This window comes from Bombina bombina, chromosome 6, assembly GCF_027579735.1.
Source record: "Bombina bombina isolate aBomBom1 chromosome 6, aBomBom1.pri, whole genome shotgun sequence".
NCBI lineage: Eukaryota > Metazoa > Chordata > Amphibia > Anura > Bombinatoridae > Bombina > Bombina bombina.
Genome location: NC_069504.1, coordinates 987940172 through 988084350, shown reverse-complemented (window position 1 = coordinate 988084350; position 144179 = coordinate 987940172).

Sequence of the window (144179 nt, the reverse complement as noted above, 5' to 3'; positions counted from 1 at the left end):
TTAATTCCCAGAAGAGCGGAGCTCTGGCACAAAGGACCGCTGAAGCGACCTGGGATAAAGAGGACCGGGAATCCGAGCCAATGCGACCGGCCGACGTTTCCATGGGGCTGGCCAGCCAAAGGGCGGTCTGCTGAAAAGAGGGCTCACCTCTGGCAACTGGCCAACCTCTTGCTCTCCCGAAGGGGTACCAATTCCCAAGAGAGCGGAGCTCTTGGACAAGGGGCCTCTGGTAAAGTTTTCCGGAGGGTGCTGGATGTGGCAGCTGGCCTACCGGGTGAGGTAGTAGGGGGTAGGGGTTTTAACCCTTGCAGCCCGGTATCCATGACAGCTCCCCCCTTCCAGTTCGGCATACCCGTCTAGATCCATACATGGGTTGGCCTGGGGCTGTCCAAGGAGCTTATGCCACTTCAGTCTGCCGGGAAAGTCCATCAGTGTTCCCATTGCTTTTTCCCGGCTGGAACTGAATGTCAAAGTTAAAGGGCTGCAGGGCTAAACTCCACCTCAGCAATCTTCCATTGTCCCCAGAAACTCTGTTAAGCCATACAAGGGGGTTGTGGTCTGTGAGGAATGGTGAAGGGTCTCCCATCGAGGTAGGGCTGTAGCTTCTCTAGGGCCCATACCAGGCCAGACACTCTTTTTCCACCGCCACATAGCCTACTTCTCTGGGCAACAGCTTCCTACTGATGTAGGCTACGGGGTTGTCTTGTCCTTCTGCGTCCACCTAGCTTAACACTGCTCCCAACCCAAACATGGAGGCATCTGTGTGGACACAAAAACATTTGGTGGGGTTAGCAGCAGCCAGAACTGGGGCAGAGATTAAGGCAGACTTAATGCTCTGGAAGGCAGTTTCGCACTCCAGGGACCGCAGGACATGTTGGGGCAGTCGTTTACGGGTCAGGTCGGTCAGGGGTTTGGCTAGGGCTCTGTAATTGGGGACAAATTTCCGATAATAACCTGCAGTTCCTAGAAAAGCTAGAACTTGGGTTTTGGTCCTGGGAGTGGGTCAGTTTGCCACTGCCTCAACCGGCTCTGGCTGCTGCTTTTTGCAGCCCACTCAGTGGCCCAGGTACTGGACCTCCAAGCACCCGATGGTGCATTTTCTCTTGTTAGGTGTATCCAGTCCACGGATCATCCATTACTTGTGGGATATTCTCCTTCCCAACAGGAAGTTGCAAGAGGATCACCCACAGCAGAGCTGCTATATAGCTCCTCCCCTAACTGCCATATCCAGTCATTCTCTTGCAAGCTCTCAACATAGCTGGAGGTAGTAAGAGGAAAGTGGTAAAATATAGTTAGTTTTTTCTTCAGTCAAAAGTTTATTGTTTTTAAATGGTACCGGAGTGTACTATTTTATCTCAGGCAGCATTTAGAAGAAGAATCTGCCTGCGTTTTTCTATGATCTTAGCAGAAGTAACTAAGATCCACTGCTATTCTCACATATGTCTGAGGAGTGAGGTAACTTCAGAGGGAGAATGGCGTGCAGGGTATCCTGCAATAAGGTATGTGCAGTTAAGTTTTTCTAGGGATGGAATTTGCTAGAAAATGCTGCTGATACCGGATTAATGTAAGTTAAAGCCTAAATACAGTGATTTAATAGCGACTAGTATTAGGCTTGCTATCAGAGGTATATACTCTGATTAATGTGCAATATAAAACGTTTGCTGGCATGTTTAATCATTTTTATATATGCTTTGGTGATAAAACTTATTGGGGCCTAGTTTTTCCCACATGGTTGGCTTTATTTTTGCCTAGAAACAGTTTCCTGAGGCTTTCCACTGTTATAGTATAAAAGTTACAGTTGGTGCAGTTAAAATTACAAACTGTGACATTCAGCTTCCCTCAGCATGCTATAGGACATCTCTGAAGGGCTCAAAAGGCTTCAAAAGTAGGAGCTGTGGCAGTTGTTATGACTGTTTAAAAAACATATTTTTCGTTTTGTTAATCTGTTTTTGTATTAAGGGGTTAATCATCCATTTGCAAGTGGGTGCAATGCTCTGCTAACTTGTTACATACACTGTAAAAATTTCGTTAGTTTAACTGCCTTTTTTCACTATTTCAAATTTTGGCAAAATTTGTTTCTCTTAAAGGCACAGTAACGTTTTTTTATATTGCTTGTTAACTTGATTTAAAGTGTTTTCCAAGCTTGCTAGTCTCATTGCTAGTCTGTATAAACATGTCTGACATAGAGGAAACTCCTTGTTCATTATGTTTAAAAGCCATGGTGGAACCCCATAGGAGAATGTGTACTAAATGTATTGATTTCACTTTAAACAATAAAGATCAGCTGTTATCTTTAAAAGAATTATCACCAGAGGATTCTGACGAGGGGGAAGTTATGCCGACTAACTCTCCCCACATGTCGTACCCTTTGACTCCCGCTCAAGGGACTCCCGCTAAAATGGCGCCAAGTACATCAAAGACGCCCATAGCGATTACTTTGCAGGACATGGCGGCAATCATGGATAATACCCTGTCAGCGGTATTAGCCAGACTGCCTGAATTCAGAGGAAAGCGCGATAGCTCTGGGGTTAGACGTAATACAGAGCGTGCAGATGTTTTAAGGCCCATGTCTGATACTGCGTCACAATATGCAGAAGCTGAGGAAGAGCTTCAGTCTGTGGGTGACGTCTCTGACTTGGGGAAACCTGATTCAGATATGTCTACTTTTAAATTTAAGCTTGAGAACCTCCGGGTGTTGCTTGGAGAGGTTTTAGCTGCTCTGAATGACTGTGACACAATTGCAGTGCCAGAGAAATTGTGTAGACTGGATAAATACTACGCGGTGCCGGTGTGTACTGACGTTTTTCCAATACCTAAAAGGTTTACAGAAATTATTACTAAGGAGTTTCCCCCCCCTCCCGTTTTCCCCCCCCTCCCACAGTAGAAGACTGCAGGACAAGTCACTGTGACATCTGAGGGCAAAAAAAAACAAGGTATGGGTTTAGCGCAATATGATCGTTCTGTGCTTCCTTAAAAAAATGATCAAGAGAATCAGACCACAAAATACTATTTCAACAACACCAAAGGAAGCGCTGGTGCATATATAGGAACTACCCTTATTATGAACCGGCAAACCAGTATTAGTACATTACTAACAGTGCAGTATCACAAAAAATGTTTATATACGATATGTTTAAAAAATATATGTGATAGATTTATTACTCTTAACCACTTCCAGTAAAATGAAAACGCAGATAAATAAAAAAAACAAAGCTTTGATACATAATAAAACAAACAAATCCTAGATAACATAAACAAGCATTTAAAAATATAAATTGCCTAAGAAACATATACAAACATACACACAAAACTCCACATAGATATATATGCGATATGCAAAACAGTCTTTTTAGAATTCATTTGCAATTTCCCAGGTATTGGTACAATATTGTTTCAGAAGTCTGTGAAGTCTAGAAACAAAGGGAGACGAAAAAGTCTTATTATAGGTGGTAAAGGAATTTAAAAAGGTGTAATTAGGTACTTACACCAGATATTTTCATGCTTGCTTCCATATGGGTCCTGGACTCCACGGGGATTCCACAGCTTGTAAGAGCGATGTTACGATGTTGTTGGGCTCCTAATCCAATGCCCCAGCATAGATTCTTAGTGAATCTGAGGAATACGGGTATCTTTGTAAACGGTTGTCAGGCGTCTTGGCCTTTTTTCATCTGAGGGCAGCCATGGAAGAAATCCCTTAGGAAATACCTTTACTGTTTGTTTGAAAGTGAAAGAGCAACCAAACGCCAAAATATTCATGTCAGAAAGCACTACTACTAAATTTTTTATTTTGTGATTCAGATAGAGCATGACATTTTTAGCAACTTTCTCATTTACTCCTATTATCAAATTTTCTTCATTCTCTTGGTATCTTTATTTGAAATGCAAGAATGTAAGTTTAGATGCCGGACCATTTTTGGTGAACAACCTGGGTTGTCCTTGCTGATTGGCAGATAAATTCATCCACCAATAAAAAAGTGCTGTCCAGAGTTCTGAAGCTTAGATGCCTTCTTTTTCAAATAAAGATAGCAAGAGAACGAAGAGAAATTAATAATAGAAGTAAATTAGAAAGTTGCTTAAAGTTGCATGCTCTATCTGAATCACGAAAGAAAAAAATTGGGTTCAGTGTCCATTTAACAAACAAGCAACAAACAGCCAAACCAGTGCTGAAACATAGATGCAGAGGTTATGGAAATAGGAGTATATTGAAGATCCATTTGGGGTGGGATCAAAAGACAAGTCCCTGTGACCGATTATAGAGGGTTTATGAAAAATTTACACCGGGCATCAATATGGACTGAAAATCCCTATCTTTGAAGAATCAAACGCACATCTTCATTCTTCAACCACATCCATCGGAGGCAATGTAAAGACTGAGGTGAGAGGGGTTTTATTTAGCTCTTGGGGTTTGGGACTCTTTGCCTCCTCCTAGTGGTAGAAAAGGGTAATTCCCATGAATAATGGAACGTGGACTCCCACCACTTTTTTGGTCTTGGCATAAATGTGAATATGATAAGATGTCAAAATATTACTTGTAGCACACATGGATTTTTATACAGGTACAAATCCCCGAATCTGGAATTCCAAAATCTAGAATTATTCAAAATTCCAAACTTTTTTATTCGTATTTTTTGAAAAATACAATTATTAAAAGCTACAATTTTTCCCCACAATTAAGTCACAAACTTCTCTGCCTAAATCTTTGGTTTGTTTGTTTTTTTGTGTTCTAAAATGCAAATGCTCATCTACATTTATTTAAAACAACTGTTACCGTTCTGATTACAGTACTGTGCTATCTTGGTACTATATATACAAAAGTAATACAAATAATATAAAACTACCTTTAAATTGCATGTTTAAGCTTTATTATGACATGAAAATATTGCTTAAATATCATTATATTGTTGTTTACACTTGGTATTATTTTACAGATGCAAATATACAAATATTCTAAAATCCAAACTATTCTTAAATCCAAACCTTTTCCTACCTGTATTTAATATTTTTAGTATTTTGATAGTTTTAAAAAAAAAATTTAGCTTACAAAAATGCATTCATTAGTAAGGAACTTTTCTTTGAATGTCATATGTCAGCCAGCTATTTTTGAATTCCTTATTGTTCTTTCATTCAATAACTATATATACATTTACATTGCTTCTGTAAGATCATAAAGTAGATTGGTACTACTAACAATAGGTGCACATTTGGTATTTAGCTGTAAATATATCAGATGCTTATTTGGCTTTAACAATTATGGGAACTCACATATTTATTAATATGGTTTGACATATATTTCATATAATGACGTGTGAACATGTAAACATTCTAATACAATTATAAAATAATTTATTTTACTTAAAGCAACCTCATTTAAAAGAGAATAGTCTCCACTTTCAAATGAAATAATACTTGTAATCAATCAAAATAAATTAAAATATTAAGGGCTAGATTACGAGTGGAGCGATAATAGTCACGCACAAGTGATGAGCAGTTTATCGCGGGTGTTTGGGCGTTGGGTTTTCCATTCATATTACAAGTTTAAAGTAAATGCGATCGCTTGAGTGCAATTCAAGTTAATGCTCTGAAGGTTAGCGCGTCCTCAGAGCTCTGGTTAACTGTTTCGCCAAACAAAAAAGTGTCACAAAACACTTCAAAAATACATTAAAAAGTACACTTACACTCATAATAACACCATCTATTAAAAATTTTAAAGTCCTTTGCAGTTAAGTAGATGAAAACATGAAAAAACATATTTATGCAGTATTCATTTTTTAATAAAGTGTTATACTGTGTATTTACTGTAAATATTTCACATTCCAATGTTCTGCACATAGCAGAATATGTTCTAAGTATTTCTAAATATATATTCCTATATATACAGAAAGGCTCAATATCCAAAGGAGGAAAAACTGGGACCAAGGACTCAAAACTTGATGCAATAGTTTATTCAGCAGCGTTGCTCATTACAAGGTGAGTATCCAAGATGACACCTGACGCGTTTTGCGCTTCATCAGAGGCCTCTGATGAAGCACATGTGCGCATGCGCGAAACGCATCAGGTGTCATCTTGGATACTCACCTTGTAATGAGCAACGCTGCTGAATAAACTATTGCATCAAGTTTTTCCTCCTTGGTCCCAGTTTTTCCTCCTTTGGATATTGAGCCTTTCTGTATATAGCGAGTGGAATATCGCTTTTGGCTGACTTAGGACTCGGCCCTTGCCCGCTCACCATAGGAGCTTGGAGGACTTCATTCCCTCACACATTTCATCACTGTGCGCTAATCGAGCGCTTACGCTCTGACGTCAGAGCACTTTGGACAGTATGAGGAGACGGTGAGAACGTCCCCTGGGACAGATGATCCAGTGACAACCACCATAGAAGAGAATCCCTTGTCTCCTGATCTAGATATATTAGTGGAGACAGATCTGTATAATCTCTATTCCACTGCCTGAGCATGCTCAATTGCAGAGGCCTGAGATGAAACCGTGCAAACGGTACAATGTCCATTGCCGCCACCATCAATCCGGTTACCTCCATGAACTGAGCCACTGACGTACGAGGATTGGACTGAATGGTTTGACAAGTATTCAGAATTTTTAACTTTCTGACCTCCGTCAGAAAAATCTTCATTGAAACAGAGTCGATAGCAGTCCCCAGGAAGGGCACCCTTGTCTGAGGAACTAACAAACTCCTTTCCAGGTTTACCTTCCACCCATGGGTCCTTAGGAAGGAAAGCACAATATCGGTATGGAACCTTGCCAGTTGAAAAGAAGACGCCTGGATCAGTATATCGTCCAGATAAGGCACTACTGCTATGCCCCATGGTCTTAGAACCGCCAATAAAGACCCCAATGCCAAATCGAAAGGGAGAGCCACAAACTGATAATGTTTGCCCAGAAAGGCAAACCTCAGGAACTTGTGATGATCTCTCTGGATAGGAACATGAAGGTACGCATCCTTTAAATCCACTGTTGACATAAATTGACCCTCCTGGATCAATGGAAGAATGGTGCGAATGGTTTCCATCTTGAAAGATGGGACCCTGAGAAACGTGTTTAGACTCTTGAGATCTAAGATAGTTCTGAAGGTTCCCTCATTTTTGGGAACTACAAACAGATTTGAATAAAAAACCTGCCCCTGTTCCAGAATTGGAACAGGACAAACGACACTAAAGGAAGAGAGGTATCTTACTCAAAGTAAGAACGCCCTTCTTTTTTTTAATCTTTGTTTTTCATTGTCCATTGATTCTGAACAACTCGAATTAAAGATGATTCTGGCAGCAGTGGGATCTGAACCCACGCCTCCGAAGAGACTGGATGAATGAAAACAGAAAGTCTGCCCGCTACCTAAATCCCGTATCTGGGACATGGTCTTCATGATGTCCTTGATTCAACAGCAGGCTAATTGGATCCTTATGAATTTTAATTCCATCAAGCCAGGATCCAACAAGGCCCTCTTGTAATGGATCGTTATTTTTTTTTTTAAATAGAGCATACATCTGAATATCAAGGCTCTAACCATAAGGCTCAAAGAGCTAGTACAGAAAAAACTGAAAACTACGCTCTCATGTTGATAACCTTACGGCAAGAATTTGAAATAAAGGAAGAAGTCAAATTGAAAGTCCTTTATCCTATCATGGATTTTGTCCAGGGGAGTTTCTGACTTAATAGCAGACAACGCATCAAACCAATATGTTGTTGCACCAACGACAGCAGGAAAATACACAGCTGGATACCATTGTAAGCCCTTGTGTACATCCCTTTTCCAATTTACGTCCATAGGACCTTTGAAAAAATCGAACTATTCTCCAAGGATATAGTAGTTTCCTTAGTCAAGCTGAAACACTACTCCGATCACCCTAGGTAATGTTTACCCAGCCTCCTTAGCTGAGTTGGTTGTGGGAAACCTCCCTTTAAATATAGGGAATGCGGTCCTTTTCCATTCCTTATAACTCACTGGCCGCACTAGGATAGATTACACCGGTATAGTGCTAATGTTGAAAAATAATTCCTTTAGTAATGATAGCTTCCACGTTGGAAAAGCATAAAATGCAGAGAAAAAACACCAGACGGAGTATGCGAGGAAGCGCCGCACACCGCATGTAGGCCCTAACATCTTGTAGAGACTATAAGTTTGTGACATAAAGTGACCATTGGCAACATACTCCCAAATAGCAAACGCTTAAAAAGTAGAAGGTTCAGAAAAAAGAGTGTAATTTTTTTTTTTTAAATAAAACGTTACTGTCACTATAATTTTTTTAAGCAACCTCTTATTTCTGTGTGCAGAATCAATCCAATTAGTATGATAATCTTGCTGTTAACAGACATCGCTATGTACAATAAAGAAGCAATGACTAGAGCAACAATTCCCTTTGTAAGGAACCACAGAGCACTGCATGTGGGGCAGAAAAATCCCTTTACCAAGTCTTTGGCATGGATTGACCAATGTCAACAGACTCCTGAACAGCAATAGTCTTAGAAGGAGTATTTACAATAAAAATTGACACACCACAAAACGTTACTGTCTCTTTAAATTTTAAAGTAACATTATCCTTTGTGTGCTTCTGTGCATGTATAGGCCACAAAAAATTTGAAACACTTGAGGGAAAAATTTCTCAATCCCCTTATGAATACGATAAACAAGGGAAGAGATTAGCAGTTGCAAAAACATAAAGGAGACAACCCTTTAAAGAGCAACTTATTTACTTAAATTAGGTTGCCTAGGAAAAACAAGAGGCAAATAAATGTCCCTCAGACAATCCATCTATACAAAGTTATGACTCAACTGAAACGCTTTCATTGAAGCACAAACACTGACAGCAATTTCATTCCGATAACCGGAAACATGAAGAAAAGAAGTGTGCAGATGATCCTTCCGATAACCGGAAGCTCAGGCAGGAAAGCATAACTAAACTGGCGTTAAACAAACTGCGTCGGCGTGTGAAAGTTTAACTCCCGGTCGCCATCTTTGTTAAGTCACCGGGATAAAAACAACTGGGCAATCTACCTCACTTCTTATGTAGATTAAACAACACCATGGAGCTTAACACATTAAATTAGTAGAAACACACAGTACACGTATTTGCATCTGCAACACAGTACCCAGACAAGCTCTGCCCTCCGTGGGCGTTTCAATATTAAACTCCCGGTCTTTCAGCCATTGCTATGGGAGAAAACAACTAACTGAGCCGTCATACTGCATGATCCGTTAAGTAACAGAAAAACACCCTCACACTGAGTTTCTGCCTAACAGTACATTGAATCCTTCGACTCAAATGATAAAAAGGGAATCCCCTTCACACTGAGCTTGTGCATTATAGCTCATATTAAATCTCCTGGTCGGTTACCGATTAGTGAGGACTGCCAGAAGTAGAGTTACAATTAGCCCCAGTGCCTTCCATACTGACCAAGTAACTCCTAGTACACTAGGAGACATATTTCTGCAACCCCAATAAGGAGCCCATTATCACATGAGGTCTAGTATAGAAAATAAAGTGCTCCAACTTATTCTGAGTTTCCTTCCCCCAGAAAAAAAGTTAGCACTTACCTTGAATGCTGTACCACAGCATGGCCGTCCAGCAGGTTTTCAGAGGTCCTCTCCCTCTCATAGCCCTGTGGAATAAGATCAGCCTGAGTTAAAAGAGCTTAGGCTATCTGAATTAGGGCAGCAAAAATGTATAGGAGGCTCAGTTTGAATTATGTCCCACCAGTTCCTATTGCTTTAAAGCCACCAAATGCCCTACTGTAGTGACTGATCTGGTCTAGGCTACACCCCAGAACAAAGTAGCACCACTGGCACTACTTTAAAAATAATAAACACTTGATTAAAGAATCTTTACTAACACCTCACTTTGCCATCTCCTATCTTACTAACATAGGCAAAGAGAATGACGGGGGTGGGAGGGAAGGGAGGAGCTATATATACAGCTCTGCTGTGGTGCTCTTTGCCGCCTCCTGCTGACCAGGAGGTGAATATCCCACAAGTAAGGATGAAATCCGTGGACTCATCGTATCTTAAAAAAGAAATATGTATTTATGAATAAATAGAACAAATTCTTCTATGTGAAGAACATTGGACTGTGAAATATTCATATTTTCATGTCAGATTAGCACACATGAGAATTTAGAGATTGTGTTTGCGCACGAGTAGGGTTTTTTCCAGTTTTTTTTGCACTACTGACTTCTATGGGGCAACAGGCTTTTTGCACTCGTCGGGTTAGCGTGCAAGCGAAAACATTTTCCTTTTCAACTTGTAATATGAGGTTACCCGACGCGTGCAAAAAAAGCTTACTTCTAGCGGAGTTAACGCTTGAGTGGGAGCTCCACTTGTAATCTGGTCCTAAATAAAGTGAAAAAAAATAGTGTTATCCAGTTAAGATTATTTTCACTTTCAAACAAATATTCCATTTCAATAGTTACACGCTTCTGATCTCATACTTAGTTTATTATCAGGATTACACTATTTTATTCACCTTTTTTCTTTTGGAGTTTAAAACAAATAAATTGGGAGAGCCAACTGAAACACATTTCACATTTGAACTTATATCGTTATTTAATATTTTCATATATTTTCATTAATCACATTTATTATTCTACTTTTTTTTTTATATTGAACTTGTTTGGTAGCCCTTTGGAAATCATATGATCAATGTAAGAAATAACCCACCAAAACTTGTCTTATTATTATGCTGACGTCAGGATTACAAAGGTGACAGTAAAATGTCACATTTTATCATTTTGACATCTTTGTTTCATCATGGCAGGAGAATAAAGGGTTAACTAAGTTTACTTTTGCTGACCCTAAAGCTAGAAGTATAGCTGGAAAGGAGGTGGAAGTGGACATGTGAGATTGGAAGCAGTATAATGTCACATGAGTCTCTGTACCACTACCAAGCATTCCTGCCATCTGCATTTCAGACCCAAATCAACCTCTAGGTCACTTTCACACCCGCTGCCATTGTATCAGGTATACTGTTAATAAAGTTAATATTAGTTAATTCTTTGTTTGCTTGTCCCAAAATAATAATATTCTAAAGAATAGCATTTTACTGTTGCCTTTTAGGGGGATATTTATCAAAGCATTAATCTCGGTGCATTCACCGGCGTCAATACGCACCCCAGACATTGCTGACGTGGATCCACATATGATGCCCTTGTTTATAAAATAAACGTCAAAAACATGCACGTCATGTACGGTGCGAACAGCATTGGACTGTTGTTAACTTACAGTCATCGATGTCGCGGTTATTTGGGTTTTTCCCAACTTTATTTATACCATTTAATTACTGTCCATGAACAAGCACATTTCTCTATTGCTAGAATTTGTACATATATCTTTGCACATACTTGTATGTACTGTATATATATATATATATATATATATATATATATGTGTGTGTGTGTGTGTGTGTGTGTTATGTCAGAAATCTTTTGCAAACATATTTACATGTCCCTAAGTTCCTTTTTCTGTTCTAAACAATGTTGTCTTTCATATCTCTGTGTTTATTTATACCACAATACATACTGTATATAGTGTAAATGTATTATTATTCTGAGCAGGAATAATTGTGAATCTAACATGTAATCAGGGTATCATATGTATTTATTTGCTATCAATGGATATTTTAAGAGCTGGGCCAGTTTTCTCTCTGTACCTGTGTAACCCCTCCTGATTGCAATCTAGTTTTAAAAAACACCCCTACACAGGTGTTATAAAATGGGCTGGCATATAAGATGACATTTCATATTGAAAAAGAAATTCAAGAGAAGGAAAAAAAAACACTGAAAATATCATGACAGTAAAGAGGTGATTTTAAATTCTGCTGTATCTGAATCATGACAGTTTAATGTTAGGTGGGCTATTCCTTTGAGCTATCATTTTAAGATTATATTGATTATATTGAATCAAAACATCAATTTGAATAAAAAATCATTGTCTAAAATATTACACTGTGTGTCCTAATGTCAGCATTTTCCATTTACATACTTTCAAAGTATTATACACAATGTAATAAATGGCACTTACAAGTTCTGATGAGTGATCAATGACACAAGTATCGAGAAATTTGATTCATTAGTTATAGTTTAAAATGTATATTTGAATCAGATTGGCTAATGTCATAAATCATGTGATTATGCATATTCCAATCAAAAGCGGTTGAAAAATTCACTAGTGTGTGGGTTGTTTAGGAGTTTGCGTCATAAATGGTGCGAAAAGTGTTGCTTTAAATTTGGGGCGAAGTGGAGAGTGGAACTTGTATTACATGGCTTAAACATGGTGCAAATAGATTTTTCCAAAAAAATAAAAAGGAAGTTATCTAAATTATGTTGTGTATTTACTTAATTTTTATCTCTATATCTATTGCAACAAGTTTGGGGCAACACTTTGCACCAAATTTGGAGAAATAATATTGTCCCCTTGCTTTGTAATGAGAGACAAAGATGTAACATAATCCATAAGTAGTAATGTATTTTTAATTTTTATCCTTATATCTACTAGTGCACCAAATGTGGAGCAATAATATTGTTTGATTTAGAAAGGATATACAATTTTAATAAAGTTTCTAATTTACTTTTATTATGTAATATACTTTATTCTCTTTCAGCATCGAACATAAGCTTTCTGTGTTTTCAGACTCCCATTGAGTTCTATGGCATCTGCGGCCTCAAGGGTGGCGGATTAAAAACTAGGTACGCTGCGTTGGAATAGACGCGAGCGTACCTGTTAAATGTTTGATAAAATAGGAAGAGGGTCAAATAGAGTCGAATGTGAATTCAAAACATCTGTAATGACGCAAGCATCGATCTGCGTCGGATTGAGAACGCGGGAGCGTATATTTCCTCAACATTTGACGATCTTGATGCTTTAATAACTACGGCGGATAAATCTTGCGATAAATACGACGCGGGATTCAAGCATATTTTCAGTTGATGCTTTGATAAATATCCCCCATAATGTTAACATTTGTGATAGGTCACATTACCTTATAGTTATTCCTTGGTTTAAGTAAACAGGGCTATGTTTTAAAGGGTGTTATAATGTAAAATAGTCTCTCTTTTACTGAGCTACTAATGATTCCTTACCTGAATGATTTATATATATATATATATATATATATATACACACACACTGAAGTATTGGTTATAGAAAAGTTATGTAAACAAGAGGCAGCAGCAAGGTCAAATTCCCAGTGTGAGGTGAAAGATAGAACCCAGCCCATTAAAAAGGATGTTCCTTTAGGAGTTTGGAATTCAATTAACTCTCAGCTGGCTTCCTGAATACTTTGTCCCTTTAAAGCGACAGTATACACCAATTTTCATATAACTGCATGTAATAGACACTACTATAAAGAATAATATGCGCAGATACTGATATAAAAATCCAGTATAAAACTGTTTAAAAAAACTTACTTAGAAGCTCCCAGCTTAGCTCTGTTAAAAAGGCCATGGAACACCCACTGCTATCTGCATATGAAAAGACTTTTTACACAAACAGGAGAAAGCTGGAGGAGGTATACATCAGTATTTTCCTAGAACTTTGGGGCTTAGTTAGGAGTCTAAAAATAAGAGCAATGTTATTTAAAAATAAGCAAAACTATACATTTTAAAAAAAAAAACTTTATGGGCTATATAAATAGATCATCTACAAAGCTGCAGAATCTGTTAGCGCTGTGGAATCTGTTGGAACTCTACAAATAACTGATAATAATAATAAAAAAATAATACAAAACATTTATACAAAGAAAAAACGAGTGTATAATGTCCTTTAAGTTACTAGGCACAAGACTTCATTTTAAATGAGACGTCATAGTCTTACAAAGTGGCCACTAGACAACTTATCATTTTTTTAAAGAGATTTTGTTGTCAAACACAAATTAAAAGACCTATCTGCTCTATAAAGTTTTCTATTTAAAATTTCAAATCTAATTAATCCCAAGAATTGTTTTATTTCTTTTACTTGTGTTCATAAAATAAAACACACATCATTAAGCAAAAGTCTGTAACAGGTGACACTGTTAATGGCTAACTATTAACTAATAGTGCATTGCTGCTGCTTCAACAAAGGACACCAAGAGAATGTAGCAAATGAGATAATAGAAGTAATTTGGAAAGTTGTTTAAAAATGCATGATCTATCTGAATCATGAGATTTCTTTTGGGGGCCTATTTACTATGGTGCGAGCGGACATGATCCGATATAGCGGATCATGTCCGCTGCACAACAATAAATGCCAACAGCATACGTTGTCGGCATTTATCATTGCACCAGCTGTTCTTGTGAACTGCTGGTGCAGTGCCGCCCCCTGCAGATTTGATTGGCCGCTAGCAGGGGGTGTCAATCAACCCGATCGTATTCGATGTGGTTGATTTCTGTCCGCGGCCTCAGAGCAGGCGGACAAGTTATGGAGAAGCGGTCTTCAGAACAAGAACAAGGCAAAATAATTAAAGGGACTTAGTTATTGTTCATAATCTAACTAATTTTACATTGCTTAGAAGTTGAGAGCTATGCGTGAACCATTATTATTATGTTAGGATATAAAGCTAGATTATTCACTTTCACACTGATTTTACCAATACATTTATGTTTGATTAATTACATGTTTGCTCTTTCTAGAATAGAAGCAACGAATATTTATTTTTATGATAAACTTCCATAATTTGTTAATTTTATTTTGTAAAGCAATGCATGAGCTAATTAAAAATGTAACAATTAATAACACTATGATGACAGCAATTCTTTTGTAATACACAAACAAAATCCCATGTAAACACAGAACCTGATTACACAATCTAACAAATATTGCAACATATTCCAGGTGTGCAGCCTGCATGGTAACTGATATCATGACCTAGAAATTGTATGTCCTATGAGAACGCAGCAGTAATGTTTTTTTTTTCCCTCTCCCTGTCCTGGCAGAATGTTCCTATGTTTACGTGCATATTAAAAAGGTTGGAGGTTGTTTTGGGATACAAGTGTGTAATCTACATGACTAGATAAAGATCATTTAAATACTATGGGGGCGGATTTAACAAAGCGCGAGCGGACTTTGATAAATGCAGACCGCATACGCTGTCGGAATTTATCATTGCACAAGCAGTTCTGGTGAACTGCTTGTGCTGTGCAATGCCGCCCCCTGCAGATTCGCAGCCAATAGCCCGCTAGCAGGGGGTGTCAATCAACCCAGTGGAGTCTTAAGACCATTGCTTCTTAACTCCTGTTTCCGGCGAGCCTGAAGGCTTGCGGGAAACAGTTTATTCAGAGCCATTCGGCCCTTGTTAAATCGGCCATATTAGATCAGTTTTGTATTTTTGCCATTATTTTATTTCTTGCTATTTTATACCATAGTCTTAAAACAGGATTACAAGTGGCGCGCTAACTATATTTTTTGCTTGAGTGCTAACTGCGCTCAAAGTTAAATTATAATGCGGCTGGGTTAGCACTCGTATTACAAGTTGAAAGTAAAAAGTTAACACACGAGTGAAAGTTCGATATGCGTTAACTTAGGATATCACAATCTTGTTAACTTTTCTCCCATAGACTTCAATGGATATCTCTGTTAAAAAAACTAAACAAAAAACACTTATAACTCGTGCTCTAACCCGACACCTAAAGTCGAACAAAGTTATGAATATTTTACATTCCAATGTTCTTCACATAGAAGAAATATTCTTTTATTTCTAAATAGATATTTCTATATATACAGGTGTATATATATATATATATATATATTTATTTATTTATTTAAAATACAAAGAAAATTTTCTTCCAAGTGAAGAACATTGGAATGTAAAATATTACTATTGCTAACACAGTAAAACACATTATAATTGAATACAAAAATATTAAAAGTAAGGGTGCAGTCTGTTTTATTAAAAGAAGGACTTTAAATATATTTTTGCAAACATATGCCCCACACATTCAGACACACAGCCCTAGAATAGAACAGATTTCCATAAACAGTCATTAAAAGCATGTATAAGTTATGCTGCAGATGAGAGAGGTAAAAGAGTTGGATGGGATCAAAGCCAGATGTTTCACTATAAGTGCATGCACCAGAATGCAGAACATAAAGAGTTTGGGATAAAATGCAAGCACTGAGAAAGTTCTACTAAACTGTAGATGAGAGAGGTAGATGAGTTGTATAGGACCACAGAAAGTTATTTCACTGCACCAGGATACTGACATAAAGAGTTTGGGGTAAGATGCAATCATTAAGAAAGTTCTACTAAGCTGTAGAAGAGAGAGGTATATGAGTTGTATAGGAATACAGTTGTTTCACTATAAGCGCATGCACCAGAATGCTGAACATAAAGAGTTTGGGGTGACATACAATCACTGAGAAAGTTCTACTAAGCTGTAGAAGAGAGAGGTATATGAGTTGTATAGGAATATAATTGTTTCACTATAAGCGCATGCACCAGAATGCTGAACATAAAGAGTTTGTGGTAAGATGCAATCACTGAGAAAGCTCTACTAAGTTGTAGATGAGAGAGGTAGGTGAGTTGTATAGGAATACAATTGTTTCACTATAAGCGCATGCACCAGAATGCTGAACATAAAGAGTTTGGGATGAAATGCAATCACTGAGAAAGTTCTACTAAGCTGTAGATGAGAGAGGTAGGTGAGTTGTATAGGAATACAATTGTTTCACTATAAGCGCATGCACCAGAATGCTGAACATAAAGAGTTTGGGATGAAATGCAATCACTGAGAAAGCTCTACTAGCTACTTCTGTTTCAGATACAAACATAATACAGTTTTGGGAAGACAAGGGACATTTAACAAGATCCATTTCCACACACGAATGTACAGTGGCACCCCAAGCGGCTAGCTCTCCTACTGATTCAATAATTTGTGGGTTATTCAATCATAGCCTTATAAATATAGTAAGAGTGGAGAGTGGTGCTGTGCAGTAGTTAAACATAACACACAAATGAGGGAAAAGCCTTCAGGACAGACTGCATCATTAGCACTCTCAGCCTGAACTATTGTGTAGAGAAGAAAACTCAAGTGATTAAATAAAATATAACTTTTATTACAGTAACATTAAAATTAGGGACCCAGTGTGGGACATAAAAACAACAAGAGACCGGTTGACTTATTCCTAGTATCAAAATAATAATGCCTTTGAGATATATATTTTATTTTATAGGAATAGTATTGGTAGTTTCTAAATTATAATTACCAGTGTCTTCTCAAGAACTGGTATTCACATATCCATATGGGCTAGGGGGGTAAAAGGTATATGGGAATGTAGGTTACAAGTTCAGATACTATGTTGTGCTTAGACACGTGATAAAATGTACTGTTGGTCAATTATAAAAAATGAATACAAGTTTAGTAACCATATTCTGTGCCAATTTTATTGTATATGAACTTAACTACAGGTATGAACTGTATCAACATATGAGTGTTAACACAACTGTGTGAGTATAGTCATATTGCTACTATCTAATATAATCCCAAAGTATGGAAGATATTATCTAATGTCTGTCTCCTGCACTTTCTAATAATAAGAAAGTCATGGATAAAATATATATAACTTCTGTAGCATCTCAAACTAACTTAGTGTTAGATTTCACCAAGTTGTTAGTGCTAAGTAAAGAGCTGGCAAGATTTACTCAGCATAGTTTAAATCAAATAGGCTGGAACTAATCATAATATCCTCATAGAGTATTGTATGATCCTAAGTATATAGGGCATGGAGATATATTATTAACACTTTTTGTTATAGCGCATTCATGTGCCACTTTATTGAAAAAATATAATCCTTGTTTTTATGATAATTACTATCATTATTATATCAGAATAGGCATGGGTATATCTCATGCTATGCTGTGACACTATTTAACACTATAACATTAGTATATTATCAGTATACTGTCATGATAATATACTAATGTTATAGTGTTACATAGTGTCATATGTTATAGTGTTGCATAGTTATATTTTATTTAATCACTTCAGTTTTCTTCTCTACACAATAGTTCAGGCTGAGAGTGCTAATGATGCAGTCTGTCCTGAAGGCTTTTCCCTCATTTGTGTGTTACATTTAACAAGATATTGAGGGTTATATTGTAAAGGCCCCTGGGTTTTCAGACATACCACCCTACTCTATCTGCTAAATGTGTATACTTTTTTTTTAAATACCATGAAACCCTTAGTCATAACATCATATACAGTATATTTGTGTAATGTTAATGTATTGGTGCCTTACCCTAGCAAGTGACTAATGGGCTTGTTCTGAATGCGTGCTGAGGAGGATGTTTTTCAAAGCAAATTTTAAGAACATAAAAAGACCATATGAGTTCATGAGCCCAGCCTTAAATACATTAAAACAACTTAATAATACTTAGCTATATTTAATTTATTAAATAAACTGTGCATACAAATGCAAAAAGAATTTGCAGTAATGTGTTAGAATATTATTATTATTATTATTATTATTATCATTACACTGTTGCTTGCAAAAAGGTTAACATAAGCTACAGAACAGCAATGCATTACTGAACCATAAAATAGTCAGAAATAATAAAAAAATTATAAATGTTTGGGATGTCAATAAACAAATTTTATAATTTATTTTCTACAGTTAGAAAGCTGCAGGTTTTTGTGGAATGGGATTATATATTTATATATATATATATATATATATATATAGATAGATAGATAGATAGATAATTAGGGATGCGCATTTGGATTTTTCGTGAGGATATGAATGAGAAAGTAAGCAGCACCTCGTGCCCCTTGGATATTTTCTTAGCCGGATTGATTCTTGTAAATCTAAGATCTGGAGGTCTGAGTGTGGGGATCTTTTACAGGAATCAATCCGGCTATGAAAATATTCGAAGGGCACGAGCCCCTACTCACTTCCTCGTTTGAATCCTCACAAAAGATTCAAATGTGCAGCCCTAATATATATATATATATATATATATATATATATATATATATATATATATATAAATGCATACAGAGAGAAGCTCTCTACCAGGTACAAACAACCGTTCAATAGCTTGTTCTATGGCGAGTCACCTAGGAGCAGCCTCTTTTATCCCAGTTCTGCTTTTCACAAAAGAAAACTTTCCTGAAGTATATCAGTCTGATCCCGCCAAGTGAGGTCAGTCCAGCCCCGAAATACCAGGCAATTCTCCTTTAAACAAGGAACATGACAACCCCCAGATGATCGTTTAGGCCTCCTATGGGCCTCGTCAGTGATGGGCAGCCATATTCCTCTAAGCTTCACTGGGCAAGGAGTCCACTTTTGGTTTCCCCTATCACCCTTAGGGAGACCTCCCCAGGGTCATTATTCAAATGCATACAAAGAGAGAAGTGCTCTACCAGGAACGAACAACAGCTCAGTAGTTTGTTCTATGGCGAGTTACCACCTAGTAGCAGCCTCTTTTAGCACAGTTGTGCTTTTCACAAAGAAAAACTTTCCTGAAGTATATCAGTCTGATCCCGCCAAGTAAGGTCAGTCCAGGCAATTCTCCTTTGAACAAGAAACATGACAACCCCAGACGATCCTCCTATGGATATCGTCAGTATATATATGTCAGGGTTTTTTCCCTGCTTTGTTTGCCATGTGCTGCTGGCAGCCATTTAGAAACATAGAAACATACATAGATATTGACGGCAGATAAGAGCCATAGGCCCAGCAAGTGTGCCCGACCTTACCTAACAGTATAAACTTATCTAGTTCGTAGGATAGCCTTATGCTTGTCCCATGCATTTTTAAAGTCCCCCACAGTGTTTGTTGCTACTACCTCTTGAGGAAGTTTATTCCATAAATCAATCACTCTTTCTGTAAAGAAGTGCTTCCTCAAATTACTCCTGAATCTACTACCCTTTAGCTTGAGCTCATGACCCCTTGTTCTTGAATTTTCCATTTTATGTAAAATACCCACAGCCTCAGTTTTACTAAACCCTTTAATGTACTTGAAAGTTGCTTGCTGAATCTAGTTCAGCGTGTGTGATGCTGCTCATTTCCTGCACGCCCTCTTATGGCCAGACTGTTGTACATCATCAGTATGAGACAGGTTGCAGTCTCAGAATTGTGATGTCATCACTTATTATTTAAAGGGCCTCTGTTCAGTATGTTTTGCCCTTGCGTTGTCTCAGAGCTGTTTGTGAGTTCCTGTGTATTACCTGGCTAGTCTGACATCTCTTCTGGTTCCTGATCCCTGGCTTGTTCCTGATTTTGCTGTTCTCCTTGTTCCTGATTTCGGCTCGTCTGAATACTCGCTTTGGCTCCTGACTCGGCTCGTCTGACTACCAGCTCTGTTTTTTACTTCTGGCTTGTTATTTGACTTATGGACTTTTTATTATTTTTGTTATTAATAAAGGTGTGATTATTTTTGCACTTCTTGTCTCAGTCTGATTCCTGGCACCCTGACATTACGCAAGGGCCATGAATCCTAATGGTGCTAATAATCCACCTTTACCTACAATCATTTCCAGGATTGAGGAACAGGATCACCGCTTGGATCAATTTGCACTAGCCCTGCAAACCCTGCTGACTCGCACTGCACATTTGAACCAGAGTGTCCCACAAGTTATGGCTGCTCCTGTTTCCACTGCTGCACCTAGTCCTACCAGGAGCATGTCCGGTTCTGCACCTCTACCTCAGCATTATGGAGGCGATCCTAATCAGTGCAGAGGGTTTTTGAAAAAGGTGGGCATTTACTTTGAGATGTTACCTCAGGCGTTTCCCTCTGACAGAGCTAAGGTGGGATTTCTCATCTCTTTACTCTCTGACACGGCCCTTGCCTGGGCTAATCCCTTGTGGGAGACTAATAAACCTGTGATTTCTAATTACCCTGAATTTGTGGCCTCCTTTCGAAGGGTATTTGATGTTCCGGCTCACTCCTCCTCTGCTGCAAAACGATTCATGTCCATTCAGCAAGGTACGAGATCTGTTGCTCAGTATGCCATTGAGTTCCGTATGCTTGCCGCAGAGGTTGGTTGGAACAATGATGCCCTTTTTGCCGCCTTCTTTCATGGGCTTTCTGATGTGATTAAAGACGAAGTTGCTGCCAGAGATTTACCAGAGGATCTCGAGGCTTTGGTGTCTTTTTTAATCCTAATTGACATCAGACTCAGAGAGAGGTCCTCTTTCAAGGAGCGCTTGCGGAAGCCTCCTGTACCGTTGTCTCCTATGTTATTGTTCCCACCCATGCCTTCCTCTCCTCCCATGTCTCCTGGTCCTGAGTCACCAGGTACTGCTGTGCTGATGCAGTTGGGATTTACATGTCTCTCCATGGCGGAGAGGGCCTTTAGGAGGAGGGAGGGGCTCTGTCTCTATTGCGGGTTACAGGGCCACCTTTTAAAGTTTTGTCCTATACGGCCAGTTAAACGCTTGTACCTAGGGTCCTGTCGGGGGCAGACCTTGGGTGGTTTATACTCGTCCCCGGAACCGCTAAAGGAGAAACCTTTGGTCACAGTTGTCCTTTCCTGGGTGGACTCCTCCATAGTCACCCAGGCTCTTGTTGACTCCAGTGCTGCGGGCTATTTCATTGACAGTGCTTTTGTATCACAGCACTCCATTCCTGTATTGCCTCAGTCCGTTACGCTTGCTATTGAGGCCATTGATGGCAGGCCTCATCAGCCTGCACTCGTTACTCACGAAACCACTCCATTTTCCATGGCTGTTGGGGCTCTCCATTTTGAAACCCTCCAGTTCCAGGTGATTAACTCTCCACATTTTCTGGTTGTTCTGGGTTATCCCTGGCTCCAAAAGCACAATCCCAGTTTCGACTGGCGTAGATCCGAAATTTTGTCGTGGTCTCCGCAATGTATTTCCACTTGTCTTCGGAAACCAGACAAAGTCCTGTGCACTTCTTCGGTATCTCAATTGCCTGAGAAGTACTGAGAGCTCCAAGACGTTTTTGACAAGGTGCGTGCCTGTACGTTGCTTCCTCACCGGTCTTACGATTGTGCCATAGACCTGCAACCCAGAGCCATTCCTCCTTGGGGCCGGGTTTACCCTCTCTTGGTTGCAGAGAATTGTGCTATGGAGGAGTATGTTGCCGATGCTCTGTCACGGGGGATCATCCGCAAATCCTGCTTTCCTGCAGGGGCTGGCTTCTTCTTCGTGAAGAAAAAGGGTGGCGAGTTAAGACCATGTTTCGATTATAGGGGTCTTAATCGTCTTACCATTAAGAATACTTACCCTATTCCGCTCATTACGGAACTCTTTGACTGCCTCAAAGGAGCTACGGTCTTTTCTAAACTTGATTTGAGAGGAGCATACAATCTCGTTAGTATTAAGGAGTGCCACAAATGGACAACAGCATTTAACACCAGGAGCGGGCATTATGAGTATCTTGTAATGCCCTTTGACCTATGTAATGCTCCAGCTGTTTTCCAGGAATTTATTAATGATGTTCTACGAGATATGTTGCAATAGTGTGTTGTGGTGTATTTAGATGATATCCTCATACACTCACCCACTCTTGAGGCTCTTCGTTCTGATGTTACACGGGTACTTCAGAGACTACATGAGAATGGCCTGTTTTGTAAACTCGAGAAATGTGAGTTCCATCAGACTCAAGTAACCTCTATAGGTTATGTAATCTCCGTTGCAGGGTTCTCCATGGATCCTGACAAGTTGTCTGCAGTCCTGCAGTGGCCTCCCCCAGTTGGTCTTCACTCTATTCAACGTTTTTTTGGGCTTTGCCAATTACTATAGGAAGTTTATTAAAAACTTTTCTTCCGAGATCCGGTGGGTAGAGTTCAGGTGCAAGGTCAGGTAGACACCTGCTCCACATTTACCTAACAAGCTACTGGCAGTGGGAGAACGTGCCTAACACCCAAGACCTTGGGCGGATGTTACAACAATTATTACCTGGTTTCCGGACCTCCTAACAGTGCTAAGACATCGCACTGAGGACATTTTGGTAAAATGGTTGGATTATATGTCTTATCCTAGAGACAATGCAACCTAAAGCTTACTTTATCCCTGAAAAAAAAAGGGAAATGTGACCTGAAAGACTAAACAATTCAGGCGGGGGTGCAGTGAGAGAAGAGCAGGCTATACCTAAACATACTGATTACCAGACTACTAGCCCTCTCATTTGTGCACTGACACCAGCAAACCTGTGAGAGCAGAAGAAGACGTGGACTTATGAACTTGGCTTTCTATTATATCCCTGCTTGACTCACCAGAACAACATCTAGACGCTGTCGGGTGCCCGGAGCTGATCTGCTGTGGTTGGCAGAGGGCGGACTGGAGCAGACAAGTGGCGGCAGTACCTGAGAGACGTGGTGACCAGGTGTTCCCTGATTTTCCGGCGCTGGCTGCAGCAGACAAGTGGCGGCAGTACCTGAGAGACGTGGTGACCAGGTGTTCCCTGATTTTCCGGCGCTGGCTGCACTCCGCTTCCTTGGCGGCTGGGTCCTGTGGGACGAGGTGGAGTAGCTGAGGCACTTAGCCGCGACTTGGTCGAAGATACGGCTCCACATGAACAGTCCCCCAGCGTGACCGTCCTTGGGCAGTGGAAAGAGGCTGCAGATTCAGAGCCCTGAACATCTCTTCTTGTGGGCTCTTCTGAGTCCTGTCCGGATCTTCAACACAGCAACATCTACGTGCCGCGGAGAGCTATAGGTGAAGGGGCTCCAGCTACGGCTTGTTTGCTTGATCCCGAAGGTGGAAGGTTGGAAGCTTGATTATCTCTTCTTTCTTTTCCAAAACTGGGGTTCCTCCCCCCACCGATGCTGCGAGGGGGGGCTCCGGATCTACAGCTTTAATAGTGATTTTTTCCTTGAGCCAAAGAGTCAACACATCAGATCCCCACGGACAGGGGCCAGGTACTGTCTATAAAAAAGGGGAGCTTTCCCTTACGTCATATAAAGTTATCTATTTTACTTTTTGGACTCCCCTAAAAAAATCCTCTTTGGTTTTCTGATACAGATAGAAAAGGGGACAAGAAGGGAAGAGAAGGGGCAAGAGGAGAGAATCAGACATATGTACAAACCAGCTACAATATGCTACAGGCTGACTATTTAAGATCAGTTAATGGAAATGATACAAGCTTGCATAACTTTCAATCTCTGTCTCAGTTTGTTAATGTATGTAGCCTTAGTCTGTGACCAAAATGTATAGTATTTGCTAAAAAGGGCCTTGACTGGTGATGTTACATTGGGGATATTCTGCTTGTGTTTTTCATTCTTACAAAAATAAGTTAGCAAACACTTTCAAAAGCTAGACATAAGACACACCTGAACAAAGGTAAATGTAGCCTATAGACAAAACAGAGCTGGGAACTTTAACTCCTTATGTCTCTGGCATTGCCATCTGAATATAATAATCCCAATCTGTCTTTTCTATGGAATATAACTATTTAAAAGGTAAAGGTTCTGACTGAAAATGACTATTTGCAATATATAAGTTTATATCAGTTTATTCCTGATCTATGGGAACTTAAATGACTTACCTGATGCTGGTGTTAACTAGACTGGAGAATTAGACTATGTAAAGACACATATTAACAAATTAAGTTTATTTGTTTTTTTTTAAATTGTAGAAATTTTGTGTGGTCCCTTTTCTTAATTATTAACTAGAAAAGAGAGACAAAAAAATATCTCCCTAGGGATTTCTTGGAAGGGGAATTACAATAGTCTAATAAATTTTAGACTCAGTGGTTACTAAAAATCATATTATTTAAAAGTTGAGCTTGCAAGGTTTAAGTTCCAAGTAATTTATACACTAGTTTCACTTTTTTACAATTGTATTGGTCACCCCCCATCCCTAACACTGCACTTCCCAGGGCTTTTCCCCTTAAAGGGAAAGGAATAAAAGAAAGGGGAAAAAGGAAGGGGAGAAAGAAAATCTCCTTTTTTTTTTTTGTATACTTATTTTACACTTTGATTGCACATGCACCAACACATGGACACATTTTTTCCACAAACACAAAAACCCCTCCCTCCAATATGGCTGGGAGGCAAAGAGAAAAAAGAAATAAACCCACAGTAGAAACCACATTAGACACTCACCTTATTAGCACAAATGCTTCACAGATAAGTGAATCAATAGACTTGCAAGCCCTAGTCTCAAGTATCTCAGAGGCTCCGACACCAAAATTTGATCTTCTTAAAAATGAAATCAAACAGGACATAAACACACTTACAGCAGAGGTCCGCCAGTTCTCAAACAGGTTAGCAGAGGCAGAACACAGAATTTCAGATTTGGAAGATAATATGACAAGCCATAAGACTAAAATAGATATAATAAACTATAATAAGACCTAGAGAACCGTGCTAGACGCAATAATTTTAGAGTAATAGGAGTGCCTGAACAAAAACAATATGAAGATCTGGATAAATTATTAACGATAACATTACCACAACTTTTACAAATTCCCCAATCACATCCGCGGATAGTATTAGAAAGAGCCCATAGGTTAGGACGGCAAATCCCAGATAAAGAGGGTGCTAGACCTAGACCAATCATTGCTAAGGCGCTTAACTATCATTACAAACTTTTATTATTACAGTATTTAAAAAAAAATCAGCCCATACTGCTTGGAGGTGCTAAAATTATGTTATTCCAGGATTTCTCAGCATAGACCTCGGCTAAAAGAAGGGACATGGCCCCACTATGCACCAAGTTGATAAAGCAGGGTTACCGAGCTACCATTATATATCCAGCAAGGCTAAAAATTATAATAGATAATAGCACGCATTTCTTTGACTCCGCCAGGGAAGGGGAAAGATTTATTACTCAACAGCCTTCTGATGGAATAAGATAGGGTGTTAAGTTAAAATCTACTTAAGTATATAATAACCAAACAAGGTTTAGGTCATGGCTAGGATAGCAAAGGTTGTTCTGAAGGTCTTGATAGGCCTACAAGTTTTTGACCATGTTTTTGATTCTCTATGGGGGATATATACATTTTTTTTTTATTATTTTTTTTTTTTCTTCTTCTTTTAATTTACTTTTTCTGTCTTTAAGATGACTGAAACAATAAATGGTTTTAAGCTAGTCTCTTGGAATATTGGGGGCATTACATCACCCATTAAACGCAAAACTATAATAACGCACTTAAGAAAAACAAATGTAGATATTTCTTTCATACAGGAAACCCATTTAAAAATGGAAGAAGTTTCTAAACTTAAATGTTGCTGGGTTAGAGATGTCCTTGCTTCACCTAGTACCCAACGAAAGGAAGGAGTGGCGATCTTATTAGGGAAAAAGTTAAAATATCATATCATTCATACAAATACAGACCCGGGGGGGAGGTTCTTAATGGCAAAAGTTAAAATAGATTCAACATTATATACATTATGTAATATTTACGCCCCTAACGTCTTCAGTCTTTCGTTTTGGGATTCACTTCAAGCCAATATAATTACTTATGCAGAGGGTTTTCTAATAATGGGAGGCGATTTCAACATGTCACCTCAATATCCCCTAGATAGATTAAGACATAAGAGCCCCTCTCTCAGAACCAAAAGAGACAACATAGAATCTTAAATGTTTTTAAAACTCTTTCAGAGCCTTAGGGTTAGAGACATATGGAGGACACAGAACCCAGATTCTAGGGAATTTACCTGCCTTTCTAAGGCGCATAAGTCCCTATCTAGGATTGACCTGTTTCTTATAGACGAAAGGCTATGCAAACTAAGATTAACTACGGGAATTCTTTCTATCTGTATTTCAGATCATGCCCCGGTTTCCCTTGAATTTCACTCTACTAGTTATACTCCAAGAAATTCCAGATTCTTCTTTCCAACCTACCTAGCAGCTGATCTTAAGTTCAAGAATTGGCTTAATACCAAATTTCAAGAATTTACTTCTTTCAATTCAGAATACATAAATCACCCTATTATTTTCTGGGAAACTGCAAAAGCAGTACTGAGAGGAGAGATTTTAGCTTTTACTATAAGTAGAACAAAAAAGCTCAAGGCCAGGAAAAGGGAAATTTTGAAATCTATCTCTAATTCATATAACTCGATATGTGCAAGCACTTAAAACGAGGGATTCCTTTCTTTTATATAAAACTACTCAGAGAGATTTAAAATTCCAAGCTAGATTATATAGATATGGAAGTAAATCAGGAAAACTCCTTGCCAAATTAGTAAAACGAGAGAAACAATCTCCAATTATTGACTCACTACAAAAAGGAGGTAAAACAATAACAACATCAGAAGAACTTTTACAGTACTTATTTGAATACTATCAAGATCTGTACTCCTTAAAAACCTCAAATTCTTGTGAACAAAAAATATTCTGGGAAAAAATTGCTTGTCATACCTTATCTTCAGACTTAGTTGATCCTCTTAACTCTCCTATATCTGAGATTGAACTATCTAAAGTAATTCAATGCCTTTCCCCTAATAAAGCCCCGGGCCCAGACGGGCTTCCTAATGAATTCTATAAAATGCTCTCCTCAGCAATATCACCATACTTATCTTCATTATATAATGACATTTATATAAAGGGTAACACTCCACCACCGAGCTTCACGGCATCATATACAACATTAATACTTAAACCAGGGAAGGAGCCGGATAAGAAAGAATCATATAGGCCCATAGCATTGTTAAATGTGGACTATAAAATATTGTCATAAATTTTAGCTTTAAGGCTACAAACACTTCTTCCTAATGTCATTCATAAACACCAAGCAGGTTTTATACTCAAACGAAACTCCTAACCAAACTCACCCACCTTGATGTTAATTGCATGATCCTCATGGTTGGTTACCTATTTGGTTAGGTTTATCAGAGTAGGTTGCGGTCTTCTACACACAGACACCAGCACCACGTTACCGCACAGATCAAGGAATCGGGATGGCTCACGGGTGGTGGACACAGGCTGCACTGCAGGCAGCTTGCTTCTTCCCTCTCTCTTACTCACTTTCCTACTACTAGGCAGCATCCTGTGGGTGCGGCCCCAACCCCACAAAACGTGGTGCCGCCTGCATCAAGAAGGAGTCAGGACCAGCATTCATCTGTCCTACTCCTCCCTCCCCACTGCAAAACGGGTGGCGGACACTGCAAGGGCCAGTCATGGACACCAGTGTCCGTGTACGGACACCTTGCCTATCCCTGCTCGGGAGGGGGGTCGAGCTGGGGTGCTATCAGGAGCAGGCCGGGAAATGGTGGTGTATTTCTCTTAGCAAGGTTTTGCTCTTTCCTCTTTGATCATTCTTAGAAGCTGTTTTGTTTATTGTGTTTTTAACACTTCATATTCATATGAGTATATTACAATGCTAATGGGATAAACTGTTGTGCACCTCTTTGAATGAATCTACCCAGAATCCCTTGCTCTGAAGACATTGCTTGCTTGGGAAGACATGGCTAAACAGGTTTTCTCAAAATTTCAACATGGAAACTATTGTGCACCCATTATTTAATGTTATACATAGTTTAACATTTTAATTTCAATTAATTAATGCAACATTATATGCTGCATTCTCTCTATATATTCTAACACAGTTTTAATGATTATTTATTGCTAAAAAATACCTTCCCTAAGTTCCCTTACTTTCCCACTAAGAGGCCCATTTATCAAGCTCCGAATGGAGCTTGAGGGCCTGTGTTTCTGGCAAGCCTTCAGACTCGCCAGAAACAGCAGTTATAAAGCAGCGGTCTGAATATTACATTGATTTAGTAATGAATAGTGCTGTACTGTTTTTTTGTGAGAGAGTGTCTCTATATTGGATTATTTGCTATTTAGTTATTGCAAAAATCCATAAACTAAATCAATAAAAAGTTAGAAGAGTGCTTGATTCCCTGTCTTTTTTATGAAAAGTGAATCTCACTATCATGTTCTCTCTTTAAAGTTTTTGAAGAGCTACATAAAAGCATCCATCCCTTGCTATAAATAATGAAACATCTTTACAATATGTTTTCATTATTTATTTTGCCCCTTTCTTGTGTAATTTAGCACTAAAAGTTGAGCAATTTCTAATTATAAGAATATGGAATGCACCTTGCTGACTTCTCAAGGCTAGACATGCTACATTTATGTTTGTTTCATGGATAACAGCTACAAAACACTGTATACTAACTTTATGACAGTGACTAGCCTTGTTGTCTGAGGAATAAAGCCCAGATTGGCTTCTACAAATAAGGCAAACAGCGGGTGGAGTTTGGTGCTGCAGTAAAAAGGATGTTAATTTGTTTTACAATGTTAAAGGAGCATTAAACATAATTTCCCGGGGGGGGGGGGGGGAGCTAGCCCACAGCATGAACAGTCACAGATATTGGCAGCTTAAAAAACATATAATTATGTTCTAGAAATCGACCAGAAATCTATAAAATTAGTAAACATGGGATTAGAGCATATCCCTGGATGTTGTAAGCAGTGATATGAGATCTGATTGCTACTAGACCGACTTAGGCCTCGCTTCCATTGAGTCGTAATTCAGTTTGTGTGCACTCGCAAACCGATAAATATGCTGTCGGAAGCAATATCGTTTATCGACTGTTTCCAATGGCGCGTTATACCTCAATATCGGCAGCCGGACTTCGGCTGCCGAAAAGATCTTCGCGTCCCATAGAAAGTAATAGAAGCCGTTAATCGATAAATTATACCAGGTTTCCAATGAAAGTGCTAACCGTTAATACACTGTCGGAGGCTGTCGATACATTGAGAAATATTACCCCCAGCTCAACTAGGTGTAAAAGAGGAAAATATTAAAAATATGGATAAGTGTTTCTTTATTTTTCTTGAGAGGTGATCACCGGTAAGGAGCACGGACGTTAAACGTAAATTCTATAGTGTAAGGTCGGGTTACCTTAGCAACTAATTGATTTTCAAGAAATCCGACATCAGATGGAAGCGTTAACACAACGTTAACTTACAGCTACACGAAAAGAGCGACTGCACGCTATCCGCAAAATATTTCAATGGAAACCTGGTACTAAAATGGAGTCGTAAATTACTTTTAGCTGTCGGCCGCTTCGGTAGCTTACGGCTCCATTTTTAACGACTCAATGGAAGCGAGGCCATATTTAGCCAACGAACCTTACGGCCTGAAATCTCGTCAAGATTGTTCCTAGGTCGGTTGCTTGTATCTACAGCCCGCAGTGAAGAGGAGGCCAAATTGGGAAATAGCATGACACCCACAGAGCATGGGAGCATCATACAGCGATACTAATATACCCCACAGACGACTCTTACTCCTTGTTGCGGCTCGTTGGACGGAGGTGCAGGCAGGGGTGGCGCGAAACTCCATCTTGGAAATAAGGTGTTTATGCACTCGCTTATGCTGAAGTTACTGGCACTTTCCAACACAAGCTGTCGATCTACATCTGCTTACATACAATCCAGCTCTAGATGGTGTATAGTCCGCCCGGCGTGAAGATTCCATTTCTGCACTGAGTCTGGACTTTCTGGTTCCTCTACTGTAACATTTAATGGAATGGAGGACTCTATCACTTCAATACTCGCCCTTCTGGCTGATCTAGATGGAAAGATGTGCCGTAACTTCGATAGCCTTACCTCATTGATACATGGGGGAACCGCAGAGAATCCCACAGCGAGAGATGAAGTGGCAGAGTTGCACATGTCCACTGGACCCCAGACAGCAGCGGAGGTATCCCAGGGGGAATTCTGTGTACCGGAGATCCTAAATGCCGATTTCAGATGTACCGCTTTGGAGGAAAGTGCCCGAGAGACAGTCCTCTATCTGGTGGTAATATGGAGCAGAGCATTTGATCCTCTGGAGAGTTGCAGTGAATTCGATCAGTCAGAGTCATTCACATTTACTACTGAATTGTGGCACATGGAAGCTGTGCTCTTGCACAATGTTATCCCTCTCTTGTCTCATCCCACTAGTTCTCTGTCCCCCATAAGCAAGTCATCAAAATCATCTGTACAGACAGGGATACTAGGCGCGTCTCTGCCTTATCTGATCGGAAACCCAACACTGTGGGACAAGCCTAGTCGGCATCTTGGAACACTTGGTCTCCCTCGGGACTCTCAGCCGCCAGCCAACTCCTACATTATAAGGGAGGGTGTCGGGTAGCTAGTTGGTTCCAGCTTCGGCCCCTTAGCCTTCCATATATGGCAACCAGAACTAGTCCTTGTGAATCTGAGGTTAAGTTTATTGAATACTTTTTTCTTGTTTGTATGTTACTCTGTTTACCATGAGCCAGTTTACTCTGTTTTCATTCCTACACCCAAGGTCATACCTAGGACTACTACATTCCCTGAGTTGTAGGATTCTTCCAGATGTACATTTTGCTTGGGCTTGCCATAATTTGGAGCACTGTATTGTATCCACCTGTTATGTTTTTTTTTTTACTGTACTCCACAGGTTTCTCCTTTTATATGTTGCACTCCTGAATCTATGCTGATATTTATGCGTTTCCAAGTATTATTTGTATATCTGTCTGTGACAGGCTTAGATGTGTACCTATTGAAGTCTTAGAGAAAGCAGACTAAGTGATGACTATTATCTTATATGTGTGCGTGTGTGTGTATATTTATGCATGCATATATGAGTATATATGTTTCAGAGCATAACTCCATCCTATTGTTTATTATTTACTAACCTGCTCACTGTTAATGTTTGTGGTTTTTTTGTGCATTAGTCTACATTTTATATTTAGTATGGCTATACCTCCCCCATAGATATATAAGAGTAAAATATACTACAAACTGCTTTAATCATTACTATATATTTTATGGTTACATTATAGCCTCTTATGGGCTTGTTTGACAGAGGAGTATATCTGGATATGTTACTTAGCAACACCTTCCCTTGTGCTAGTTCACTGGGGGTATACCATAAAGTTAGATATCTATGCCCCTTAGTGGAAACATATTTATAAATGATGGTTATAACTCAGGGCCTAATTCTAACAGATGTAATTAAATGCAGCTGTTTTATGCTTTAAGCCAGAATTGGTTATATGTGATACTGGCTTCAGTTGTACACACATACACCAGTTATATAGTCCAGAGGTTAGGGCGCATAGTTATCATATGCTCATAGGCTGAAAGTTAGTTTAAACATATAGGTAACACTTATTACTTAATACTAATTGCTTTTGTCGCTCACGTGTATAGCAGTCTATGTATGTATGTATGTATGTATGTATATCTATATATGTATATGCTATCATTATTAGTGACTGCAGGACTGTCATCACTAGCTTTTTCATAGTTTTGTCCACATTATCAGTATATATTTCTTGTTCATGTTGAGCCTCTCTCCTCCCTTTCCCGCCGGTGCTTACTGCCAGCGGGTCATATCCCTACTCCTTTCTCCAGCTTTGTCTATAGATGACACTCCCCTAGGAGAGGGGCTCATCCAGAGCTTCCCTATGTTCCGAACATTCTAATGCCCCCCTCTCCACATAATACTACAGAGTAACTGTTGAGGCCCATTACTTCCCATAATTAAATTTTAGATCTCCCTTGGCTGCATAATTTACACATTTGCTATTACTCTTCTCTTATTGGAGCATAACACCTCATTTAGATAATTACTTTACCCTGATAAAGCCATGCCCATCCCTATTAGTTATGTTAACAACAGGTCCCTCCTGCGAAGCCCCCCCTTATAACCATATAAAAAGTCCTTCCATACTTACTCTCCTGTCCTGTATGGCTCCGCCCCCCCATTCCCCTCCCCACTCCACTTTGAGCGGCTCTAGCCCGCTGCGTTCCCTTACCCCTCTCCCCGCAAATTTGGTCCATAAGCGGCCGAACACAAGCTAATCCACATCTATTCTACTTTTACTAGATTATATAACGTTATAAATGCTCTTTATGACACTGTGGAGAATATACTCTATTTACCCCCTCCCTCTACCCCCATAAAACCATCCCCCCCTTGTTTCTATATCTCTTAAATAAATATTTTATGGTGTATTTATCTATCACAAGGTGGGGTCACTTCTAGTCTACATATCATATAAAATATAAAATTGAGGTCTTAATCTTGATAGTCCAAACTCTTTGCTAATGCCTTTAATAAACGGGATTTATATGCCCCTTCTGTTTAGCTCCACTGCCTAGTAAACCTCCATGCTTCTTCATAACACTAACCAACTATAACTTCTCCATCCTTTTACTACTCATCATTGAGTACCACTCTTTAAACTCATGCATGCATACCTTGTTGGCACAACCTGTGTTGTTGACTTGGCAAGATCATAGTATTAGCACTGTACTTTTCTTCTCTACCACTATTGTTGGATGTGTCATTATTGTTATATTTGTTTATGACTTCAATAAAAAACTATTTAAAAAAAAAAAAAAACATAATTTCCCTTTCATGTTTCAGATAGAACATACAATATTAAACAACTTTATATTTTACTTCTGTTATCTAACTTTTGGTATCTTTTGAAAAGCATACCTATGTAGGTGCAGGAGAACCAATATACTACTTAGAGCTAGCTGCTGATTGGTGGCTGCACTTGTCATTGGCTCATTTAATGTGTTTAATTAGCACCCAGTAGTGCATTGCTGAATATCCTTCAACAAAGGATACCAAAAGAATGAATCAAATTCAATAATAGCAGTAAATTGGACTTGGAACCTGCTAATTTAATTGTAAAATTTAAGCTGCCGCTGTCGGGTTCATATTTGTGCTTCTCAGCGTATCATAGCCAAGTGCCTTACCAGCCTCTGACCTCACCACACGTCACTGATATAAACATAATTTATGTAAGAATTTACCTGATAAATTCATTTCTTTCATATTGGCAAGAGTCCATGAGCTAGTGACGTATGGGATATACAATCCTACCAGGAGGGGCAAAGTTTCTCAAACCTCAAAATGCCTATACATCCCTCACCACACCCACAATTCAGTAGTAGGGTGATAAAGAAAGGAGTAGAAAGCATCAGCAAAGGAATTTGGAAATAATTGTGCTTTATACAAAAAATCATAACAACCAAAAATGTGTGGGCCTCATGGACTCTTGCCGATATGAAAGAAATGAATTTATCAGGTAAATTCTTACATAAATTATGTTTTCTTTCATGTAATTGGCAAGAGTCCATGAGCTAGTGACATATGGGATATCAATACCCAAGATGTGGAACTCCACGCAAGAGTCACTAGAGAGGGAGGGATAAAAATAAACAACAGCCATATGGTGAAAAATTAATCCACAACCCAAAATATAAGTTATTCTTATGAAGAAAAGAAATACTTAAAACATCAGCAGAAGAATCAAACTGAAACAGCTGCCTGAAGAACTTTTTCTACCAAAAACTGCTTCTGAAGAAGCAAATACATAAAAACGGTAGAATTTAGTAAATGTATGCAAAGAGAACCAAGTCGCTGCTTTGCAAATCTGATCAACTGAAGCTTCATTCTTAAAAGCCCACGAAGTGGAGACTGATCTAGTAGAATGAGCTGTAATTCTCTGAGCTGGGGTCTTACCTGACTCCAAATAAGCTTGATGAATCAAAAGCTTTAACCAAGAAGCCAAGGAAACAGCAGAAGCCTTCTGACCTTTCCTAGGACCAGAAAATATAACAGACTAGAAGTCTTCCTGAAATCTTTAGTAGCTTCAACATCATATTTCAAAGCTCTTACCACATCCAAAGAATGTAAGGATCTTTCCAAAGAATTCTTAGGATTAGGACACAAAGAAGGGACAACAAGTTCTCTACTAATGTTGTTAGAATTCACAACCTTAGGTCCGCAAAACCGCCTTATCCTGATGAAAAATCAGAAAAGGAGATTCACAAGAAAGAGCAGATAGCTCAGAAACTCTTCTAGCAGAAGAGATAGCCAAAAGGAACAACACTTTCCAAGAAAGTAGTTTAATGTCTAAAGAATGCATAGGCTCAAATGGAGGAGCCTGTAACGCCTTCAAAACCAAATTAAGACTCCAAGGAGGAGAAATTGATTTAATGACAGGCTTAATACGAACTAAAGCCTGTTCAAAACAGTGAATATCAGGAAGTTTAGCAATCTTTCTGTGAAATAAAACAGAAAGAGCAGAGATTTGTCCCTTCAAAGAACTTGCAGACAAACCCTTATCCAAACCATCCTGAAGAAACTGTAAAATTCTAGGAATTCTAAAAGAATGCCAAGAGAATTTATGAGAAGAACACCATGAAATGTAAGTCTTCCAAACTCGATAATAAATCTTTCTAGAGATAGTTTACGAGCTTGCAACATAGTATTAATAACTGAGTCACAGAAACCTCTATGACTTAGCACTAAGCGTTCAATTTCCATACCTTCAAATTCAATGATTTGAGATCCTGATGGAAAAATGGACCTTGAGATAGAAGGTCCAGCCTTAACGGAAGGGGCCAAGGTTGGCAACTGGATATCCGAACAAGATCCGCATACCAAAACCTGTGTGGCCATGCTGGAGCCACCAGCAACACAAACGATTGTTCCATGATGATTTTGGAAATCACTCTTGGAAGAACTAGAGGCGGGAAAATGTAAGCAGGATGAAAACGCCAAGGAAGTGTCAGCGCCTGAACATCCCTGGACCTGGACAGGTACCTGGGAAGTTTCTTGTTTAGATGAGAGGCCATCAGATCTATCTCTGGAAGACCCCCACATGTGAACAATCTGAGAAAACACATCTGGATGGAGAGACCACTCCCATGGATGTAAATTCTGACGGCTGAGATAATCCATCTCCCAATTGTCTACACCTGGGATATGCACCGCAGAGATTAGACAGTAGCTGGATTCCGCCCAAGTTAGTATCCGAGATACTTCTTTCATAGCTTGTGGACTGTGAGTCCCACCCTGATGATTGACATATGCCACAGTTGTGATATTGTCTGTCTGAAAGCAAATGAACGGTTCTCTCTTCAACAGAGGCCAAAACTGAAGAGCTCTGAGAATTGCACGGAGTTCTAAAATATTGATTGGCAATCTCGCCTCTTGAGATTTCCAAACCCCTTGCGCTGTCAGAGATCCCCAAACAGCTCCCCAACCTGAAAGACTTGCATCTGTAGTGATCACAGTCCAGGTTGGCCGAACAAAGGAAGCCCCTTGAACTAAACGCTGGTGATTTAACCACCACGTCAGAGAGTGTCAAACATTGGAATTTAAGGAAATTAATTGTGATATCTTTGTATAATCCTGGCACCATTGATTCAGCATACAAAGCTGGAGAGGTCTCATGTGAAAATGAGCAAAAGGAATCACGTCCGATGCTGCAGTCATGAGGCCTAAAACTTCCATGCACATAGCCACTGAAGGGAATGACTGAGACTGAAGGTGCCGACAAGCTGCAACCAATTTCAAATGCCTCTTGTCTGTTAGAGACAGAGTCATGGACACTGAATCTATCTGGAAACCTACGAAGGTGACCCTTGTCTGAGGAATCAAAAAACTTTTTGGTAAATTGATCCTCCAACCATGTCTTTGAAGAAAAAACACTAGTTTTATTTGTGTGAGATTCTGCAGAATGTAAAGACTGAGCTAGGACCAAGATATCATCCAAATAAGGAAACACCGCAATGCCCTGTTCTCTGATTACAGAGAGTAGGGCACGAAGAGCAACAAATTGGTAATGCTTGTCTAGAAAAGAGAATCTCAGGAACTGATAATGTTCTAGATGAATCGGAATATGAAGGAATGCATCCTGCAAGTCTATTGTAGACATATAATGTCCTTGCTGAACAAAAGGCAGAATAGTCCTTATAGTCACCATCTTGAAAGTTGGTACTCTTACATAACTATTCAAAATTTTCAGATCCAGAACTGGTCTGAATGAATTTTCCTTCTTTGGGACAATGAATAGATTTGAATAAAACCCCAGACCTTGTTCCTGAAAAGGAACTGGCATGATTACCCCTGAAACCTCCAGGTCTGAAACACACTTCAGGAAAGCCTGAGCTTCTACTAGATTTGCTGGGATGCGTGAGAGAAAAAATCTTCTCACAGGAGGTCTTACTCTGTATCCTATTCAATACCATTGAGAGACAATGCACTGAATCCATTGATTTTGGACAGAATTAATCCAAATATCCTTGAAAAACCTTAACATGCCCCCTACCAGCTGAGCTGGAATGAGGGCCGCACCTTCATGCGGACTTAGGGGCTGACTTTGGTTTTTTAAAAGGCTTGGATTTATTCCAATTTGAGGAAGGCTTCCAATTGGAAACAGATTCCTTGGGGGAAGGATTAGATTTTTTTTCCTTATTTTGACAAAAGGAACGAAAACGGTTAGAAGCCTTAGATTTACCCTTAGGTTTTTTACCCTGAGGCAGAAAAACTCCCTTTCCCCCAGTAACAGTTGAAATAATAGAATCCAACTGAGAACCAAACAAATTATTACCTTGGAAAGAAAGAGATAGTAATCTAGACTTACATGTCATATCAGCATCTAACATTCTAGCTAAAGACATGGATCTAACATTAATTTTGATAATATCAAAAATGGCATCACAAATAAAATGATTAGCATGTTGCAGTAAGCGAACAATGCTAGACATGTCAGGATCCAATTCTTTTTGCCCTACATTCTCCAACCAAAATGTTGATGCAGCCGCAACATCAGCCAAAGTAATTGCAGGCCTGAGAAGATGACTTGAATATAGATAGGCTTTCCTTAGATAAGATTCAAGTTTCCTATCTAAAGGATCTTTAAAAGAAGTACTATCTTCCATAGGAATAGTGGTACGTTTAGCAAGAGTAGAAATAGCCCCATCAACCTTGGGGATCTTTTCCCAAAACTCTATAGAAATTGCTGGTAAAGGATATAATTTTTTAAACCTTGAAGAAGGAATAAAAGGAGTACCTGGCTTATTCCATTCCTTAGAAATCATATCAGAAATAGCATCAGGAATAGGAAAAACCTCTGTAGTTAACCACAGGAGGTTTAAAAACAGCATTTAAACGTTTACTAGTCTTAATGTCAAGAGGACTGGCTTCCTCAATATCCAAAGTAATTAACACTTCTTTTAACAAAGAACAAATATACTCCATTTTAAATAAATAAGTAGATTTGTCAGTGTCAATATCTGAGGAAGGATCTTCTGAATCAGATAGACCCTCATCAGAGGAGGATAATTCAGTATGTTGTCAGTAATTTGAAATTTCATCAAACTTATGAGAAATTTTAAAAGACCTTTTACGTTTATTAGAAGGCGGGAATGCAGACAAAGCCTTCTGAATAGAATCAGTAACAAATTCTTTAAAGTTCATAGGTATATCATGTACATTGAAAGTGGAAGGAACTGCAACCGGCAATGTACTATTACTGATGGATATATTGTCTGCATGTAAAAGTTTATCATGACAACTATTACATATGACATTCGGAGATATAATTTCCACAATCTTACAACAAATGTACTTAGCTTTGGTAGAACCGATGTCAGGCAGCAAAGTTCCAACAGATACTTCTGAGACAGGATCAGATTGTGACATCTTGCAAAATGTAAAAGAAAAAAACAACATATAAAGCAAAATTATCAATTTCCTTATATGACAGTTTCAGGAATGGGAAACAAATGCAAATAGCATAGCCCTCTGACATAGAAAAAAGCAAGAGGCAAATAGCAATGGGGTAATAAATAATGAAAAAATTTGGCGCCAAGTATGACGCACAATGTGACTGATATTTTTTGGGAGCCGACATCCAGAAATGACACACTTGCGTCACTAACGACGCAACCCCGTGAAGGGACTCGGCGTCAACTATGACGCCGGAAATGACGAACTTGCGCCAATGAACGTACTTTTGCGCCAAAAAAGTCTGGCGCCAAAAATGACACGATAAAGTCTAGCATTTGGCGCACCCACGGGTCTAGTACTGCCCGCAATTTGCAAGAAAATTTTAGTCAATCTGAAAAAAGACTAAACCCCAGGTAAGAAAAATATTTCTTAAAATTTTATTTTCCCCAAATATGAAACTGACAGAGAACCAATGAAATAGACCCCCGTTAGGGAAATCATTGCATTCAATAGGTGATACTCCCTTCACATCCCTCTGACATTCGCTGTACTCTGAGAGGAATCTGGCTTCAACAATGCTGAGAAGTGCATGTCAACGTAGAAATCTTAGCACAAACTTACTTCACCACCTCCATAGGAGGCAAAGTTTGTAAAACTGAATTGTGGGTGGGGTGTATTTATAGGCATTTTGAGGTTTGGGAAACTTTGCCCCTCCTGGTAGGATTGTATATCCCATACGTCACTAGCTCATGGACTCTTGCCAATTACATGAAAGAAATATATATATATATATATATATATATATACACATACATGAATATATACATGTATTTTGTGTATATATATATATATATATATATATATATATATATATATATATATATATACTATATTTAAAAATAAAATCAACATATATTTATATGAATAATTTTTATCAGCTAGTCTATATATGAGTGTAACATTTTAATTTAATGTATTTCTGTTGTGTTTGGTGCAACTTGTTTTTAAGTCATTCCTTTTACCTGCAGCTTGTTTTTTAAGTCATACCCGACGAGCATAGGTTAGCGTGGGTGCTATTTTGATTATTGCCACCCGCACTAACAATAGCGCGCCACTTGTAATCTAGCCCCATGTGTGCAAGGAATAAATGCTGGAATTACAGAGGCTAAGGGAGCTTTATTTTGTTTTGCATACAGTCAACATACTATTTACGTTTATCAAATAATAACATTGTGCTTACATTGATATCATTTTGTTAAAGGCATTTGATTTTAATGTTAATATTGTGTAAAAAAAAATTGCAGCTAAAGAAAATGTAAAAGTTATACAGTTTTCAAAACAGCACAGCTGGCTATTCAACAATTTTAAATGTTGTCAAGATAAATATAAAAAGAATGCAAACCTAATAAGCTAGTAAGGGGTCTTCCCTTTAATAACACAAGCTCACATACACTCCTACTGGAACAATGCAGGAACTGTTGTATGTGCATAATCTTAAAGGGATGTACAACAATAATTTATTAATGCACAATTGTTGCACAGGCTGTGTGTTTAACCCCCACAAATAGTTAAATACATAGCTAAAGTCACCAAAGCAGCTATGCACTTCTGCTGTAAATGGCAGTTGATTGGCAGCCATGACATATGTCACCCCTGACTGGCTTAGCAACCGTGTTCAGCTCCAGACCAGTTGTGCATTGCACCTCAAGGGCTGACATTAACGGAACATTAAACACTTTCAGATTGTCAAATCATATGTTTCATTATGTGTAGTAAAAGTTTGCAATATAATTTCATTAGATATATTGACTCCTTTTTCTGTAATTTATTTTCATTTAAAAGTGGTTGTGCAGACTCCAGATTTATCCTATTGAGGAAACAAAAAGTGGTGCCACATAGGGTAATATTGTCTTGGTTAACCAAACAATTAAAGGCGTATAGGAGAGAACCCTTCAGGGTCGCTACTCACAAGATGTTACAGCACAACCAGAGTGCCTAGCTAGGCAATACGGGACCATCAGAGTTGACCGTAAGACTTGCAAAAGCGGATGGAGCGTCGTACGCCAAATCACGTGGTGGGACAGACCAATCACAAAGGCAGTGTAGGAGGCCAATCACCGATGGTGAGGAGGATGGCCGGCAACAGGCAGGACATCACAATGGAACCAGGAAGTCAGACAAACATACGTGGATCCTTCATTAATAAAAATGAGGCTTAGAGTAAGTACAATATAAAAGAAAGTGTGTAAACTTTATTGTATAACACACTAGCACAGCAACGCGTTTCTCAGCAACACATATGCCGTTTCATCAGGCTGTATAAAATATGACAATTACTTGCTCAATAAATAAAACATGCTAACCAATCAAAACCAATGTTAGGCCATACCTTCTGAGTGTTAACTAGTTCTCTAAAAGGTGCAGGCTAATGTGGCTAAACCACGGTCAATTGATGGGAAGCATTATACACATAAAAGTATTTAAAAATACAAATGCAACAACTTCTAAAATCAGAGGCATAACATAATGGGTGATTGGCCTCCTACACTGCCTTTGTGATTGGTCTGTCCCGCCACGTGATTTGGCGTACAATGCTCCGGCCGCTTTTGCAAGTCTTACGGGCGACTCTGATGATCTCGTATTGCCCAGCTAGGCACTCCGGTTGTGCCATAACATCTTGTGAGTAGCCACCCTGAAGGGTTCTCTCCTATACGCCTTTTATTGTTTGGTTAACCAAGACAATATTACCCTATGTGGCGCCTCTTTTTTGTTTCCCCAATAGGATATATCTGACTACCTTTTCTTTTGCCAAGAGTGCGGCCTGCACCATTTTCAATCCACCATCCATCTACACAAGCGCACCTCCCTAGGACCCTGGCGTTCTAGTACCACCAATCTCTTGGAATATAGACTCTAGATTTAAAGCATGAATATATTCCATATAGTGATTGCTTTAACACACTAGTGATGGATTTACAGTCCTTAATTTGCCTTAGCAATGAAGGAAACTCAACACTTATTTTTAAATATTTTAACACTGATATTTTTAAAAATGCATCTGCACATTATTCTCAGGTAATCTTTGCTTTGAATATAGCATTCTGTCTAGCATCTATTTTGAGTTTAATGTCCCTTTAACTATGGTGTAAACTCTTTGTGAGGATTAAATGCATAATACATGCAGATAATAAAGCACTTTATTATATCTATTTTATGTCCAACTGATGCAGCTCAGCAGTTCTAAACATTAAAAGATTAGATCTCTGGTAAATTTTCTAAAAGTGCCCCAAATGCCCTCAAAATAGAGGGAATTGTAGTTTTAATTTATTTTTTTTAGCTGAACTAGGAAGTTTTTGGGGTCTAAAGTTGGTGGGAGTTGGGTGTTAGAAAACAACGGCACTGAAAAGTGCCTTTACATTGCTGTCTATGGGAACTGTGTGTTCCCTTAGACCACAATGTAAATATATATGTATATGATTATATACTTATATATTTATGTGTAAATGTGTGTATATACACATATTAACACTTAAATATAAATTTATATAGTCATTTTACATTTATATTTAAAAATGCTGCCCATCACTGCGCTACTTACCCCCTTAGCTGTGCGAGGTTCTGATTCCGTCTGTGAGGCCTTTGGAAGCGCGCTCTCATGAGCGCAATACTTCCTCGCAATGTGAACACGAGCTAACGTTCGCATTACGATTAACTTGTAATACCAGGGCACATTATCATGCACTGGTATTACAAAGTGGAGCACTAATATCGCTTGCACGCAAGCAATATTTAGCGCTCTACTTGTAATCTGGCCCATAGTATATATTATACTGTATATTCTAAGAAGTAGAAAAACAACCACACACAGCTATCAGCTGCTCAAAGACATTTTACGGCCATCAAAGCTTTGACCTTTTCTTGCTTAAGACCATGCTGCCTTACAATATTTGCTTCTGCAGATAGCTACTGTTGGCTTATACCTAAATATCTCCTTGCTTATGCATAAAACTAATACCTGCAAGATATATCCCCTTAATAGATTTATGGGCTCCATTCAAGAAGGGCCGGACAGACGGGGTGGATATCTCTGCCCATGTCCGCCCAACATTGTGGCTAGTGGTCAGCAATACGCTGCCCGCATTTATCATTTCACAATTTGCTACGAGCAGGGGCTGTCAATCTCCCTGGTCGGAGAAGTCCAGGGGGGATTCAGAAACACCACTCATGCAAGCCTTCAGCTAAAGGCGCTCCAAAGCTTCATTGACAGTTTCTTAAATGGAGCCAATCTCTGCACTTTCCAGTGTAACCTGCCTCACTGAGGCCCTGATATTCAAAATCTCTCTGGTCAGGTGAGATATTCTAGAATGATCCATAGAGAAATTTCAAAGGCAGATTTTGCCTTTATTTCTCCAAGGGGTGTTCCCTGCATTTCTATGTGAAGGAGAAACAAGCCCAGTGCAATATAGAACTGCACAACATGACAGTTCTGCTGCATTTACATGTTGTGCTTTCTATTTTATATTTTATATCACTTTACACTTCAGATTACATTTTATTACATTTAAACTTTGCACTTTCTATTTTGTAATTTATTTTGTATAAAGCAGTGTATTTAGGTTTGCGATTTTACAAATTCTGATTATGCTTTAACAGTTTCTGTGTAACTTTAACAAATTAGGCTCATAAGTTGTCTATTTATGTGTGTCTTTTACAAATTAGATTGCACTTTGTATGTCTTTTATTTAAATTAAAACTGAAAAACTGTCAGCTTCAGTTTCCCAGAGACATTATTACTGTATATGAGCCAGATAATTAAACATTCTATAGTTTGGAGAGATTATAGAGCTGACTTCACAGGGGCAGAACTCACTGAATTTTCTAAGAAACTGGAGGAACCTTGAAATCCCAGAGAGATGCCTTCCATAATGAAGCTCTCTGGGATATAAAAATTCACATGGGAGAGAGAAGGTAACTGGAGAACCCATGGGTCTTATATAAAGGCTCCATTTGCATCAATTCCAAATTAAACTAAAATGTTTTCACCATAATTGAACTTGCTTTTGTTTATATTTTACTATATATTACTTTTCTGTTAGTTAAAATTAGTGTATTGTGAATTTTTAGCAAACTTTACCTGCATACAGCTGTCAAGACTAATCAGTTAGACCAGCTTGTTTAAAATGCTTAGAAATTGTCACAAAACTGGCGAGAGAGCTTCAGACACCCTGGGAACTCCCCTGTTAAGCCTATAAATACTTTCCTTCAAGTTCCCCATTTTGGGTTTTACCACTAGCGATGCTGGGCCCCCAACTGAAAATGACAAAGCAATCTTGCCAGACACACCCACCCCATTGGTAGCCTTGGCTAACCCAAGTCCTAATAATAATATGGGCATAAATGCTCAGACGTGCCACCCCAGTGCCAGTTCTGGAGGGGAGCAATCTTCTATTTTGCACTCTCACTGGGTAAAAAAGTAAACATTACAACTCTGTGCCACTGTCCTTTCAGGCAGGTTTTATCTCAAAACTGCCTAACAATGCATCCGCACCTGGCTCCACTTCACTTGCCAAGGGAATACCTGTAACTATGCCGCCACCCACCCGTGGAATACCCACCCATGCACAACACTGATCTGCATCCTGCATTGGAGACAAGTCAGTGTCATGATGGTCATTGTAAGCACTGTGTCGTCATGACTATACAAATTTCAGCAGCATGTATATTGAGGACAATGTGGAGTGCTCAGTAGCGTTTTTGGTATATAAACAAACATTACTGAATACTGTCACGTTGTTCTCACTACACATATCTTGATCTTCTTACATGCAGCACAGAACTCGCTGATGAAATATGTATAGGTATGGAGACATGGTACATGATTACCATGATGGTTATCTGTCTCAAAAATGTGTCCCAAAAGCCCTTATATTCCACATAATCTTCAGACACTTGTAACTCATTAAAATTAGCCAGTTCTAGCAATGAATTGACATGCGCCAGTTTATGTTGAGCTTATCTCAGTTTTCACACTCTCTATGATGCTAGCACATGAACACTGGTGACAGACGGAGACAAGCAAGTACACAAATAAATAGTACTCCATAGAAATAAACAGTTTGATGTACATACAGAAACAGTCAGGTGGAGTAGTGGTTTGGCAATTTAAAAACAATCTTTTCAAACACAGTCCTATCTAAAACAGTTTATTAACTTTCAGTTTAAAAGGAGAAAATATTTAAGTACGCTCTACTAATGTGTTTCCAAAGTTGTATTTTACCTGTTGGAGTCTATTAAGTTGGTCTCATTTGCCTGTTGTATCGCAACCAAACAATTTTCAATACTTAAAGGGACAGTATACTGTAAAATAGTTTTTCCCTTAATGTGTTTACAATCTCTTTTTTTTACCAAATGCAGAGTAAAAAATGTATGAAATTTAGCTTTTTAAGGTTTGTGTATATTAAAGCTCTGATTTTGTGTTTTGAAGCCACAACCTAATATGGGTTGAGCTTGTAGGTATAATCAGATCTCATTACTGTATCACATTGTGTACATATACCTCCTTCTTTATCTTAGATCTGTCCATAAAACAATCACCAGTACTTGGAGAGAACAATGGAAAATCAACATTTTATTACCTTATCACTGTTATATCCCACTGGGAGTGTAATTTCTTCTGCTGGCTGTGTTACAAAGCTTATCTATAGCTTGGACCTGCAGCCACAAACTTTCAGAAAAGGTGGGGATAACACATGCTAAATCAACTATTTCAAATGCCAATATAAGGGTAAAAGAGCTACTTGTAAACAATTTAATACACTCCAGCAGGTAAAGTGGATCATTGGAAACAAATTAAAGGGGAGAAAAAATTTGAGTAAACTGTCCATTTAAGTACTCATTATAGTAAAGCTATGTAAACAAGACGGTTTAGAAGAAATCATACTCCCATTGTGGGGTGGGGTGGGAAAGAGAGGTTTTAAAATGTTAATTTTCCATTATCTCTAATATTCTCTCTAATGCCCGATGTTCATTGCCTTTCAGGCCTCATCGGTCACAAAGTCAGTCAGTCTGTTGAGATTTTCAAATAAAAGGGGTGTGGCCGAGCAGTATCTCTCCCACAGAAGTCAATGGAAGCATGACATCACCACCCACATCGCTGACATCGCTGTTTGTCAGCATTTTGCTGAGGCCAGGGGGGGCATATTTAAAGTGGGCCTACATGCTACAGAGTGCACTCACTGAACCTAAAAATAGTTTGTGTAGGCACACTCCAAATATTGCTGGAACTAAGTTGCAGTAAACCTATGCTAACTACCTCAGGCAGTGTAGTCTCGACACCTGATAGCTGGTCCAACAAACATGACCTCTAACCTCCTCACAACCTGCACTTTGCTGATTCGAACATATTGCACTGGTGTTGATATGTCTGAATCAAAGTGCAGCCTACTCCCACTAGCATGTCCCACTAACTCCCCCTGAATGCCTATACCTATGTCCCATCTAGCCCACGCTCAAGCACTCTACCTCCCACCAACACCTATGTCAGAGCTCACCAACATTCCCCCGGTACCACCCAGCTAACTCCCCCTGACTGCCTACACCTATGTCACACCTACCCTATACTCCCCTGGAAAGCCCAGCTAAATCCCTAATAATGCCTACACTTACGTAATGTCTAACCTACACTCCCCTGAAATGCCCCAGCTAACTCCCACATTCTGCCTACTGTCTGCATACTACCTAACTATAAAAAAATACTATAATAAACCTCCCCATTATAACTATAGGAGCTATATCACTAAAATTATAAATAATGCTTAAATGATGTGTCACCGAGAGGCCAACAAAACCTCGCTGGCCTAGCCTGGCTCCTGGAACTGAGCTCCGGACCAGAATAGAGACATGTTAGAGCGCTTCTTAAAAGGAGTGCAATCGAGCAGGGTGCAGAGAATAAAGCTGCCCTTTTAGTATGTTGTTGGCAATTTGATGAGGCACCAGGGGATACAACTTGTTTGGGGGTGCTACATTCTGGGAGGAATGGGGAACCTTAATTGAAATTACAAAACCACCCTCCACAATACAAGTAACCCACACTCCCCAAAATAATAAAGTCTAACTAAAAAAAAAATATCCTAACAATTAAAATGTATTCTTTCAAATGAAAAACCCACCCCAAAATATCAGTAGCCAAACCTAAAGTTTTAACTCGCCGTGCGAAAATCCAGCTCCTTGTCATCCACGCTGCGGCCCTCTTCATCCTGGGTCCAGGTGCTGGGGGTCCATGTTCGCAGAGGCAGAGTTTGGCAGCCGTTTTCTCTGTCTCCACTCCGCAATCTTCTTCAATGCCGGGGCCCTTTTCATCCCGGGTCCTGGCACCGGGGGCCCACCTTCATGGTGGCGGAGGTGTACCACTTCATCCCTACTGGCTGATTTTTAATCATCCAATCCCTATCAACTGATAGCAAGTAAGTATTTTATTTTAAATTCTTCTTATCCAATTGAAAATAAAGAATTTAAAACAAAGTACCAATATATTATTTGCACAATGAAATATAAACTATAAACATATTGATTAAATGTGCATGAATGCAGGTTTACATAGACCGCTACGTTTCTGAGCAGCTGCATGCTGCTAAGACAAGTGATAGTTTTTACTAAAAGCATTGTAATACATGTATATCGGATTATTATTTTTTAAATGAAATACCTTCATGCCCATTTCAGTTGAAATGCACATAGAGGAATTACATCTTTTGGACAGAAAAAATATTTACAATAAACACATATTAGGAAAAATGCTTCTAGTAAAAGTTATCACTATATTAGTGTTAATATTTTTCTCTGCACGTGCATGTGAAGCATAGCTAGATATTCTCAGTGCATAAGCATTTTAAAAACTGCAGCTGCTCAAATCTCCAGTGGGGCTTATATCATGTCAGCGTTACCAGATGAAACAAGCACCTTAGGCTGTTTGAGCAAGGTCTGTGTTTAAAATGCTGGTGCACAGAGCATACTTAAATACACTCTTGAACGCTATAGCATGTATTAGAAGCATTTTTGTTAATACATGTAAATTGAAAAGTGAAATGCATCCAAGTGCATTCTAATTTTGACTAGAACCATATTTGGCAAAATGTGCATGAGATAATACATATGTTATATGCATAGTTGCCCCTGATTTCCAGGGACAGTCCCTGAATTTTGTTGTATGTCCCTGTATTTTTTATTTTTTTTTTGTCCCTGGAAATGTCCCCTCCAGAAGATATGGAGGGTTGCAGCTGAGCTGGAGCATGTGTGACATAAGATAATGGGGAGGGGCTGCCGGTGAGGCTGTGCGTGCAGCAAGTAATCTACTTGATCACTTAAAGCAGGTCTAGGCTTGAGGGCCGATTTATCAAGGGCGGAATGGCCCCTGTTTCCACGCGAGTCTTCATGCTCGCCAGACCAGACAGCAGTTATGAAGCAGCGGTCTTAAGACTGCTGCTCCTTAACTGGTCCGCCACCTCTGAGGCCGCGGACATCAATCCGCCCGATCGTGTACGATCGGGTTGATTGACACCCCCTGCTAGCGGCTGGTTGGCCGCGAATCTGCAGGGGGGCGGCATTGCACAAGCAGTTCACTAGAAGCGTATGCTGTCGACATTCAGCGATGCCTGGCGGACATTATATGCTACAGTTCATCATGTCCGCCAGACTTTGATAAATCAGCCCCAGGGACTCCTTGCTGCACCTTCAGCTGAGCCCTGCAATAGTGTAATATATAGGGAAGTGAAAATGTATAAGAGCTGGGCAGTTAAAATTTAATTGATTAGCAGATGGTTTATGTTTCATTATAACTTTACTGCAATAGTGCAAGAATGCTTCTATTTGTATGGTCTTTTATAAGAGTTAATAACTGTTAATAGTAAAAGTTTTGTAAATGTATATACACATGGTATTATTTGTTTAAATTAAACACTTTAATACAGTTTGACTAGTGATGCAGACTGTTTTCTGTTTACTGGTACAAATTCTAAGGTAAAGGAATTATTTTCAATCTTTAAAGGGACAGTCTAGTCAACTTTCATGATTCAGATAGGGCATGTAATTTAAACAACTTTCCAATTTACTTTTATCATCACATATGCTTAGTTCTCTTGGTATTCTTTGTTGAAAGCTAAACCTAGGTAAGCTCATACTGTATGCTAATTTCTAAACCCTTGAAGGCTGCCTCTTATTTCAGTACATTTAGACATTTCTTTTACAGCTAGACAGCGCTAGTTCATTGTGCTCACTCCCGTGGAGTTACCAAGTCTGTCAAAAGAATGGCTGATCCAATCAGCCAATCAGATTGAGCTTGCATTATATTGGCTGTTCCGATCAGCCAATAGAATGCAAGCTCAATCTGATTGGCTGATTGGATCAGCCAATCGGATTGAACTTGAATCTGATTGGCTGATTCAATCAGCCAATCAGATTTTTCCTACCTTAATTCCGATTGGCTGATAGAATCCTATCAGCCAATCGGAATTGAAGGGACGCCATCTTGGATGACGTCCCTTAAAGGAGCCTTCATTCGTCGGTAGTCCGTCGGTAAAGAAGGATGTTCCGCGTCGGCGGGATGAAGATTGAAGACCCCGCTTGGAAGATGACATCGCCCGGATAGAAGACTTCTTCAGCGCCTCTTGGAAGATGACATCGCCCGGATGGAAGACTTCTTCAGCGCCGACTGGAGGATCACTTCATCGGATGGAAGATTTCTTCAGCGCCCCTTGGAGGATAACTTCTGCCGCTCCGGATGTCCACTTCGGTTCCATCGCTGCTCGGCTGAGTGAAGACGACTCAAGGTAGGATGATCTTCAGGGGATTAGTGTTAGGTTATTTTAAGGGGGATTTGGGTTAGATTAGGGGTATGTGGGTGGTGGGTTTTAATGTTGGGGGGGTTGTATTTTTCTTTTACAGGCAAAAGAGCTGAATTCTTTGGGGCATGCCCCACAAAGGGCCCTTTTAAGGGCTGGTAAGGTAAAAGAGCTTTGAACTTTTTTAATTTTGAATAGGGTAGGGCATTTTTTTATTTTGGGGGTCTTTGTTATTTTATTACGGGGCTTAGAGTAGGTGTAATTAGTTTAAAATTGTTGTAATATTTTTCTAATGTTTGTAAATATTTTTTTATTTTTTGTAACTTAGTTATTTTTTATTTTTTGTACTTTAGTTAGTTAATTTAATTGTATTTATTTGTAGGTATTTGTAGGTATTTAATAGTGTAATATATAGGGAAGTGAAAATGTATAAGAGCTGGGCAGTTAAAATTTAATTGATTAGGAGATGGTTTATGTTTCATTATAACTTTACTGCAATAGTGCAAGAATGCTTCTATTTGTATGGTCTTTTATAAGAGTTAATAACTGTTAATAGTAAAAGTTTTGTAAATGTATATACACATGGTATTATTTGTTTAAATTAAACACTTTAATACAGTTTGACTAGTGATGCAGACTGTTTTCTGTTTACTGGTACAAATTCTAAGATAAAGGAATTATTTTCAATCTTTAAAGGGACAGTCTAGTCAACTTTCATGATTCAGATAGGGCATGTAATTTAAACAACTTTTCAATTTACTTTTATCATCACATATGCTTAGTTCTCTTGGTATTCTTTGTTGAAAGCTAAACCTAGGTAAGCTCATACTGTATGCTAATTTCTAAACCCTTGAAGGCCGCCTCTTATTTCAGTACATTTAGACATTTCTTTTACAGCTAGACAGCGTTAGTTCATTGTGCTCACTCCCGTGGAGTTACCAAGTCTGTCAAAAGAATGGCTGATCCAATCAGCCAATCAGATTGAGCTTGCATTCTATTGGCTGTTCCGATCAGCCAATAGAATGCGAGCTCAATCTGATTGGCTGATTGGATCAGCCAATCGGATTGAACTTGAATCTGATTGGCTGATTCAATCAGCCAATCAGATTTTTCCTACCTTAATTCCGATTGGCTGATAGAATCCTATCAGCCAATCGGAATTGAAGGGACGCCATCTTGGATGACGTCCCTTAAAGGAGCCTTCATTCGTCGGTAGTCCGTCAGTAAAGAAGGATGTTCCGCGTCGGCGGGATGAAGATTGAAGACCCCGCTTGGAAGATGACATCGCCCGGATAGAAGACTTCTTCAGCGCCTCTTGGAAGATGACATCGCCCGGATGGAAGACTTCTTCAGCGCCGACTGAAGGATCACTTCATCGGATGGAAGATTTCTTCAGCGCCCCTTGGAGGATAACTTCTGCCTCTCCGGATGTCCACTTCGGTTCCATTGCTGCTCGGCTGAGTGAAGACGACTCAAGGTAGGATGATCTTCAGGGGATTAGTGTTAGGTTATTTTAAGGGGGGTTTGGGTTAGATTAGGGGTATGTGGGTGGTGGGTTTTAATGTTGGGGGGGTTGTATTTTTCTTTTACAGGCAAAAGAGCTGAATTCTTTGGGGCATGCCCCACAAAGGGCCCTTTTAAGGGCTGGTAAGGTAAAAGAGCTTTGAACTTTTTTAATTTTGAATAGGGTAGGGCATTTTTTTATTTTGGGGGTCTTTGTTATTTTATTAGGGGGCTTAGAGTAGGTGTAATTAGTTTAAAATTGTTGTAAAATTTTTCTAATGTTTGTAAATATTTTTTTATTTTTTGTAACTTAGTTATTTTTTATTTTTTGTACTTTAGTTAGTTTATTTAATTGTATTTATTTGTAGGTATTGTATTTAATTAATGTATTGATAGTGTAGTGTTAGGTTTAATTGTAGATAATTGTAGGTATTGTATTTAATTAATTTATTGATAGTGTAGTGTTAGGTTTAATTGTAACTTAGGTTAGGATTTATTTTACAGGTCATTTTGTAATTATTTTAACTAGGTAGCTATTAAATAGTAAATAACTATTTAATAGCTATTGTACCTGGTTAAAATAAATACAAAGTTGCCTGTAAAATAAATATTAATCCTAAAATAGTTACAATATAATTATAATTTATATTGTAGCTATATTAGGGTTTATTTTACAGGTAAGTATTTAGCTTTAAATAGGAATAATTTATTTAATAAGAGTTAATTTATTTCGTTAGATTTAAATTATATTTAAGTTAGGGGGGTGTTAGGTTAGTGTTAGGGTTAGACTTAGCTTTAGGGGTTAATACATTTATTATAGTAGCGGTGTGATCCGGTCGGCAGATTAGGGGTTAATTATTGTAGGTAGGTGGAGGCGACGTTGGGGGCGGCAGATTAGGGGTTAATAAATATAATATAGGGGTCGGCTGTGTTAGGGGCAGCAGATTAGGGGTACATAGGTATAATGTAGGTTGCGGCGGTGTACGGAGCGGCAGATTAGGGGTTAAAAAAAATATGCAGGTGTCAGCGATAGCGGGGGCGGCAGATTAGGGGTTAATAAATATTATGTAGGTGTCGGCGGTATTAGGGGCAGCAGATTAGGGGTACATAGGGATAACGTAGGTTACGGCGGTGTACGGAGCGGCAGATTAGGGGTTAAAAAATTTTAATAGAGTGGTGGCGATGTGGGGGGACCTCGGTTTAGGGGTACATAGGTAGTTTATGGGTGTTAGTGTACTTTAGAGCACAGTAGTTAAGAGCTTTATAAACCGGCGTTAACCCAGAAAGCTCTTAACTACTGACTTTTTTCTGCGGCTGGAGTTTTGTCGTTAGATTTCTAACGCTCACTTCAGCCACGACTCTAAATACCGGCGTTAGGAAGATCCCATTGAAAATTTAGGATACGCAAATGGCGTAGGGGGATCTGCGGTATGGAAAAGTCGCGGCTGCAAAGTAAGCGTTAGACCCTTTCCTGACTGACTCTAAATACCAGCGGGCGGTAAAAACCAGCGTTAGGAGCCTCTAACGCTGGTTTTCACGGCTACCGCCAAACTCTAAATCTAGGCCTAAGTGTTGAAAGCCAACAGAACTAAAGGTTAGCTAGCTGAATAAAATAAAGTTTCAGAGCCACCTCTAAATTGTAAGCTTCATGGGCAGTCTCTTATTATACCTTCTTAGAATGTAAGCTCTTTAGGCAAAACCCCCATTATATACAGGCAGTCCCCAGGTTACAGACATCCGACTAAAACAACTCGTACTTACAAACGGAGAAAAAGAGCTTTATCACCAATCCTTCTTTCCAGGATAACCCAAAATACTCAAAATCCAATTGTCACAAGGACAGGAAGTGATGTGAAATTTTCTGAACAGGGGCACAGATATCAAAACAAACTTTTCCCTATGCTTTCCAAAACTAAAAAAATCTTTCGCTAGAGTTTTACCTAAAAAGAGTGTCTGTTCCAACTTACATACAAATTCAACTTAAGAACAAACCTACAGAACCTATCTTATTTGTAACCTGGGGAATGCCTGTACGTGTAAAATACTTCTAAAATTACTAAGCTTCTTACAAATATAGCCTCAAAAAATTGCTGCCCTAGGAAAGTGCTTTGTTTGCCTAGGTCAAAAATACCCCACTATGTGTGTATGTATGTATATATATATATTGTATTTTTTAAATATAATTAACTCCTACTGGAATATTGTTATTATTATTTAATGGTCTCACATATGAATTGTCTGCCTAATTTTGATGCTGTGTTGTAACACTAACCATATGCCCAGAATCTGTTCCAGAGACTGGTATTGTCAATAATGGGGTAAGTGTAAGCGCGTGTTGCTGTAATCTGTATAATAAACTATGGATAAATCTAAATTATACTATTACTATGAAATAGGTGTGTTTTGATCACAGAACTAGGTGGGCGGAGCAGTTGAACAGTAAGTCGTCAATACTTCTGCCTGCTTGCTTGCTCTGCTGAAATTTTTTTTAAATGTTGGCAATGATGGAAGTGATAGTTCTTTATTAACAAGCCTCAAGGAACAGTTTTAAAAGTTTAGTAAACCTATATTTATCATATAGTGAGACACTGCAAGATTGAGCTATATTTTAAAACAGAGCTGTTTAAGCCATGAAGCTATGCTCTGGCTTCATTTAATGCATTATTTCAGAATAGTATTGCTATAACTATGTCAAAAGGACCTGTTGCATGTAATTACTGGCAATTCTCCCTTTAGTCATTTAGTCATCTTACACAAAACCTTCTCTCAGCCTTGGTTAATGGCTTTGTTTCCTTCCTGGAACTCTGGGAAAATCTTTGAAGCTAATTTATAAGATTTAAAATGGAAAATATGCTGCATCCCTTCCAGGGAAATCCGTTCCCTCCCCAATTGCATTGACATCTCCACTTTGCAGAGCAGATCTGATTCACAGATCTGGGCACATTATATGTACATCAGTATTTTGGCAGTTCTGATCAGTTTCCTTTTCATGTGGTCAGCTAATCTAGACACAGCCTTCTTCAATGTCTGGTTTTACAAGTGCATTCCACCTGACACTATTGTATTTTTATATACACTTGAGGGCCTGGGTTGTTGTAATTAAAGTCAAAATAAAACTTTCATGATTAAGATAGGGCATGCAACTTTCCAATTTACTTTTATCATCAAATTTGCTTTGTTCTCTTGGTTTTCTTTTTGGAAAGCTAAACCTATGTAGGCTTAAACTGATTTTGAAACCATTGAAGGCCATCTCTTATCTGATTTTGATCATTTTTCACAGTTAGAAAGTACTAGTTCATGTGTGTCATATAGATAACATTGTGCTTACTCCTGAGTCAGCACTGATTGGCTAAAATGCAAGTCTGTCAAAAGAGCTGAGACAAGGGGGCAGTTTGCAGAGGCTTAGATACAAGGTAATTACAGAGGTAAAACGTATTAATATAACAGTGTTAGTTGTGCAAAACTGGGGAATGGGGAATCAAGGGATTATCTATCTTTCTAAACAGTAAACATTTTCAAGTAGAAAAGCAGGGGTTCCATAACTTAGATAACGTACTGGTGTAGTCTTTTTAAGCTAAAGTTTGTTGATAACATAACAATGGTGATAGAATTGTGTATATTTTGTGTGAAAAAGGTAGAGGTACAAGCAGGGTCGGTGACACGGTGCTAGGAGTTTTGGTCACATAGGTAAAGACACATTTTGCTGCCCCTCCCCCCAAATAAATGATATACTGCCATTACTGCTTCTTGTTAGAATGCTTTAGTGTTGAGCAGCTATAGATAACTATTGTATCTATAATAGATTTCCATTATGACATCAAACTCTTGTCTCTTAATCTAATTTATTAAATCTATAATATCTATAAGGGTTCATTTCTGCTTAACATAATGTACCAAAGTGCTGGCTCTGCACTACATAGCAAATCAGTGGTGCCCCCTCCAATTCTAGCCAATATGCCACCCCATATGACCCCTACTATGAAGCCCAAGTAAGGCAGCAACAAATAAATGTTTTTTTGAATGTGTATATTTATGTCACGCCCCAAGTTTGCTCCCCCTTTGCAGGCCTAGTCTGCCTCTATAGTAGCACCAGCCCTGGATACATGTAAAGTAAAGAACTGAGCGTTCTTCTAGACCGCAAGATGCATAAAACAAACAAACCAAAAGAACTCTGCATGTATAATGTAATGATTTTTTTAAAGGGATATGAATGATGTGTTGAAAGAAACAATTAGCCTGAGAATAAAATTCAGATGTATTTCTTTAAGTATGTTAGTTGTTTAAATATTGAAGAAATAACTGTAAAGTTTTTTTTGTTCTATAAAGTACTTTATTTTCACTAAAGTTATGGATTCTTTTTGATGTTGAAACCTAGGATTCCCTTATCTCTCCCTTTTGCTGAGGACAGTTAGGGACAGATAAGAGGCAGCGCAGTGTCTAAACAAAAAACTGTGCAAACAATGACTGTGTACAATATGTTAACACCTTAAGGACCAAGGGTTTTCCAAGTTTCCGTGCTTAAAGGACACAAAGAATTTGGGCATTTTTGCTCATTATTTGTTTCACCTTAATTATTTGCTCTCTTGTTAAGTACATCCATACATATTATATATTGTTTTTTAACAGATAAATAGGGATTTCTAGTGATACCCTATATGGTTTTTAAAATAACAATAAATAGGAATTTAGCAATGAAATATGGGGGGAAAATGACAAAAGTATTTTATTTCTCTTGTTAAGTGTATCCAGTCCACGGATCATCCATTACTTATGGAATATATATATTCTCCTTCCCAACAGGAAGCTGCAAGAGTCCACCCACAGCAAAGCTGCTATATAGCTCCTCCCCTAACTGCCATATTCAGTCATTCTCTTGCAAGCCTCAACATAGATAGGAGGTTGTGAGAGTCTGTGGTGCTTTCTACTTAGTTTATTCTTCAATCAAAAGTTTGTTATTTTTAAATGGCACCGGAGTGTGCTGTTTATCTCAGGCAGTATTTGGAATAAGAATCTGCCTGCGTTTTTCTATGATCTTAGCAGACGTAACTAAGATCCATTTGCTGTTCTCACACATTCTGAGGAGTGAGGTACTTCAGAGGGGGAATGGCGTGCAGGTTTTCCTGCAGATAAGGTATGTGCAGTAAAATATTTTTCTAGGAATGGAATTGACTAAGAAAATACTGCTGATACTGAAGTAATGTAAGTAAAGCCTTAAATGCAGCGATAGCGACTGGTATCAGGCTTATTAATAGAGATACATACTCTTGTAAAAATGTGTTTTAAAACGTTTGCTGGCATGTTTAATCGTTTTTTAACATATGTTTGGTGATAAAACTTATTGGGGCCTAAGTTTTTTCCACATGGCTGGCTTAAATTTTGCATAGAAACAGTTTCCTGAGGCTTTCCACTGTTATAGTATAAAAGTTACAGTTGGTGCAGTTAAAATTACAAACAGTGACATTCAGCTTCCCTCAGCAGTCCCCTGCATGCTATAGGACATCTCTGAAGGGCTCAAAAGGGCTTCAAAAGTAGGAGCTGTTATGACTGTTTAAAACATATTTTTCGTTTTGTTAATCTGTTTTTTGTATTAAGGGGTTAATCATCCATTTGCAAGTGGGTGCAATGCTCTGCTAACTTGTTACATACACTGTAAAAATTTTGTTAGTTTAACTGCCTTTTTTCACTGTTATTTCAAATTTTGGCAAAATTTGTTTCTCTTAAAGGCACAGTAACGTTTTATATATTTGCTTGTTAACTTGATTTAAAGTGTTTTCCAAGCTTACTAGTCTCATTATTAGTCTGTTCTAACATGTCTGACATAGAGGAAGCTCTGTGTTCATTATGTTTTAAAGCCATGGTGGAACCCCATCTTAGAATGTGTACCAGATGTACTGATTTCATGTTAAACAATAAAGATAATTTTTTGTCTTTAAAAACATTATCACCAGAGGATTCTGTCGTGGGGGTAGTTATGAGCTTATGAGACTGCTGGACAGCAGCCTCCTGAAGGGATTACAGCTCATTCTACTAGAGCTGTGGTTTTCACTTGGGCCTTTTTTAAATGTGGCTTCTGTTGAACAGATTTACAAGATGGAGTCTTGGTCTGCGCTTCATACTTTTCAAATTTAACAAATTTGATACCTTGCTTCTTCGGAGGCTATTTTTGGGAGAAAGGGTTTTTTACAGGCAGTGGTAACTTCCATTTAAGTACCTGCCTTGTCCCTCCCATCATCCGTGTACTTTAGCTTTGGTATTGGTATTCCATAAGTAATGGATGATCCGTGGACTGGATACACTTAACAAGAGAAAACATAATTTATGCTTACCTGATAAATTTATTTCTCTTGTAGTGTATCCAGTCCACGGCCCGCCCTGTCACTTTAAGGCAGGTAATTTTTTCATTTGAACTACAGTCACCACTGCACCCTATGGTTTTTCCTTTCTCTGCATGTTTTCGGTCGAATGACTGAATATGGCAGTTAGGGGAGGAGCTATATAGCAGCTTTGCTGTGGGTGGACTCTTGCAGCTTCCTGTTGGGAAGGAGAATATATATATTCCATAAGTAATGGATGATCCGTGGACTGGATACACTACAAGAGAAATAAATTTATCAGGTAAGCATAAATTATGTTTTTTCTATTTTTTTATAACCATTTCTACAAAAGTAGTGTAGCTAAAGGTAAATACCTCAAAATAAATTCATTATGTTGTCCTGATTTTAGGAATACCCCATATGTCTATGTTTCCAAGTCATTTATAGCAAATATAGGCCAAATACAACTAAGATGGAATTATTGGTTTAATGCTAAAATTTGCTATGCTTGGACTGTGTTAACCCTTTCGTTGCTAAGCCTTTTTTCACCCCAGTGCTGAGCCAATTTCTAGGGTTACCTACATTTAAACCCTATTGTAAGTCAAATTTCAGTGAGTGACCCACACAAATTATATATTGGGTTTTTTTCACCAGGCCCAGCAGATTCACAATATGCCATTATTATATTTATAATTCATGACATGTGAAGCAGCATCGGCAAAAACTATACAAAAAAAAAAGTATAATTTGTGCATATATTTTAGTAAATAATATTGAAAATGGCAAAGTGACCACTGCTGTTACTGTGATCACCTTACTAAATGGTCATCAAGGGTAGCCACATGTGAAATAGGGACCCATACAGGCTTTTGATGGGTTATAATAAAGATTAGAGAGGCCTCATTGTACAGTACAGATATAAAAGCACTTTTTCATAAGGACTAAGCTTTCAGTTGTGACATTCCACGCTATTAACCCTAACAAAATAAACCAAAACTTTACACAGAGCTAGGTGAAAGACCATGTCTTGGTCATTTATTTATTTAATTAACCAAATCAACTAAGACTATCTCAAAGTCACTTAAATAGAGGTGGTGGCTTAAGAGGCCATATCCAACCCTATATAGATAGAGGTCAGAGCCCTGTTTTAGACATGGGCAGATCCCTAAGGGTTCTTAAGCCAGCAGGCCCATAGGGCAGAGCACCCCCAGGGCAATACCTGGGGACATCACTACACCCATTAGTTTGACTGTGCCTGCGGACCCTATACTCGAAAATTGGGCTATGAAATCCAGCCACAACAGAACCCACTCACCTAAGGTGAGTAGAGACTCTTGCCGCCCCCACACACCTTTTTTTACTTTTTAAATTTGGGAAGACAGGGCCATCTTAAGGTCTGTCAAGAAAATGATTAAACCCTCATCCGAGAGATGGACTCCATTGCGGTACAGAAACTATTTGTCCACTGACAGATGGTCGTGTCTGACCACAAAACCACCAGCGACCAGCACAGCTCTACCCATCTCTCTGTTAACCTTCTTTTGTCAACCGATAAACAGCTCTGGGTTTGGGGAAGTTCCTCCAATGTATCATCGTTACAATGTTGGAACAACCTAAGCATACCCCTGTGAAATTTGTACTAATCCATCAGACATCGGATCTCATAATATTTATGAGGTCCAACGCCAGAGCCAAACCCATGTCATTATCCCCTAGATGTAACAGGATAATGTGAAGCTTATCCCATCTGCACTGTGCATCCTTGAGAAGGGGAGGCAATTCACTCCAGTACAAGCCCCTATGACCAAGCCACCTCAATGACACCTGCGATGCAGGGAATCCCAGCTGCTGCCCTTCCGGGAGAGAAAGAGCCCACATGGCTGCCCAATGAAAACTCTAGTGGGCCTTTTGGCAATACCTAAAAACAAATTAATAATAATAAGCTACTAACACTGTAACTAAGAATTAACATAATGGAACAACCAACAGAACCAACAACTGATTTGAACAAATCATGAACTGGTGACCGAACATAGTCTAAACCTTTTTGACTTCCATTTCCCTAGACTCTTTATTGACTCAACTGGCCATCCTAGTGCAGCCACAATAGTTGCAGCCCCTATTCTGAATGAATGAGGGGTGATTCTTACATCCTCTAACCTACCCTAACCTCAGCCTTATTCAACACTGCAGCAAACTGAAATATTTGCAGATTGGAGCCATCACTATTAATTAAATGATGCACAAAGTCTACCAGCCTCCAGGACACAAATTCCCTTGTGCAAGCAACGGTACAAATAGCCCCATTGACTGACGCAGGCAAAGTAAGCCATGCACCCTAGCCTCCTGATTGGTCTTGGCTTTTGGTATAAACAGAGACTGATCAGAAAAATGTACATTTTGTAATTGAATCCCAGAACCCTGACTAGACTAGACCTAGAGCCTGCAACCAACTCCCTAGGGCAGAGAGCCCCAAAATATGCCAGTGCAAAAGCACATTTGAAAAGAGAAGACTCATAGTCAGAAGTGCACACATCTCCTAAGACTCTTACCAAAGCTATCAAGCGCTGTAAGGTTTTTGGTTCTCTAGCATCCGACTTCTTAACTTGTGTATGCCTCCACACAACAAATTCAGCTTTGGCATTAGGGAACCAATTAGTTTATTAAAAAGGACTGCTGCCAAATGATTGCCTAAAGTGCCCTTTCACACACTTTCGTCTCCTAAGGTCCATCAACCAATCCAAGAGCAATGCCTGTGAACCCTCCCTTGGGGATGCAGCACATGCTAGGCAAAAAGACTCCCATTCATTAATGCTGCATGTACGCCCACCATGTAGAAGGAGTCACCGACACCTGGAGAATCGAGGCCCAATCTCTGCAATCTGCCATAAAAAGATGGACAAGGAAGCCCATCAGCTGATGCAGAAGGCACTAACCATCGAAACAACCCCCACTGTAATCATGAAAAGTTGTCAACCACCACATTATTAACTCCAATCAAGTGCTTGGCTACAAAGTGAATACTGTACAGGAGACATCTAAGCACTAGGTGCCTAAGATAATTCACTACAATTGGGGATGACGCAGATAGCCTATTGATATCAAAGACAGTGCTAATGTTAACTGTCCAGAAAACAATAAACCTGATCTTTAATGTGCGCCTCCACAGGTCAACTGCGACTAAAATAGGGAATAGTTCCAAAAGGGTAAGATTTCTGGTAAGGCCTGCCTCTGCAAATGGGGAGGCCAAGTCTTAGCACTGTCTGCAGCATTGTTAAAGAAGTGAAGTACCTGACTAGAGACAGGAACTTCCTGCATAAGAGGATCCCAGTAAACTGTTGAAGGAACACTTCCCAAACCTTAATATCCTCACGCATCTCAAATGACACCTGTACCCTAAATGCTACTTGTCGATGCTCCTCAAGGGCTCCTTGAGTCACCTACTAAATACCTGACCCATAGAGATGGGTCCTAGCACCGACTGAAGATCTCTACCCATTACCCAGCATGCTGCTGCAGCCCTCCTGATCGCTCCCAACATATGCAACACTTTATCTTTGGAAGACAACATAGCCTAGTCATTCTCTATGCCCAGAAAGGTAAGTCTGGTGCACGGGCCCTGAGTCTTTTCCTCTGTTAGAGGAATTCCAAACTCTTTCATTAAGCACCTCATCAGTGACATAAGCCTATCGCCCTCGCCAGTTCTGGATGGAGCCACTAACAGAAAGTCATTGGGGTAGTGCTCAACAGCACCACCACCTGCTTTTACAGCTCAATGCAAAAATGAACTAAACGGTTCAAAATATGCACATGAGACCGAGCAACCCATGGCAATACATCTGTCAATATAAAACTGACCTTCAAACTTGCATCCCATTAACCCAAACAAAGGGTTTGGGTTAATGGGAAGCAGGCAAAACCCAGACTCAATGCCAGTAAAGTGTTATACTGTGTATTTACTGTAAATATTTAACATCCCAATCTTCTGCACATAGCAGAATATGTTCTACGTACTTATAAATAGATATTCCTATAAACATCTGTATATATCTATACCTATATATAATCATGTATATATATATATATATATGTGTGTGTGTGTGTATGTATGTATAGCTATATCTATTGTACCAAAAAACATCACATAGATGCATTACTAGGCTAAAAAGCTGCACCCAGGTGGTAAATCGCTATAGAACAGGCTAACAATGGTATTGAGCCAGTTGTTCGTTTCTGTGAATGCATTTCTCTCTGTATGTGTTTAGTCTCCCTATGGGGAAAAAAGGGGCAACCAGACGTGGACTCCTTGCTCAGTTTGCTTAGAGGAATATGGCTACACCTCACTGATGAGGCCCAATGAAGGCCGAAAAGATTGTCTGGGGTTGCTGTGTTCCTTGTTTAGAGAGGAATTGCCTGGTAATTCAGCGCTGGACTGACCGTAATAGGTGGGATCAGACTGATATACTACAGGAAAGTTCTACTCTTTATAAAAAGAATATAAGGAAGCACTCTCTGGTCTTTTAATAAGTGAAGTTTAATAGAACAACCGTGACATTTCAGGGACACACTCCCCTCCCCTCCCCTTGATCTGAGGAAGGGGGACCTGGGTGCAAGAACCATAGGGAAAATTACAAAACAAATGAATACAACACACAAAGAAAGTCCAGCACTCACTTACATGCTCACAGCTAAGATTTGTTCCCAGTTTGTTTGGATTTTAGAGCTTGCATTGTGTGGCTGTTTTAGGGTCCCAGGTATTGGAAAGGACCTTAACGTGGTACCTGGGCTTGTCCCATTTGACCTGTCTGGGGTTAACTGCCTGTGACTCTGGGGACAGCGCATCTTCCTGTGAGTGCCCGTGAGCACCCAGGGCTGAGCAAATTAGTTCAAGCTGTGATTTGTCATAATTGTGATGATTATGGTTTACAGTTCATGAAAACTCCAAATCCACAATCTCAGAAAATTAGAATATTACATGCAATCAATAAAACAAGGATTTACATAGAACAATATCGGACCTCTGAAAAGTATAAGCATGCATACTGTATGTACTCTGTACTTGGTTTGGGCCCTTTTTGCAGCAATTACTGCCTCAATGCGGCATGGCTTGGAAGCTATCAGCCTGTGGCACTGCTGAGGTGTTATGGAAGACCAGGATGCTTCAATAGCGGCCTTCAGCTCTTCTGCATTGTTCGGTCTCATGCCTCTCATCTTTCTCTTGGCAATGCCTCATAGATTCTCTATGGGGTTCAGGTCAGGCGAGTTTGCTGGCCAATCAAGCACAGTAATCCCATGGTCATTGAACCAGGTTTTGGTGCTTTTGGCAGTGTGGGAAGGTGCCAAGTCCTGCTGGAAAATGAAGTCAGCATCCCCATAGAGCTTGTCTGTGGAAGGAAGCATGAATTGCTCCAAAATCTGCTTGTAGATGGCTGCGTTGACCCTGGACTTAATAAAGCACAGTGGACCAACACCAGCAGATGACATGGCTCTCCAAATCAACACAGACTGTGGAAACTTCACACTGGACTTCAAGCATCTTGCAGTGTGTGCCTCTCCATTCTTCCTCCATACTCTGGGTCCTTGGTTTCCAAATGAGATGCAAAATTTGCTCTCATCTGAAAAGAGGACTTTGGACCACTGAGCAACAGACCAGGTCTGTTTTTCTTTAGCCCAGGTAAGACACTTCTGACGTTGTTTGTTGTCCCAGAGTGGCTTGACAAGAAGAATACGACATTCGAAGCCCATGTCCAGGATCTGTCTGTGTGTGGTGGCTCTTGATGCACTGACTCCAGCCTCAGTCCACTCTTTGTGAAAGTCCCCAACACTTTTGAATGGCCTTTTCCTGACAATCCTCTCCAGGTTGCGGTCATCCCTGCTGCTTGTGCACCTTTTTCTTCCACACTTTTCCCTTCCACATAACTTTCTATTAATGTGCTCTGATACAGCACTTTGGGAACATCCAACTTCTTTTGCAATTACCTTTTGAGGCTTTCCCTCCTTATGGAGGGTGTCAATGATGGTTTTCTGTACAACTGTCAGGTCAGCAGTCTTTCCCATGATTGTGATTCCTACTGAACCAGACTGAGAGACCATTTAAAGGCTCAGGAACCCTTTGCAGGTGGTATGGCTTAATTAGCTGATTAGAGTGGGACACTTTGAGCCTAGAATATTGCACCTTTTCACAATATTCTAATTTTCTGAGATTGTGGATTTGGGGTTTTTATGAGCTGTAAGCCATAATCATCACAATTATGACAAATCACGGCTTGAACTATCTTGCTTTGCATGTAATGAGTCTATCTCATATATTAGTTTCACCTTTTAAGTTGCATTAGTGAAAAATAAACTTTTGCACGATATTCTAATTTTTCGAGTTTCACCTGTATTTATGAATAAATAGAACATATTCTTCTAAGTTCTATGGGAATAACATTGGACTGTGAAATATTTATATTTTCAAATCAGGTTAGTGCACTTGACTATAAAAGATTGAGTAGGGTGGGTTTTTTTATTTTTCACTTTTTTGCTCCATTGGCTTCTATGGGGGTGTCATGAATACCTCATGATTTAGATGCTAAGCGGTTAATATTCTTTAGAGTGTGAGCTAAAAACATTTGTTTTTTCAAGAAGAAATGTGTTGCTTTGTTTGTGCTGTGTGTGTATTTTTCCTTTGATAAACCAGACCACCCTAATAAATAGTTTCTAAGATGCTCTTCACTAAATGTTATTGTGTATGCATTGATGCATAAAGCCAGTAAACTTGTCAGCTCCAGAGACAGAAAGCAGTGCCTCTCCCCAGAGCAGATAAGGTCAATAAGAGGACCCTAGTACAATTTAAGATATGCTTTTAAACATGTTATGACACTAGATGAGGGAAATATGACAACCATGTCATATTTGGTACCAAACTAATTCTTAGGATGTCCCTGGGAAGTTGCTTATATAGTAGAGCTGCGCATCTTCACTTGTCTCACGATTCGATTACGATTATCATCGTAACGATTAGATTCAATTCTACGATGCATCGCGATGCATCACGATTACTGCACTATTTCTGCCCATTTTTTAAATTTTTCAGAAAAAAAATTCAAGCAGTCAAAATATTGAAATAAACTCTTTTTTTATTTTATTAGCTCAAAAAAGGACACTCTTCCTGTGGCAAAATCTGAACACAGCAGACAACAGTTTATAGAACAGTAAATACTAAATGGCATTATGGCAATTGTTGTATTGGTTTGGAAACAATATTATGGCATCAAACTGTAGTTACAGAGTAGTGTAAAAAGTGCAGTGCTCGCAGTGTACTTCTTCAATAAAAGAAAATATTTAAATGTATATTTTATATATAAAGTACACTATACACTTGTAAAGAAACATGAACAACAAATAAATGTCTAACCTATCTATGTTGGTTTTAATTTAATGTCTTTACTTACTTAGTAATGATAATATAATAATAGACAATTAGACATTAAATTAAAACCAAAATAGATAGGTTAAGCTTAAGTTACCACCATAATACCTTATTTCTTATTTGTGTGAAAATTGTCCTCCTCAGAAAACAAAACATAAATCCCTTATATGCGGTACAAAATTACAGGTGCACTCCACTGTGCCTTCATGACTGTCAATTTGTGGCAAACAAACATCACGTGAATCTGGAACACAACACACAGCACAGAGTGTGCACACAACACACACGTGACATATACAATTAGTTTACACAGTTACAGTAGTACTAGAGACATTTAAAACAAGTATCATTGAACTAAACTACTATAACTACAGTTTGTTCTTGATGATTATATTATCTTGATGGGATCACAAATATAATTAGTTAGTTATTAGTTACTTAGTGTTAAAGCAGTACTACACACAACTGAACAGTGACTGAGTCTGTCACTGAACAGTACACACAGTCACAGTCACACACAAACAAACAATACATAAAAAAGCCCACAGACATCAAGGAGTAAATCATGGTGAAGAAAGGGTGGCACGCCACTCACCTGAGGTGTGTGTGCTTTATTTTTGTATTGTGCTGTTGTGTGTGTGTGTGCTGTGTACTGTCTGTACAGTATATTTGTGATCCAATAAAGATTTACTCAAGGTTTTAAGCTTCAATTTACGATTTATTCTGTCAAGGCTTTTCCTTCCCCTAATAATAGTGGTTTGGCTTCAGTGGTCTCACTCTCTGCACACTCATAGACAGTTAGACACTAGACAGACACTAGACAGTGGGACACACACAAACAAAAACATTCAAAGGCACCACAGCCAGTCAGCCACAGTCACACTCACACTCATAGACAGACACACATACAAACAAAAACATTCAAAGGCAGTTAAGGCACTCAGTCTCACACACACTCATAGATACATACAAACAACATTCAAACTGGCACTCACTCACAGTCACACTCACACACTCATAAAGACAGTTAGACAGTACACACATTGTTATTGTTAACTGGTTGGTTATATTAGGTTAACCCCTACAGATCTGCCTGGGAGTGGGATGGCATTTGGGATCATAAACAAAACATATGATATCTTTCTTAAAGGGCCTATTTAAAATAGACAATTTTTAGTGTGAATAATCCCTTATGCAATATGCACTCACTGCATTGCAAACAATACAGGTGTGCTGTAAACAATAGCACAACATCTACAAAACAGAGCACTTCCTGATTGGCGAACATCACAGTAACACTAGAAGTAGTAATAGACATTATACAACAAGTAGCATTGAACTACTAGATTAACTAACTTTGATTATCTTTATGGGATCACAAATATATTGTTACACAACACACACACCACACACACACACAGTCACAGTCACACACAGTCAAACAATACAAAAAAAACCACACATCATAAAAAGAGTGAATCACGGTGAAGAAGGGTGACACGCACACATGAGGTGTGTGCAGTTGTGTGTAGTTTCTTTTGTATTGTTTGTGTGTGTGTGACTGTGACAGTGAGTGACGTGGTCGGTCGTGTCATGTACTAGTATATTTTGTGATCCAACAAAGATTTACTCAAGGTTTTAAGCTTCATTTTTCAAAAAGCTATAAGCTATAACATTAACAAATATAAAATAACTTAACAATACTGCAGTGGGGCACACAGCACTTTCTGGATGTGCCAAAAAACATTAAATATTATAAACCTGAATCACTACTCAGAATTATGGAATATGTAGGTTTTTCTGTAAGAACACTAGTTGATCCACATGCTCTGGTTTGAAGGTGCTTCTTTTTGCCGTTACCACATCTCCTGCAGTGGAGAAAACCTGCACTGCAGACATGCTTGTACCTGGGATACACAAGTATCGCTTTGACAAATGAGAGAGGAGGGGAAATATGACCTCATGTACATGCCACCAGTTCAAAGGGTCTTCAGTGAGAGGCAGAGATGGGGCTTTACAATATTTCTCTATTTCCTCTTCAGCCTTGGCATAGGGGGTCTTGGGTTCTATTGTACCTTCAGTGTCAGTGAAAGACTGTCCCAGCAAAGTCATGAGCAGCAATGTGGACTTTCTTTTGGGAGGAGAAGGGTTATCCTCCTCGATGGGTGATTCTTCTTCCAGAGTTTCTTTTCCCTCAGGCAGTGGCACGTTTGTCCTCCTAGATGTAACTGTACTAGTACACTCAATCTGTGTTTGAACAAAAGAATAGAAAAAATAGCATTAATTATTACCTCTAGCAGGCAGCCAGCTAATGCTATGTGTGTGCTCAGAGAGACAGTAATGCATAAATGCATGCAACAACTCATATCTATTAGGAGTGGACGGAGGAGGAGGAAAGTTGACTGACTGTGGCGTTTTCGAACTGTCTTATATAAATAAACCTTGTAGTCATTAAACTAGCTACTAAGCAAGCTACTGCTAGCTAAGCCTATTTTGTTATGGATGGTATGTTTTATGTTTGTTTTCAATTTATACATTTTTCAATATAAAAAGTATCATTGCTCAATGCAATACTCTTGTTATTTTGATATCTACATTTTTCAAGAAACATGATGCAATTAAAATTACCTCCAAGGATGCAGTCTCCTCAGTCACTAATCTGTATATCTCCAATCTCTCCTCCTCTGTGAGAATAAAAGGCAGTCCCTTAAAACGAGGATCCAGGGCAGAGGCTGTATAAAGTATCTTCTTCTCTGCCTCACTGCTGTACCTCTTCAGGAGATCTGTTTTGATGGCATTCTAGATCTCATGGATCATGGGTGTGTCTCCCATGGTGTCTGTCATGTTCTGGAGCAGTTGTGCATTTAGAGGGGCAATGAGAGAAACAGTTGGATTGCGCTCTTCTGACATCAGTGTGGTTGCATCTTTCATTGGCTTTAATGCACTCACAGCATCCTCTGCATTTGATCAAGTGTATAGAATTGAGTGTTGGCGCTAACTGTTATCCTAAATGCCTGGTTAAAGGATAAACTACTCCTCCTTAGTAGTTTAAAAAAGTGTAGGTGCTAAAATTAAAAAAGGGGGTAACTGGCGCTAATGGTTAAATTAGCTAGGATAACACTACCAGAATGGTGACTGTTATATTAATAGACGGCTGTCCGTCAGAGTGAAGATTTTAAACAAGTGATACAGGTATCTAATATAGTCCTACTAATGACTTAAAAAACTATAAAGTGTTACAATTCTTAATTTAATAAAGTGTCAGCGAGTTTTAGTAAACAAAAATTGTGATGAAGGTATTTACCTATTTGACATCGTCAATACTAATGTGAGTGAAATATAAGATAATGTGAAAATGTTGAAACAGTTACGTGTATACGTCAGATAAGGTGGACAATTGAGGTCTATATGTATAGAGAATAAGTGACAGATTGTGTAGTAAAAAAATGAATATCTATGGCTGTTAATGCATAAAATATTAATTCCTAAAAAAGATAATAAGTGACAGATTATGTAGTTAAAAATGAATTTCTATGGCTGTTACTGCATAAAATATTTATTCTTAAAAAATCAATAATACAACATCAATATCATTAAAATGGTTCAAATATTATATTCGGGACGTCTCCCTTGTAATCAGTGATATCTGTCGACAAGAAGTTTGCTCAGCCGCAGTTAACTGGGCATATTTGGTGGTATGTGATACAGTGTTACTGTGAATCGTAAGGTACCTTACAGTTAGAGATGTTTATGAAGGCTGACAGACCGGGCGTGCGTTTATTCTGTCCTTGCACCGGGTCTCAGTATGGTGGTGTATTTCGCGGCTTCAAAGACAAAACAGCTCGCTGATATAGTGATTGGCGGTTTGGGTTACACACCCCTTTTCTGGTAAGTAGAACGTCTGGTGTTCCGTGGAAATATATCGGCCAATATATTAATAATAATGACTTGTTTCTTTTACTGAAATGATGGTAGTTGGACAAAGGTCAGACAAATTTGTGCCTGCTGTAGCCGTATTTAAAAACGGTTGTAGTAGTAGACGTGGATACTCGCTATTTGCTGATCAGATCCCTGGTCCTTGCAGCGGTTTTATCTCCTAAATCAAAAAATTAGAGAGTCCACAGGAGGGGCTGGATCGCAGCTTTTGCGTGTATTTCAATCTTTGGTGGGTTCCACATAAAAACAAGCTGTCTGGAGTAAATTCTACGCGTTTCACCCTGAGAGGGCTTTATCAAGATACTCCAGGTGTATATTACAGACTTTTTAAAGGTGTACTTTGGATATCATTGGTTGATTGCTTATTGATTCCTATTGGATCCGGTATACAACACCCCTTTTCATAAAGGTGGACTATAGGTGTTGCTTATGCATATACATAAGGTGGTATATAACCATTATCTCCTGTATTACTAGAAATTCTTAGCATATTTATATTTATACAGGGTATTAAAAAGGGCTATATAGAAGTGATAGCGTTTGTTATATCACTGATTTTTGATACATACAACATTTTGATACATACAATGTTCTGATATAAATAAATCGAACACTATAACAGATATGAATCTATTATTGTTGTGACAAAGTATAAACTCCTGTGATACTAAACACTTAGATAAATTTAAACCTTGCGGAGTGTTTGAGGGAATATATAAAAAATAGATAGTGTATATTATGTCACTGATGTAGTGAGAGTAATAAAACTATACCTGTAACTTGGACAGATAAATTAATGTGGGCAATCTGAATAGAGAGAGAATTTTGATGAGTTATCAAAGAGTATCTATAACAGGCTATATATGAATAACAGACCTTTAAGTAATCGGAGATATTAACTGTGCTATCAGCTATAAGGGTAAATATAAGGGGATATCTACAGAAAAATTAAATCACCGATATGGTGTGTAAGATCTGTGTGAGCGACAAAAGTTATGCTGTGAAAGAAATAAAAGTCAGGTATTTAACTAAAAAAAGTACCAGATAAAATAAGAGAATTGTAGTTATACTAATCAGGTTAAAACCAGATATCTATAAGTTAAATAGAAATTAATATAAATTATAGATAATAAACAATTATAGAAAAATGGATATTTCTAGTTCTGAATTAAGTCCCTGGGGTTGTAGTGTTTGTAGGGTGTATATAGTCTCTGATTCAATTCTAAGTAGTTCTACTTCTAGGCTGCCCCCTCTCCAGTTTTTAGTTACTTTTTTGATACCCCAAAATCTGAAATCTGCCAAGTTATTATTATGCTTTTCTTTGAAGTGTTGGTATAAATATGTATCTTTCTTTCCTTTTTCGATTGTCCATAGGTGCTCACGGATCCTTTCTTTAAGGGTTCTAGTTGTCTCCCCAATATATTGTTTATTACATGCGCACTGTATCATATATACTATCCCTTTATCTTGGCATCTGATGGTACTATCTATTTTATATACTTTTCCTGTTTGTGTAGACTTATATTCCTTTGTTCTACAACTGTACTGGCATGACTTGCAGTTTATACATGGAAAAAAACCATTTATATTTTCTCCTGATAGGCTAGTTTGTATTGTCTTGTTTGATTCATTTTTGAACTCACTCGGAGCTAGAATGGTTTTTAGATTTCTGGCCTTTCTATAGATGATGTTTGGATATGGAGAGACTTTATTACCAATGATAGGGTCATTCTGTACTAAATGCCAGTGTTTATTCATTATTTTTCTCAGAGTTTTGAAGTCTTCGTTGTAGTTAGTAATAAGTGATACATTGATGCTGTTACTATCTAGAGTGGATGTGTTTGATTTATCTTTATACTTCAGGAATTCTTTTCTATCAACCGATTCAATATCTTTTTTAGCTTTAATTATTAAGTCTTTGTTATAACCTTTCTCAAGGAACTTTCTTTCCAGGAAATCAGCTTGTTCTAGATAATCTGTATTTTTTGAACAATTTCTACGCAAACGGATGCATTGTCCCTTTGGTACGTTCTCTTTCCATCTTTTTAGATGGCAGCTCTCTGAGTGTATTAGGTTATTAGCATCTACTTGCTTAAAATGTGTTTTCGTGTTTAATGAGTTATCTACTATTTCAATTTCTAGATCGAGGAATACTATTTTTTCTTTACTTATAACATTCGTAAATTTTAAACCTAGGGTGTTACAATTCATATCTGCTAAAAATTGGTCTAAATGTATAATGTCGCCTTGCCAAATCATTATGATATCATCTATATATCTTTTATATAGCACGAGGTTTGCGCCAAGCTCATGAGTCTGGATGAAATTTTGTTCCCAGTTACCCATAAATAAATTAGCATAACTTGGCGCAAACCTCGTGCCCATAGCTGTACCTGTTAACTGTAAATAAAATTTCCCATTGAAGGAAAAATAGTTCTGATTCAGAATGTAAGTTATACCATCTAATATAAATTGTGCCTGTTCTTTTTTTAAAGTTTTATCTTTTTGTAAATAGGACTCCACCGCTTTTATACCATCGTCGTGTTTGATGCTTGTGTAGAGTGATGATACATCACTTGTAATTAGATAATAGCTATTTTGCCATTCTAATTTTTCTAAAATTTGTAAAACATTGGTGGTATCTCTTAAATAAGAGGGAAGGGTTCTAACATATTTTTGCAGGAATTTGTCAATATATTCTGAGAGGTTGCAAGTGAGTGATCCAATGCCAGAGATTATCGGCCTCCCTGGTGGGTTATTGAGATCTTTATGTATTTTTGGCAAGTAATAAAAAATGGGTATTTTCGGAAATTTTGGTGTTAGGTATTTGAATTCTTTGGTATTTATAATACCTTTATCCTTTGCCTCATCTAATAATAAACTTAATCTATTGGAATATAGAAGTGTTGGATCTGATTTCAATGTACTATAAGTGTTTTTATCATTTAATAGTCTATTTGTTTCAATTAAATAATCCTCTTTGTTTAAAATGACAACTCCTCCTCCTTTATCTGCCTGTTTAATTACAATGTTTTTGTTCTTTTGTAGACTTTGTATAGCTTGTTTTTCTTTTAAAGATAGATTATATTTAATACGGGTATTGGGTGTTGTATTTTGTACTTCTTTTTGCACTAACTTCTCAAAAAGTTCTAAATTGCTTCCCCGTTCATGTCTTGGGTAGAATTTTGATTTTTCTTTTAAATCTGTATGTATATACATGGGGGTTTGGTCTGTATTTGCCGTTTGGTTTAGAGGGTTGGGATAGTTTCTTTGAATCGGATTTTTTAGAAAATATTTCTTTAGAGTTAACTTTCTAACAAATTGACCTATGTTGATATGTGTTTGAAATTTATTCATTCTGGTGGATGGTGCGAAAGACAAACCTCTATTTAGAATTTTAATTTCTTCTTTATTTAAAGTGGTGCTGCTAAGATTAAAAATACCGTTTGGCACTATTTCGTTCTCTTGAAGTCTCTTATTTTCCCTTCTTCCTCTTCCTCTGCACCCTCTCTTGATCTTTTTTTTGGGCTTCTTTGTTGTTTTAGTATTTCTCTTTCTATCCTTTGTTCTAATCTTGGTGTTTCGGGGGCTGTGTGGCCCTGGTATAAAAAATGATGGTTTGGTAATTCACTTTCTCTTTGGTTTTCAAGATTTGAGAATCTGTTCCTAGTTGGGATTTGCCAAGGGGAGTTAGCATGTGTGTGATTTTGATATCTGTTCCCGGAATAATTCCAGGTGTTATCGTTTCTCCAAGTGTTATCATTCCTTTCTTGTCTATTGTTAAATCTATTGTAGTCATCATGGGGGGGTTGATATTGGTTAAATTGGTTTTGGTTAAAATGATTGGAATTGTTTCTTCTATAATTATGGTGTCTGTATTAGTTTTAAAATTTGACTGGTTGGAAGTACTTGGTTGTGTATCTATGTTAATGGGCTCTACCGATTGTTCTAAATAGTCATTTTGGTCTCTTTTCAATTTCCCCCATTTGATATTTAGCAGGTCTTTTCTGAGTTCACCTAATTTGTCTATTATATCTCTTTGTCTGTCTTTGTAATCTATATTCTCTTTTTTATCTGCTAATTTGATTTTGATCCCTGAAATGTTATTTTCAATATCTATAAGGGATAATTCTCTAGATTTTTTAATAATACCCATAAGCGTCATGGAAGCTTTTTCTAAGGTGTCTTCCCATTCTTTTTCCAATTGTGTTTGTAATTCAAAGTTACATTTTTTCTTTAACCTCAGACCCCTTGGGACTTCCAACCAGTCAAATTTTAAAACTAATATAGAGAACAAACATGATAACCAACATAGAGATCAGCACTATCATAGAAATGGCCCATACACACCTCAAAACAGTAGAGGAAATAGAAATGAACGTAACACCAAACAACATCATTCCAACCACATGAACGACAATTACAACAGAAGGGAATGGTATGAACCATTCCAAAGTAGAGAACCAAGGTCATTTATAGAACCTATACATAACAGACGAGATTGGAATAACACATATTATAAAGAAAACAGGCCAAATACTTATAATACATATAATAGAAGTAATACTAACTATAACGGACCCAGAACACATTATGACAATGGAAACACATACAGACACCATAATTATAGAAGAAACAATTCCAATCATTTTAACCAAAACCAATTTAACCAATATCAACCCCCCCATGATGACTACAATAGATTTAACAATAGACAAGAAAGGAATGATAACACTTGGAGAAACGATAACACCTGGAATTATTCCGGGAACAGATATCAAAATCACACACATGCTAACTCCCCTTGGCAAATCCCAACTAGGAACAGATTCTCAAATCTTGAAAACCAAAGAGAAAGTGAATTACCAAACCATCATTTTTTATACCAGGGCCACACAGCCCCCGAAACACCAAGATTAGAACAAAGGATAGAAAGAGAAATACTAAAACAACAAAGAAGCCCAAAAAAAAGATCAAGAGAGGGTGCAGAGGAAGAGGAAGAAGGGAAAATAAGAGACTTCAAGAGAACGAAATAGTGCCAAACGGTATTTTTAATCTTAGCAGCACCACTTTAAATAAAGAAGAAATTAAAATTCTAAATAGAGGTTTGTCTTTCGCACCATCCACCAGAATGAATAAATTTCAAACACATATCAACATAGGTCAATTTGTTAGAAAGTTAACTCTAAAGAAATATTTTCTAAAAAATCCGATTCAAAGAAACTATCCCAACCCTCTAAACCAAACGGCAAATACAGACCAAACCCCCATGTATATACATACAGATTTAAAAGAAAAATCAAAATTCTACCCAAGACATGAACGGGGAAGCAATTTAGAACTTTTTGAGAAGTTAGTGCAAAAAGAAGTACAAAATACAACACCCAATACCCGTATTAAATATAATCTATCTTTAAAAGAAAAACAAGCTATACAAAGTCTACAAAAGAACAAAAACATTGTAATTAAACAGGCAGATAAAGGAGGAGGAGTTGTCATTTTAAACAAAGAGGATTATTTAATTGAAACAAATAGACTATTAAATGATAAAAACACTTATAGTACATTGAAATCAGATCCAACACTTCTATATTCCAATAGATTAAGTTTATTATTAGATGAGGCAAAGGATAAAGGTATTATAAATACCAAAGAATTCAAATACCTAACACCAAAATTTCCGAAAATACCCATTTTTTATTACTTGCCAAAAATACATAAAGATCTCAATAACCCACCAGGGAGGCCGATAATCTCTGGCATTGGATCACTCACTTGCAACCTCTCAGAATATATTGACAAATTCCTGCAAAAATATGTTAGAACCCTTCCCTCTTATTTAAGAGATACCACCAATGTTTTACAAATTTTAGAAAAATTAGAATGGCAAAATAGCTATTATCTAATTACAAGTGATGTATCATCACTCTACACAAGCATCAAACACGACGATGGTATAAAAGCGGTGGAGTCCTATTTACAAAAAGATAAAACTTTAAAAAAAGAACAGGCACAATTTATATTAGATGGTATAACTTACATTCTGAATCAGAACTATTTTTCCTTCAATGGGAAATTTTATTTACAGTTAACAGGTACAGCTATGGGCACGAGGTTTGCGCCAAGTTATGCTAATTTATTTATGGGTAACTGGGAACAAAATTTCATCCAGACTCATGAGCTTGGCGCAAACCTCGTGCTATATAAAAGATATATAGATGATATCATAATGATTTGGCAAGGCGACATTATACATTTAGACCAATTTTTAGCAGATATGAATTGTAACACCCTAGGTTTAAAATTTACGAATGTTATAAGTAAAGAAAAAATAGTATTCCTCGATCTAGAAATTGAAATAGTAGATAACTCATTAAACACGAAAACACATTTTAAGCAAGTAGATGCTAATAACCTAATACACTCAGAGAGCTGCCATCTAAAAAGATGGAAAGAGAACGTACCAAAGGGACAATGCATCCGTTTGCGTAGAAATTGTTCAAAAAATACAGATTATCTAGAACAAGCTGATTTCCTGGAAAGAAAGTTCCTTGAGAAAGGTTATAACAAAGACTTAATAATTAAAGCTAAAAAAGATATTGAATCGGTTGATAGAAAAGAATTCCTGAAGTATAAAGATAAATCAAACACATCCACTCTAGATAGTAACAGCATCAATGTATCACTTATTACTAACTACAACGAAGACTTCAAAACTCTGAGAAAAATAATGAATAAACACTGGCATTTAGTACAGAATGACCCTATCATTGGTAATAAAGTCTCTCCATATCCAAACATCATCTATAGAAAGGCCAGAAATCTAAAAACCATTCTAGCTCCGAGTGAGTTCAAAAATGAATCAAACAAGACAATACAAACTAGCCTATCAGGAGAAAATATAAATGGTTTTTTTCCATGTATAAACTGCAAGTCATGCCAGTACAGTTGTAGAACAAAGGAATATAAGTCTACACAAACAGGAAAAGTATATAAAATAGATAGTACCATCAGATGCCAAGATAAAGGGATAGTATATATGATACAGTGCGCATGTAATAAACAATATATTGGGGAGACAACTAGAACCCTTAAAGAAAGGATCCGTGAGCACCTATGGACAATCGAAAAAGGAAAGAAAGATACATATTTATACCAACACTTCAAAGAAAAGCATAATAATAACTTGGCAGATTTCAGATTTTGGGGTATCAAAAAAGTAACTAAAAACTGGAGAGGGGGCAGCCTAGAAGTAGAACTACTTAGAATTGAATCAGAGACTATATACACCCTACAAACACTACAACCCCAGGGACTTAATTCAGAACTAGAAATATCCATTTTTCTATAATTGTTTATTATCTATAATTTATATTAATTTCTATTTAACTTATAGATATCTGGTTTTAACCTGATTAGTATAACTACAATTCTCTTATTTTATCTGGTACTTTTTTTAGTTAAATACCTGACTTTTATTTCTTTCACAGCATAACTTTTGTCGCTCACACAGATCTTACACACCATATCGGTGATTTAATTTTTCTGTAGATATCCCCTTATATTTACCCTTATAGCTGATAGCACAGTTAATATCTCCGATTACTTAAAGGTCTGTTATTCATATATAGCCTGTTATAGATACTCTTTGATAACTCATCAAAATTCTCTCTCTATTCAGATTGCCCACATTAATTTATCTGTCCAAGTTACAGGTATAGTTTTATTACTCTCACTACATCAGTGACATAATATACACTATCTATTTTTTATATATTCCCTCAAACACTCCGCAAGGTTTAAATTTATCTAAGTGTTTAGTATCACAGGAGTTTATACTTTGTCACAACAATAATAGATTCATATCTGTTATAGTGTTCGATTTATTTATATCAGAACATTGTATGTATCAAAATGTTGTATGTATCAAAAATCAGTGATATAACAAACGCTATCACTTCTATATAGCCCTTTTTAATACCCTGTATAAATATAAATATGCTAAGAATTTCTAGTAATACAGGAGATAATGGTTATATACCACCTTATGTATATGCATAAGCAACACCTATAGTCCACCTTTATGAAAAGGGGTGTTGTATACCGGATCCAATAGGAATCAATAAGCAATCAACCAATGATATCCAAAGTACACCTTTAAAAAGTCTGTAATATACACCTGGAGTATCTTGATAAAGCCCTCTCAGGGTGAAACGCGTAGAATTTACTCCAGACAGCTTGTTTTTATGTGGAACCCACCAAAGATTGAAATACACGCAAAAGCTGCGATCCAGCCCCTCCTGTGGACTCTCTAATTTTTTGATTTAGGAGATAAAACCGCTGCAAGGACCAGGGATCTGATCAGCAAATAGCGAGTATCCACGTCTACTACTACAACCGTTTTTAAATACGGCTACAGCAGGCACAAATTTGTCTGACCTTTGTCCAACTACCATCATTTCAGTAAAAGAAACAAGTCATTATTATTAATATATTGGCCGATATATTTCCACGGAACACCAGACGTTCTACTTACCAGAAAAGGGGTGTGTAACCCAAACCGCCAATCACTATATCAGCGAGCTGTTTTGTCTTTGAAGCCGCGAAATACACCACCATACTGAGACCCGGTGCAAGGACAGAATAAACGCACGCCCGGTCTGTCAGCCTTCATAAACATCTCTAACTGTAAGGTACCTTACGATTCACAGTAACACTGTATCACATACCACCAAATATGCCCAGTTAACTGCGGCTGAGCAAACTTCTTGTCGACAGATATCACTGATTACAAGGGAGACGTCCCGAATATAATATTTGAACCATTTTAATGATATTGATGTTGTATTATTGATTTTTTAAGAATAAATATTTTATGCAGTAACAGCCATAGAAATTCATTTTTAACTACATAATCTGTCACTTATTATCTTTTTTAGGAATTAATATTTTATGCATTAACAGCCATAGATATTCATTTTTTTACTACACAATCTGTCACTTATTCTCTATACATATAGACCTCAATTGTCCACCTTATCTGACGTATACACGTAACTGTTTCAACATTTTCACATTATCTTATATTTCACTCACATTAGTATTGACGATGTCAAATAGGTAAATACCTTCATCACAATTTTTGTTTACTAAAACTCGCTGACACTTTATTAAATTAAGAATTGTAACACTTTATAGTTTTTTAAGTCATTAGTAGGACTATATTAGATACCTGTATCACTTGTTTAAAATCTTCACTCTGACGGACAGCCGTCTATTAATATAACAGTCACCATTCTGGTAGTGTTATCCTAGCTAATTTAACCATTAGCGCCAGTTACCCCCTTTTTTAATTTTAGCATCCTCTGCATTTGACACATCTGTTTCGTTGAGAGTGCAGAGATCTGACTGACTTTTTCTGACTTCTGGAGACAACAATGTGGCACAGATTGCAGGTTGCTGTTCTAAGAACCTCTCGACCATGTCATATGAGCTGTTCCACCTTGTTGTCACATCAGTTATCAGCTTATGATTCTTCAGGCCAAGACATTTCTGTTTTTCTTTCAGACAGTGGTTTGCTGTAGTGCTGCGGTGAAAAAATGTTGATATTCGTCGCACTCTGCCTAAAAGCCTGGAGAGCGTGGCCACTTTCAGCGCCCGCAGGGATGCGAGATTCAGTGTATGGGCGAAGCATTTTACATGAGGGAATTTTCCAACTTGAGCAGCAACAATCATGTTCGACGCATTGTCGGTCACAAGCACTACAGATTTATCGGACAGCTGCCATTCTTCCACGACACAAGACAGTAGCTCCGCCAGATGAGAACCTGTGTGAGACTCATAAACTGTTCTCGTTTGCAGCACATGCGACAAGATCTGCCAGTCCTTGCTAACGTAATGTGCAGTTACTGTTACATAAGACTCCGTCGTGACTGAAGTCCATGAATCACACGTTATTGCGACTCGACTGGCTTGGCTCATTGATGCAATTTCCTGAGCTTTTGTTTCGTGGTAGAGTGCAGGTATAACGTTTTCTGTAAAGTGATTGCGTGACGGGATCTTATAACGTGGCTCTAGCGTCTTCAACAGGTTGCGAAACCCAAGGTTTTCCACAACAGAGTAAGGCCGTAGGTCCTTCGCTATGAAAGTTGCCACAGCTTTGGTTATTCTCTTCCCTTTTTCAGAGTTGGGTGGCAAAGTTGACAGCATTGCATCAATTCTTGGCTGATGAGCTTCAGCTAGTCTTGTTATTTCCTTGGCAGTGGCACTGGCGGCAGGTGTTAGCATCTCAGAGTGAAAACGGCTAACGTGATTTCTCAAGTTAGTAGTATTCCCTAGGTATTTAATTTTTGTGTGACAGGCTTTACAAACCGCATGTGTCTTGTCCAATTCGTTCTTTCCAGTATGTTCATAAAATCTAAAATGTGCCCAGATGCTTGCTTTTAAAATGCTAGGTGCATTTTTTATCTCTCTATCTTTTTTGTCTCCCTCTGTCATTTTAGCATGACATGTACATATGTGACGGATGATGTTGTTGTCAACGTCGAACTCTGTCAGTGTTAAAAAAAAAAACACACTAAGTTGTCAAAATGTCAAGCCGCAAATGTAAAATCAGCAAGTACTAGTAACTTCAACTACTTGCCATTTTGCCAACATTTGAAAACAAATTGCATTGCAGGGGACATCACTTACTGTAATATATTACACACTTAAAGGTGCAATGAAACCCAAACATTTATTTTCATGATAAAGATAGAGAATACAATTTTAAATAAACGACATAACTAACTTCTATTATTTAATTTGCTTCATACTTCTCAGATATCGTTTGTTGATGAAATAGCAATGCATTGCACACATTAGTGCACGACACAAGGAGGAGGCGATGCATTTCAACAAAGGATAAGCAAATGATATAATAGGGAAAGTTGTTTAAAATTGCATGCACTTTCTTGAATCACAAATTGGGTTTTATGGCCTTTAGTATGTTTAAAAATGCAGCTTTTAGCCTTGTTATAAATAAAACAGGGATTGGGTTTGGATTGGCATCTTTTAAGAGAGCACTCAGCACATGCATTTGCAATTGCATTGCATAATTGCATATATAAAATTTATTATATTAAATACTGTTATATATAATATAAGTGTATATTATTTTCAATATTTACAGACCAGGCATCCATGTGAAAAACATCTAGATTATTGATTGTATTGTAGAGGGGCCGCAGACCATCCATGTGAAAAACATGTAGATAGATAGATTAGATAATATAGTATTTAATTATTATAATAAATTTTATATATGCAATTCAATTATGCAGCAATTATGCAGTAGCCTGAGCCTCAGTCAGTAGTAACATAACGTTAAGTATTGATAATTAATTGTACCCCTTATTGTGCTCTTTTAGTAAGTAGGCAATGGCATTGGCAAAATGTACGACGTTTTGGTTAACTAAGCTATAAGTTATTAGTTTCTCACCATAGGTTTCCTCCTCTGTCTCCCACAAAATAAAAATGAGCCCGCCGTGTAACTGTATACCGCCGTGTATACTCGGAGTCGGAATCGTCATCACCATCATCAATCTCAGGCAACAGTCCTGCTCCTATTGCGTAACTTCGGCACTTCCAGAGACCGCCCATGGAGCGCCCATGTTGCTTTATTGGGTGACGTGACGTCAGTGACGTCAAAACGCTGTACCGCGCACTTTCGCGCACTTTCTGTTACTTGTCCTGGAAGCGGGGTCACGTAGGTAACGTGAATCGATTCTCGCTCCTCACCGCATCGATGCAGAATCGTTTCATGCCGCATCGCGATGCATCGTCAAAACGATTATTTTTGACAGCCCTATTATATAGGTGAACGTGCTGAATATGCCTATCAGAAGTTGTAAGGTGCTCTATGATTTCAGCCAAAGGTGTTGAGCTTTATGATTGGTCATAAAAGAGAGGGGTGGATATTTCCCTAGCCCCCTCTGCAAAGAAGGTTGGGTCAAGCAACTTGATCTCATGGAAACATGTATAATTCAAGGGTTCATTCTTTATGGGAAGCTGTACACTGCAGCGTGAGTGACCATCCTCCTGACCCATCTCCCTGGGGCAGATACCAAAGCTAGTAAAGTGTAAGGTTTATTTTATTTCTACTTTTTATTATAAATCTGTTTTCTTGTGTAGAATTCTATTTGATAACATATTTTTATTAATAATGCACTGTGCATAATTTTTGCATAATAAATCATTCAATTATTAAGTTTTTTGCCTCTGTCTAATATTTGAACCACATTACTGAAAGAGACTGGTAGTATTAAGACTGTAATTTTAGGATTTTTTTTTTTTGCTAAATTGTATTCTGAGAGTTAATGTGTAAGTCTGGGTTTTTCCTTTTGATTTTCCCAATAAATCGTAAGTGGTGGCAGCTTAGATATAGTTTTAGTTTAGTTTGGGTAACAGTAAAAGAGGAATTTGGACATTTTTCTAAGTCTAGGACAGGCTAGAGAGTGTTGTTAATCCTTGCACCCACTGAACAAAGTCACAGGCTTGCCTAGAGTGGCTGGACTGTAACAGATAAGTGAAAGTAGAAAGGGTCTGTTAACCCTTTCTGTGCCAAACAAGTGACTGGCGCAGGGTTGGTTAACCCTGGTCATCACAAAGGGAATAGGTTATCAAGATTGCAATATTCTAAGTTCAGCTTTTTACGCACGTTGGGTTAGTGCGCAAGCGATAACTATTTACTTTCAACTTGTAATACGAGCGCGACATGACACACAAAAAGCTTACTTCTAGCACAGTTAACACTCAAGTAAGAGCATTAACTAGTGCTTCACTTGTAATCTGGCCCTCAATGTCTAGTTTAACCATCAGAGCCCCCTGCCCCGCCTTCCTCACCAAATCCAAGGCTTGATCAAATGACTGGTATCTAACTGAGCTCACCTCAGGATGAATCGCAATATTAACAGATCTGCCTTTGGGGTAAGACAGGTGCTGAATAAGTCAAAACTTACCCGATCTCTTCTTGGCTACTACCCCCAATGGGGAGATCACCAGCGAAGGGATTGGGATCTCCTGTTAAGGAACTGTAAAGCGACCTAGAGAAAATTCTTTTGACAACCTTTCCCTCACAACATCTGGATATTTTATAGGTTGACTTGAGATTTTTATGGTTGGGGGAACCTACAATCGCCCCTCCATTTTAGTGGAGTAGTTTAAATTTCTATGTATTTTCTTTCTATGGAACCTACAATCACCCCTTGGGCGGGAATCTTGAAACCATCCTGAATACCTTCACGCAGCAGTACAGCAGCCTCCCCATCTTTCTAGAATTTGAAATCATAGTTCCAAACACCTTCCCTGAATTTACTGCATGTATAATTAATGTTGTCCAGATATTTGAACACCTCTAAAGCCTGATCTGGTTTAGCTTCCATGTAGCATGATGCAAAAATGTGAAAATACCTCTGCCAATCTTCGTAGATCTCAGGGCATTTCCCATTTTTTCGGTCACATTTTCGATACGCCCCTTGTCCCTGTAGGTATACTCGGGAAGGTAAAAAATGTTGACATATTTTCCTTCCCTTATCTTATTGTAAGTTTTAGCCACAAGTTTGTATACAACGAGTGCACGACTCAAAGGTACAAATCCCCTTGTACCGCCATTCTCCTCACTAGCCTTTGTTGCTCACATGGCTGCTGACTAGCCACACCTACCTGGACCAACCCTCCTGCTGACTCTGGAGAACCTGCTGGCACAATCCCCCTCACTAATGGCAGGAGCAAAGAGCCCACTGATCCAGCCACACTGGTGCCCCCTAGACCACCTGCACCAAGGCCTACCTCCATGGTAAAGCGATGTAACCAACTTCCTCAAGATTCTATACATTCTCCTCTGTTGGCTAACCTTAGGACCCTGCTGCTGTCTGAATCTGACTATGAGCTAAATTCCCAACTGAGTGTGTGTAAGCTTGTAAGAGTAGCAAGCTCACCATTTCCTTGCAGTGCTGGCACTCTGTTGTGTCCTCCTGTGCTCATGTCTGGGGCCTGTGATGGTCCAGGTTGAAGAGCACCTGCATCCTGCTTTGCCACCTCTATCCCGGTCCGATCAGATGACTGCTCCATCACTTTGCCACCGCTAGCCACCTGTAGAGGGGACAAAAGTGAAAGGGGATTACCCAATCCAGCCACAGCTTGCCCACTCCCCCCTGCAAAGCTAGTATTAGGAGTAGAAATGGTAGCCACTCTGCCTGCATCCATTCCAGACAAAGCCCTTAACACACCACTCACACTCCCTAACTTGCTTTCACTCTTACACCATGCTCAGCTAGCGCCACTTGCACAACACAACACCGTGTGCCAAGCCATTCACAGCTGCACTCTCCCTAACTTCATGCATGGCCCCTATCACGGATGCACAAATTTGCTGCCGCATTAGTCTTGACTCAGAGGGCCCATAAACACTCTACCTGTCATCCCTAGCTGCACTTTGAGGAATAAGTCTCATACTCTCACTCACACCAGCCCTCATCCCCCTATGTGTATGTCCACTCTCTGATACCCCCCACGCAACCCCTCCTGTTGCTTTTGAACTCTATACCCTCTTGGCCTTCTTCTGCCATAGCATCTGTGCATCCTTACCCACCTTGGCAGAGCATTGCACAGTGGAGCTTACAGCCCTGGGTACCCCCTCTCACCCGCTGGCTCCTTTTCTTAGCTGCCCTCTTCTTACTGGATGTTGCACACACCGGAGCACCCAACAACACCAATGTTCCTGCCCGCTGACCATCACTACCGTAAGTGACATCACCTTCTATGCCCACTGGGAGCCTGGGACCGGAAGTAAAAGGGATGTCCGTCATCTTTGCAAGGCCTAAACCACCAACGGACATCCGAGCCGTCCCAGAGAGCATGGAGGCCGCCACCCTGCTAACGCAAGAGTAGCAAAGTCGGAAGGACCCGTTGAAACCAGCGACAGAGAAGGAAGCAGGGTCACATTATCAGCAAGCGCTACACAGGTGCTGAGCCAAAAATGGGCAAGCTCCTAAGCTTACATTCCTGCTTTTCAAATAAAGATACCAAGAGAACAAAGAAAAAATAATAATAGGTGTAAATTAGAAAATTGCTTAAAATTGCATGCTCTATCTGAATCATGAAAGAAAAATATTGGGTTTCATATCCCTTTAAGTAAGGTAAGTACACCCTTTCCCACTAACCGGCAACAATGTTGCAACCAAGGGAACAACCCAGGGCCTACATTTCAATCTGGGAGCGAGGCCGTTAATTTTATTTCAGGATACAGGCTCCTTACACTACCACTTTTGCCACAGTGATCACCTTACTATACAGGAGGGACTTCTCTACGAGAAAATAAACTGTATAAGATGTCTGTAGACATACCAGATTGTTTTTATTGTGCATATGATGTAACATCCCCAAGCAGATCCCATGTGTTTTTTTACTTCATTTTTAAAAATCTGCTTTCTATTACTGCTACAAGACCAAATGAGGGGTCTTGGAGGTTTGAAGCTTGTAAAGGGAGCTTAGATCGAGGTGTTTGAAGAAATCCCCACCATCCAGCTTCCTTGCAGCTATGGATGCATCCTGGTTCAGCCCCTTTGTGATGTTACCAAGTGACGGGTGTATAGGGTGACATCATGAAGCCAGGAACTGCTGCCCACTAAGCCACCAACAATCCCATGTAGTGCGTGGATCGCTGAAAACAGTGTTTGATCAGCAATTCCCCTGCATGACGAAAAGGGTTACAACAGGCAGGGTTAAATAGTGGTCACCCAATTCAAAACTGCTACACAAAAGTGTATATTTGTAGAATTTAGACACCTCACTCAGGGCATTTATCTAGAGGTATTTTGACACATTGGGCTAGATTACAAGTGGCACGGTATATATTTTTTTGCAATCACGAAAACTCCGCTAGGATTTAAAAAATTTTGCTTGTCGGGTTGCTTTTGTATTACAAGTTCCAAAAAAACAACAACTTATTTTGCACCAACTTTAACGAGAATAGCGCAAAAAACCTAACTTAAGTTTTCACGTGCATGTACGTGTATTTCCCCATAGAATTGAATGGAGAAAAAATAAAACCAGAGATTGCGCTTTTATCATCAAATTTGCTTTATTCTTTTGGTAATCTTATTTGGATGCTAAACCTAGGTAGGCTCAAATGCTAATATCTAAGCCCTCAAAATCCACCTCTTATGTGTGTATTTTGACAGTTTTTCACAGCTAGACAGCGCTAGTTCATGTGTGCCATATATATAACATTGTGCTCACTCCTGTGGAGTCAGCACTGATTGGCTAAAATGCAAGTCTGTCAAAAGAACTGAAATAAGGGGGCAGCCTGCAGAGGCTTGGATACAAGGTAACCACAGAGGTAAAAGTATATTAATAAAACCGTGTTGGATATGCAAATTGATAATAAAGGGATCATCTATCTTTTTAAAAAATAAATTTTTTGGAGCTGACTATTCCTTTAACAGAGGTTTAAAAAAATTAATTTAGCTTTTCTTCAGGAACTTTAGAATTCTGAACCCCTAAAGTACATGAAACGTATTTTTTTTTTTTTTTTTTTTTTTTTTTTTTTTTTTTTTTTTTTTATGAAACGTATTTTAAAGAGAACGAAGGTGTTGAAGCTTAAACAAAAAAAGAGGAAGATTCCGTTTCTTGATCATAGACTGACTCTTGATCATCTGAAAAAAACTTCACCCTCAGAGGATAAATCAGAAGAACCAGGGCCTAGAACATTCAGTTTAACAGATTTAGGCTTACTTAAATCAGATAAGATAGTAGAGGGATTAACAGAAACCACCTTTTTACGCTCACTTGGAGGGAGCATTTCCGCCAACATTTTATATATAATAGATCGTACAAATTCTTTAAATCCTGGAGCAAAATCTGAAAAACTCCCCTGTGTTGAACAAACAGAGAGAGGGCAGATACCCTTAAAAGCAAGAGCAGCATTATACTGATTAGAATGTATAAGATGATCTGTACATGATTTGTAACGCTGAGCAAGGGAGATTACACCAACCAGCTTACAGAAAATACACTTAATATTAGTAGGAAAGTGTTCAGAAGATTCAGCTTCTGAGGTACTAGTATTAAAGGGACAGTCAAGTCCAAAAAAACTTTCATGTTTCAAATAGGGCATGTAATTTTAAACAACTTTCCAATGTACTTTTATCACCAATTTTGCTTTGTTCTCTTGGTATTCTTAGTTGAAAGCTAAACCTAGGAGATTCATATGCTAATTTCTTAGACCTTGAAGGCCACCTCTAATCTAAATGTATTTTGATAGTTTTTCACCACTAGACGGCATTAGTTCACGTATTTCATATAGATAACATTGAGCTCATGCACGTGAATTTACCATGGAGACAGCTCTGATTGGCTAAAATGCAAGTCTGTCAAAAGAAGTGAAATAAGTGGGCAGTCTGCTGAGGCTTAGATACAAGGTAATTACAGAGGTAAAACATGTATAATTATAACTGTGTTGGTTATACAAAACTGGGGAATTGGTAATTAATGGATTATCTATCTTTTAAAACAACAAAAATTCTGGTGTTGACTGCCCCTTTAACAGAAGAGGGGATAGAATCAGTATGCGCCATAATGAAAAGGAAACTAACAGGCAGGGAAGGAAAAAATCAAAATGCAGACAATGATTTAAGCATAAAGGCAGGGTAAATAAAGCAACCTTACACCCAAATAAAACAGCTATTGGAAGTAATAAAATCTTACCCCCTCACCAAATGCTTAGAGACAGTATACACAATTTTTCATATAACTGCATGTAATAGACACTACTATAATGAAGAATACGCACATATACTGATAAAAAAAACTGTATAAAACCTTTTTAAAAAAAAAAAAAAAAAAAAGCTCCCAGTTTAGCACTGTTGATGAGGTTAGGCTGGGACACCCTCTGAAAGGGGCTGATAAAGCAGGAATAGCAGACCCTCCCTCTCCCCTGCATATGAAAAGACTCATTACACAAACAGGAGCAAGCAGGAATCTGTAGACTTCAGTCTACATCTGATACTTTGGGGCTTGGTTAGGAGTCTGAAAACCAACACAATGTTATTAAAAAAGAACAAAACAATACATTGCTAGAAAAACACTCCCAGATGGGCTATATAAATGGATCAACTACAAAACATTTATGCAAAGAAAAATCTATGGTAAAATGTCCCTTTAAGCAAACTTCAGGATCGTTAAAAATGTCCATGCAGAATCCAATAAGCATCTGATGACAGGCCGAACATACAGCCACGCAGAAGACACTAAGGACGGGAAAAACAAAGCTTGTTAAAAAACCTTAAGCATAAACGCCATATATCTCACCTACTCGTGCACGCGCAATGAGCATATAGCAATAAAAGCGTGAAAGAGCCGACACACATAAACTGGCTTGCTAAGAAAAGGCGCAAAATAAAACTGGAAGTTAAAATACTACAATTAAATTACAGGAAAAGCATGCAAAATAAATAATGACATTGCAATGCAAAGTTCTTTACGCATAATTACATTTTTTTATAGGAAATGGACATTTGCGTTTAATGCCCCTTTAAAAATTTAGGTTTAGTACAAAAAATGCATAAGTTATAAAGCCAGGTTTAGATATTCGGTGGCAGAAATGGCTGAAATGTGCTGCATATTAAAAGATACCGATCTTTTGATGGGTTCTTTGTTCCTTTCTCAAATTCCAGTGGATAACTGGCTGCTGCACACCGGTAATATAAACTGCTATCGACAAATATGAACTTTTCTCATCACATATTTCAAACTTAGAGTTAGTTGGACTATTTTATCATAAATATTTGAGTTATGTATATTTCATTCTAATATATATATATTATTTAATATGCGCTGTGTTCCTGTGCATATCAGCATTAGCTAGAACTAAAGAAAAATAGACTCCTCACAATATTATATAAGCAAGCACAGTAATTTAAGGATTTGCTGCCCTCTGGAGAAAGTAGTTGGTAATGCAGTGTTATGTTTCTTCTTTGAATAGCATTAGCTATTAAGCAAACTTCGGTAGTCAGTTACAGATATACCAGGCAACAGTAAATACAGATAAACACAAACTTTTTAGGTACATCCATATCTTTCTACACTCTGGGCATAGCATCCATATCTATTCCTTATTTGGCAAAGCACGTTGCACAGAAGGTACCCTATTGTTTTTGCCTTTTTCACAGTCTGATGTATTTACAGAAGAAGAAACTCCTGTGGCTTTAAAGGGACAGTAAAGTCAAAATTAAACTTTCATGATTTTGATAGAGCGCACAATTTTATACAATTTTCCAATTTACATCTATTATTTAAATATTTAATTTGCTTTGTTGAAGAGCATACCTAGAAAGTCTCAGGAGAAATAATGCACTACTAGAAAATATCTGCTGAAAGTTGGCTACACATATATGCCTCTTGTCCTTGGCCAGGGGCAGAACTACCATTGATGCAGCAGGGGCACCAGGGCCCAAGTGCTGGGGGGGGGGGTATAGGTAGGGTTGCCATATTGTCACTTTAAGGGAGGACACTTATGAAAAATTCATATGTCAGGGGCTGTTAAAAGAAATGTTTGAATAATGTTCTATTATAAGCTCCCTGACATTTGTATTTTTCATATGCCCCCCCCCCCCTTTAAAGTGGCAATATGGTAACCATACCAGAGGCATGTGCAGAATGTCTACAATCCTAATGCATTGAAGCCTTTTGTTAGTGAAGGTTGCAAGTCCATCTTATCTATCTATCTATCGACTCAAAACATAATTTAGAGCAGCTTTTATATTATTGCTATTGCTTACTACTAAGTTACAGATGTGTTCAGTTAGCTTCAAGTAGTGCATTGCTGTTCCTTCAACATAGGATACCAATGGAATGAAGCAAATTTGATCATAGAAGTAAACTGGAAAGTTATTTAAAATGTATGCTCTATCTGAATCATGAAAGAAAAATATTGGGGTTCATGTTCCTTTTAAAAAGCAGATGGATTGCCATTTTTTTGTGACTTCTGGTTAAAAAGGACAATGTTTTTTGCAAGATTTTTCTAGTTATATTATTTTTCGGTATATAAAAGAGAGTCAATATCGAAAGGAATTCAGAGCTACAAAAAATACCTGGTGTAATAATTTGTAAGTGATATTATGTCAATGTATCATAAGTATCAATTATTAAAGTAACAAACAGTCAATATACATTTCTAAATAGTGAAAAGAGTCCTGGATTGCCAAGATAAAAATGCTATAAAAGGGCAATCGGAGTGATGGATTTTGTGATATACAAGTTCCTGGTTAATTTCACATTCAGGCACACTAACTATATCATAAAATGTCAAAAGCAATAGTGGTGATCGAACAGCAGCTGAGGATTCAAAAAGGCAAGTGGTATTCTCTTACCAGAGGGTACCTCAATCATATGAGGTAATGTCTGTGCATGTGGTTTAAATTTCTCCGGTCTGTTACGATTTTTCCTCCTGTCTTGGAAGTTATCCTGTTCGGTGTCTTCTGTGCGAACTTGTGTATGGCCCTTCTCCCCTTTGGAGAACTCCCGGTCTTAGGGGTTGTTAGCTTGGTGTCTCCCCGTAGTATGGCAGTTCAAGTATGGATCTTGGCTCTTCTCTTGAGCACGGGCACTAAGACAGGAACCCGACGAGTTCCCTAGGTGAGAACCCGGAAAACCCGGAAAATCAGGTAGTGTTTATACCTTCACTATAACTCTCATTCAAAAGTCAAAACCTTATATATTATTTTTCGGGTCTTATTATAATTATTATTATTATATATAATAACTTAAATTATTCTTACCTGATCAAATTAATTTATTTCTTGGTAGTGAGAGTCCACAATCCTTACACTTGGGAATTACATAACCTGGCCACCAGGAAGAGGCAAAAACACCCAACACCAGAATTTAAGTATCTCACCTACTTCCTCTTCCCTCCCAGTATTGCTTATAGCTGAGGGAAAAAAAGTAAGAAAGAATATGGGGTACAGAGATGCAACCTAGGACTGCCGTCATCTAAAAAAGAAACAAACCATAGGTGGGTACGAAAATTCTTAGCTTGTAAATAATATTTCAAAGCTCTTTCAACATCCAAGTTATGCAAAAGTCTCTCCTTAGAAGACTTACGCCTAGAAATCAGAAGAACCAGGGCCTGGAACATTCAGTTTAACAGATTTAGGCTTACCCACGCCTAGATTTAGAGTTTTGCGGCCAAAGGGGTGCGTTAGCTACGCGTGCTTTTTTCTGGCCGCACCTTTTAAATACCGCTGGTATTTAGAGTTCACAGAATGGCTGCGTTAGGCTCCAAAAAAGGAGCGTAGAGCATATTTACCGCAACTTCAACTCTCGATACCAGCGGTGCTTACGGACGCGGCCAGCTTCAAAAACGTGCTCGTGCATGATTCCCCCATAGAAAACAATGGGGCTGTTTGAGCTGAAAAAAAACCTAACACCTGCAAAAAAGCCGCGTTCAGCTCCTAACGCAGCCCCATTGTTTCCTATGGGGAAACACTTCCTACGTCTGCACCTAACACTCTAACATGTACCCCGAGTCTAAACACCCCTAACCTTACACTTATTAACCCCTAATCTGCCGCCCCCGCTATCGCTGACCCCTGCATATTATTTTTAACCCCTAATCTGCTGCTCCGTACACCCCCGCCACCTACATTATCCCTATGTACCCCTAATCTGCTCCCCTAACATCGCCGACCCCTATATTGTATTTATTAACCCCTAACCTGCCCCCCACAACGTCGCCGCCAGCTACCTACAACAATTAACCCCTAATCTGCCGACCGCAAAGTGCGGCTACCTACGTTATCCTTATGTACCCCTAATCTGCTGCCCCTAACACCGCCGACCCCTATATTATATTTATTAATCCCTAATCTGCCCCCCTCAACGTCGCCTCCACCTAACTACACTTATTATCCCCTAATCTGCCGACCGGACCTGAGCGCTACTATAATAAATGTATTAACCCCTAATCCGCCTCACTCCCGCCTCAATAACCCTATAATAAATAGTATTAACCCCTAATCTGCCCTCCCTAACATTGCCGACACCTAACTTCAAGTATTAACCCCTAATCTGCCGACAGGAGCTCACCGCTACTCTAATAAATTTATTAACCCCTAAAGCTAAGTCTAACTTTAACCCTAACACCCCCCTAAATTAAATATAATTTAAATCTAACAAAATAAATTAACTCTTATTAAATAAATTATTCCTATTTAAAGCTAAATACTTACCTGTAAAATAAACCCTAATATAGCTACAATATAAATTATAATTATATTGTAGCTATTTTAGGATTAATATTTATTTTACAGGCAACTTTGTAATTATTTTAACCAGGTACAATAGCTATTAAATAGTTCATAACTATTTAATAGTTACCTAGTTAAAATAATTACAAAATTACCTGTAAAATAAATCCTAACCTAAGTTACAATTAAACCTAACACTACACTATCAATAAATTAATTAAATAAAATACCTACAATTATCTACAATTAAACCTAACACTACACTATCAATAAATAAATTAAATACAATTCCTACAAATAAATACAATTAAATAAACTAACTAAAGTACAAAAAATAAAAAAGAACTAAGTTACAAAAAAGAAAAAAATATTTACAAACATTAGAAAAATATTACAACAATTTTAAACTAATTACACCTACTCTAAGCCCCCAAATAAAATAAAAAAAGACCCCCAAAATAAAAAAATGCCCTACCCTATTCTAAATTACAAAAGTTCAAAGCTCTTTTACCTTACCAGCCCTTAAAAGGGCCCTTTGCGGGGCATGCCCCAAAGAATTTAGCTGTTTTGCCTGTAAAAAAAAAAACATACAATACCCCCCCCAACATTACAACCCACCACCCACATACCCCTAATCTAACCCAAACCCCCCTTAAATAAACCTAACGCTAAGCCCCTGAAAATCTTCCTACCTTGTCTTCACCTCACCGGGTTCACCGATCGGTCCAGAAGAGGGTCCGAAGTCTTGATCCAAGCCCAAGCGTGGGGCTGAAGAGTGACGTCCATCCTTGGGCTGAAGTCTGGATCCAAGCGGCGGCTGAAGAAATCCATCATCGGGCTGAAGTCTTGATCCAAGCGGGCGCTGAAGAAGTCCATCATCGGGATGAAGTCTTCTATGAAGCAGCATCTTCAATCTTCTTTCTTCCGGAGCCATCATCTTCCAGCCAACGCGGAACATCCTCTTCTACCGACGCCTACTCGCAGAATGACGGTTCCTTTAAATGACGTCATCCAAGATGGCGTCCGTCGAATTCCGATTGGCTGATAGGATTCTATCAGCCAATCGGAATTAAGGTAGGAAAATTCTGATTGGCTGATGGAATCAGCCAATCAGATTCAAGTTCAATCCGATTGGCTGATCCAATCAGCCAATCAGATTGAGCTCGCATTCTATTGGCTGTTCCGATCAGCCAATAGAATGCGAGCTCAATCTAATTGGCTGATCGAATCAGCCAATCGGATTGAACTTGATTCTGATTGGCTGATTCCATCAGCCAATTAGAATTTTCCTACCTTAATTCCGATTGGCTGATAGAATCCTATCAGCCAATCGGAATTCGACGGACGCCATCTTGGATGACGTCATTTAAAGGAACCGTCATTCGGCGAGTAGGCATCGGTAGAAGAGGATGTTCCGCGTCGGCTGGAAGATGATGGCTCCGGAAGAAAGAAGATTGAAGATGCTGCTTCATAGAAGACTTCATCCCGATGATGGACTTCTTCAGCGCCCGCTTGGATCAAGACTTCAGCCCGAGGATGGACGTCACTCTTCAGCCCCCCGCTTGGGCTTGGATCAAGACTTCGGACCCTCTTCTGGACCGATCGGTGAACCCGGTGAGGTGAAGACAAGGTAGGAAGATCTTCAGGGGCTTAGTGTTAGGTTTATTTAAGGGGGGTTTGGGTTAGATTAGGGGTATGTGGGTGGTGGGTTGTAATGTTGGGGGGGTATTGTATGTTTTTTTTTTTACAGGCAAAAGAGCTGAATTCTTTATGGCATGCCCCGCAAAGGGCCCTTTTCAGGGCTGGTAAGGTAAAAGAGCTTTGAACTTTTGTAATTTAGAATAGGGTAGGGCATTTTTTTATTTTGGGGGTCTTTGTTATTTTATTAGGGGGCTTAGAGTAGGTGTAATTAGTTTAAAATTGTTGTAATATTTTTCTAATGTTTGTAAATATCTTTTTTATTTTTTGTAACTTAGTTCTTTTTTATTTTTTGTACTTTAGTTAGTTTATTTCATTGTATTTATTTGTAGATATTGTATTTAATTAATTTATTGATAGTGTAGTGTTAGGTTTAATTGTAGATAATTGTAGGTATTTATTTAATTAATTTATTAATAGTGTAGTGTTAGGTTTAATTGTAACTTAGGTTAGGATTTATTTTACAGGTAATTTTGTAATTATTTTAACTATTTTAGCTATTAAATAGTTCTTAACTATTTAATAGCTATTGTACCTGGTTAAAATAATTACAAAGTTGCCTGTAAAATAAATATAAATCCTAAAATAGCTATAATATAATTATAATTTATATTGTAGCTATATTAGGGTTTATTTTACAGGTAAGTATTTAGCTTTAAATAGGAATAATTTATTTAATAAGAGTTAATTTATTTCGTTAGATTTAAATTATATTTAATTTAGGGGGGTGTTAGTGTTAGGGTTAGAGTTATCTTTAGGGGTTAATCCATTTATTACAGTAGTGGCGAGATTCGGCTGGCAGATTAGGGGTTAATAATTGAAGTTAGGTGTCAGCGATGTTAGGGAGGGCAGATTAGGGGTTAATACTATTTATTATATGGTTATTGAGGCGGGAGTGAGGCGGATTAGGGGTTAATAACTTTATTATAGTAGCGGTGCGGTCCGCTCGGCAGATTAGGGGTTAATAAGTGTAGGCAGGTGGAGGCGACATTAAGGGGGGCAGATTAGGGGTTAATAAATATAATATAGGGGTCGGCGGTGTTAGGGGCAGCAGATTAGGGGTACATAAGGATAACGTAGGTGGCGGCGCTTTGTGGTCGGCAAATTAGGGGTTAATTATTGTAGGTAGCTGGCGGCGACGTTGTGGGGGGCAGGTTAGGGGTTAATAAATATAATATAGGGGTCGGCGGTGTTAGGGGCAGCAGATTAGGGGTACATAAGGATAACGTAGGTGGCGGTCGGCAGATTAGGGGTTAAAAAAATTTAATCGAGTTGCGGCGATGTGGGGGGACCACGGTTTAGGGGTACATAGGTAGTTTATGGGTGTTAGTGTACTTTAGAGCACAGTAGTTAAGAGCTTTATAAACCGGCGTTAGCCCAGAAAGCTCTTAACTACTGACTTTTTTCTGCGGCTGGAGTTTTGTCGTTAGATTTCTAACGCTCACTTCAGCCACGACTCTAAATACCGGCGTTAGAAAGATCCCATTGAAAAGATAGGATACGCAAATGGCGTAGGGGGATCTGCGGTATGGAAAAGTCGCGGCTGGAAAGTGAGCGTTAGACCCTTTCCTGACTGACTCCAAATACCAGAGGGCGGTAAAAACCAGCGTTAGGAGCCTCTAACTCTGGTTTTCACGGCTACCGCCCAACTCTAAATCTAGGCCTTAGGGTTTGGGCAGAAAGAAGGAAAAATTATTTTGCTGTTAATGTTCTTAACTGAAACCACCTTTGGTAAAAACCCTCACAGTACGTAAAACTGCCTTATCCTGATGGAAGATTAAATACTGAGGAGAAGAGAATGATGACAATTCAGAAACTATCCTTGCAAAAGAGATTGCCAAAAGAAAAAACACCTTCCAAGATAACATTTTAATGACCAAAGAATGTATAAGTTCAAAATAAGGAGATTGTAAAACTTGGAGCACTAAATTAAGATTCCAAGGAGGAGCCGTAGGTTTGACAACTGGTCTTATCCTAACAAGAGTCTGAACAAAAAAGATATAAGAATATCAGACAAACAAGCTAACTATGAAAGAGAACAGAATGGGCAAAATTCTGACCCCCAAGAGAACTGGTCGGCAGACCCTTGTCCAAACCCTCTAGCAGAAATCCGAAGAATTCTAACTGAATACCAGAAGAAACCTTGCTTAGAACAATAGGAAAGATATACTGTACCTTCTAAACCTTGTAATAAATCCGTTTGGTAAAAGGCTTGCGAGGCTGAATCAAAAGTATCAATAATCGACTTAAGATAAAATCAAACGTTCAATCTCCATGCAGTTAGGTTGAGAGACTGAAGATTTTGATAAAAAATGGGCCTTGACTAGAAGATCCTGACAAAGAGGAAGATGCTATACCACGTTTGACAAGGCCAAGCCGGCACCACTAAGATCGCCAGAACATGCTCCTGAGATGAGCAACTACAAGTAGATAAGATGATAATGCCATGGAGCCGTAAACGCATCCATAAGCTCCACCTGAGGATCTCTCACTCTGGATCCATAGCGAGGCAGCTTGTGATTGAGATGAGATGCCATCAGATCTATCTCTGGGAGTCCCCAGTGAACAATCAATTGATAGAAAATCTCTTTATTGAGAGGCCATTCTTCAGGATGAAGAGTCTGGTGGCTCAGGCAGTTCATCTCCCAGTTGTTCACCCCTGGGATGTGAATGACAGAAATCAAGCAAAGATTTGCCTCTGCCCATGACAGGATGTGAGATACCTCCTTCATTGCAAGAGAGCTGTGAGTGCCCCCTGATGATTTATGTATGCCACCATTAAGACATTGTCTAACTGTAAACGAATAAATGGAATTGAGCAGAGAGACGGCCACAACAGAAGTGGTTTGAAAATCGCTCTGAGTTCCTGAATATTGATAGGTAGAACCACTTCTTATGAAAACCAGACACCCTGAGCTCTCACGTGACCCCAAACCACTCCCCAACCTGACAGGCTGGCCTCTGTAGTTATAGTCTCCCATGATAGACGTTGAAACCCCATACTCCGCAACACCGGATCTGGGATGGCCACCAAGAGGGAGCTCATCTGGTGAACTGGTCCAAGTGAATCCCCTGAGAAAGATTGGAATGATTTCTGTTCCACTGACTTAACATGCAGTTGTAAGTTGTAAGGGTCATAAGTAAAACCTTGCAAACTGTATCATGTCTGAGGCCACGACCATAAGACCCACAACCTCCATACATTGAGCTACCAAAAGAGCCACTCTTGTGCTTGGAGAAAGAGAGTTTTTTTTGCATATGATCCACGGCTAAAGATAAAGATGGAGCCTGAACCAATATATAGTCCAAGTAGGGAGCAATAGAAGGGCTCCCAGGACCTTTGCAAATATTCTGGGAGCAGTAGCCAGGTCAAACAGAAGAGCTGTGAATTGATTATGTTTGTCCAGATATGCAAACCGCAGAAAACAATGATAATCTCAATGCATCGGGATGTGATAGTATGCATCCTTCAGATCTATGGTAGACATAAACTGGCCTTAAAGAACTAGTGGGAGGATTGATCTGATCATTTCCATCTTGAACGAAGGAACCATTAAAAATATGTTCAGATACTTTAGATCTAGGTCTTGACTTTCAGCCTGTTTAGGGTCCTGAACCAACTCAGGTTGTCCATGGTAAACTGAAAGTTTACATCCTCAAACTTCTTGTAAGATTCTGGAGAGGAATCATCAGATAAAAATTCTCTGTCAGAAGCCAAATAAGACCTATCCAGATCAGTTTCCTGGATTTGTCTAATAGTCGCCGGACTAACAGAGGAGCGGCCCTTGGGAGAAGAGACTAAACTATGCTTAATCTTATGCTTGTGCTTACCTGCAGGCAGGTTAGCAGCAATAGCCTCTGTAACTACAGTATGTAATTGTGATTTGAACTGTGGAGCAAATTCTGTCACTCCACCAGGGTGGTTTCACCTTAGGTACAGGATTTGGGATATGAGAATGGGTCTTTCGAACTGATGCCAGTCGTCAACCAAAAAGTTGTGCTGGAGGGCATTCAGTGGTAGAATTACACGACAGACACTTATCTGGAGCAAAAATCATACTTGAAGAACCCCCCTAATGGGATTCCTCCTCAATGTCTACATTCCCAGAATCCTCCATCCCACAAAAAAAACAGCAAAATAAAATGTAGTAAAAGCCACAGCAGAGTATAAACATACTGCTTCCACTAGCAGCAAAGTTCCCGAAAATTCTATGTATAATACTTATACAGAATTGAGCTCAGAATAAAGGTACCATTTGTGGAAAAAAAAACTAATACTTTGGTATTAGTCTCACTCCATCCTGACACCGCACTCCAGATAGCGTGATGGGGGCTGCAACTCAAAGAGCCGCAAGTCCATATCGCGGCCACACCGAAAGACGACTGAGCCGAAAAGTGTGCCAAACAGTCTCAGTGGCGTGAAAAAGACGGCTCCACCTTCAACTTACAGTAAATGGTGCTCTAAGCATCTCAGCGCTCCGAGTACCAACTATAAAATACTGCCGGTGTTCTGTAATATTTGCCTACTGTGGTACGTTTTCCCACCTATGTAACGCATACGGCCAAGCCTACATCTAGATAGTGCACTTTCATATCCGCCATTTTTGTTTCAAATGGAGGCTGATGTCAAAATATTGATCAAATGGTTTTGTTTTGCTGTTTTGAATGCAGATCTCGCTCAAACATAAAACTTTAAAACATAAACAAAAAATTATTATGTATGCTATTAGCTTGTGATGATAGCGTTAATTTTACAAATGTAGTTTTTCAGGGTACAGATGTGTTTCAATTATTTTTTGTTACATAGCCTGCAAAATGCATTTGTAAAATTAACGCTATCACAAGCTAATACCATACATAATATTTTGTGTTTGTGTTTTATTATTTATGTTTGAGCGAGATCTGCACTGAAAACAGACACATATCACGTAGTCAGAAAATTATACAGAACATAACCATACGATAACTATTTTAACATCAGCCTCCATTTGAAAAAAAAAAAAAAAGGCGGATATGAAAGTTCTCTGTCTAGATGTAGGCTTGGCCATACGCGTTATGTAGGTAGGACAACGTAACAAGGTAGGGTAATATTACAGAACACCAGCCATCCTAAAGTGGGACCCCCGCCGCATATAGACAAAAGTACCAACACACAAATAAAGATATAAACCCCAGTACACAGCATTGCTACTGTGAGTAACATCCGAGCAATAACTATCGACACACAGATCACAACTGAGAGGACATGCCACATAGACACCAAACATGTAGACAGTCTTGTCCCAACTGTAAACTACCAACACATAGCCTAAGTCCATTCCCCTATACTATAGGGCTGACAGATATTGACGGTTATTGCAAGGTGTGTGAGGGTTATGATCTGCAGTGTGTATAAAGAAAAATTCCCCAGCACTAAGTGCATATTTAGGGACAGGAAAGGAGTTTACTTAGTCTGGGTACTTACCTCTATAGATCCACTCCCAGAATGGTAGCCATATGCATCTTTCCAGATCTGTAACAGAGGACAGATATAAGAAGGGTGAAACATCTGCCATAATATTAGGAGGGGAAGATACTACCCTGCGACACCTGTGGCTAGTCTGTGACCCACCTCCAACAAGGAGAAGAACCCTGCACTAACAGCACCCTCCTTATTCCTTCTCTTCCAGGAACTATCCTCATTGAAGAAATAAACTTATATTCTTCTTGCATTTCAGCAGCATCTCTATCCATGCCTTCTCCTTGATGAGGTAAAGAAATACAGGGAGGGAAGAGGAAGTAGGAAGGATACGTGTGTGTGTGTGTGTGTATATGTGAATCGTGCACACCCTTAAAGGATATCTGGTATAATATCTAAGCTTGCTTTTTTCTGCATCCACATCTGGTTGCCTATATCATCCTTATGGTCAACTGCTTACATTCAACAACAAAAAAAGGGGCACGCAGCTGGAAATAAACATAACTTAGTAGCTTGTGCATTGTTATTGCTAGCCACACAAGATACTGAAAATTTAACTTACGGCAGATTACAAGTGTGCTCCCGCTTGCACATTAACTCTGCTAGAAGTATGTTTTATGCACGCGTCAGGTAGCACTGGAATTCCAAGTTGAAAGTAAAAAGTTTTCGCTTGCACACTAACCCGACACGTGCAACAAGCGGAACTTTTAATATCACAATCGTGCTAACGTATTCCCCCTTAGACTTCAATGGAGCGCTAAAAGTGGAAAAAAACTAACACCCTACTCACATGCAAACCGGATCATATTTTTTTTTAAGTGCGCTAACTGACATGAAATTATTAATATATCACACTCCAACGTTCTTCAAAATAAAAAAATATGTTCTATTTATTCATAAATAAATATTTCTACATATAATTGATGGTATTTTGGTAAAATAGAGAGAGAGAGAGAGTGTCATGGTTCAGCCTGGAATTGAACCTGAGACCTGTTTATATTTATGCTGCTCTTTCCCAGCCTGTTGTTTTACCACTATGCCACCAGATGGCTTGATCACAGGATAAGAATATTGTGTTATTCTGTTTGCTTCAAATTTAGCTCTCTGGCTTCACCTGCTTGCCAGCTGAAACAAATCATTTAATCAGCAGCCTGCTTTATCTGGGATGTTTGTTTGCAATTCTAGGCCTTGACATTAAGAGTTATACTCTGAAAGACTCTCTGTTCCTGTTTTCTGTGAGAAATTCAGATTTGTTGGATTTTCTGGTTCCTGATTTCTGCTACAATTACTGACTACTCTTCTGGATAATCCCTTGGCACTGTGTTTCATTTTGGACTGATTTCCTGGCAATTGATCTTGCCTAAAACTTTCTTTCCTAAGGCAGCGGCTTAAACTTAAATGAAGTTAAAATAGTAGCAGAGATGCGCAATTTCTATCGCCCAACGGGACATGTCGTTTCCTGCGCAGGGCATGTATTTTTTTTTTTTAAATTTAGCCCTGCTATGGGTAAGCAGACCGCAGCAGGGCTAAAGTTTTTTGTTTTGTATTTTTTTCATTGTTATTTTAATAGTGGCCAGCGGGGGTGACACTCTCTTATACACTTAAAACGGCCGATCTGCCTTATATAACAACAGTGCGTCTGTGAGTGAGCAGGGGACATACTTGTCCAATGTATAGCAGCTCCCTGTGCGCAACCATCCTCTTCCTGTCAGCGAGAAGTACTCTTGCAAGATCCAAGCAGTCGTGTTTGTGTATGTGTGTGCTGGGTCCGCCCATCCCTATCCTCCAGAGCTTTATCTGTTAGCGGGAGCCTGCTGATTTCATGCCAAGCCGACTTCCGCCCAGCCCGACCGATAGCATCTGACAGTCACACAGAGGAGTTCTTTGATGTGCCCCAGGATGTCAACCTGTCCTGAATTCCTATCTTTTAAAGTGGTTTTTCTAACTAACGCTGCCAGGCAACCAGAAAGTGATGGGAGACATGGCCCTTTATGGCATGCTTTAATTTAGCACTTAGAAAATACAAAGATACTCCACATGTAAGGTGAAAAGCCGGGTAAACGTACACTGTCCCAATCACAGTCACACCTGGTAAATAGCGTGAAAAAGAGATTCTTGGCATGCAGCTTGTCACTGAGCCTGACTCAACACTCCAAAGAAGACCACAGGAATTCTGCTAGTCACTTCAACCGGTGGGGGATCACAGCCACTCGTCAGCCCTATCCCTTATACTCTGGTGTGCTCCGATCCTGATCTGTACGATCCTCCGCAAACAGCGTTGTGCCTCTCAACACATGCGATCGTCGCTTCCGGGTGACATCATCCACTCATAGCGGTTGGCTTACACTGCTAGTTAGGCCTACTCCTGATTCACGTTGGAATCAACCCCTTAATCCAGGGAACGAGACAGGTACCCACAGCCAGGGAAGGATGGTAAAATGGATTGGAGGGCTCCTCTTTCTTCATATAAATATAACAAAAAATAATCCACAGAACACCACCTCCTCAAAATAAAAAAAGGCTTTAATTAATCATTTTAAAGGTACATGAGCACCAAGGCGAGGTAGGGAAAGGTAAAAAAAAAACGGTCTTACGCGTTTCGGCAATGCGTAGAGTAATCATAGACCATATGTTCGAACAGGTGTCACATAACTTTATACCAAACGAACGTTACCCATTGGAGAATAAAAACACACACCCTTAAACCCTCCCCTCACCTAAATAAAGGGAACAACAATAAATATTTTTCACTGTTCAGACAAAAAGAATCATTAAGGATGCAATACTAATGCAAAACTGTTAATCACATCTAAATATAAATAATGGTAGATCAAGATTGTGACAGTTAATAACAACTGCAGGAAAGTACTCAACACATATGCAGTTCTTACAGAAATAAAAGCCTAAAAAATATGTGACAATAAAGGAGGATTTTAAATGATTAATTAAAGCCTTTTTAATTTTGAGGAGGTGGTGTTCTGTGGATTATTTTTTAATATAGCACTTGTCACTTTCTGGCTGCCTGGCAGAGTTAGTTAGAAAAACCACTTCAAAAGATAGGAATTCAGGACAGGTTGACATCCTTGGGAGCATCAAGAACTCCTCTGTGTCACTGTCAGATGCCATCGGTCGGGATGGGCGGAAGTCTCACAGTGCGCTGCTCTCAAGGGGCGCTGAAACACACTGAGTATAAATCACTCGTACTTCATAGCCAGGACTATCGGGTGATTTCCTCATTGCATTCCAGGTACATAATCTGCTTGATATGCGCTTCTGTCAATAATTGCTCCTATGTGTCTGGTAATCAGAAGGGTAATTCACTGCTCCATATATGTTCTTTACAGTGAGAATGTGGGTATATGTTTACAAGCCAATTGTATATACCCGCATTCTACTGCTTTAATTTACACTACATTACATATTTCTTTATTTGTCCTGGTAAATTGTGTTTGTTTTAGTAGGTGATAACATTTTGATTTGTCCAGAAGGTTACATGTTGTAAAAGGTTTCCCCTGTAAAATTCTATATTTAGGAAGAATTACCCAGCATGAATATGTTCACAGTTGAACAGATAATACATGCCTGCTGTACAATACAAGCTACCAGCTCTGTATAGAGCATTCTTATACAGCACATGTTATACACACATACATCTAGTACTGTATAAAGTAGTGCAGCTCTACAGACAACAGAAGCTGGTGACACAGTATGTGCATGTAATCCTGCACACATGTTAATACAGTAATAGATGTATTAAAATAAGTTGGTAATACAGTATACGCATATTCCTGCACACATGTGGATACAGCAACTAACTATTATAAATAGAAATAAGTGGAACCAAAATATTGTGCACACTAAGCAAATAACACACATGTTTGTGTGCTGAGAATATTATAACCTGTTGTTATGGGGATACCGCTACATCACTGATCCAAAAGACTGCAGAGATATTGTGCCGAAATTATGCAGGAGCAATAAACAGTTAACTATTGCAGTAATAAGTGAAGCCAACAGAATTGTGGACAAACTCACAAATACAAACTATGCGAGCAATATATATGCTATCGCACTGAATATTTACTATAGGTCAGACACTATTATACTGTGATAATAGTTAACCCTCAACAGTACATGCAAAAATCCTTTTATCAAAATAAAGGTTGATTGATAACAATTCACATATTACCAATATAATTGAAGTGACACGTGTCTCAGCAACAAGAACTTATCACTGAGTAACCCCAACAGTATGCACAAACCTGTGAGCCAGAAATCGGCGTATAATACTTAATAATATAGCACAATACTACAAACCACCACATTATCAACGTGTGATTCTATCAATAAATGGGTATAGGAGGTAAACCCTCAACGCATGCACAAATTTAAAACAACAGGTTATTGTAACCTAATATTATCACTGATCCAATAGTGAGAAAATATAATTCACTAGTACCGGGGTGTAATAGTTAAATCTAAACAACGTGCGTGAAGTCCCACAATACTATGTGAATGGAGTCAAACTAGATAAAGTAACAAACTAACACTTAACACTTGATTCTGCTATACTTTGACATATACAAAAACACAAAACCTAATAACCAACTATGGGGTACTAATATTCCAATAACATCAGGAAATTGCAATATAGCATTTACGTATTATATCATTTTACAATAAATGCCTTCTCGGTAGTAACAGAATCAAGGTATATACCTTATAATAATAATAATAATACATTATTAGATAATTATTTACTAACCACACTGTGGTATTAAAATTGAATCATATAGTGTTATTTGATATGAGGGTGGACCATTAGAATCTGACTCAGTTAAGGTCGACACTTGCTATAATAGTGTGAAACCACAAGTTTGTGGTAATTATTTTTAACACACTATTTAGTTAATATTCACCGCCCTGTACAGTTCCAACTATTGGCAACTACATAGAGAGATCTAATTATACAACTGATGAAATAAAGGCCAGATTAATAATTTTCAGATCTCGCACTTTTTTGAATACAGCTACTCATGATAGAGTTTTTTTAAATGTTTGTATTTTCCAATCTTTTAACCGACTTAAAAAAGGTTATATTTTAATTAAAATTTTTGCCTCTACAATCAGTCTGGGCAGAGAGCACTACAATAGCATTTCTTTCCAGGGAACCTAATCCCAATTTTTTAGAATAAGTTATGTGCCAAATGCTAGCACCACTCCTCGTAATAAACATATTCTCATATACTGATACCCATGATACAAGGCATCAGAAATAATAAGCAATAGAGGAGCTTGCCTTTATAGTGCCCTTGCAACTGTGTGTATAGTGTTAAACACACGCACCTAGTACTGTATAAAGTAGTGCAGCTCTACAAACAACACACACACCCTTCTAGTACTGTATAAAGTAATGCAGCTCTACAAACAACACACACACCCTTCTAGTACTGTATAAAGTAGTGCAGCTCTACAGACAACACACGCACACACCTCTAGTACTGTATAAAGTAGTGCAGCTCTACAGACAACACACGCACACACCTCTAGTACTGTATAAAGTAGTGCAGCTCTACAGACAACACACGCACACACCTCTAGTACTGTATAAAGTAGTGCAGCTCTACAGACAGCACACGCACACACCTCTAGTACTGTATAAAGTAGTGCAGCTCTAATAAAGTAATACAGCTCTACTGACAAGACACGCACACACCTCTAGTACTGTATAAAGTAGTGCAGCTCTACAGACAACACACGCACACCCCTCTAGTACTGTATAAAGTAGTGCAGCTCTACAGATAACACACGCACACACCTCTAGTACTGTATAAAGTAGTGCAGCTCTACAGACAAGACACGCACACACCTCTAGTACTGTATAAAGTAGTGCAGCTCTACAGACAACACCACTCTAGAACTGTATAACGAAATGCAGCTCTACAGAGTCAGACAACACACGCACACACCTCTAGTACTGTATAAAGTAGTGCAGCTCTACAGACAACACACGCACCTAGTACTGTATAAAGTAGTGCAGCTCTACAAACAACACACACACCCTTGTAGTACTGTATAAAGTAATGCAGCTCTACAGACAACACACGCACACACCTCTAGTACTGTATAAAGTAGTGCAGCTCTACAGACAACACACGCACACACCTCTAGTACTGTATAAAGTAGTGCAGCTCTACAGACAACACACGCACACACCTCTAGTACTGTATAAAGTAGTGCAGCTCTAATAAAGTAATACAGCTCTACAGACAAGACACGCACACACCTCTAGTACTGTATAAAGTAGTGCAGCTCTACAGACAACACACGCACACCCCTCTAGTACTGTATAAAGTAGTGCAGCTCTACAGACAACACACGCACACACCTCTAGTACTGCATAAAGTAGTGCAGCTCTACAGACAAGACACGCACACACCTCTAGTACTGTATAAAGTAGTGCAGCTCTACAGACAACACCACTCTAGAACTGTATAACGAAATGCAGCTCTACAGAGTCAGACAACACACGCACACACCTCTAGTACGGTATAAAGTAGTGCAGCTCTACAGACAACACACGCACCTAGTACTGAATAAAGTAGTGCAGCTCTACAAACAACACACACACCCCTCTAGTACTGTATAAAGTAATGCAGCTCTACAGACAACACACGCACATCCCTCTAGTACTGTATAAAGTAGTGCAGCTCTACAGACAACACACGCACACACCTCTAGTACTGTATAAAGTAGTGCAGCTCTACAGACAACACACGCACACACCTCTAGTACTGTATAAAGTAATGCAGCTCTACAGACAACACACGCACACACCTCTAGTACTGTATAAAGTAGTGCAGCTCTACAGACAAGACACGCACACACCTCTAGTACTGTATAAAGTAGTGCAGCTCTACAGACAACACCACTCTAGAACTGTATAACAAAATGCAGCTCTACAGAGTCAGACAACACACGCACACACCTCTAGTACTGTATAAAGTAGTGCAGCTCTACAGACAACACACCACCTAGTACTGTATAAAGTAGTGCAGCTCTACAAACAACACACACACCCTTGTAGTACTGTATAAAGTAATGCAGGTCTACAGACAACACACGCACACACCTCTAGTACTGTATAAAGTAGTGCAGCTCTACAGACAACACACGCACACACCTCTAGTACTGTATAAAGTAGTGCAGCTCTAATAAAGTAATACAGCTCTACAGACAAGACACGCACACACCTCTAGTACTGTATAAAGTAGTGCAGCTCTACAGACAACACACGCACACACCTCTAGTACTGTATAAAGTAGTGCAGCTCTACACACACAGAGAAATGTAATGGCGCTAACTCTCTTAGGAACAATGAATAAAGTTTATGAATGGAGGATAAATGAAAAGAAATGACACACTAATATATACCACCTATAAAATGGAATAGCCAAAGGGTAATAGGGATTACCCAAGAATATGGAGTCAAATCTATGAGCAATATATAAAAAAACTTATAAATATATATATATGTATATTACCACCTCCAGATGAAGTAATGTAAAAACCCACTTGAGACCTCTGCTGCTTGTTTGCCAAATGTATCCTTCGTACCGCTTGTAGTAGAGCAGGAACTTTCCAACTGAAAGAAAAAAGCGCAAACAGGACTCAAGTGCAATAATAAACACAGTGACACCAGCGCTCTAAAATTTCACACTTACAATGTTTATTATTAAAAACAGCATTTCAAAACATCAAAACACGACTTTTCGTCCTCAATATTCAAAATTTCAGAAAACACTCTCCCTTCTGTGATAATACAGTTCGTTTTCCGTGTCCGCCGGAACTTAGAAAGTTTTAGGGGGAGGTTTGCTGTGCAAAATCCGGAAGCCCTGTGAGCGTATTCCTCTTAGGACTAGGGACTACGGATCCTCAGAAAGGTCACAAATCCTCTGCAAATACACCAACGCGTTTCATCTGCTATCGTGCAGACTTCCTCAGGGAGAATAATAGGTATCGTGATACCGGTTAGCCTTGAAACCTTTCAATATAAACCCTCCATTATTAACCTATTGGTTAAATGTCTTTCTGTTCAAAATACCGCCGGATACCTCAGGGTCCTAAAACCCCAAATTTTAAGGCACTTATAAGGAAAGTCTCAATAATTAAAATACATGCACACAAGCACATCCCTCTAGTACTGTATAAAGTAGTGCAGCTCTACAGACAACACACGCACACACCTCTAGTACTGTATAAAGTAGTGCAGCTCTACAGACAAGACACGCACACACCTCTAGTACTGTATAAAGTAGTGCAGCTCTACAGACAACACCACTCTAGAACTGTATAACGAAATGCAGCTCTACAGAGTCAGACAACACACGCACACACCTCTAGTACTGTATAAAGTAGTGCAGCTCTACAGACAACACACGCACCTAGTACTGTATAAAGTAGTGCAGCTCTACAAACAACACACACACCCCTCTAGTACTGTATAAAGTAATGCAGCTCTACAGACAACACAAGCACATCCCTCTAGTACTGTATAAAGTAGTGCAGCTCTACAGACAACACACGCACACACCTCTAGTACTGTATAAAGTAGTGCAGCTCTACAGACAACACACGCACACACCTCTAGTACTGTATAAAGTAATGCAGCTCTACAGACAACACACGCACACACATCTAGTACTGTATAAAGTAGTGCAGCTCTACAGACAACACCCCTCTAGTACTGTATAAAGTAGTGCAGCTCTACAGACAACACAAGCACACACCTCTAGTATTGTATAAAGTAGTGCAGCTCTACAGATAACACAAGCACACCCCTCTAGTACTGTATAAAGTAGTGCAGCTCTACAGACAACACAAGCACACCCCTCTAGTACTGTATAAAGTAGTGCAGCTCTACAGACAACACAAGCACACCCCTCTAGTACTGTATAAAGTAGTGCAGCTCTATAGACAACACCCCTCTAGAACTGTATAAAGTAGTGCAGTTCTACAGACAACACACACACCTCTAGTACTGTATAAAGTAGTGCAGCTCTACAGACAACACCCCTCTAGTACTGTATAAAGAAATGCAGCTCTACAGAGAACACACAAACACACCTCTAGTACTGTATAAAGTAATGCAGCTCTACAGAACAATACCCCTCTAGTACTGTATAAAGAAATGCAGTTCTACAGACAACACACGCACACCTCTAGTACTGTATAAAGTAGTGCAGCTCTACAGACAACACCCTTCTAGTACTGTATAAAGTAGTGCAGCTCTACAGACAACACCCCTCTAGTACTGTATAAAGTAGTGCAGCTCTACAAACAACACACGCACACACCTTTAGTACTGTATAAAGTAGTGCAGCTCTACAGACAACACCCCTCTAGTACTGTATAAAGTAGTGCAGCTCTAGAGACAACACACGCACAGGACAAGTAGATTGTCACAAGGGACAAGTAGATTGGGCTACTGCTTTAGTCCCTTGGACAAGTAGTTTTTTTTAAAAAAAATTCCACTACCCTGAGTAGCAAGTGCTGCTTTTACAAGTCAGCAATCATATAAAAATATATTTTAAATGTACAGTAACTAATTTTTTGTAAGAGGTCAGGATCGACCAAGAACAAAAGTGAAGCTTACATACTTAATGACAAACACAGAAATCAGTCAATGGACAGTAAGATTGCTGGATATAGTTACTGAATAAAGTAAATTTGAACTTCTGAAACCTTGAACAGTGTCAGTCTAAACCTTTTAATCCTTTCCTGTCTGTAGAATGTCTTTCATGCCTTTAGCGTAACAATTTAAATGTCATGAATGAAAAAACTCATTTTCTGATGCATCATCAATTCATTCCTTTGTTTATTTGTTAAAGAGACCGCTTATTTTTTGCTTTGAAATGGATGCAAAGAATACAGCAAAATGAGTGATTTTTTTTATTTATTCCTCCTAATGTGAATTCACATGTACTGTGAAGTAATTATTTTCTTCAGATACACATCTAAAATTAATTAATTAAAACCATTACAAACCAATGGTTTCAAGAGGGAGACATGAAAAACATTGGAGATGCGCATAGCAGGAGGAAGGGCAAGAGCGTAGGCCACAGGTTTAACCCATCACAGTATTCGAAAAGGACCAACATTACGGGGAGCCAATTTATTGGAAGGCACACGAAGGCTCAAGTTGCGGGAGGACAGCCAAACTCTCTCACCAACCTGGTAGGAAGGTGCGGGCAGACTCCTACGATCAGCCTGGAACTTTTGGTGCTGCATAGAACGATAAAGGCAATCCTGAATCTGCACCCACATGGAACGGAGTAGCCGGAGATACTCCTCCAAAGCCGGAATACCCTGAGACATGAATGAATCGGGCAACAAGGATGGTTGAAACCCAAGAACGGGGATAACTTGGAGGGAGCATTAAAAGCACTATTACGAGCAAACTCTGCCCAAGGTAACAGTTCAGACCAATTATTGTGGTGATCTGAGACATAGCAATGGAGGAACTGTTCCAGAGCTTGATTAGACCGTTCCGCAGCCCCATTGGATTGAGGGTGATATGCCGAGGAGAAGGAAAGCTGGATCCCCATTTGAGCACAAAAGAAACGCCAAAATCTGGAGACAAACTGGCTACCCTGGTCCAACACTATCTCCTTGGGTAACCCATGTAAATGGAAGACCTCCCGGGCAAAAATTGAAGCAAGCTCCTGAGCGGTAGGCAGCTTCATCAAGGGAATGCAATGTGACATTTTAGAAAAACGGTCAACCACCATAAGGATAACAGTATTGCCATTGGAAACAGGGAGCTCGACAATGAAGTCAATAGAAAGATGTGTCCAAGGACGCTCACCATTAGCAATAGGTTGAAGAAGACCCACAGGAAGACGTCGAGGAGTCTTATTCTGTGCACAAACTGAGCAGGAGGCAACATACGCAGCAACATCAGAACGAAGACCTGGCCACCATAATTGTCGAGTGACAGACCAAATCATTTGGTTCTTGCCTGGGTGACCTGCGGCTTTAGGATAGTGGTAAGTGTGCAAAAGTTTAGTTTGAAGATTCTCAGGAACAAAACACTTACCACTAGGTTTCTCAGGAGGTGCATTGGTTTGTGCAGCCAGGATCTCCTCCTCCAAAGGAGAAGTCAAATTAGTATGTATGGTAGCCAAAATATGGTCAGGAGGTATAACAGGAGTAGGTATAGACTCCTCCTTGGACAGAGGCGAAAATTGTCGAGAGAGGGCATCAGCCCTAACATTCTTACTACCAGGCAGGTAGGAGACCACATAATTAAACCAAACCAAAGGCAAAAATAGCGCCCATCTGGCCTGTCGAGGCGACAAACGTTTTGCTTCAGATAGATAAGTTTAATTCTTGTGGTCAGTAAGAATGAGCACTGGCACGCTAGTACCCTCGAGAAGATGCCTCCATTCCTTGAGTGCCAAAATTATGGCCAGTAATTCCCTGTCACCAATTTCATAATTGCACTCCACCATCAGGCGTAGGACGTTGAGACAAGAGGGCACCTACTCCAGTCTCAGACGCATCAACCTCAAGAACGAAAGGCAGGACAGGCTTAGGATGAGCCAGAACTGGAGCGGCAGCAAAGGCAGTCTTAAGACTATCAAAGGCCTTAATGGCAGTAGGTGGACTTAAGACTATCAAAGGCCTTAATGGCAGTAGGTGGATCATTCTCTTTACGGGTCATGTCTGTGATAGGTTTGACCAAGGAAGGAAGTTTTTAATAAACTTTCTATAGTAATTGGCAAACCCCAAAAAAACATTGAATAGACCGAAGACCAACTGGGTGAGGCCACTGTAGAACTGCAGATAACTTGTCAGGATCCATGGAGAATCCTGCAACAGAGATAACATAACCTAGGAAGGTTACTTGAGTCTGATGGATCTCACATTTCTCGAGTTTGCAAAACAGGCCATTCTCACGTAGTCTCTGAAGAACCTGTGTAACATCAGAACGATGAGCCTCAACTGTGGGTGAGTGTATGAGGATGTTGTCTAAGTACATCACAACACACTGTTGCAAAATATCTCGTAGGACATCATTAATAAAGTCCTGAAAAACAGCAGGAGCATTACATAGGCCAAAGGGCATTACAATATACTCATAATGCCCGCTCCTGGTGTTAAATGCTGTTTTCCATTCGTGGCCCTCCTTAATCCTAACGAGATTGTACGCTCCTCTCAAATCAAGTTTAGTAAAGACTGTAGCTCCCTTGAGGCAGTTAAAGAGTTCCGTAATAAGCGGAATAGGGTAAGCATTCTTAATGGTAAGACGATTAAGACCCCTATAATCGATACATGGTCTTAACTCGCCACCCTTTTTCTTTACAAAGAAGAAGCCAGCCTCTGCAGGAGAGCAGGATTTGCGGATGATCCCCCACGACAGAGCATCGGCAACATACTCCTCCATAGCACAATTCTCTGCAACAGACAGAGGGTACATCCGACCCCGAGGAGGAATTGCTCCGGTTTGCAGGTCTATGGCACAATTGTAAGACCGGTGAGGAGGCAATGTACCGGCACGCACCTTGTCAAACACGTCTAGGAACTCTCAGTACTCCTCTGGCAATTGAGATACTGAAGAAATGCACAAGACTTTCACTGGTGTCCGAAGACAAGTGGAAATACATTGCGGGGACCACGACAAAATTTCGGACCTACGCCAGTCGAGACTGGGATTGTGCTTTTGGAGCCAGGGATAACCCAGAAAAACCGGAAAATGCGGAGAGTTTATCACCTGGAACTGGAGGGTTTCAAAATGGAGAGCCCCAACAGCCATGGACAACGGAGCAGTTTCGTGAGTAACGAGTGCGGGCTGAAGGGGCCTGCCATCAATGGCCTCAATAGCAAGCGGAACGGACCGAGGCAAAACAGGAATGGAGTGCTTTGATACAAAAGTACTGTCAATGAAATAGCCCGCAGCACCGGAGTCAACAAGAGCCTGAGTGACTATGGAGGAGTCCACCCAGGAAAGGACAACTGTGACCAAAGGTTTCTCCTTATGTGGTTCCGGGGACGAGGATAAACCACCCAAGGTCTGTCCCCGACAGGACCTTAGGTGTGAGCGTTTCCCGGCTGTGTAGGACAAGACTTCAAAAGGTGGCCCTGTAACTCACAATAGAGGCAGAGCCCCTCCCTCCTCCTAAAGGCCCTCTCCGCCACGGAGAGACGCGTGAATCCCAGCTGCATCGGCTCAGCAGTACCTGGTGACTCGGGACCAGGAGGCATGGGAGGAGAGGGAGGCATGTGTGGGAATGAACACGTAGGAGACAATGGAACAGGAGGCCTCCGCAAGTGCTCCTTGAAAGAGGTCCTCTCTCTGAGTCTGATGTCAATTAGGATCAAAAAAGACACCAATGCCTCGAGATCCTCTGGTAAATCTCTGGCTCTTTAATCGCATCAGGGAGCCCATGAAAGAAGGCGGCAACAAGGGCTTCATTGTTCCAACCTACCTCTGCGGCAAGCGTACAGAACTCAATAGCATACTGAGCAACAGATCTTGTATCTTGCTGAATGGACATGAGTCATTTAGCAGCAGAGGAGGAGCGAGCCGGAACATCAAATACCCTTCGATAGTAGGCCACCAATTCAGGGTAATTTGAAATCACAGGTTTATTAGTCTCCGACAAGGGATTAGCCCAGGCAAGAGCTGTGTCAGAGAGTAACAAGATGAGAAATCCCACCTTAGCTCTGTCAGAGGGAAATGCCTGAGGTAACATCTCAAAGTAAATGCCCACCTGGTTCAAAAACCCTCTGCACTGAATAGGATCACCTCCATATCGCTGAGGTAGAGGTGCAGAACCGGACATGCTCCTGGTAGGCATAGGTGAAGCAGCGGAAACAGGAGCAGCCATAACTTGCGGAACACTTTTGTCGAAATGTGCAGTGCGAGTCAGCAGGGTTTGCAGGGCTAGTGCAAATTGATCCAAGCAGTGATCCTGTTCATCCATCCTGGAAATGATGGCAGGTAAAGGTGGATTATTAGCACCATCAGGATTCATGGCCTTTGCGTAATGTCAGGGTGCCAGGAATCAGACTGAGTTGAGAAGTGCAAAAATAATCACACCTTTATTAATAGCAAAAAATAATAAAAAAAAGTCCACAAGTCAAATAACAAGCCAGGAGTCAAAACCAGAGCTGGTAGTCAGACGAGCCGAGTCAGGAGCCAAAGCGAATAGTCAGACGAGCCAGAATCAGGAACAAGGAAAACAGCAGAGTCAGGAACAAGCCAGGGATCAGGAACCAAGAAGGACGTCAGGCAGCCAGATAATACACAGGATCTTTCACAAACAGGTCTGAGACAACGCAAAGGCAAAGCATACTGAACAGAGGCCCTTTAAATAATAGGTGATGACATCACAATTCTAAAACTGCACCCTGTCTCACATGGATGATGCACACCAGTCGGGCCATAAAAGGAAGTGCAGGAAATGAGCAGCATCCCCACAATGCACCATAGTCAGGAAGAGAGGTGAGTAAAATGGCTGCCAGCAGCACATGGCAAACACAACAGGGAAAAAACCCTGACACAATAGCCCTTAAAAGGGCCTTTTGTAGCGCATTGCCCTAAGTTTAACAGCTCTTTTTTTAAAAAAAAAAAGTACCCCCTAAAATTACAACTCCCCACCCAACCAACCACCCCCCAAAAAAACCTAACTAAAAATAAAACCTAATCTACTCATTGCATTTGTATGGGCATTGCCCTTAAAATGGCATTCAGCTCCTTTACATCCCATCTTCTTTCCAGCTGTAAAAGGTCTTCATCCAGACAGTTCCATCTTCATCTATCGCGGGACCATCTTCTTTCTTCTTGTCAGAGGTGCAGAGCGGTCTTCAGAGGCACGAATCTGGAGCGGTGGCTGTCCTCGGCGAACGCAGTCATCTGCAATGTGGAGGTCCTCTTCATGCAATTGTCCGCCGCACACATAAGATTTAATGCAAGGTACCCCAATTATATTGGGGTACCCTTGCATTCCTATTAGCTGAAAATTTCAAATCAGCCAATAGGATGAGAGCTGCTTACAATCTACTGGCGGATCAGATCAGACCTTTCACCACCGGAAAGAAGATGGATCTCCGGACAATGGTGAGTACCGATTTTGGGGTTAGTTTTTATTAGTTTTTTTATAGGCTGTAAAAGAGCTAAATGCCCTTTTCATGGAAATGTGCAAACGCCCCTTTTCGGGGCAATGGGTAGATTAGGTTTTTTTAAATTAGGTTTTTTTTATTTTGGGGGGTTGGGTGGTTGGGGTGTTGTAATGTTAGGGGGTACTTTGTATTTTTTCAGGGAAAAAGAGCTGTTAAATTTAGGGAAATGCCCTAAAAAAGGCCCTTTTAAGGGATATTGGTAGTTTATTGTTAGATTAGGTGGTTTTTTTTGGGGGGTTGGCTTTTTTGTTTTTAAGGGGGTATTAGATTAGGAATAACTTTTTTTATTTTGTTTGTTATTTTATTATTTTAGCTTTTTTATTTTTTGTAATCTTAGCTTTTTTATTTTATGCAATGTAAGTTTTTTTTATTTTGGGTAATGCTAGGGTTTTTTATGTTGGGTAATGTTAGGGTCTTTTAGGTAATTTATGTTTTTTATTTTTTTTTATTTTTAATACATTTTTAATGTAGCTAGTATTTTGTTATTTTATGTTATTGTATTTTAATTGGGGTTAACTTAGGGGGTGTTAGGTTAGGGTGCTCAGTTATTAGATTAATACTTTGCGTTGTGGAGGGTTGGTGGATTAGGGGTTAATAACTTTTATTAGTAGTTGTGATGGGATGGTGGATTAGGGGCTAATAACTTTTATTTGTAGTTGTGATGGGATGGCGGATTAGGGGTTTCAAAGTGTCGTTTGAATTTTTAGATGGTTTAGATTTTTACGTGGGATTTTGATTTTTTTTTACTTTTTTTTTAACTTACGCGCCGAAAGATGCTATACTGGCGTAAGTCACTGGTGACGCCAGAAATGTGTAGTTGCGCACATTTTTGAACCTCACCAGTTTGTTCGACTTACGACAGTATAGCATCTCCTGGCGCCGTTTATGTGATTCACCCGATGTGCGAGTTGAACTTACGGGCGACGTGGGTTTCAGCAGTTAAAACTTACGTCACATATGTAATCTCGCCCTTTGTTTTTAATATAGGAGCGTTGTTTAACCCTTTCCCTGCTAAGCTTTTTTTCCCCTAGTGCTGAGCCAATTTTGAGCTTTTTTTGCTTCCTTTATTTGAACCATATTGTAAGTCAAATTTCAGTGAGTGACCCACACAAATTATATATTGTTTTTTCAGTGGGCCCAGCACATTCTCAATATGCCATTATTATATTTATAATTCATGGCATGTGAAGAAAAATCGTCAAAAAGTGTAAATAATATTGAATATGGCCCAGTGACCACTGCTGTTACTGTGATCACCTTACTAAAATGTCAATCAAGAGTAGCCACAAGTGAAACAGTGACCTATATAGGCTTTTGGGGGTTATTATATAGATTAGAGAGGCCCCATTGTGCAGAACAGATATAAAAGCACTATTTTTCTTGCAAGGTGTTCCCTGTTACCACAGTGATCACCTGACTATACAGACAAAATTCACATATTTTGTAATAGCGAGACTTCTCTAATAGAAAATAAACTTTATTAGTTGTCTCTAGACATACCAGATTTTTTTTACTGTGCATACAATGTAAAAAAAAATTTAAAAAAAAAAGATCTGCTTTGTATCACTGCTCCAAGATGATTTTCTGTCAAATGAGGGGTCTTGAAGGCTTATAGCTTGTAAGAAAGCTGAGATTGAGGGGTTTGAAAAACTTCACCCCATTAGGATCCCTAGCAGCTACGGGTACATCCTGGTTCAGCCCTTTTGTGATGTCACCACATGCGTATGTGGTGATATCACCGGCAATCCCAGGCCACCAACTATCCCCAACCTCTAGTGCGAGGGAAAGCCGAAAAAAGTGTTTGACCGGCAATCCCCTGCATGACGAAAAGGGCTTAATATCACTTTAAATCCTGATCACAATGACACAACTGCCAGGAGAAATCCTGTTATTTAAGACAACAATACTGTACAAACACTATTTACAATCCCAAAAATGGGATCATGAAATAAATGTTTGGTAAACGCCATTTCTCATTGTGGTCAGGATTTCTGGTTTCTTGTATATCCTAGAGATCACATTAGCTGTACAGAAAATCACACACATGTGTAATAAATAAATATACAAATATCAGTCACGCACAGTACCGACATACTATAATAATTCAATGACATCTTTTATTGTATTCGACTGGGTGTAAAACAGTAGACAGGTCAGGTTTAATAGTTCTGTATAGCGTCCGATTATTGGCAGCAATGTAAACATGGCCAGAGTGTGAAAAGTTTTGATTGTTTGCTGCAGTTTTTTTTAATATCCAATGTCTACGCACTATTTGCTTTATCTGGAGGAGTCAGACTGGAATAGACATAGTTAGCCACGGTCATTCAGTTGGTAAATGTTCCATTGTTTTGCAGTCTATAACTTTATTATCTCTACAGAAGACAATTAGGGACAGATGTGTGGTAGGGTTAGGCTTGTGAAGCCTGCACATGCACTTTGAGTTCATAGAACTGGAAAACCCACAATTTTCAAACTTACATTATAGGAAAAGTAAGCAAAATAAGTAATGAAATAATTTTGTGAATTTGTTTTGCTATGCATACTTAAACATTTATTATTGCAATCTCAAGGTGATCACTGTCCCTTTAAAGGGACATTAAACTGTTGAGTACAACTACAGAAGTAGTAAGTGAAGCTTTGCCTCTTAATACTGGGCACCGCCATCTTGAAGCTTATATTTCTTACTTTTATATAATATAAAATAAATAAAATCATTTGCTCTCTATTAGTATGCCATTTATCATTTTATATTACCATCTCAAAGTGTGTAATGTCCCTTCAATGTCCCTTTAATTTATTCAAATAGCCACTCTTCTATTTGATTAGAATGCCATTGAAAAGCAAACCAAATTGGGGCTCAGTTTTGTATGTTAATATGACCTTTGTTTGCTGTTCTAAAATTTCGTTTTGCAGCTGCTGTTAGGGATGAAAGGTATGTCTTTGACCAGTACAACTTGGGGTTATTTCTTGATATTTCTTCATGAAGTAACTTGTAATTCTGTAGGGCTTGTATTCATTTCTTTTCTCAGTGGCTCCTATAAATGCCTCCTCGGGTGATCCTTATGAAATAGCTGTTGATCAATAGGCTTATATCGCTGCACGCTAAGCGGCTGTGCTTCGTGGGGTTTGTAGAAGCCGCTCACAGTAGGTTATCAGGAACTGTCAGTATTCTCATTCAAAACAAATCGTGCTTTGCTTAGAAATGTAAGGGCTTTAAATCTTTATAATTACTATGTTAATTTACTGAGTATATGCACAAATGTGTAGGAAACATCTCAACGTCTTAGTAAATAAAAACCTTACGTTAATGAGGTAATTGGAGAAACAACACATTCACAGATGTACATATACACTCTACAATATATAGTGACTCCCATATAAACACATTACAGGGATATTATTCTACCTCTTTGCTGTATATAAAAATTACAATTTCTTTCCTAAGATATGGAGAGTCCACAACGTTGTTCAATTACTAGTGGGAATATCACTCCTGGCCAGCAGGAGGAGGCAAAAAGTACTACAGCCAATAGAATGCGTCTTGCATTTTTTTTAACAGGTAAAAGGGCTGGTAAAAGAGCTGATTACTTTGTAATTTAGGATAGGGTAGGGCATTTTATTATTTTGGGGGGCTAATTTATTTTATTAGGGGGCTTAGATTAGGTGTAATTAGTTTAAACTTCTTGTAATTTTTTTTTATTTTCTGTAATTTAGTGGGGTTTTTTTTATATTATAGTTTAGTTTATTTAATTGTATTGTAGTTTAGCTAATTGTAGGTAATTTATTTAATTAATTTATTGATAGTGTAGTGTTAGGTGTATTTGTAACTTACGTTAGGATTTATTTTACAGGTCATTTTGTAATTATTTTAACTAGGTAGCTATTAAATAGTTAATAACCATTTAATAGCTTTTCTACCTAGTTAAAATAAATACAAAGTTGCCTGTAAAATAAATATAAATCCTAAAATAGCTACAATGTAACTATTAGTTATATTGTAGCTATATTAGGATTTATTTTATAGGTAAGTATTTAGTTTTAAATAGCAATAATTTATTTAATTATAGTAAAATTTATTTCGTTTTATTTAAATTATATTTAAGTTAGGGGTGTTAGTGTTAAGGTGAGATTTAGGTTTAGGGGTTAATAACTTTATTATAGTAGCGGCGACGTTGGGGGAGGGAGATTAGGGGTTAATAATTGTAGGTAGGTGGCGGCAATGTTAGGGAGGGCAGATTAGGGGTTAATAAAATTTATTATAGTGTTTGCGAGGCAGGAGTGCGGCGGTTTAGGGGTTAATACATTTATTATAGTGGCGGCGATGTCCGGTCGGCAGATTAGGGGTTAATAAGTATAGGTAGGCGGCGGCAACGTTGGGGGGGGCAGATTAGGGGGTAATAAATATAATATAGGTGTCGCCGATGTTAGGGGCAGCAGATTAGGGGTTGATATGTATAATGTAGGTTGCGGCGGTGTCCGGAGCGGCAGATTAGGGGTTAATAATATAATGCAGGTATCAGCGATAGCGGGGGTTAATAAGTGTAAGGTTAGGGGTGTTTAGACTCGGGGTTCATGTTAGGGTGTTAGGTGCAGACATAAAATGTATTTCCCCATAGGAAACAATGGGGCTGCGTTAGCAGCTGAACGCTGCTTTTTTGCAAGTGTTAGGGTTTTTTCAGCCAGCTCAGCCCCATTGTTTTCTATGGGGATATCGTGCACGAGCACGTTTTTCCAGCTTACCGCTACCGTAGGCAACGCTGGTATTGAGGGTTGAAGTGGAGCTAAATTATGCTCAACACTCCCTTTTCTGAGGCTAACGCAGCCATTCAGACAACTCGTAATACCAGCGTTGTCTTAAGGGTGCGCTGGATAAAAAGGATTGTTAGCACCGCGGGTCTTTACCGACAAAACTCTAAATCTAGGCGTATGTCTTTTGACAAATGCTTATGAGGCACAAATTCTTTTGCCTATGCAATTTTGTGCTGCCTGCTTAGCTAGAACACTTCAATTTAAAGATAAATTGTTGCCCTCTGAGCCCAATGTCTCTCAGGATGATACTGTTCAGGCAATGCCACAACTTTCTCCTCAAACGTCCCAAGCCTCTATGGCGTCACATACAGTGCCCTGCAGTTCCTCTCAACCTCCTAGAGGAGTTTATTTGCCTGCAGATTTTGCTGCACGGGTATCTTCTGCGGTATCTGCTGCATTATCTGCTTTTCCTATGCTGGGAAAACGCAAGAGGAAAATTACACATTCAGATATTAAGGTTTCTGTTCCACCTACTGCTATGCAGGTTGCCCTCCCTCATATGCCTGATGAGGAGGATACATTGTTAGCCTCTGAGGGTGAAATCTCAGATTCGGACAGTATTATTCCTTCATTTGATACTGAAAAAGTAAACTTTAGATTTAAGCTTGAACACCTTTGTGTACTGTTAAAGGAGGTATTAGCTACTTTGGACGACTCAGATACTTCTGTCGTTGTCAACCCTAAGAAGTCTAGTAAACTTAATAAATACTATTATGTTCCTTCCTCTGTGGAAGTTTTTCCTGTCCCAGACCGTGTGACGAAGATTATTTCACAGGAATGGTAGAAGCCAGGGATTTCTTTCTCCCCGTCTCCTGTATTAAAAAAGATGTTTCCTGTTGCTTACTCCATTAAAGAATTTTGGCGCACAGTGACTAAAGTAGAAGGGGCTATTTCTACTCTGGCTAAGAGAACTTCAATCCCTATAGAGGATAGCTGCTGCTTTAAGGATCCCATGGACAAAAAGCTGGAAGCTTATTTGAAGAAGATGTATGTTCATCAAAGTCTTCAATGGCAACCTGCAGTTTGTATTGCCACAGTAGCAAGTGCGGCATCTTATTGGTGTGACGACTTGTCTGAATCAATTTTAGTAGAGACTCAGTTGGAGGAGATACAAGATAGGAATAATGCTCTCAAACTAGCCAATTCCTTTATTTCTGATGCAATTTATTAGACTGGGAGACAAGATGTCAGGCTTCTCTGTCCTAGCCCGTATGGCATTGTGGCTTAAATCTTAGTCAGCTGTTGTTATCTCTAAGTCCAAGCTTCTGGTGCTTCCTTACAAGGGTAAGACCTTGTTCAGACCTAGTCTGGCAGAAATAATTTCTGATATTGCGGGTGGAAAAGGGTCTTTTCTACCGCAAGACAAGAAGAACAGATTCAAAGGACGTCAATTAATTTTCGTTCCTTTCATATCTTCAAAGGTCAAAAGTCTTCCTCTCCCTCTTCCAAGCAGGAGCAGTCCAAGTCTTCTTGGAAGCCCAATCAGTCTTGGAATAAGGGGAAACAATCATAGAAACCCTCAGCTGAGCCTGTCAGCATGAAGGGATGGATCAACTGGGGGGCAGACTTTCCCTATTTGGTCAAGTGTGGAGACGAGATGTTGCAGATCTTTGGGCTGTGGACATAGTATCTCATGGTTACAAAATAGAATTCAAAACTTTCCCTCCCAGGGGCAGATTCCACCTCTCAAGATTATCTGCAGACCAGGTAAGAGAGGCATTCTTGAACTGCGTTCAGGGCCTTTCCTCCCTGGGAATGATTGTTCCAGTTCCAGTAAGGGAGCAGGGTCTAGGATTTTAATCAAATCTGTTCGTGGTTCCCAAAAAAGAGGGAACTTTTTGACCCATTTTAGACCTAAAGTGCCTCAACAAGTATCTCAGGGTACCGTCCTTCAAAATGGAAACCATTCGTTCCATTCTTCCTTTGGTCCATGAGGGTCAGTTCATGTTGACCATAAACCTTAAGGATGCATATCTTCATGTTCCCATCCATAGGGATAATCACAAATTCCTGAGATTCGCCTTTCTAGACAAACACTTTCAGTTTGTGGCTCTTCCGTTTGGACTTGCCACAGCTCCCAGAATTTTCTCAAAGGTTCTGGGGGCTCTCTTGGCAGTGATCAGGTCTTGGGGGAATTGCAGTGGCTCCATACCTGGATGACATATTAGTTCAGGCACCATCTTTTCAACAAGCAAACTTTCATACAGAGATCTTGTTGTCTTTTCTACGTTCCCACGGTTAGAAAGTGAATCTGGAAAAGAGTTTCCTTGTTCCAGCTACAAGGGTGGTTTTCTTAGGGACCATAATAGATTCCCTATCTATGAAAAATTTTCTGACGGAGGTCAGAAAATCAAAAGTTCTCTCCTCTTGCCTCTCTCTTCAGTCTACTGTTCGGCCATCAGTGGCTCAATGTATGGAGGTAATTGGTCTGATGGTCCCTTCCATAGACATCATTCCCTTTGCTCGATTCCATTTAAGAGCTCTGCAATTATGCATGCTCAGACAATGGAACGGAGACCATTCGGATCTTTCTCAGAGGATAGATCTAGAACAGTCGACAAGAGACTCTCTCCCAAGGTGGCTTTCTCAGGACCATCTGTCTCAGGGCATATGCTTCTGGAGATCTTCCTGGATGATTGTGACAACGGACGCCAGCCTACTAGGCTGGGGAGCAGTCTGAGACTCGTTAAAGGTGCAGGGACTATGGACTCGGGAGGAGTCTGCTCTCCCCATAAACATCTTGGAGTTGAGAGTGATTTACAATGCTCTGATGGCTTGGCCTCAATTGTCTTTAGCCCGGTTTATCAGGTTTCAGTCGGACAACATCACCTCTGTGGCTTACATCAACCACCAGGGAGGAACTCGGAGTTCCTTAGCCATGAAGGAGGTGACACGGATTATTCAGTGGGTGGAAGCTCACAATTGTTGTCTATCTGCCATCCACATTCCTGGGGTAGACAACTGGGAAGCAGATTTCCTGAGCAGACAGACATTTCATCCCGGGGAGTGGGCTCTCCATCCAGAGGTGTTCTCCAGATTAACCCTGAAATGGGGGGTGCCGGAGTTGGATTTGAAGGCATCTAGGCAGAATGCCAAGCTTCCAAGGTACGGTTCAAGGTCAAGAGATCTTCAGGCCTCTCTGATAGATGCTCTGGCGGTTCCTTGGGATTTCGGTCTAGCACACTTGTTTCCTCCATTTGCCCTCCTTCCACAAGTTATTGCTCATATCAAACAAGAGAGAGCATCGGTAATTCTAATAGCTCCTGCATGGCCTCACAGGATCTGGTATGCAGACCTAGTGCAAATATCATCTCAGCTGCCTTGGAGGTTGCCTCTGAGGAAGGACCTTCTAACTCAGGGTCCATTCCTCCATCCAAATCTTGTTTCTCTGAAGCTTACTGCTTGGAGATTCAATGCTTAGTTCTGTCTAAGCGTGGATTTTCTGAGTCGGTCATTGAGACCATGATCGAGGCTCGCAAGCCTGTTACTCAAAAAATTTACCATATGCAAGGAGTCTGGAGAAAGGGTTGTCAGTCAGTTCTCTGAACGGTCAGATTTCCCGCATTACCTAGTTTGTTACACAAGCGTCTGGCGGATGTGCCAGATGTTCAATCATTTGTCAGGCCCTGGTCAGAATCAGGCCTGTGTTTAAACCTTTTGCTACTCCTTGGAGCCTTAATCTTGTTATTAAAATTTTGCAGCAGGCTCCGTTTGAGCCAATGCATTCCATAGATATTAAGTTCCTATCTTGGAAGGTTTTGTTTCTTATAGCTATCTCTTCTGCTCGGAGAGTTTCAGAACTTGCGGCTTTGCAGTGTGATTCACCTTACCTTATCTTTCATGTGGATAAGGCGGTTCTTCGTACTACATTGGGGTTTCTTCCTAAAGTGGTTTCGGATAGAAACATTAATCAGGAAATTGTTGTTCCTTCTCTCTGTCCCAATCCTCCTTCTCATAAAGAACGTCTGTTGCACAACTTAGATGTTGTGCATGCTCTAAAATTCTTCCTACAGGCAACTAAGGAATTTCACCAGTCTTCTGCCCTGTTTGTTTGTTTCTCAGGAAAGCGTAAGGGTAAGAAGGCTACTTCTACTTCTCTTTCCCTCTGGTTGAGAAGTATGATTCATTTTGCTTATGAGACTGCTGGACAGAGAATTACAGCTCATTTCACTAGGGCTGTCTCCTCTTCTTGGGCTTTTAAAAATGAAGCTTCTGTGGAACAGATTTGAAAGGCTGCAACTTGGTCCTCTCTCTATACTTTTTCCAAATTTTCCAAATTTTATACTTTTGCCTCAGCGGAGGCCTCTTTGGGAAAAAGGTTCTTCAAGCGGTGGTGCCTTCTGTTTAGGTCTTGTTCTCCCTCCCTGTTCATTCTGTGTCCTCCACCTTGGGTATTGGTCCCCACTAGTAATTGAACAACATTTTGGACTCTCCATATCTTAGGAAAGATACAAACTTTATGCTTACCTGATAAAAAAAAATATTTCTGGATATAGAGAGTCCACGACCCCACCCTTTATTAAGACAGTTATTTTTTACTAAACCTCAGGCACCTCTACACCTTTGTGTTATTCCGTTTTCTATTTCCCTTCGGTCGAATGACTGGGGATTATGTGTAGGGGAGTGACACTTAACAGCTTTGCTGTGGTGCTCTTTGCCTCCTCCTGCTGGCCAGGAGTGATATTCCCACTGTGTGTGTGTATATGTATGTAGGTGTGTGCATATGTGTGTGCGTGTGCTTATGTGTGTGTGTATGTCTGTGTGTTTTGTGTATGTGTAAGTGAGTGTGTGTGTATTTTTATGTATGTGTGTGTATGTGTGTCAGGGTTTTTTCCCTGCTCTGTTTGCCATGTGCTGCTGGCAGCCATTTTACTCACCTCTCTTGCTGACTCTGGTGCATACTGTGTGATGCTGCTCATTTCCTGCACTTACTTTTATGACCAGACTGGTGTACATCATCAGTGTGAGACAGGATGCAGTCTCAGAATTGTGATGTCATCACTTATTATTTAAAGGGCCTCTGTTCAGTATGCTTTGCCCTTGTGTTGTCTCAGACCTATTTGTGAGAGCTCCTGTGTATTACCTGGCTGTCTGACGTCCCTCCTGGTTCCTGATCCCTGGCTTGTTCCTGACTCTGCTGTTCTCCTTGTTCCTGTTTCTGGCTCGTCTGACTACTCGCTTTGGCTCCTGACTCGGCTCATAATATTAAAAGCAAAAAAGGAAGGAGAGCCCAACCTATATGTCACTAATCCAATATGTATGTAGTATAAAAGCCAGAATAAGGCTTAATATATCTTGCAGGGGCAAATATCCATTATGTTCACGAAGATTAGTGCTTCAGTTAATCATATAATTACATAGCTTTGCAACATCCCGCAGTCCTGGAGTATAATATGCAGACCAGTATAATGTGTTATGTGTTAGATAAAGTAAACCTGATAATATGGATACAGCACACTTGAGCAAGTGTCACTCATGAATGTGGCCCTCTCGCTTGTAAACAGCCCTCATACCCGGTACATTAGTTACAGATGCAGGAAAATGGTAATCCAGGGACAGGTACATAGAACACAAACAGTCCCAAAATATTCAAAATCAAATTCACTCACCGGCTGCCTTGTTACACCGGGAACCAACCCGTCCACTACTCGCGGAAGTGAGAGATTTCTCTGGCAGCCTGGGAGTCTTTCCTGTGCGTTTCACCGGGCCCCAGCCCGTCCACCATTAGCGGAGCGAACGCCGTCTGTGTCCCAGCCCTGGGTGTGTCCCACAACTCCTCACCGATTGGTCCTTGTGGGGAGTCGAGCCTCTGACGTGGTATAGTAGAGTCGGAGGGACACGCTCTTTATTCCAAACCGAAAGTCTTGTATATCAAAGGTAAAAATAAGTAAATTGTACCGGGTATAGGGAAACTTGTATGTCCATATAGCGGAGTGCTATACCATAAATCAGCTTGAGTCTTTTGATCTTTGGTCTTTGGTCCTGCGCCTCCAGCCGACAAAAGCAGCCAGGTGCCTGGTAGTGGCAAAAGGGAAATCCAAACAAAGAAAGAAATATTGCCAGGCACCTTATGTAGTTAAAAATAGCAAATTTTATTGAGTCAAATTAAAAAATATATAGTGAGAGAGGGGATAGAACACCCCTGAGATTAAGCAGACTGACATGTTTCGGCACAAAACGCCGTAATCATAGTCCCTAAAAACTTTTAAAACAAACCGCCTTTTCAATCCAATGCTCTTATTTCATTGGTGAATTGCTAATTAGAATTTAAAGGCATACAGGGGATGGAGCAATAGTAAATATCTGATTTATGGTAAATAAATAAATACGTTGCCTGTGCATAGATCTATATACATGCAAATGCATCTGTCAGGTCAATTAAACAGTACATACACCTTCTCTTTATACAGTTTAAACACTTAGTGAGAGGTCAACTTGCATTTATATACATATTCACATATTCATATGGTTTACATAAGCTTGTTAATACTACCTATACAAAAAAGAGAAAAGTCAACCTTTAAAGGGATTGATGTGATGCCCCCAAAAAATGTATTAGGGGAAAAGAAACTTATAAGTCTAAAAAGCTAGATGCGAATCCTATAACCCAGAACCCACCATTTAAAAGAAAGAAAGAAAATGGATGTTTGACTGCCAAAATTAAACTGGTGCAGTATATATGCATACCCAAGACCTGTAAATCATCCATCTTAAATAGTTGGTTCTGAGCAAGTGGGATTGTAGTGTGGGATAGAATAAAATAAAAGACACATAGAGTGGGGCTAGAACTGATAACCACAAAAACAAGAACCACCAAGGACCAAACATTCCTTTATATCCAGTATATTAAGATTAAGTGTATATAAGGTGGTCCCCATGTACAAAGTAGCTATAGTTCCACATAATTACCAAATAACTAGACCAAACACTATCTAATCTACCTATAGATGTACTTAGAGTAGGGAAATGTAACTACTCTATCCTAGTATTCCTTCAACACCTGTACCTCATATGTAAATATGAGTATGTATATACTATATAATATAAATATATTATATACCATACAATATATAATAAAGATAGGTGGGAATTAATTCCAATGATTAATAAAATCATATTCGGAATTAAGGCCCAAAGGTTTTTTGGTTTGTAGTCTGAAAATCCAATACATTTCCTGTCTGGATAGGATCTTGAAAGGGTTCCCTCCTCTCTTTTGTGGAAGGACCTTTTCCACAATCGTCCACTTCAACGAGCGACAATCTTGGTCATGTTGTTGAACAAAATGGGACACCAGGGGTGTACTGCTTTTTCCCACCCGTATGGTCGACAGATGTTCTCTGATCCTAGATCTGACATCCCTGGTGGTCAAACCTATGTACTGAAGTTCACAAGTTGAGCACCAGAGTAGGTATATACAATTAGTCGATCTGCAATTAAGACAAGAGGTAATTTCGAAATTTTCCCCGGTAACCACCGAAGAAAAGCTGCTACCCACCTGTACATATTCACAGGCCTTACACTGTGAGTAGCCACACCTGTAGGTACCTCTATGTCTAAGCCATGAGGAGGATGGTCCCACTGTTGAATCAGGTTTCTTGAGCATAGATGGCGAAACTGAATTGCCAATGGTTTTATTTCTCCTGTAGGAGAACCTACAGCCTTTCCTAGCAGTCACGGCAAGAGCATCATCCGCCACCAACAGGTGGAAATGATTTCTGACTATTTCACAGATCTCCCCATATTGGGCTGAGTAGTCCGTGACAAAGGTCAGTTTATTCTCTTGATCTTCCCTAAAAGGTACTTTATCTTTTAAAAGTTGTTCTCTAGAGAGGGAATTAACCTCATATCTAGCCTTTTTAATGGTCTTTTTACTATACCCTCTTTGTAATAAACGTTGTTCTAATTTGTCTGCATGTCTCTTGTAGCTGAGGGGTAGAGTGCAATTGCGTTTCAATCGCACAAACTGTCCCTTAGCCACCGAATAGGGCATTTGTTTCGGATGACAGCTCTTAGCATGTAGGAGGCTGTTGCCTGATATAGGTTTCCTGAAGACTTCAGAGGTGACCATGCCCATTGGCCATCCCCTCAATTCCAAATCCAGATAGTGCACTATGTTCTTATTGAATTCAAGTGTGAACCGTAGGTTCACATCATTTGCTCCCAGATAGTCCACAAAGCATTCAGCCTGTTCTTTCTCTCCCTGCCAGACAAACAGCAGGTCGTCTATGTAGCGTAGGTATAGCAGGATTGCAGGTCTGAAGGGGTTCCCATCTGCATAGATGCTGGACCGCTCCCACCAACCCATGAACAAGTTAGCATAGGTTGGTGCAAACTTGGCACCCATGGCGGTCCCGCATCTCTGCAGATAGAACTCCCCCTCAAACTGAAAATAGTTGTGTGACAGTAAAAACTGTGTCACCTCCAAAACAAAGTTTCTGAATGGCTCACTGTGTGTCGTCCCATTCTCTAAGAAATAAGCAACTGCTTTCAACCCCCAAACATGGGGTATAGAGGAGTAAAATGAGACAACATCCACAGTGAGCCATCCACAGTCCGAAGACCATCTCAAGCCTTCAACCTTATTCAACACCTGTTTAGAATCCCTAGTATAACTAGGGAGAGATTTGACAAGGGGTTGAAGTACCCCATCCAGCCACTCAGAAAGGTGTTCCGACATAGAACCTATCCCATTGACTATAGGTCTACCCTGTACATTCACTAGAGACTTATGCACCTTCGGTAGATGATGAAATAGTGGGATAACCGGGTGTTCCACATAAAGGTATTTGGATGTTTCTAAATCGATAAGGCCATCCTCCACTGCTCCATCCAGAAGGTGCATAAGCTCTCGTTGAAACCTATTGGTAGGGTTCTGTCTGAGATGTTCGTAACTATCTGTATCTTGCAGTTGTCTTAATGCCTCCTTGATGTAATCATCCCTGTCCAATATGATTACTGAACCTCCCTTATCGGCTTGCTTAATCACCAGACTAGGGTTCTGTTCCAGTGATTTAAGAGCTGAACGTTCATTTCTAGTTAAGTTATTATCACCTGTTGTACGTGTCAATGAAAGTTGTCTTAAGTCATTTTCCACTTGTTTATAAAAGGTTTCAATGATGTTACCCCTGCTCTGTATTGGGTAGAAAGTGGAGGGGTTACGATATCTTTTAATAATATCCTTATTATTAGTCTCATTCATTAAAGTGGACCCCTCCACTTCCAACTCCCCCAGAGCTATCAGGTCACATGTCTCCATGAACCCCAAATCCTTGGGCCAAAAATTGTGGTTCTCATTGTCAGGTATTGTCAAAGCCTGGTCTTGGTTAGTGTCCCCAAAATGTTTACGCAGAGTGATATTGCGTATGAATTTATTCAAATCAAGCATAGTTTTAAAGAGATTAAAATTCACTGTGGGTACAAAACCAAGGCCATATGACAAAACTTTCTTTTCCTCCTTAGTTAATTCATGACTGGACAGGTTTAGGACGGTACATACTTGGACGGGGCACGTGTCTGCCTCTGTGGGTATCTCCCTTGCTGAGGTACCTGTGTACTCGTGGGGGTTGAAAGCAGTTGCTTATTTCTTAGAGAATGGGACGACACACAGTGAGCCATTCAGAAACTTTGTTTTGGAGGTGACACAGTTTTTACTGTCACACAACTATTTTCAGTTTGAGGGGGAGTTCTATCTGCAGAGATGCGGGACCGCCATGGGTGCCAAGTTTGCACCAACCTATGCTAACTTGTTCATGGGTTGGTGGGAGCGGTCCAGCATCTATGCAGATGGGAACCCCTTCAGACCTGCAATCCTACTATACCTACGCTACATAGACGACCTGCTGTTTGTCTGGCAGGGAGAGAAAGAACAGGCTGAATGCTTTGTGGACTATCTGGGAGCAAATGATGTGAACCTACGGTTCACACTTGAATTCAATAAGAACATAGTGCACTATCTGGATTTGGAATTGAGGGGATGGCCAATGGGCATGGTCACCTCTGAAGTCTTCAGGAAACCTATATCAGGCAACAGCCTCCTACATGCTAAGAGCTGTCATCCGAAACAAATGCCCTATTCGGTGGCTAAGGGACAGTTTGTGTGATTGAAACGCAATTGCACTCTACCCCTCAGCTACAAGAGACATGCAGACGAATTAGAAGAACGTTTATTACAAAGAGGGTATAGTAAAAAGACCATTAAAAAGGCTAGATATGAGGTTAATTCCCTCTCTAGAGAACAACTTTTAAAAGATAAAGTACCTTTTAGGGAAGATCAAGAGAATAAACTGACCTTTGTCACGGACTACTCAGCCCAATATGGGGAGATCTGTGAAATAGTCAGAAATCATTTCCACCTGTTGGTGGCGGATGATGCTCTTGCCGTGACTGCTAGGAAAGGCTGTAGGTTCTCCTACAGGAGAAATAAAACCATTGGCAATTCAGTTTCGCCATCTATGCTCAAGAAACCTGATTCAACAGTGGGACCATCCTCCTCATGGCTTAGACATAGAGGTACCTACAGGTGTGGCTACTCACAGTGTAAGGCCTGTGAATATGTACAGGTGGGTAGCAGCTTTTCTTCGGTGGTTACCGGGGAAAATTTCGAAATTACCTCTTGTCTTAATTGCAGATCGACTAATTGTATATACCTACTCTGGTGCTCAACTTGTGAACTTCAGTACATAGGTTTGACCACCAGGGATGTCAGATCTAGGATCAGAGAACATCTGTCGACCATACGGGTGGGAAAAAGCAGTACACCCCTGGTGTCCCATTTTGTTCAACAACATGACCAAGATTGTCACTCGTTGAAGTGGACGATTGTGGAAAAGGTCCTTCCACAAAAGAGAGGAGGGAACCCTTTCAAGATCCTATCCAGACAGGAAATGTATTGGATTTTCAGACTACAAACCAAAAAACCTTTGGGCCTTAATTCCGAATATGATTTTATTAATCATTGGAATTAATTCCCACCTATCTTTATTATATATTGTATGGTATATAATATATTTATATTATATAGTATATACATACTCATATTTACATATGAGGTACAGGTGTTGAAGGAATACTAGGATAGAGTAGTTACATTTCCCTACTCTAAGTACATCTATAGGTAGATTAGATAGTGTTTGGTCTAGTTATTTGGTAATTATGTGGAACTATAGCTACTTTGTACATGGGGACCACCTTATATACACTTAATCTTAATATACTGGATATAAAGGAATGTTTGGTCCTTGGTGGTTCTTGTTTTTGTGGTTATCAGTTCTAGCCCCACTCTATGTGTCTTTTATTTTATTCTATCCCACACTACAATCCCACTTGCTCAGAACCAACTATTTAAGATGGATGATTTACAGGTCTTGGGTATGCATATATACTGCACCAGTTTAATTTTGGCAGTCAAACATCCATTTTCTTTCTTTCTTTTAAATGGTGGGTTCTGGGTTATAGGATTCGCATCTAGCTTTTTAGACTTATAAGTTTCTTTTCCCCTAATACATTTTTTGGGGGCATCACATCAATCCCTTTAAAGGTTGACTTTTCTCTTTTTTGTATAGGTAGTATTAACAAGCTTATGTAAACCATATGAATATGTGAATATGTATATAAATGCAAGTTGACCTCTCACTAAGTGTTTAAACTGTATAAAGAGAAGGTGTATGTACTGTTTAATTGACCTGACAGATGCATTTGCATGTATATAGATCTATGCACAGGCAACGTATTTATTTATTTACCATAAATCAGATATTTACTATTGCTCCATCCCCTGTATGCCTTTAAATTCTAATTAGCAATTCACCAATGAAATAAGAGCATTGGATTGAAAAGGTCGGTTTGTTTTAAAAGTTTTTAGGGACTATGATTACGGCGTTTTGTGCCGAAACATGTCAGTCTGCTTAATCTCAGGGGTGTTCTATCCCCTCTCTCACTATATATTTTTTAATTTGACTCAATAAAATTTGCTATTTTTAACTACATAAGGTGCCTGGCAATATTTCTTTCTTTGTTTGGATTTCCCTTTTGCCACTACCAGGCACCTGGCTGCTTTTGTCGGCTGGAGGCGCAGGACCAAAGACCAAAGATCAAAAGACTCAAGCTGATTTATGGTATAGCACTCCGCTATATGGACATACAAGTTTCCCTATACCCGGTACAATTTACTTATTTTTACCTTTGATATACAAGACTTTCGGTTTGGAATAAAGAGCGTGTCCCTCCGACTCTACTATACCACGTCAGAGGCTCGACTCCCCACAAGGACCAATCGGTGAGGAGTTGTGGGACACACCCAGGGCTGGGACACAGACGGCGTTCGCTCCGCTAATGGTGGACGGGCTGGGGCCCGGTGAAACGCACAGGAAAGACTCCCAGGCTGCCAGAGAAATCTCTCACTTCCGCGAGTAGTGGACGGGTTGGTTCCCGGTGTAACAAGGCAGCCGGTGAGTGAATTTGATTTTGAATATTTTGGGACTGTTTGTGTTCTATGTACCTGTCCCTGGATTACCATTTTCCTGCATCTGTAACTAATGTACCGGGTATGAGGGCTGTTTACAAGCGAGAGGGCCACATTCATGAGTGACACTTGCTCAAGTGTGCTGTATCCATATTATCAGGTTTACTTTATCTAACACATAACACATTATACTGGTCTGCATATTATACTCCAGGACTGCGGGATGTTGCAAAGCTATGTAATTATATGATTAACTGAAGCACTAATCTTCGTGAACATAATGGATATTTGCCCCTGCAATATATATTAATCCTTATTCTGGCTTTTATACTACATACATATTGGATTAGTGACATATAGGTTGGGCTCTCCTTCCTTTTTTGCTTTTAATATTATTAGTGGTTTGTGGCTGACCGCTAGCCTTAATCTATTATTGTCACTATGCAGCATACACAGGATGAGACTGTGGTAGTCTCATACTTTTCACTTAAAAAAGTGGATGAGAGAGATGGGGATAACAGAGAGTTGGAGCATGTTTTTTCACAGGATCGTAACAATTACAATTTACCCATGTTGTTTGATGATATGGAATACCTATTGACCAAAGAAAAAAAGCTCAAATGGGACATTTGGACTTTAGAAAAATACTTAGCACAGAACATGATACCAAGAGGTCTCAGAATGAATAAATTTCCCACTTTTGAGACAGAAGACCAGGAATTTATAGAGATGTGGAATAATATACTCAGTGACTGTTCTGTGAGGTTGATGAAGCTTTTGATTTCATTTAAAACAAATCTTTTGGTCATTATTAGGTCTGAGATTGATGATGTACAATTACTTTTAAATAAGTTTTGTAAAGATGTGGATTATCCTAAATTTGATAATGTTTTACAACACACTCTGATTGAGATCAAAAATGAGTTGGTGGCTATTAAACACACTAAGTTCATTCGAGATAGGGCTGATTATGATAGTAACAAGGTCTACATATGGAACAAAAGTCAGAGGTCACAAACTAGAAGGTCTCAGAATCAGTCTAGAGTAGGAGACGTAGGGGTAGAGGCAACAAAGTGGTCTCTTTTTCTGAAAGTGAGGCTGACTCAGGAGGAGAGAGCTCACAGTCAGAAAATGAAGGGAGTTTTCCCCAAGATTTAGTAGATATGAACACCAACTACAATCTCCCTCCAAGAGGAAGAGGCAATAGACCAGGTTTTGGTAGAACTAGGGCCTCACACTATGCAGGCTATACCAGAGGCAGACAGAATCAGTATAATAGCTATCAAGCATCCACTGCTGATCAATTTGATCACTACCACCCCTCTATACAGCAACGTGGTGGTAGCGAGAATTATGTTTCAACACATTTTGGTCCAGATAAGAATCACCATCCATCCATTCAGCAAGGGACCAGTAATTACCATTCCACTCATCAGGGTACCACTGGTGGACAGGTCAGGGATGAGGAATTGTTACAACTAGAACAGGTTTTTCGGATAGGCCAGCATCCGAGAGATGGGGGGGGCACGAGTACACAGGTACCTCAGCAAGGGAGATACCCACAGAGGCAGACTCGTGCCCCGTCCAAGTATGTACCGTCCTAAACCTGTCCAGTCATGAATTAACTAAGGAGGAAAAGAAAGTTTTGTCATATGGCCTTGGTTTTGTACCCACAGTGAATTTTAATCTCTTTAAAACTATGCTTGATTTGAATAAATTCGTACGCAATATCACTCTGCGTAAACATTTTGGGGACACTAACCAAGACCAGACTTTGACAATACCTGACAATGAGAACCACAATTTTTGGCCCAAGGATTTGGGGTTCATGGAGACATGTGACCTGATAGCTCTGGGGGAGTTGGAAGTGGAGGGGTCCACTTTAATGAATGAGACTAATAATAAGGATATTATTAAAAGATATCGTAACCCCTCCACTTTCTACCCAATACAGAGCAGGGGTAACATCATTGAAACCTTTTATAAACGAGTGGAAAATGACTTAAGACAACTTTCATTGACACGTACAACAGGTGATAATAACTTAACTAGAAATGAACGTTCAGCTCTTAAATCACTGGAACAGAACCCTAGTCTGGTGATTAAGCAAGCCGATAAGGGAGGTTCAGTAGTCATATTGGACAGGGATGATTACATCAAGGAGGCATTAAGACAACTGCAAGATACAGATAGTTACGAACATCTCAGACAGAACCCTACCAATAGGTTTCAACGAGAGCTTATGCACCTTCTGGATGGAGCAGTGGAGGATGGCCTTATCGATTTAGAAACATCCAAATACCTTTATGTGGAACACCAGGTTATCCCACTATTTCATCATCTACCGAAGGTGCATAAGTCTCTAGTGAATGTACAGGGTAGACCTATAGTCAATAGGATAGGTTCTATGTCGGAACACCTTTCTGAGTGGCTGGATGGGGTACTTCAACCCCTTGTCAAATCTCTCCCTAGTTATACTAGGGATTCTAAACAGGTGTTGAATAAGGTTGAAGGCTTGAGATGGTCTTCGGACTGTGGATGGCTCACTGTGGATGTTGTCTCATTATACTCCTCTATACCCCATGTTTGGGGGTTGAAAGCAGTTGCTTATTTCTTAGAGAATGGGACGACACACAGTGAGCCATTCAGAAACTTTGTTTTGGAGGTGACACAGTTTTTACTGTCACACAACTATTTTCAGTTTGAGGGGGAGTTCTATCTGCAGAGATGCGGGACCGCCATGGGTGCCAAGTTTGCACCAACCTATGCTAACTTGTTCATGGGTTGGTGGGAGCGGTCCAGCATCTATGCAGATGGGAACCCCTTCAGACCTGCAATCCTGCTATACCTACGCTACATAGACGACCTGCTGTTTGTCTGGCAGGGAGAGAAAGAACAGGCTGAATGCTTTGTGGACTATCTGGGAACAAATGATGTGAACCTACGGTTCACACTTGAATTCAATAAGAACATAGTGCACTATCTGGATTTGGAATTGAGGGGATGGCCAATGGGCATGGTCACCTCTGAAGTCTTCAGGAAACCTATATCAGGCAACAGCCTCCTACATGCTAAGAGCTGTCATCCGAAACAAATGCCCTATTCGGTGGCTAAGGGACAGTTTGTGCGATTGAAACGCAATTGCACTCTACCCCTCAGCTACAAGAGACATGCAGACGAATTAGAACAACGTTTATTACAAAGAGGGTATAGTAAAAAGACCATTAAAAAGGCTAGATATGAGGTTAATTCCCTCTCTAGAGAACAACTTTTAAAAGATAAAGTACCTTTTAGGGAAGATCAAGAGAATAAACTGACCTTTGTCACGGACTACTCAGCCCAATATGGGGAGATCTGTGAAATAGTCAGAAATCATTTCCACCTGTTGGTGGCGGATGATGCTCTTGCCGTGACTGCTAGGAAAGGCTGTAGGTTCTCCTACAGGAGAAATAAAACCATTGGCAATTCAGTTTCGCCATCTATGCTCAAGAAACCTGATTCAACAGTGGGACCATCCTCCTCATGGCTTAGACATAGAGGTACCTACAGGTGTGGCTACTCACAGTGTAAGGCCTGTGAATATGTACAGGTGGGTAGCAGCTTTTCTTCGGTGGTTACCGGGGAAAATTTCGAAATTACCTCTTGTCTTAATTGCAGATCGACTAATTGTATATACCTACTCTGGTGCTCAACTTGTGAACTTCAGTACATAGGTTTGACCACCAGGGATGTCAGATCTAGGATCAGAGAACATCTGTCGACCATACGGGTGGGAAAAAGCAGTACACCCCTGGTGTCCCATTTTGTTCAACAACATGACCAAGATTGTCACTCGTTGAAGTGGACGATTGTGGAAAAGGTCCTTCCACAAAAGAGAGGAGGGAACCCTTTCAAGATCCTATCCAGACAGGAAATGTATTGGATTTTCAGACTACAAACCAAAAAACCTTTGGGCCTTAATTCCGAATATGATTTTATTAATCATTGGAATTAATTCCCACCTATCTTTATTATATATTGTATGGTATATAATATATTTATATTATATAGTATATACATACTCATATTTACATATGAGGTACAGGTGTTGAAGGAATACTAGGATAGAGTAGTTACATTTCCCTACTCTAAGTACATCTATAGGTAGATTAGATAGTGTTTGGTCTAGTTATTTGGTAATTATGTGGAACTATAGCTACTTTGTACATGGGGACCACCTTATATACACTTAATCTTAATATACTGGATATAAAGGAATGTTTGGTCCTTGGTGGTTCTTGTTTTTGTGGTTATCAGTTCTAGCCCCACTCTATGTGTCTTTTATTTTATTCTATCCCACACTACAATCCCACTTGCTCAGAACCAACTATTTAAGATGGATGATTTACAGGTCTTGGGTATGCATATATACTGCACCAGTTTAATTTTGGCAGTCAAACATCCATTTTCTTTCTTTCTTTTAAATGGTGGGTTCTGGGTTATAGGATTCGCATCTAGCTTTTTAGACTTATAAGTTTCTTTTCCCCTAATACATTTTTTGGGGGCATCACATCAATCCCTTTAAAGGTTGACTTTTCTCTTTTTTGTATAGGTAGTATTAACAAGCTTATGTAAACCATATGAATATGTGAATATGTATATAAATGCAAGTTGACCTCTCACTAAGTGTTTAAACTGTATAAAGAGAAGGTGTATGTACTGTTTAATTGACCTGACAGATGCATTTGCATGTATATAGATCTATGCACAGGCAACGTATTTATTTATTTACCATAAATCAGATATTTACTATTGCTCCATCCCCTGTATGCCTTTAAATTCTAATTAGCAATTCACCAATGAAATAAGAGCATTGGATTGAAAAGGTCGGTTTGTTTTAAAAGTTTTTAGGGACTATGATTACGGCGTTTTGTGCCGAAACATGTCAGTCTGCTTAATCTCAGGGGTGTTCTATCCCCTCTCTCACTATATATTTTTTAATTTGACTCAATAAAATTTGCTATTTTTAACTACATAAGGTGCCTGGCAATATTTCTTTCTTTGTTTGGATTTCCCTTTTGCCACTACCAGGCACCTGGCTGCTTTTGTCGGCTGGAGGCGCAGGACCAAAGACCAAAGATCAAAAGACTCAAGCTGATTTATGGTATAGCACTCCGCTATATGGACATACAAGTTTCCCTATACCCGGTACAATTTACTTATTTTTACCTTTGATATACAAGACTTTCGGTTTGGAATAAAGAGCGTGTCCCTCCGACTCTACTATACCACGTCAGAGGCTCGACTCCCCACAAGGACCAATCGGTGAGGAGTTGTGGGACACACCCAGGGCTGGGACACAGACGGCGTTCGCTCCGCTAATGGTGGACGGGCTGGGGCCCGGTGAAACGCACAGGAAAGACTCCCAGGCTGCCAGAGAAATCTCTCACTTCCGCGAGTAGTGGACGGGTTGGTTCCCGGTGTAACAAGGCAGCCGGTGAGTGAATTTGATTTTGAATATTTTGGGACTGTTTGTGTTCTATGTACCTGTCCCTGGATTACCATTTTCCTGCATCTGTAACTAATGTACCGGGTATGAGGGCTGTTTACAAGCGAGAGGGCCACATTCATGAGTGACACTTGCTCAAGTGTGCTGTATCCATATTATCAGGTTTACTTTATCTAACACATAACACATTATACTGGTCTGCATATTATACTCCAGGACTGCGGGATGTTGCAAAGCTATGTAATTATATGATTAACTGAAGCACTAATCTTCGTGAACATAATGGATATTTGCCCCTGCAATATATATTAATCCTTATTCTGGCTTTTATACTACATACATATTGGATTAGTGACATATAGGTTGGGCTCTCCTTCCTTTTTTGCTTTTAATATTATTAGTGGTTTGTGGCTGACCGCTAGCCTTAATCTATTATTGTCACTATGCAGCATACACAGGATGAGACTGTGGTAGTCTCATACTTTTCACTTAAAAAAGTGGATGAGAGAGATGGGGATAACAGAGAGTTGGAGCATGTTTTTTCACAGGATCGTAACAATTACAATTTACCCATGTTGTTTGATGATATGGAATACCTATTGACCAAAGAAAAAAAGCTCAAATGGGACATTTGGACTTTAGAAAAATACTTAGCACAGAACATGATACCAAGAGGTCTCAGAATGAATAAATTTCCCACTTTTGAGACAGAAGACCAGGAATTTATAGAGATGTGGAATAATATACTCAGTGACTGTTCTGTGAGGTTGATGAAGCTTTTGATTTCATTTAAAACAAATCTTTTGGTCATTATTAGGTCTGAGATTGATGATGTACAATTACTTTTAAATAAGTTTTGTAAAGATGTGGATTATCCTAAATTTGATAATGTTTTACAACACACTCTGATTGAGATCAAAAATGAGTTGGTGGCTATTAAACACACTAAGTTCATTCGAGATAGGGCTGATTATGATAGTAACAAGGTCTACATATGGAACAAAAGTCAGAGGTCACAAACTAGAAGGTCTCAGAATCAGTCTAGAGTAGGAGACGTAGGGGTAGAGGCAACAAAGTGGTCTCTTTTTCTGAAAGTGAGGCTGACTCAGGAGGAGAGAGCTCACAGTCAGAAAATGAAGGGAGTTTTCCCCAAGATTTAGTAGATATGAACACCAACTACAATCTCCCTCCAAGAGGAAGAGGCAATAGACCAGGTTTTGGTAGAACTAGGGCCTCACACTATGCAGGCTATACCAGAGGCAGACAGAATCAGTATAATAGCTATCAAGCATCCACTGCTGATCAATTTGATCACTACCACCCCTCTATACAGCAACGTGGTGGTAGCCAGAATTATGTTTCAACACATTTTGGTCCAGATAAGAATCACCATCCATCCATTCAGCAAGGGACCAGTAATTACCATTCCACTCATCAGGGTACCACTGGTGGACAGGTCAGGGATGAGGAATTGTTACAACTAGAACAGGTTTTTCGGATAGGCCAGCATCCGAGAGATGGGGGGGGCACGAGTACACAGGTACCTCAGCAAGGGAGATACCCACAGAGGCAGACTCGTGCCCCGTCCAAGTATGTACCGTCCTAAACCTGTCCAGTCATGAATTAACTAAGGAGGAAAAGAAAGTTTTGTCATATGGCCTTGGTTTTGTACCCACAGTGAATTTTAATCTCTTTAAAACTATGCTTGATTTGAATAAATTCGTACGCAATATCACTCTGCGTAAACATTTTGGGGACACTAACCAAGACCAGACTTTGACAATACCTGACAATGAGAACCACAATTTTTGGCCCAAGGATTTGGGGTTCATGGAGACATGTGACCTGATAGCTCTGGGGGAGTTGGAAGTGGAGGGGTCCACTTTAATGAATGAGACTAATAATAAGGATATTATTAAAAGATATCGTAACCCCTCCACTTTCTACCCAATACAGAGCAGGGGTAACATCATTGAAACCTTTTATAAACGAGTGGAAAATGACTTAAGACAACTTTCATTGACACGTACAACAGGTGATAATAACTTAACTAGAAATGAACGTTCAGCTCTTAAATCACTGGAACAGAACCCTAGTCTGGTGATTAAGCAAGCCGATAAGGGAGGTTCAGTAGTCATATTGGACAGGGATGATTACATCAAGGAGGCATTAAGACAACTGCAAGATACAGATAGTTACGAACATCTCAGACAGAACCCTACCAATAGGTTTCAACGAGAGCTTATGCACCTTCTGGATGGAGCAGTGGAGGATGGCCTTATCGATTTAGAAACATCCAAATACCTTTATGTGGAACACCAGGTTATCCCACTATTTCATCATCTACCGAAGGTGCATAAGTCTCTAGTGAATGTACAGGGTAGACCTATAGTCAATAGGATAGGTTCTATGTCGGAACACCTTTCTGAGTGGCTGGATGGGGTACTTCAACCCCTTGTCAAATCTCTCCCTAGTTATACTAGGGATTCTAAACAGGTGTTGAATAAGGTTGAAGGCTTGAGATGGTCTTCGGACTGTGGATGGCTCACTGTGGATGTTGTCTCATTATACTCCTCTATACCCCATGTTTGGGGGTTGAAAGCAGTTGCTTATTTCTTAGAGAATGGGACGACACACAGTGAGCCATTCAGAAACTTTGTTTTGGAGGTGACACAGTTTTTACTGTCACACAACTATTTTCAGTTTGAGGGGGAGTTCTATCTGCAGAGATGCGGGACCGCCATGGGTGCCAAGTTTGCACCAACCTATGCTAACTTGTTCATGGGTTGGTGGGAGCGGTCCAGCATCTATGCAGATGGGAACCCCTTCAGACCTGCAATCCTGCTATACCTACGCTACATAGACGACCTGCTGTTTGTCTGGCAGGGAGAGAAAGAACAGGCTGAATGCTTTGTGGACTATCTGGGAACAAATGATGTGAACCTACGGTTCACACTTGAATTCAATAAGAACATAGTGCACTATCTGGATTTGGAATTGAGGGGATGGCCAATGGGCATGGTCACCTCTGAAGTCTTCAGGAAACCTATATCAGGCAACAGCCTCCTACATGCTAAGAGCTGTCATCCGAAACAAATGCCCTATTCGGTGGCTAAGGGACAGTTTGTGCGATTGAAACGCAATTGCACTCTACCCCTCAGCTACAAGAGACATGCAGACGAATTAGAACAACGTTTATTACAAAGAGGGTATAGTAAAAAGACCATTAAAAAGGCTAGATATGAGGTTAATTCCCTCTCTAGAGAACAACTTTTAAAAGATAAAGTACCTTTTAGGGAAGATCAAGAGAATAAACTGACCTTTGTCACGGACTACTCAGCCCAATATGGGGAGATCTGTGAAATAGTCAGAAATCATTTCCACCTGTTGGTGGCGGATGATGCTCTTGCCGTGACTGCTAGGAAAGGCTGTAGGTTCTCCTACAGGAGAAATAAAACCATTGGCAATTCAGTTTCGCCATCTATGCTCAAGAAACCTGATTCAACAGTGGGACCATCCTCCTCATGGCTTAGACATAGAGGTACCTACAGGTGTGGCTACTCACAGTGTAAGGCCTGTGAATATGTACAGGTGGGTAGCAGCTTTTCTTCGGTGGTTACCGGGGAAAATTTCGAAATTACCTCTTGTCTTAATTGCAGATCGACTAATTGTATATACCTACTCTGGTGCTCAACTTGTGAACTTCAGTACATAGGTTTGACCACCAGGGATGTCAGATCTAGGATCAGAGAACATCTGTCGACCATACGGGTGGGAAAAAGCAGTACACCCCTGGTGTCCCATTTTGTTCAACAACATGACCAAGATTGTCGCTCGTTGAAGTGGACGATTGTGGAAAAGGTCCTTCCACAAAAGAGAGGAGGGAACCCTTTCAAGATCCTATCCAGACAGGAAATGTATTGGATTTTCAGACTACAAACCAAAAAACCTTTGGGCCTTAATTCCGAATATGATTTTATTAATCATTGGAATTAATTCCCACCTATCTTTATTATATATTGTATGGTATATAATATATTTATATTATATAGTATATACATACTCATATTTACATATGAGGTACAGGTGTTGAAGGAATACTAGGATAGAGTAGTTACATTTCCCTACTCTAAGTACATCTATAGGTAGATTAGATAGTGTTTGGTCTAGTTATTTGGTAATTATGTGGAACTATAGCTACTTTGTACATGGGGACCACCTTATATACACTTAATCTTAATATACTGGATATAAAGGAATGTTTGGTCCTTGGTGGTTCTTGTTTTTGTGGTTATCAGTTCTAGCCCCACTCTATGTGTCTTTTATTTTATTCTATCCCACACTACAATCCCACTTGCTCAGAACCAACTATTTAAGATGGATGATTTACAGGTCTTGGGTATGCATATATACTGCACCAGTTTAATTTTGGCAGTCAAACATCCATTTTCTTTCTTTCTTTTAAATGGTGGGTTCTGGGTTATAGGATTCGCATCTAGCTTTTTAGACTTATAAGTTTCTTTTCCCCTAATAATTTTTTTGGGGGCATCACATCAATCCCTTTAAAGGTTGACTTTTCTCTTTTTTGTATAGGTAGTATTAACAAGCTTATGTAAACCATATGAATATGTGAATATGTATATAAATGCAAGTTGACCTCTCACTAAGTGTTTAAACTGTATAAAGAGAAGGTGTATGTACTGTTTAATTGACCTGACAGATGCATTTGCATGTATATAGATCTATGCACAGGCAACGTATTTATTTATTTACCATAAATCAGATATTTACTATTGCTCCATCCCCTGTATGCCTTTAAATTCTAATTAGCAATTCACCAATGAAATAAGAGCATTGGATTGAAAAGGCGGTTTGTTTTAAAAGTTTTTAGGGACTATGATTACGGCGTTTTGTGCCGAAACATGTCAGTCTGCTTAATCTCAGGGGTGTTCTATCCCCTCTCTCACTATATATTTTTTAATTTGACTCAATAAAATTTGCTATTTTTAACTACATAAGGTGCCTGGCAATATTTCTTTCTTTGTTTGGATTTCCTGACTCGGCTCGTCTGACTATTCGCTTTGGCTCCTGACTCGGCTCGTCTGACTACCAGCTCTGGTTTTGATTCCTGGCTTGTTATTTGTCTTGTGGACTTTTTATTATTTTTTGCTATTAATAAAGGTGTGATTATTTTGCACTTCTCGTCTCAGTCTGATTCCTGGCACCCTGACAATGTGGGTGTTTACATATATGTATGCATATTCGTGGACTACCTATGGTGAAAATTAGTTATCCACCTCAGATTTTGCCTGCAGGCCTAGTGGGTTCTAATTACACATATTCTTCAGAGAAAATGTTATAAAAGAAGCACATTCAAGAGTGTTTGGTAGAAGTAAGACCATTAAAAAAAATTAACATTTTTCATTGTAGTTTAGCCATTTTTTTTTTAACAATACCTGTTGATAAAAGATATTATTAAGAGACTTTAAAGGAACATCAAACTACTGAGTACCACTACAGTAGCATGGGGTGGGGATAATAAACTGCTGAGTACCACTACAGTAACATGGAGGGACATTACACTGCTGAGTACCATTACAGTAACATGGAGGGATATTAAACTGCTAAGTACCACTACAGTAGCATGGGGGGATATTAAACTTCTGAGTACCACTACAGTAGCCTGGGGGGATATTAAACTGCTGAGTACCACTACAGTAGCATGGGGGGATATTAAACTGCTGAGTACCACTACAGTAGCATGGGGGGATATTAAACTTCTGAGTACCTCTACAGTAGCATGGGGGGATATTAAACTGCTTAGTACCACTACAGTAGCATGGGGGATATTAAACTGCTGAGTACCACTACAGTAGCATGGGGGGATATTAAACTGCTGAGTACCTCTACAGTAGCATGTAATCAAATACGTAGATGGTTCACAGCACTATAGTAACAATGTTCACTTTATTGGTAACAGCCTAAAAAGAATAAGTGACGTTTTGGGGTTCCCCCCCTTAATCATACTTAATCATGTTGTATGATTAAGGTGGGAACCCTGAAATGTCACTTATTCGTTTTATGCTGTTACCAATAAAGTGAACATTTTTACTATAGTGCTGTGAATCGTCTACGTATTTGATTACTTGTTCAGGATAAAGGCAGCTCCCCAGGTTTTCACGTGCACTGAATTGGTTCTATTACCTGATGTATCATTTGGAGATTCTACAGTAGCATGGAGGGACATTAAACTGATGAGAACCACTACAGTAGCATGGGGGGATAATAAACTGCTGAGTACCACTACAGTAGCATGGGGGGATATTAAACTGAAACTGATGAGTACCACTACAGTAGCATGGAGGGACAATTAACTGCTGAGTACCACTACAGAAGCATGGGGGGATATTAAACTTCTAAATACCACTACAGTAGCATGGGGGGACATTAAACTGCTGAGTACCACTAAAGTAGCGTGGAGTGATATTAAACTGCTGAGTACAACTACAGTAGCATGGGGGGATATTAAACTGCTGAGTACCACAACAGTAGCATGGGGGGATAATAAACTGCTGAGTACCACTACAGTAGCATGGGGGGATATTAAACTGATGAGTACCACTATAGTAGCATGAAGGGACAATAAACTGCTGAGTACCACTACAGTAGCATCGAGGGACATTAAACTGCTGAGTACCACTACAGTAGCATGGGGGACATTAAACTGCTGAGTACCACTAAAGTAGCGTGGAGGGATATTAAACTGCTGAGTACAACTACAGTAGCATGGGGGGATATTAAACTGCTGAGTACCACAACAGTAGCATGGGGGGATATTAAACTGCTGAGTACCACTAAAGTAGCATGGGGGATATTAAACTGATGAGTACCACCACAGTAGCATGGAGGGACAATTAACTGCTGAGTACCACTACAGAAGCATGGGGGGATATTAAACTGCTAAATACCACTACAGTAGCATGGGGGGATATTAAACTGCTGAGTACCACTACAGTAGCATGGAGGGACAATAAACTGGTGAGTACCACTACAGTAGCATGGGGGGACATTAAACTGCTAAATACCACTACAGTAGCATGGGGGAACATTAAACTGCTGAGTACCATTACAGTAGCATGGGGGAATATTAAACTGCTGAGTACCATTACAGTACCATGTGGGGATATTAAACTGCTGAGTACCACTACAGTAGCATGGGGGGACATTAAACTGCTGAGTACCACTACAGTAGCATGGAGGGACATTAAACTGCTTAGTACCACTACAGTAGCATGAGGGGATATTAAACCGCTGAGTACCACTACAGTAGCATGGGGGGACATTAAACTGCTGAGTACCACTACAGTAGCATGGGGGGGACATTAAACTGCTTAATACCACTACAGTAGCATGAGGGATATTAAACTGCTGAGTACCATTACAGTACCATGGGTGGATATTAAACTTCTGAGTACCATTACAGTACCATGGAGGGACATTAAACTGCTGAGTACCACTACAGTAGCATGGGGGATATTAAACTGCTGAGTACCACTACAGTAGCATGGGGGGCATTAAACTGCTGAGTACCACTACAGTAGCATGGAGGGACATTAAACTGCTTAGTACCATTACAGTAGCATGGAGGGACTTTAAAGGGATAGGAAAGTCAAAATTAAACTTGCATGATTCAGATAGAGCATGTAATTTTGAGACACTTTTAAATTCACTTCTATTTTCAAATGTACTTCGTTCTCTTAGTATCCCTTGTTAAAAAATGAATATGCACATATCATACACTAGTGGGATCTGCTGCTAATTGGTGCCTGCACACATTTGTCTCTTGTGATTGGCTAAATAGATATTTTCAGCTTCCTGTCAGTAGTGCAATGCTGTCCCTTCAGCAATGGATAACAAGAGAATGAAGAAAAATTGACAAAATAATTAAATTGGTAAGTTGTTTACAATTGTGTGTTCTATCTGAATCATAAAAGAACATTTTGGGGTTTACTATCCATTTAAACTGCTGAGTACCACTATAGTAGCATGGAGGGATATTAAACTGCTGAGTACCACTACAGTAGCATGGAGGGATATTAAACTGCTGAGAACCACTATAGTATCATGGGGGGATATTAAACTGCTGAGTACCACTACAGTAGCATGGGAGGGGTGGCATTAAACTGCTAAGTACCACTTTAGTAGCATGGGCGGACATTAAACTGCTTCTGAGTAACACTACAATAGTATGGAGGGATATTAAATTGCTGAGTATCACTACGGTAGCATGGGGGGCATAAACTACAGTAGCATGGAGTAATATTAAACTGCTGAGTACCACTACAGTAGCATGGAGGGACATAAACTGCTGAGTACCACTACAGTAGAATGAAGGGACATTAAACTGCTGAGTACCACTGCAGTAGAATGAAGGTACATTA